At 39.8% G+C, this 144,179-nt stretch overlaps 7 protein-coding genes across 11 annotated transcripts in view; 4 read left to right on the forward strand and 3 right to left on the reverse strand.

Annotated features, from left to right (window-relative positions):
* LOC130092505 (protein phosphatase 1H-like) overlaps nucleotides 1–27,373 on the reverse strand; it is a 119,053-nt gene extending 91,680 nt beyond the window's left edge. The window contains exons 1-4 of the mRNA XM_056260376.1: nucleotides 27,135–27,373; nucleotides 16,145–16,310; nucleotides 12,101–12,107; nucleotides 8,752–9,095 (exon numbers count right to left, since the gene is read on the reverse strand). Of these exons, the coding sequence (XP_056116351.1) occupies nucleotides 8,752–9,095; nucleotides 12,101–12,107; nucleotides 16,145–16,310; nucleotides 27,135–27,373 (756 nt within the window). The remainder of the gene's footprint in view (nucleotides 1–8,751; nucleotides 9,096–12,100; nucleotides 12,108–16,144; nucleotides 16,311–27,134) is intronic.
* An 11,130-nt stretch (nucleotides 27,374–38,503) lies between these two features.
* Nucleotides 38,504–53,252, reverse strand: creld2 (cysteine-rich with EGF-like domains 2). Of its 3 annotated transcripts, none has more exons than XM_056260378.1 (9): nucleotides 52,865–53,252; nucleotides 52,514–52,596; nucleotides 52,318–52,428; nucleotides 49,205–49,296; nucleotides 47,730–47,906; nucleotides 45,629–45,727; nucleotides 41,099–41,182; nucleotides 40,886–41,009; nucleotides 38,504–38,782 (listed from the first exon to the last, which is right to left on the reverse strand). In XM_056260378.1, exons 1-9 carry the CDS (start codon nucleotides 52,991–52,993, stop codon nucleotides 38,761–38,763), a joined length of 921 nt encoding a protein of 306 aa, XP_056116353.1. In that variant the 5' UTR covers nucleotides 52,994–53,252; the 3' UTR covers nucleotides 38,504–38,760. The 3 variants fall into 3 exon arrangements, with proteins under 3 accessions (XP_056116353.1, XP_056116352.1, XP_056116354.1); XM_056260377.1 differs by having other exon boundaries at nucleotides 40,914–41,009; nucleotides 52,865–53,245; XM_056260379.1 differs by lacking the exon at nucleotides 45,629–45,727 and having other exon boundaries at nucleotides 40,914–41,009.
* A 5,907-nt stretch (nucleotides 53,253–59,159) lies between these two features.
* Nucleotides 59,160–68,443, forward strand: alg12 (ALG12 alpha-1,6-mannosyltransferase). Its single transcript, XM_056260380.1, has 9 exons — nucleotides 59,160–59,318; nucleotides 59,766–59,898; nucleotides 59,978–60,151; nucleotides 62,466–62,660; nucleotides 62,812–62,917; nucleotides 66,108–66,329; nucleotides 67,706–67,875; nucleotides 67,960–68,035; nucleotides 68,120–68,443. The coding sequence occupies exons 1-9, from the start codon at nucleotides 59,160–59,162 to the stop codon at nucleotides 68,355–68,357; spliced, it is 1,473 nt and encodes a 490-aa protein (XP_056116355.1). The 3' UTR covers nucleotides 68,358–68,443.
* A 608-nt stretch (nucleotides 68,444–69,051) lies between these two features.
* On the reverse strand, nucleotides 69,052–80,379 carry zbed4 (zinc finger, BED-type containing 4). The gene is made up of 2 exons (XM_056260371.1): nucleotides 80,222–80,379; nucleotides 69,052–73,869 (listed from the first exon to the last, which is right to left on the reverse strand). The coding sequence occupies exon 2, from the start codon at nucleotides 73,672–73,674 to the stop codon at nucleotides 69,910–69,912; it is 3,765 nt and encodes a 1,254-aa protein (XP_056116346.1). The 5' UTR covers nucleotides 73,675–73,869; nucleotides 80,222–80,379; the 3' UTR covers nucleotides 69,052–69,909.
* Nucleotides 80,380–81,277: 898 nt separating this feature from the next.
* brd1a (bromodomain containing 1a) lies at nucleotides 81,278–107,305 on the forward strand. 3 transcript variants are annotated; one of them, XM_056260373.1, is made up of 13 exons: nucleotides 81,278–81,562; nucleotides 82,116–83,482; nucleotides 83,625–83,781; nucleotides 84,436–84,567; nucleotides 84,655–84,783; nucleotides 87,283–87,595; nucleotides 88,792–89,031; nucleotides 91,090–91,548; nucleotides 92,679–92,787; nucleotides 99,793–99,929; nucleotides 100,405–100,514; nucleotides 105,620–105,774; nucleotides 106,523–107,305. In XM_056260373.1, exons 2-13 carry the CDS (start codon nucleotides 82,245–82,247, stop codon nucleotides 106,704–106,706), a joined length of 3,363 nt encoding a protein of 1,120 aa, XP_056116348.1. In that variant the 5' UTR covers nucleotides 81,278–81,562; nucleotides 82,116–82,244; the 3' UTR covers nucleotides 106,707–107,305. The 3 variants fall into 3 exon arrangements, with proteins under 3 accessions (XP_056116348.1, XP_056116349.1, XP_056116350.1); XM_056260374.1 differs by having other exon boundaries at nucleotides 99,796–99,929; nucleotides 106,523–107,304; XM_056260375.1 differs by lacking the exon at nucleotides 91,090–91,548.
* Nucleotides 107,306–111,153: 3,848 nt separating this feature from the next.
* On the forward strand, nucleotides 111,154–113,819 carry LOC130092365 (uncharacterized). Its single transcript, XM_056260206.1, has 3 exons — nucleotides 111,154–111,519; nucleotides 111,631–112,289; nucleotides 112,472–113,819. The coding sequence occupies exons 1-3, from the start codon at nucleotides 111,154–111,156 to the stop codon at nucleotides 113,817–113,819; spliced, it is 2,373 nt and encodes a 790-aa protein (XP_056116181.1).
* An 8-nt stretch (nucleotides 113,820–113,827) lies between these two features.
* On the forward strand, nucleotides 113,828–114,844 carry LOC130092366 (uncharacterized). Its single transcript, XM_056260207.1, has one exon. It carries the CDS (start codon nucleotides 113,828–113,830, stop codon nucleotides 114,842–114,844), a length of 1,017 nt encoding a protein of 338 aa, XP_056116182.1.
* Nucleotides 114,845–144,179: the final 29,335 nt, after the last annotated feature.

A 144,179-nucleotide genomic window follows, 5' to 3' on the forward strand; every position in this document is an offset into this window, starting at 1 on the left:
TTCATCATATCGCATTGGTTTTCATTTCTTGTCATCAAACATAGCCCTAATCTGTTTATTTTTTCAGTTACACATTCTACATTGATTAAAAAAGAAAAATCAAAGGTGTTTTTATTTTATACAGAAATAAATAATCTATCATTCAGATGAGAATAAAGTTAGTGTTAGTTCAAATTTTAAGGAAAACAAATATATGATCTGAAATATAGCACATTCATGTAAAATTCATTTAGGTTCGATTACCAAACATACAATCTTAATGTAATTTAAAGCAAACAATACATTTAAAATATATGGGTTGTATGACTATTTTTTAATATAAAAAGATATATATCCAAAAAGACAAGGTCTAAAGTTTAACAAGGGTTAAACTCTTGTCACTGTAACAGACACAATCTCTCTCACACACACGTCAAATCACTTACATTTTATATGCAATATTGACTTTTTTCTGTTTCAGCAGTGAAACTAGTTAAACAAAGATCACAGCAGAACCATTGCGCATCTCACAGCAACGTGTTTTCTCATTACTGAATGATTCAGCATTTTGAACGAATCGGTTGACTGAAAGATTCAATGACCAATCCATAATCTGTCTCATTCATGAATGACTCAGCCGTTCGAACGAATCGTTCGAACAAATGAATCAATGACTCGCTCATTAAGACGGTCGCCTGGCGACACCTAATGACGGTTTAGTGATATGTTTAAAAGTATCATTCTTTCAAACGATTGTTAATTAACTCATATTTGAAACATAAGCTATATATATATATATATATATATATATATGTATATAGGGCCTATATATATATATTATACACACACATATATATACGCAAAAATAAAATAAAAACACATTTGAAACGTGTTTGCTTACTAAATTGTGAGCTGAACGAAAGTTGCAGCAAATATCAGCAACAGGAGTCAAATTTCATTAATCACGAGAGTGAAGAGCTGACTGAAAAGATGATGACGGAATAGGCTATTTTATGTAAAAGCGCCTATTTAAGCGAATCTGTCATTGTACTCTTTTGTTGTTGTGTTTTCCGTGAAAAATAATAGACTATTGAACTCACAATTCAAGCAATCGGCCTCCAATATTGCACTAATTTTAAAGTGACACTAAAAAGTATGCGGCTGCACTGGCATTCATAACGGTGCGCGTCCATGGCGACGAGCGAGCAGAGCTGAGCGAACGTTTAGTTCATTTATTCATTCGACCGCTCTGCAAGCGCCACCATTATCAATGTGGACGTCCGTATTTAAAAGCTCTCGATCCTCAGTCACATACTAAATATGTATATAATTTTGAACACAAGAGGGCAGTATAGCCCTATGTATGAGTTGGTGTTTAAACTAAACTATCACTCAAAGAGCCCCCCCCCCCCCTCCCCCCTCCCCCCTCCCCACACAGACACACACAAACAGAATGGCAGGGGGACAAGAAATCTATTCAAACTACAATATCTGACTTTCTGTTGCTCTGAGCTAATGACTTTAAATTAGAAAGTCGATTGGCTTGATGAGAACAATATGCGTGGCAAGTTTTGTAACTGTAGGTAAAACGAGCAAAGTTATAACACACTTTATGTGTCCTTTTTTAGTCATAAAATTAATTTCCTCACCACGGCCAAACCGTTCGAGATATCAAAAATTCCTCCGGAATTTAGCATCATCAATGTCTTGACGTCATGCTGACCGAGTTTGCTTGAAATCCGATCAATTCCCAAGGAGAATTAAATAGAATTTCAGGGGTATGCGTTTCCAAACAAACCATGATAGCCGGCTTCCTGTTGGGATGTCGTAAAACTTAGAGCACGAAAGTTGTTCAACCCAATGAGATCTATAAGTGTACTGAGTTTCATATTATTACATGCAAGTGTCTTTGATTTATGGACAAGTGTTCGAATCCCAGTCCAGGGGGCGCTGTCGGTCCGCCCTGCCACGCCCGGGTACCAGCTTCAGTCCGGCCCTGATGGCCACGGGTTCTGACCCGTGTGCAAAGTTTCAAGAGTTTTAGAGGATGTTAAGGGCCCCAAAAGCCCCCGAAACCTTGATCAACAATAATTAAAAGCTTTGTCACTCAAACAGACACATCCCCCTCCCCCACAGACACAGAGGTATGCAGAGAGAGGGAGAGAGGGACAGAGATTACTCCAAAACATCCCATTCAAACCAAAATATCTGACTTCCTGTTGTTCGGAACCAAAATCTGTAAATTAGAAAGTTGTCCGGCTTGATCTGAACAATATGCCTACCGAGTTTTAAGATTGCAGGTAAAACTATGAAACTAACCCTCTCACTTTTGTCAAAAGGTGGCGCTACTGAGTCCCTGCACCACGCCCGTTTCTGAAACTTTGCACATGTCTACTGGCTAATATATGTGACATGTCTGTCGAGTTTCATGCAATTTCAAGCATGCTAAGAGTCTCAAAAGCATCAAAAAAGAATTTTAAAGTTTGATGTGTTGCCACGGCAACAGAATCAAAGATATCAAGAATCCATTCACAGGTCTACATCTGGCGTATGTTTACATTATACAGATGAAGTTTGAAGCAAATTGGGTTAAAATAAGAGGGTGATTTCGAAGCATTTTGAAAGTGACACACTTCCTGCTGCCAGTTGGTGGCGCTATAACTTTGACTCACAATAGTCACATCCATGTGATCGGCCTCTTACAGCGAACACACTGTTGAAGTTTCATCAAGATCAGTTAATGTATGCTGAAGTTATAACACACTTCCTGTTTCACGTTTCTCGCCATAATTTCGTTTCCTCGCCACGGCCGAACCGTTCGAGATATCAAAAATCCCCTCGCAATTTTTCATCCTCAATGTCTTGACTTCATGCTGACCGAGTTTCGTGGCATTTCTTTGAATTCTCTAGGAGAAGTACTTTAAATTCCATTGCATGCGTTTTACAAACAACCCTAAATAGCCGACTTCCTGTTGGGCTGGCGTAAAAAGTAAGAGCATGAAGTATATATGAACCGATGAGATCTATATGTGTACCGAGTTTCAATTTCTTACATACAAGCGTGTTTGATTTATGGACCAAGTTTTCGGACCCCGTTCCAGGGGGCGCTGTCGAGCCCCCCTGCCACGCCCGGGTACCATCTTCACCCCGACCCTGATGGCCGCGGGTTCTGACCCGCGTGCAAAGTTTCAAGAGTTTTCGTGCACGTTAAGAGCCCCAAAAGTGCCGAATAGTCGTAAGAAAAATAAAAGAGGAGAAAAAAAAAAATATATATAGCTGCGAGCAGCGATTACGGGCCCAAGCCGGTGGCACCGCAACCCCGGTGCCTTTAGTTACCTAAAGGCACCGGGGTGGCGGTACCACCGGCTTTGGCCCTTCATCGCTGCTCGCAGCTATATTTATATATATATATATATATATATATATATATATATATAAAGCCGGTGGCACCGCCACCCTGGTGCCTTTAGGGTTATTGTGCACGACGTGCAAAAACGTAACCCTGCTTTGACTGTCGAAAAGAAGTGTGCTGTAGAGCTTTTATCAGTGTGGGCTCTGCAAAAGTGTGCATTGAGGGCACATGTCAACCACAAAGTATGCGAGAGCAACCTTCTGAAAGGTCAGGTCTACATCCAGGTCTACATCTGCCGTGTGTTTACATCATAGTAGTGAAGTTTGAAGCAATCAGCTGATTTCAAAGCTTTTTGAAAGTGACAGACTTCCTGCTGCCAGTTGGTGGCGCTATAACCGGGGTGGCGGTGCCGCCGGCTTTGGCCCTTTCATCGCTGCTCGCAGCTATATTTATATATATACACACACACACACACACACACACATATATATATATATATATATATATATATACATATATATATATTGTTTTTTTAAGAGACAAGACAGAATATTACTTGCCTGATCTGATTAGAAAAATAGTGTTTGTGTGTGTGTGTGTGTGTGTGTGTGTGTGTGTGTGTGTGTGTGTGTGTGTGTGTGTGTGGCGTAATTGAACAATGTAGACATAAAGACATACTCCGTCCTTTTGTTCATACAGGACATTATTCAAACTGCAAAGTGTTTACTTATATTTGTGTACACTCGCAATAAAACACAACATTGTGCTTTTGTCAAACTATAAACTCTTGTCAAACTGTAAACTACAACTGTCACCCAACCAAAATCTCTTACACACACACACACACACAGTTTAAAAGCAAAAAATATCAAACAATCCTATTTAAAAACAGTCTGTGGGAGCCATCTTTTGGACATTCATCATATCGCATTGGTTTTCATTTCTTGTCATCAAAAAGAGCCCTAATCTGTTTATTTTTTCAGTTACACATTCTACATTGATTAAAAAAGAAAAATCAAATGTGTTTTTATTTTATACAGAAATAAATAATCTATCATCCAGATGAGAATAAAGTTAGTGTTAGTTCAAATTTTAAGGAAAACAAATATATGATCTGAAATATAGCACATTCATTTAAAATTCATTCAGGTTCAATTACCAAACATACAATCTTAATGTAATTTAAAGCAAACAATACATTTAAAATATATGGGTTGTATGACTATTTTTTAATATATAAAAAGATATATATCCAAAAAGACAAGGCCTAAAGTTTAACAAGGGTTAAACTCTTATCACTGTAACAGACACAATCACACACACAATCACACACACACACACACACAAGTCAAATCACTTACATTTTACATGCAATATTGACTTTTTTTCTGTTTCAGCAGCGAAAATAGTTAAACAAAGATCACAGCAGAACCATCGCGCATCTCACAGCAACGCGTTCTCATTACTGAATGATTCAGCATTTTGAACGAATCGGTTGACTCAAAGATTCAATGACCAATCAATCCATAAACATCTATCTCATTCATGAATGACTCAGTCGTTCAAACGAATGAATCAATGACTCGCTCATTAAGACGGTCGCCTGGCGACACCTAATGACGGTTTAGTGTTATGTTTAAAAGTATCATTCTTTCCAACAATTGTTAATTAACTCATATTTGAAACATAAGCTATATTTATATATATACATACATATACACACACATACACAAAAATAAAATAAAAACACATTTGAAACGTGTTTTCTTACTAAATTGTGAGCTGAACGAAAGTTGCAGCAAATATCAGCAACAGGAGTCAAATTTCATTAATCACGAGAGTGAAGAGCTGACTGAAAAGATGATGACGGAATAGGCTATTTTATGTAAAAACGCCTATTTAAGCGAATCTGTCATTGTACTCTTTTATTGTTGTGTTTTCCGTGAAAAATAATAGACTATTGAACTCAGAATTCAAGCAATCGGCCCCCGAAATTGCACTAATTTTAGTGACACTAAAAAGTATGCGGCTGCACTGGCATTCATAATGGTGCGCGTCCATGGCGACGAGCGAGCAGAACAGAGCGAACGTTTAGTTAATTTCTACTTCCATAGGAATTCATTCGAGCGCCACCATTTCAATGTCCGTGCGGACGTCCATATTATACTTTCGCTTTCAAGTTAGTGTTTTTAAACCCCCCAGCGGGAGGTTTACACAATTTGTTTACACAATCACACGTTGATTAACCGGTGGGAAAATATTCCCATAGTAACATCCCTAATATATAAATATATATAAATTCAATAGGCCTACCTGATTTTGAACACAAGAGGGCAGTATAGCACTATATATGATTTGGATTATTATTATTTTTGACTAAACAACCATTCTGGCTGTTTTTAAACTTAAAAATAATTCTTAAATTGAAAAAAAGGAATAAAATGGGTTTAGTTCTAATATTTGTATAATTTTATATAAAAATAAATGGTGTATAATTACATTTTAGAAAGATATGAGACATGCCCTGATTCTTTTTTTGACATTATTGTCCTCGATCAGAGCCCTAATCTGTTTATTTTTTCAGTTACACATTCTACATTGATTAAAAAAGAAAAATCAAATGTGTTTTTATTTTATACAGAAATAAATAATCTATCATTCAGATGAGAATAAAGTTAGTGTTAGTTGAAATTTTAAGGAAAACAAATATATGATCTGAAATATAGCACATTCATTTATAATTCATTCAGGTTCAATTACCAAACATACAAATCTCAATGTAATTTAAAGCAAACAATACATTTAAAATACATGGGTTGTATGCTATTTTTTTTTATATAAAAAGATATATATCCAAAAAGACAAGGCCTAAACTTTAACAAGGGTTAAACAATCACTGTAACAGACACAATCACACACACACACACACACACACACACACACACACACACACACACACACACACACACACACACACACACACACACACACACACGTCAAATCACTTACATTTTAGATGCAATATTGACTTTTTTTTCTGTTTCAGCAGCGAAAATAGTTAAACAAAGATCACAGCAGAACCATCGAGCATCTCACAGCAACGCGTTCTCATTACTGAATGATTCAGCATTTTGAACGAATCGGTTGACTCAAAGATTCAACGACCAATCCATAATCTGTCTCATTCATGAATGACTCAGCCGTTCGAACGAATCGTTTGAACGAATGAATCAATGACTCGCTCATTAAGACGGTCGCCTGGCGACACCTAATGACGGTTTAGTGATATTAAAAGTATCATTCTTTCCAACGATTGTTAATTAACTCATATTTGAAACATAAGCTATATATATATATATATACACACATATATATACACACACATATATATACACAAAAATAAAATAAAAACACATTTGAAGCGTGTTTGCTTACTAAATTGTGAGCGGAACGAAAGTTGCAGCAAATATCAGCAACAGGAGTCAAATTTCATTAATCACGAGAGTGAAGAGCTGACTGAAAAGATGATGACGGAATAGGCTATTTTATGTAAAAGCCCCTATTTAAGCGAATCTATCATTGTACTCTTTTGTTGTTGTGTTTTCCGTGAAAAATAATAGACTATTGAACTCACAATTCAAGCAATCGGCCCCGTTATTGCACTAATTTTAAAGTGACACTAAAAAGTATGCGGCTGCACTGGCATTCATAATGGTGCGCGTCCATGGCGACGAGCGAGCAGAACAGAGCGAACATTTTTTAGTTCATTCCTACTTCCATAGGAATTCCCTCGAGCGCTCTGCACGTGGCCATTATCAATGTCCCGTATTTAAAAGCTCTCGGTCCTCAGTCACATACCAAATATATGTATAATGTATATATAAATATAATTTTGGACACAAGAGGGCAGTATGGCCCTATGTATAATTTTGTGTTTAAACTAAAAGAGCCCCTCCCCCCCTCCCCACACAGACACAGACACAGACACACACGAATGGCAGGGTGCATTCTCTCTGTCAGAGGGAGAGGGAGAGAAAATTCTCAGAAACATCCACATTCAAACCAAAATATCTAACTTCCTCTTGGTCTGAGCTAATGACAGTTAATTAGAAAGTTGTCCGGCTTGATCTGAACCATATGCATACCTGTGTCTGTCGAGTTTCATGCAATTTCAAGCATGCTAAGAGTCTCAAAAGCATCAAACAAGAATATTAAAGTTTGATGTGTTGCCACGGCAACAGTATCTAAGATATCAATAATCCTTTCACAGGTCTACATCTGCCGTGTGTTTACATTATACACATAAAGTTTGAAGCAAATCGGGTAAAAATAAGAGGGTGATTTCAAAGCATTTAGGAAGTGACACACTTCCTGCTGCCAGTTGGTGGCGCTATAACTTTGACTCACAATAGTCACATCCATGTGATCGGGCTCTTACAACGAACACACTGTTGAAGTTTCATCAAGATCAGTTAATGTATGCAGTAGTTATGACACACTTCCTGTTTCACGTTTCTCGCCATAATTTTGTTTCCTCGCCACGGCCAAACCGTTCGAGATATCAAAAATCCCCTCGCAAACTTTCATCCTCAATGTCTTGACTTCATGCTGACCGAGTTTCGTGCCGTTTGTTTGAATTCTCTAGGAGGAGTATTTCACATTCCATTGCGTGTGTTTTACCAACAACCCTAAATAGCCGACTTCCTGTTGGGCTGGGGTAAAAAGTAAGAGTGTGAAGTATATATGAAACGAGGAGATCTACATGTGTACCAAGTTTCAAATTATTACATGCAAGCGTGTTTGATTTATGGACCATGTTTTCGGACCCCGTTCCAGGGGGCGCTGTCGAGCCCCCCTGCCACGCCCGGGTACCATCTTCAGCCCGGCCCTGATGGCCGCGGGTTCTGACATGTGTGCAAAGTTTCAGGAGTTTTTGAGCATGTTAAGGCCTCCAAAAGTGTCCAAAAGGTAGCAGAAAAATAATAAGAATAATAATAATAATAATAATAATAAATAATCCTAAGGAAAACAATAGGGCCTTCGCCCTTTGGGCTTGGGCCCTAAATAATAAATAATCCTAAGGAAAACAATAGGGCCTTCGCCCTTTGGGCTTGGGCCCTAATTATAGGCCTACTAAATACGTGTTAAACACTGAGTTCGGAAAAAGGCACCACCATGCCACTGCTCCTGTTATCAGATTATTTTGTAATTTTGTCTGGCTTAGTCATGGTGCTTCTGCCAACAAGGCGGCTATTTGCACCTGGTATAAATAGACATTCTACATTAAAATTATTTTTATACAGCTATTTCATTCTCTCCTGTCTAGTAACATTGGAACTGAAAAACTATGTTCTGTCTAACTCATGTAACTCAAACCACATCCAGTAATTTTGTGGAAACTACACAGAATTGGACCTCACCATAATCTTGAAGGCATTCTCCAAGGCACCAATTACAAGGCTTTCATGATGGATCTTCTTCTCCACGAAGAACCGTGTTGGAGGGGTGCAGGGGGAGCCAGGTGCACCAGTGGCCCCATGTAGGGATGCAGCCCGGTTGAGGGCCCGATGTGTGCATGGGAATGGCTGGTGGTTGGGTTCATCACAAAATACAGTTGGCGGAAGAGACGCCAGGTTAGATAGGACCTCCAGTACACCTTGGAGCTGCTCCACAATGTGTCGGTGTAGAAGTCTGGAAGCCACCACTGCCGCTCCTGAACCAGCATGACCATCAAACAGTGCCCAGTAATGGAAGATCAGCCCTTCTGGAGAGTCTTGTGGACAAATACAAGCCTACATAACACAACACAGCAAACAGCAGTTGCTCAGTAATTTCCTTATGACATATTAAAGCAACAAGCCCCAATATGCCGTAGTTTACAGTAATTCTAGAACAGATGAGGGGCGTTGTTAGGCACAAGGAGGCCTAAAATCCCTTTTGCTATTCAAAAAATCACTGTAAACCATGGTTTCATGGGATTTACAGATTTAACCAAATGGTTACAACATATTCTTTGCAAGGTTTCATTAAATAAACGGTAACAAAAATTTAATTAATTATTGATGTAATGAGGTGATGGGTGTGTGTTTATTTATATAGTATTTTACAATGGCTTTGATTGTGGCTCAGCCTTTCAGGTCAAGGCCTGGATCTTTTCATTTTATCAAAGCCTTGTTCCACTGTATGAATTGTCTGTACAGTTCCTGGAACTAATTTAGGCTTGACATTACAGTGTTTGTATAAGTATTCGGCAAATCGATATTCTGATCATGTGTTTCTTCCAAGCATTTTTAAAAATTCCAAACCTCATCAATCTTAATAATTACTATTACGATTGTATATAGCCACTTATAAGTTATGTAATTGTTGACACACACACACACACACACACACATACACACACACACACACACACACACACACACACACACACACACACACCCTCTCTCTCTCAGAAAATTATGAAATGCATATGAGAAGGATGCAAACCTATAGAATATTCCAAATTAAGGCGTGAACATCGGACAATGAAATGCTCATTGGGTCAGCAGTGGCGCAAAAAAAATTTGACCAAAAAGTTTTATGGTCATGAAAAGGTAAATGAACAGCAACTCTCTTGAACTACCGTGAAACTGGTCACCGCCGTTTAATGGTGAGTCTCATCTCACATCACCATATTCATCGTCAGCCAGACGTGTTCGGTAAACTGTGCCATCAGCATGCCTGCTTCTTGCCAGCTTTAGAAGGCTGGCCTGGCAGATATCCTAGGTGTTAATGTGTGGATGTACACTCACCTAAAGGATTATTAGGAACACCATACTAATACTGTGTTTGACCCCCTTTCGCCTTCAGAACTGCCTTAATTCTACGTGGCATTGATTCAACAAGGTGCTGAAAGCATTCTTTAGAAATGTTGGCCCATATTGATAGGATAGCATCTTGCAGTTGATGGAGATTTGTGGGATGCACATCCAGGGCACGAAGCTCCCATTCCACCACATCCCAAAGATGCTCTATTGGGTTGAGATCTGGTGACTGTGGGGGCCATTTTAGTACAGTGAACTCATTGTCATGTTCAAGAAACCAATTTGAAATGATTCGAGCTTTGTGACATGGTGCATTATCCTGCTGGAAGTAGCCATCAGAGGATGGGTACATGGTGGCCATAAAGGGATGGACATGGTCAGAAACAATGCTCAGGTAGGCCGTGGCATTTAAACGATGCCCAATTGGCACTAAGGGGCCTAAAGTGTGCCAATAAAACATCCCCCACACCATTACACCACCACCACCAGCCTGCACAGTGGTAAAAAGGCATGATGGATCCATGTTCTCATTCTGTTTACGCCAAATTCTGACTCTACCATCTGAATGTTTCAACAGAAATCGAGACTCATCAGACCAGGCAACATTTTTCCAGTCTTCAACTGTCCAATTTTGGTGAGCTCTTGCAAATTGTAGCCTCTTTTTCCTATTTGTAGTGGAAATGAGTGGTACCCGGTGGGGTCTTTTGCTGTTGTAGCCCATCCGCCTCAAGGTTGTGAGTGTTGTGGCTTCACAAATACTTTGCTGCATACCTCGGTTGTAACAAGTGGTTATTTCAGTCAAAGTTGCTCTTCTATCAGCTTGAATCAGTCGGCCCATTCTCCTCTGACCTCTAGCATCAACAAGGCATTCACCATTCTTTGTAAACCCTAGAAATGGTTGTGCGTGAAAATCCCAGTAACTAAGCAGATTGTGAAATACTCAGACCGGCCCGTCTGGCACAAACAACCATGCCACGCTCAAAATTGCGTAAATCACCTTTCTTTCCCATTCTGACATTCAGTTTGGAGTTCAGGAGATTGTCTTGACCAGGACCACACCCCTAAATGCATTGAAGCAACTGCCATGTGATTGGTTGATTAGATAATTTCATTAATGAGAAATTGAACAGGTGTTCCTAATAATCCTTTAGGTGAGTGTATATCACTGTACATCCAGCAAAGGCTGAGCCACAATGTTGGATGGATTTTCTACCCTGATTTTAAGCCTGAAATCTTTGCATATAAAGATTAAAATAAGTGGAACTCTTCTGATTTCATTGCAACGTGACTTCTCACGAATGCTTTCTATACATTGTGCAGTGTAGACATTGATTATAACTGTAAGTTTTGGCTAGAATGCAGAACTCAGTCACTGATAAACACATGCACGGCACGCTTGGTAATTGACATCTATGAAGGTAAATCAGTAGCTAAACTCGAGAGCACGTAGATGTGAATTTGAGAACTTGTACAATAAATATTCGTACTTGTATGTGAACATTTACACTCACAGCTCCGATGTGAAAACCTGTAAAATAAAAATCTGAACTTGAACGCTGAGATTTGCACTCGCAGACAATAGTCACAAACCTGTATTTTGAATCTGAAGCTGCAGACAAGTAGTCACAAATGTGTAAAATGCCATTCACAAAGATACAACGACAGACACAAACTTGTAATACAAATTTGTACTTCTTCTAACATTCAAATTCGCAGTACAACCTCAAATTGGCACTTGCAACTTCTCAAATCTGTCACTGCAAGTTCAAATTTCGCACCTTGACTTTTGCTACTCTTTTCGCGATATATGAGGTGCAAAACTGATTTGTGCACTTGTAACTCAGTGGCGGTGACGTGAGAGCGGAAGGGGGGCAGGAGCGGGGGTGTTCGAAGGAGCCGTTTTATTGGTTGGCGCCTAGCCAATGAAATGGGACTTCTATTGTACGAGATGATGTCACGAAACCCGCCTCCTCGTGGATGTTCTGAAACGCTAACATGGCTTAATGCATTAGACTAATTTAAAAGACATAAATTATATTATCAAACTTAGTAAACACAATAATGCATACTACAGAAAAGCAGATGAGCACAGAATATGAACGCAACACGTTAACTTAAGACAGTGGTATTAAAAGACCAAACTCAGGAAACACCATAAATAAAGCATACAGAAAAGCAATTGAGCAGAAAATGAACGCAACTCGTTTAATTGTACGTTAAGCATTTTCCTCTCATAGAAAACCAAGAAAACGCTTAATGAGGCTTAATGGACCAACAGTTATATATATATATATATATATATATATATATATATATATATATATATATATGTATATAAAAAATTCGTTATACATTATTAATTAAACACAGGCAGCTGGTTTATTTGCACTGAACACAAATTTGCTTTCTTTCGTCATATTCTGTGCTCATCTGCTTTTCTGTAGTATGCATTATTAGTATGGTGTTAATATCACTAAGTTTGATAATATCATTTATGTCTTTTAAATCAGTCTAATTGCATTAAGCCATGTTAGCGTTTCAGAACATCCACGAGGAGGCGGGTTTCGTGACATCATCGCATACAATAGAAGTCCCATTTCAGTGGCTAGGCGCCAACCAATAAAACGGCTCCTTCAAACACCCCCGCTCCCGCCCCCCTTCCGCTCTCACCGCCACTGAGTTACAAGTGCACAAATCAGTTTTGCACCTCATATATCGCGAAAAGAGTAGCAAAAGTCAAGGCGCGAAATTTGAACTTGCAGTGACAGATTTGAGAAGTTGCAAGTGCCAATTTGAGGTTGTACTGCGAATTTGAATGTTAGAAGAAGTGCAGATTTGTATTACAAGTTTGTGTCTGTCGTTGTATCTTTGTGAATGGCATTTTACACATTTGTGACTACTTGTCTGCAGCTTCAGATTCAAAATACAGGTTTGTGACTATTGTCTGCGAGTGCAAATCTCAGCGTTCAAGTTCAGATTTTTATTTTACAGGTTTTCACATCGGAGCTGTGAGTGTAAATGTTCACATACAAGTACGAATATTTATTGTACAAGTTCTCAAATTCACATCTACGTGCTCTCGAGTTTAGCTACTGATTTACCTTCATAGACATCTGGGTGATTATAAAAGGAGTGCTCCTTGCCTGCTTTATTTAATCCAAATTGAAATCAATGCTACCTAGAAGAATGCGTTTATAATCACTGTCTTGATTTACAGATATATGAACAACAATAAACATTTTTGTGACAAAAAACATTCTTATATCACTGATCACTTATTAATTAGCCAATAGAAGTAACCAGTGGGTGGGTCAAAAAGGCGATAATGTGGCGTTGGTCTGTGTCTGTGCAGGCAGTTTTGTGCTGCTTTTATTTATCTCCATTACGTTAATAAACCCTGAAGTAGAAAACTATATGATATACTGTGGTGAGGGAGGTGTGGTTTAGCTAAGTCTGCAGTAGGAGAGAAGGATATTAAGCCATCGGATAGGCAGACATCCTTGTGTGTGTGATGCTGAATAAAGTATGACCTTTCTTTCACGGACCCTCCTCTCCTTCGTTTCCCTGATAACCCACTACATTTATAAATTCTCTTTCATGCATGCCTGTGAGCACTGCATGCACTTCACTATGAATAGCCTTCGTTGCAGACTAGCACACCAAGCTGTCGGACCAGGATCCCCTCATGCTTCGTAGTGTTGATCTGCAAGATGTGTGCAAACGCACTGCAGAGAAACTAATTATTCTGTGGCTGACTGTGGTAGTGGAAGTCAAGCTATGAGGGTAAAAGACAGTAAAAACAGGCAGTAAGACACCTCCTTTCAAGAAGTGGTCTCCTAAGGACAGAACATTTACAGATAAAGTACTCATTCAAGGAAGATCTGCTCTCACTGTGGAGGGAAAGGAAAAGAAGGGTCTTCTCCGCATGCCTCCCATGGAGCATTAGTAGCCGCGCATTTGCACTGGAGGTGCACGGCTGGAGACCTGACGTTTCCATCAAAAGTGGACAGATGTCAGATTCCAACATGACTCTCACATAAATACAGCAGGATAGACTGTAATTTCGGAGCAGAAACCTGCCTGGCCCATAAATAACTATCTATCCGCCTGCTACAGCACAGGTGGACCCGTCAGCTACGTGATACAGACCACAAATGTGTTCCCTACTCAGCCACAAGATTGTGCCAGAACACTGCAAATATACAATTGGAGAGATTGCAATTTGCCGCTTTCACCCCCCACAAGTCAAGAGGGATAATACATTTTCAGATACAGGGAGAATTAACGCATGGTATCCAGGAAGAAATTTCCTCTGCTGAACAAAAGAGCAATAATAGTGATTCCATCCAAGCAAAGCCACAATGGCTTTTACACCAGATACTTCCTCATCTTGAAGAAAGAGACTCAAGCTCTCTGATCCATTTTATATCTATGTGTATTGAACAAATATATTGATATTTGCTTCCGGAGTGAACGCTGGAGCAAGTTAGCTGCCATTGCTCTTGGAAGTGTTTTCGCTGCAAGATTTTTGATGCTTGCTTTGCCTACCTGATACTTGGGCTGCGTTTACACTGGCACAAAAAAAAAAATCAGATTTTTTACTCATGTCTGACACAGATCGGAATTTGTTGCACACGTGTAAACACAAAAATCCGCACAAGATTCGATTTTTTCGCATCTGATCTGTGCCACTTCGAAAGTGGTTTTAAATCAGATATCCGATATTGATAATGAGGGATAACTTTGCTGTAATTAAACCAACAAGCTTTATTATTAGGCTACTCACTCTCTCTCTCTCTCGTTAATTCGCTACTTTATTTCACTTCATAATTCTAGATCTAACGAGCTATAGATAAAATGACACCGAAAAAATAAAATTACTGCTATTTTTTCATATATATTCAGTCAGATTTTGCACTGCAAAACATCCACGATATCTGTTTTCTTGTACATGCTGGAAAAAAAATTTGTACAAAATTTTGGCCGGGAATTAATGTTAACACAAATTTCGTATACCAGTGTCTAAAGTGAACAGGCATGCCAAAAAACCTTCATATTATATTCTCCCTTGTTGTGTTGTGGCGCTCGCATCCTGTGTAGACACAGTGTTAGGAAATAGTAGTGCGCACCCTGCTGCATGTTCTTACTGTCCCACCTTTGAATCCTAGACCTCATGCATCAACCAGAAATATTCCTGTTCCATGAACAAGGCATTAGGTAACATGCACAAGTTTCATCTGGTACAGTGGCATTCCAGTTGTTGACAGCTGGAGGCTGAAATCCGTGGCTTAGTGTGGATGTCAAAACCACGTTACTTAATAAAGACTTATTAGTCAGGAGACTCAACAAGTAAAGTGTTAACATTAAGGATATTGTAATTAATAGCAATTCATATATAACTCAATCTATTATTAAGATAAACCCTTTATTAGTTGCTGATGCGGCAATCATTAATGAATGATTTATTTATTCATGAGTCATACATTAACTCAAGAATATTAGTTAAGCATGAATTAATGCAAATTAATGCCTTTGTATTGTAGTGTTACCATACCAACATGCCTCTATTGTACAAATCTCTGTAAATTAATTCCGAAATTCGCAGAAAAGTTAAAAGGCATTTTGTTTTAAATAGCCGAGCCTCGTCCCACCTTGTAACAAATATAAAATTTATGGATAATTAGGCATGCATTTGTTAATAATTTAGACTACTTTCATCCCATAGGCATATGCTTAGACAGCCAATCACTATTGCTTTGCGAATATGGTAAATGGCATGGTGTGATTGTATACTATAACTCTAGACAAAGGATGTGAGGAAAAGACATTAGCATAGCTACTTAAGGAGTGTTTTGCGTCAGTTATTTTTAATGTGTTAAAAGAAAATATTAATCACAGATATGTGTGATTTTCCCCAACCCTATTAATAATAAAAATAGGCTCTTTTGAAAAAACATTGTTGTTCAATAGATATTCAGTGTACCTGGTACAGTAAACAATCACTTACATCATTTTCCCACATTCTCATGCCAACACTATTGGGAAGGGACGACCTCCTCCTACTTGTAGACATCTTTCTGGGTGTCAAGGATCCTATAGGTTTCTTCTTAACCAGTAGAACCTCACAGCATGCCTGGTCCTCATTCAAAGCACTTTTACCTGCATTTATTACTCTGAAACACAAACATCAAAACAGATAGCATGACACTAATCATTTTCATTTTAATGTTAAATAGGGTAATATTTAAAAATAGACAATCATACATTAGTTAAAAAACAGCAACAAATGTGCCATACTAAATATAAAAGGCAATATTTTACTGGTGAATATTTTACTGGTTTGACTGGTGATCAACCATGGTGGGTAACACAGGCTGACACATGGGAGGTCATGATTCATTGGTATTTATCAGGTATATGATGTCCTCCAACATTTGCAAATCAAAGCGGGTCGCACACTGAACCAGGGTCATGTTTGTTTCTGATGTGTTTTGGTTTGATTTTCTGTTTATATCAGTTCATCAGTATATAAAGTTTAATAAATATTGTAAATTCTATCTTCCTCGTCTTCATGCGCTATTACCACTCCACCACAAAACAATCAGAATGAAAATTTGAATACATGGTTTTCTCTAACTGTATGCACACCGAGGGCACCAAAGTATGGCTCCAAAGGCTAGTCAAAATCCTGCGTGCCATTAAAATAGCTTTCCATTAAATTACAAAACGATAGTGTAATGGGTGCCTGCAGATAGGAAGACGTAGACACAGAAGATGAATATTCAAATGGGTAACTTTACTTATAATAATCCCACAGGTAGTGATCCATACAAAGAACACAAACACACACCATAGTGTAAACGATAATGTATTTAATGTAAACGATGTGGCGAAGGGCTGGTGATGGCAGGACGACCAGGTAAAGGGATGGTGATGGTGGGAAGAGGAGACCCCTATGTAGACGGTGGAGTTGGCGCAGACCCAGTGCTCCCCAGTGCCGACACCCCACGGCGGAGTTGAGGGAGGGATGAGCCAAGGTGGTGTAGTGGCTGACGACAGCTGGTGGACAACCGCGAGAGACGATAGACCCACAGACGCAGACAGGGGACCGCAGGAGCCGAGAGACATCGCTGGTGAAGGAGACCCAGGCGATGTCTCGGCGATGAGTATCGCAGGTGGAGCCAGATAATCCGAGGACTGGGCGACGCTGGTGAGACAGAGGACAGAGGCGAACCAGAAGGGAGGAAAGAGCCCGCTGTAGCCATAGGGGAGAAGAGACAGAGCGCAGCGGAGGGCCCGGGTGTCCGTGGCATAGGCAGAGCGACGACAGATCAAAGGATAGCCGATGGGACGAGGGAAGGAGACACTTGGACGAGGAGCCGAGGGTGGGAAGAGCCAGGGCAGAGCCGACAGGTGGGACGAGGCTCGACGTCCTGGCAGGGCATTTCCAGGGACGTAGAGGACAGCAAACTTCCAGCAGCGGCAGGGCTGGAGGACTGTCTGAGACTGGACATGACGATGGTGACTATGGTAACTTCCACACACATTAAAGAAATGAGCACATCACAGTCCATTTCGATAATTTTGAGGTCTTTAAACAGCGATGAAGGTTCAAATACCAGTAAGATAACTGTATAAGTTAGATAACTAAACTTAAAGTTTGAGTTAAGTTTATTTTAAAATGCTGTGAGTCACTTCATTTAAACAAGCAAAAGAGGTAAGAAATCATGTTTTTTCATGATCAAAGGAAAAGATTAAAAGTCTTACATATTTCAATTGTTTTTAAAGCCTTCTTGGTTCATGAGTTAGAGATAATCCCAAAGTAATGTTGTACTTGCAAGCGTTTCAAGCTAAGATGTATGGCGACGTACACAGTGACGTAACGACGTCGTTCGCTGGGCGCTCTAGTCAGTGGAAAAACAAACAGGTTCTGAGAAGGTTCGCAAGTTGAACCAACTCCGAACCAACTTTGAACCAGCACCAGTTCCGAACCAGTTCGTTTTTGGTGGAAAAGGGGTAACAGAAGACAGAAAGGTACAAGAGTATCTGAGAGACAATGGATGCTCTTGGGTGTTCAACCCTCCCCACAGTTAGGAACGTATGATCAGATCCTATGAATCTATGAATAGTAGAATCTATGCTACAAGGACTTGGACCATCAAAGTTGTCTCATGAAGTTTTGACCACCTTCATGGCTGAAGCCACAGCCAGTCAATGCTCATCCCCTGGTACCTGTGTCAACAAATCCAGACTCTCCATTCATTCTGATCCCCAGCATCTCTACTCATTCAACAAAAAACTCCTGAAGTTCCTTCTCCACCAGGCAAATTTGTTTTAAAAGGACCTCTTAGGTTGTCAGTGGAGGCAAGTCCAAACCTTGGCCGTATTGGCATTGCCGGAGAAAAGAATATCTCACAACCTTACAAAGCCATCGATAATGGCAGAATGGAAGCTCCAATCTCCAAATGGGAGATGTTGTGATATTGAAAACATTCAAGCCAAAAGGAATGACTGGCACATGGGAATGGTTTTGAAGACATTTTCCAGGAGAGCTGGGAGAGTAAGTAAAGTTGAGATCAGGGTGGTCAAAGAGGGTCATCTAAGGTGTTTCTGGGACCTATATTGGATGTTGTCTTACCACTGTGTCCTGAGACTGAATAGACAAACTTAATTATGTTTAATGATGGCATTTATCTCAAAATATGGCAAAATCTCTGTATATATACACTCACCTAAAGGATTATTAGGAACACCATACTGTGTTTGACCCCCTTTCGCCTTCAGAACTGCCTTAATTCTACGTGGCATTGATTCAACAAGGTGCTGAAAGCATTCTTTAGAAATGTTGGCCCATATTGATAGGATAGCATCTTGCAGTTGATGGAGATTTGTGGGATGCACATCCAGAGCACGAAACTGCCGTTCCACCACATCCCAAAGATGCTCTATTGCATCTATTGAAACCAATTTGAAATGATTCGAGCTTTGTGACATGGTGCATTATCCTGCTGGAAGTAGCCATCAGAGGATGGGTACATGGTGGCCATAAAGGGATGGACATGGTCATTACACCACCACCACCAGCCTGCACAGTGGTAACAAGGCATGATGGATCCATGTTCTCATTCTGTTTACGCCAAATTCTGACTCTACCATCTGAATGTCTCAACAGAAATCGAGACTCATCAGACCAGGCAACATTTTTCCAGTCTTCAACTGTCCAATTTTGGTGAGCTCTTGCAAATTGTAGCCTCTTTTTCCTATTTTTAGTGGAGATGAGTGGTCTTCTGCTGTTGTAGCCCATCCACCTCAAGGTTGTGCGTGTTGTGGCTTCACAAATGCTTTGCTGCATACCTCGGTTGTAACGAGTGGTTATTTCAGTCAAAGTTGCTCTTCTATCAGCTTGAATCAGTCGGCCCATTCTCCTCTGACCTCTAGCATCAACAAGGCATTTTCGCCCACAGGACTGCCGCATACTGGATGTTTTTCCCTTTTCACACCATTCTTTGTAAACCCTAGAAATGGTTGTGCGTGAAAATCCCAGTAACTGAGCAGATTGCGAAATACTCAGACCAGCCCGTCTGACACCAACAACCATGCCACGCTCAAAATTGCTTAAATCACCTTTCTTTTCCATTCTGACATTCAGTTTGGAGTTCAGGAGATTGTCTTGACCAGGACCACACCCCTAAATGCATTGAAGCAACTGCCATGTGATTGGTTGATTAGATAATTGCATTAATGAGAAATTGAACAGGTGTTCCTAATAATCCTTTAGGTGAGTGTATAGTATCGTCTAGTGAAGTAAGGGCCGGTTCACAACTTCACACAGAAATGCGTTCTGTGTAAACTGCCCCTTAACTGGCTCTTACCGTAAAACTTCAAATAGTAGCCTGGGGTTTTATTTTCCCAAATCGTCGAACTGCACTGGCTTGTATTTGAGACAGGCGTCTATATGAGACAGGCCTTTATAATTTAGTGTTGAGATGTTGTTCATTGAGTGTAGGCCTAGAGTCTCTAATCTCTAAAAATCCCCAAATGCTCCACGTGAAACTTCCGACCTTTTACTATCGCGTCAACTGATTTTGATTAATATGCGCAAGGGAGAGAGAGACCAAGACAGCGCTCGTGTTGTTTGAAGACGTGAGAGTGCGCGCGCGCGGCCGGAGCGCTCTCTCTGCTCGTAACGCGCCCTGTCAAGCTCACCAGTCATTCTATTCTACATCACTCACCGATCAAAAAAAGGCTTTGGCGGGACAAACATTTGCATTGGCGGCCGCAAAAAAGCGGACGATCTGACGGTTTTAGAAGATTAAATTCAACCCGAAACTAAAAAACAGACCCGGCCTCTATTTGAGACCGGCCTTTATTTACCCAAACCTGTAGCCACACCAGGCGTGTAAAAGAGACAGGCGTCTATTTGGGACTCGGCTATTATTTGAAGTTTTACGGTACTTCACTGCAATTCTTTAACATACTGTAAAAATGATTGTAACTAACTATAAAAGACTGTAAAAAAAAACTGTTCAGAAGAGGGATCAATATCAGCCCTGGAGGACTGTTTTGACTGCACCAATTGGTACTTGTTCAAAGAAGCTGCCACATCTGACGGTGTGATAGGTATTGAAGAATATGCTTCATCTGTTACATCAACAAATGTGTTGACGATGTTGCTCCTTCCAGAAAAATAACACTTCCCCCAAACCGGAAACCTTGGTTTAATGCAGAGGTCTGCTCTCTCCTCAAACTACGAGATGCTGCTTTCAGGGAAGGTGACAAAGCAGCATTGAAGGAAGCAAGGAACAATCTCCCTGCTGGAATAAAAAGAGCCAATGCCACATACTCCCACAGGATCCAGGAACACCTGGAGACTTATGACCCCCAGCAGATATGGAAAGGGTTAAAGGACCTTACCGACTACAAGATCAAAAACAATGCTTCTGTTAATGATCCCTTTTTCCCTCATGCATTGAACAATTTTTTTTGCTCGTTTTGAGGAATCCAACAGCACCAGAGTCACGAAAATAATCTCACTAGCAGACGACAATGTGCTGTCCCTCACAACAACTGAGGTAAAAAGGACTCTACAGAGAGTGAACCAACGCAAGGCTATGGGCCCAGATGGGATTCCAGGACGGATTTTTTTTCTTTACTGGATTTCGCTGTGTAGTAACAGTGCTCCTTGATTAAGATCGGCTCGCGCTGCATTTGCCATTTGATGTTGGGCAATGTTGTGGTCACGCCAGCGTCTCTTACATTATGAGCGCGCGCGCGACGCGCCTATTTTGAAATGACGAAATTTTGGTCGGCAGGAAAAATGGTCCAACGAACCGTTCGGTTTAAAAATGCATACCGAAAACCGAACCGAATGCCTCGTACCGAACGGTTCAATACGAATACGTTTATCGTTACACCCCTAGTCCTTACAGACATCTTTAACATCTCGCTAGCACAGTCTGTGGTTCCAGCATGCCTCAAAACTTCCAACATCATTCCTGTACCAAAATAAATCATCAATAACCTGTGGCACTCACGTCAATCACCATGAAGTGCTTCGAACGACTGGTCATGAGTCGACCATCATCCTACCTACACTGGACCCCTTACAGTTTGCTTACAGACACAATCACTCTACTGCAGATGCTATATCATATGTCATTAACCTGGCTCTTTCACATCTGGAACACAAGAACACGTATATCAGAAAAATTTCCATCGATTTCAGTTCAGCATTTAATACTATTCTGCCACAGACACTCATCAGTAAACTCTACACACTCTGACTTAACCCCACGCTCTGCAACTGGGTTCTGGACTTCCTTACTAACAGAATTCAGGTAGTAAGGATCCACGAGAATACATCACACTCTCTTACTCTGAACACCGGAGCCCCTCAGGGCTGTGTTCTCAGCCCATTACTGTTCACACTACTCACCCATGACTGTATTGCTCAGCATCAGAACAATATCATCAAGTTCGCTGACGATACAACAGTGATGGGACTAATCTCACACAACAACAAGACAGCATACAGAGAGGAGTTGAGAGACCTTGAGCTGTGGTGCACAGACAACAATCTGTACCTTAACGTCAGCAAGACGTGTACAAGTATTTGTAGACTTCAGGAAATCTCCTGCGATTTACCCTCCACTGCACATTAAAGGAGTGGCGGTGGAAATAGTTAGAAGCTTCAAGTTCCTGGGGGTTTACATAACTAATGATTTCTCCTGGAACTAGAACACCACTTCTCTGGTCAAGAAGGCCCATCAACGTCTACACTTCCTGAGAAGGCTTAAAAAATTTGCCATGAGTAAGATCATCATGAGGAACTTTTACAGATGTGTAGTGGAGAGCATCATGACCAATAACATCACAGTCTGGTTTGGCAGCTGTTCTGCCGCTGACAAGAGGGCCCAACAGAGGGTGATAAAGTCTGCCCAGAACATCGTGTCAGACTTCCATCTATGGAGGGCATATACAAAGTCCCGTAAATAAAGAGAGCAACCACAATTGTGAAGGACAGTACCAATCCCTCTGCGGGATCGTTCTGCCCACTGCCATCTGGAAGATTCAGAAGTGTCTGAGCAAGGACCACGAGACTGAAGAACAGCTTTTCCCCCCAGGTGATCAGGTTTCTTAACAGCACTGGCTGACCACCACTGCCTTCTAGTTTTTTTAATCTATTGTATCTAGGGTTTCTTTTTTGCCTGTAAAGCACTTTGAACTGCATTGATTTGTTTGGAAAAGTGCTATATAAATAAAATTTGCTTGCTTGATGAACTATCCCTTTAAGTTTCTGTTTAACTCCCTCCCTTGCCTTTAACTTTTAACATTACAGAATTGATTAATTGATATATAATTTTCAATTATGAATGTGTGCTTGTTTAAATATTCTATCATTGAGTACAAAAAGCTCAATTGTAATTTAATGTTGATTTACATAATCAAAAATGATGTTATGAGTGGGTTGTCTACCATATCTATAATTAAAGGCACAATATATAAGATTTTTTCGCCACAAGAGGGCGCAGTTTCCAACAATAACAAAGGTGTAGGTTGATGACGCAGTGATGAGCTGAATGATGGGACTTGCTGTCAAGCTGATGGATCTAATAATGTTTATGGATGAGTGCAAACATTCATGTTTTTTAACATTACAGTGGTATGAAGCAGGTCGCGATTGCTAAAGAGACAGATTATCACACGCGAGTCCCGCGGATATAAAGGAATAAGGACATTTAATTCTACTGAACTACCCACAAGTGCTGGATTACTCACACAGGTCAGTTTATTAGACGAATTAAACTTGTGAGGTAACGCAGCGCTGCTTCACTTGGTCTAACGTTACACTATCACACTAAACGGCATTTAAATGTGTGTTGAAAGTTATAATGTTATACTACGTGTTAGTTCGTTTGCTATACGAAACTAGCAGTAAGCTAGATCATCATTAGAATAACATACTGACCATATTCTAACATTTTATCATGTTGACCTGTCCTAACGTTATATAACATTGATTTGTTTTATGTACATTTGCTCACCGTTCTAATAAAGCTGTCAAGTCGTGACTCGTGAAGCTCTGTCAAGTCCAAGTTAGTCGTGGACGTGGAGCTCTCGGCATCTCAAAAACGCCACGCTGATATTGATCCTCATTTTAGTTCTCCTTGTTTGTCCCAAAGTCTGCTTGCCATGGTCTTTGTTTGAAAGAAACAAGAACTGCGTGCCGGTAAACGTTACGCTGCACTACGCAGTTGTCCACGTCTGTGGCCATGGTTACGTCACGGCTATGGCAGTATGAACAGAAACCGAGGATAAAGCGCATATTGCGTCATTGACAGGCGGCATTTTTTTCCTTATTTAAAATTGGAATTTCTCTGAAATAAAAAATCTTTGGAGACTTTTGGGATATTGTAAGTACACAACTGCAGGAAATATATCACACTGTGCAAGTGATTTTTGCTAAATTCTTACATATTGTACCTTTAAGAGCTTTAGATGACATGAAATTTCGGTCAATTATTTAAGTGTTTTACACCCCCTTACATGGTTCTTAATTATGTATAGGTGTAGGTTGAGGTAAGATGAAATCTTAATTTACCTTAAAGGGGTCATATAATGCCATTTTTGTACAAGCTAATATGATTCTTTAGGGTCTAAATTAAAAGTTTGTAATATACTTTAATTAAAAATTCTCATTAGTATTGTAAGAAAACACTTATTTTACCTGGTCAAAAACAGCTCTGTTTTCAGCACGCCGTTTCAGTGCATATGACTTTAAATGATAATGAGCTTTGCTCACCCCGCCTCTCTGTTCTGTGCTACACCGTTTGTAACTCAATAACACAATAACCATAACGCGTTGTTCAGTATAAACGTGGGTATGAATTATATTAAGAACGTCATACATAGAAAACATGCCGTAATGTACCCTGAGTGTAAACCTTAGACGCATTAATTGTGAAGCGTGCAGCTAACAATTTGCAAAGATTAATATATTAATATAAAGTTTAATAAAACGTTACACTCACTTCCGTTCTTCTGGAGATTCAGCAGGAACACGAATATCTGGTACCGATCCTTTTTTCATGAGCAGCTTCTTAGCAAATCCAGCTTTATACTGATCCTCGTTTATAAAGCAGTCTGGTGTGTGAAATGATTCGCGCAAACATGAGAGCATTGACGTTGCTCGTGGGGAATATTCCCTTCGAAAACAAACATAGCCACTGCGTCTTCAGTGGTTCGGATTTAGGAACATTAAAATGACTGCTGTGTTCGTTATTACACCCAAGAACAGAACACCACAATCGCTTAGATGCCATTCTGCTCATAGACAGTGCTCCAGCATATCAACAATGACCGCGCCGCGCGGACTATGATTGACAGCTCCCTCATGAGCGAGGGCGGGTCTGTGTTGAAACGCTCCAGTCAATCAACAATCGTGGGGGGGGCGTGCGAGCTTGTGACGTCACAGGCTCGAACGGCTCGATTTGAGGCAGGGGAAAACATATAAGGAGATTAAAACAAAACCACTGGATGGATTTTTATCATTATATGATGGTTGTGTACAGACACTGCCAACACACATTTCAGTACAATCAACTTGTAAAAGTGCATGTACCATTATATGACCCCTTTAATAAAGTTTGAAGGGTTAGTTCACCCAAAAATGAAAATTCTGTCAGTAATTACTCACCGTCATGTTGTTCCAACCCCGTAAGACTTTCGTTCATCTTCGGAACACAAATTAAGATATTTTTGATTAAATCTGAGAGCTGTCTCACTCCTTCATAGGCTGCTAGGTAATTTATATCTGCCAGCCCAGAAAAGGTAGTAAAGACATCGTTAAAATAGTCCAAGTGACTACAGTGGCTCAACCTTAAGTTTATCAAGTGACAAGAATACTTTTTGTGTGCAAAAAACAAACAAAATAATGACTTTATTCAACTATTCATTTTCTTCTGTGTGGGCTTCTGAGTGAGTTCACGTAGTGTAACAGCGCAGTGCTTCTGGGTTGTACGTCAGAATGTAGGCTCACTATTGGCCAGCAGTGATGCTGGCCAATAGAGAGCCTACGTTGACCAGCGACAACACATGACCAGCGTCAACACATGACCAGCGTCGGCCAATAGTGAGCCTACGTTCTGACATAGAACCCAGAAGCGCTGCGCTGTTACACTACGTCAACAGAGTAGGAGAATGACATGGAAGAGAAGAGATGGTTGAATAAAGCAGGGGCGTAGAATTTAGTAGGGAAATCTTTAGTAGGGACGTGTCCAGTAACACTGATATATCCCTAGCAATAATTGCGATCAAAACTTAAAATATATTTATATGTTGATGTCCCCGTCCCCACCAATTTCAAAATCAAACCTACGCCACTGGAATAAAGTCGTTATTTTTGTTGTTTTTTGCGCACAAAAAGTATTCTCGTCGCTTGATAAACTTATGGTTGAGCCAGAGTAACTTGGACTATTTTAACGATGTCTTTACTAACTTTTCTGGGCTGGCAGATATCAATTACCTTGCAGCCTATGAAGGAGTGAGACAGCTCTCAGATTTAATCAAAAATATCTTAATTTGTGTTCCGAAGATGAACGAAAGTCTTACGGGGTTGGAACAATATGAGGGTGAGTAATTACTGAAAGAAATTTCATTTTTGGCTGAACTAACCCTTTAATTTTTTCTCTTGATCCTAGATGACACAAAATCTCATCTCAGTTCTTTTGATGAATGGTTGTGCTATTTTTAATTTTATCAGTTAATCTGAATATCAGCATTTGTGATATTTAGTCAGTCGAAAAAGTTTTGAGGTTATTTAAATTTTGTGAAATCTAATTTTGTGATTCTGGAAAATAGTGATCTACAGGTCATAGAATAATTTTAACTTTCATTTTAATCTATTTTTCTGCTTTGTCTGTCATCAGTTATTCAATTATTATCAACTAAATTGTCAAACAAGATTTTTAAATCCAATTGTTTATTTAGTATTTTACACTAATGCCACTTATTAAATATCAATAATTATATAAAAAGTAATTTATACATTCTTTAAAATTATATCCTGCGGGGCTTCTTACCCCAGGTGGGAGGTGGGGGCAACTTACCCCCCCCCCCCCAATATTCCAATATTTGACATTTTGTGCTTATAACAAAAAAATTAGGAAATGTTTCTATTTATTTTCTATAATAACACATGGCTGATGCATCATCCTCCTGCTGCACATGCATATCTTATGTTGCGATTTAAAAGTACATTCACTGTTCTTAAGGGGGGCATCTTCCCCCATCCATATTCAATAAGCATTTATTTGACACTATACCTAAAACTGCACAGAGCAATAAATGAATGCATGCTTGCGGCAAAAAGTTGGACGTGTTTTACTTAATTATTATTATCATCATACATAACTGCATGTTAACCATGTCACACCGATGCATTAGCGTTCATTTGATGGAGTTATTTGTAAGGCATGCACGACACGAGTTGCTCTTACTCGGCGTATCCCGTAGCCCACGGCAACCTCCGCGTCTCTTTCAGGATCAGGATAGGTCTAACGATGTGATCCGCCGAGCACTCGATCTCATCCGGCGACAGTCCTAGAAACTTCGGTCTCATGTAGGGGTATTTGAGCGGCAGGTCCGAGCCACCCGAACGTTCATTATTATTAATAGACGATACGGCCATGATTCCACCCATGAAGCTGGACACTGCGGATTTGACGCGCGTGAACATGTCTGTGGAGCGCCGTGTTCGTGCGTCTCCTTCTGTCCGATGATCCCCCACCAGCACGATCCACAGCCCTGCGACACGTTGAATGAAATCGTGTTCGCTTCACAAATTATCCAGTAAGTGTCTGAACCATAGCGGAAATAGTCCAAGGATTAGAAGTCATGTGATCTCATGGATCTGTTTTCTGTGCGGCTTACGTGACAGTTTGCGTGGGACTTGCACACGATGCACACACACACACACACACACACACACACACACACACACACACACACACACACACACACACAAAAGTCATGTAAAAATTCTATGGTTTTATGTATCAGGACATCATAAAAAATCTTGGCTGATCTTAAAATTAGGTAAATACAACCTCAGATGAACAACAACACATGACATATTACACATCATGTTATTATTTATTTAACAAAAACCAGGCCAAAATAGAAAATCCATGGGTGACACCATGAAATCCAAGTACACCCTTAATGCTTCCATAGGAATTAATAGGGTAAGTAGCAGTGAGGCGCTGCAAATCAAATGTCTTTGATTAATTTATCATCAGCATGTGTGACTATAAAAACAGAAGTTTTGGCAGTTTGCTGGTCTGGAGCATACAGGTGTGTGTTAACAGTAACACAATGCCAAGGAGGAAAGACATCAGCAATGATCTCAGAGAAGCAACTGTTCCTGCCATCAATCTGGGAAGGGTTATACAGCCATTTCCAAACAATTTTAAGTCTGATATACTACAGTTAGCTTAGACTTCCACTTTTACAAGTGGAAAACATTTAAGACAGTTAATGCTCCCAGGAGTGGACGTCCCAGCAAATTCACCCTAAGGTCAGCCGTGTAGGCCTACTGCTCATTGATCAGGGAAAATGCCAAACACTCAAGAAGAGCTACACCTCAGACTCTATACAGGCCTCAGTTAACATGTTAAATGTTCAAGTTCATGACAGTACAATTAGAAAAAGACTGGACAAGTATGGCATGTTTGGAAGGTTTGCCAGGAGAAAAGCTTCTTCTCTCTGAAAAGAACATGGCAGCGCGGCTTAGGTTTGCCAAATTGCATCTGAGCAAACCTCAAGACTTCTGGAACAATGTCCTTTGGACAGACAAGACTAAAGTGAAGATGTTTGATCATAATGCACAGCGAAAAGCTGGTTAGGCGAATACCAAACACAGCATATCAGCACAAACACCTCATACCAACTGTCCATCAGCTGGTGGAGGGCTGATCATTTTCTTACATACTTAGACAGTTACCTCTGATAACAGATCACTCTAAATTGTAATGTGGACAAATAAATGTGATTTTAATTTAATTTAATTTAATTTAATTTAATTTAATTTAATTGACCTTTTTTAAGACCTGCTAACTTAATAAAGAGATGCTTTTTATTATGTTATGACACCTAAAACCATGAAATTCTAAAGGTTGTCATTTCTTTCACACACACACACACACACACACACACACACACACACACACACACACACACACACACACACACACACACACACACACACACACACACACACACACACACACACACACGCACACACACTTTAGCATAGGCTGTGGCGTAGCCATCATTTCAAAAGTGGGGGGGGGGCAGAATGTCAAGCATTATACCAGGTGTTTTTTTTTCTTCAGAATTTACAGGTTTTTGCTTAATTGGCTTAATATGCTATTATGTTTAAAACAATAAAACAGAAAGAAAGAAATGCAGATGTTCTGTACTTTATATTGCACATCGTATTATATAAGCCTATATATTGTTTACATATTTCAATTTTTTTTTTTTTGTGTATGTTGTTTTGTATGTGAATGGCACACAGTATTGGATACATTTTTCCATCTTAAAAATATATCTAAAATACGCCATATGCTCTCATTGGGAAATGCGGAACAATTAGTTCATGCGTTCATGACCTCAAGGCTAGACTATTGTAATGCTCTACTGGGTGGTTGCCCTGCACGCTTAATAAATAAACTACAGCTAGTTCAAAACGCAGCAGCTCGAGTTCTTACCAGAACCAGGAAGTATGACCATATTAGCCCGGTTCTGTCAACACTGCATTGGCTCCCTATTAAACATCGTATAGATTTTAAAATATTGTTGATTACTTACAAAGCACTAAATGGTTTAGCTCCGCAGTACTTGAGCGAGCTCTTAACGCATTATAGTCCTTCACGTCTATTGCGATCTCAAAATTCCGGCCAGTTGATAATACCTATCTAAATCGACTGCTGGCGGTAGATCCTTTTCCTATTTAGCACCAAAACTTTGGAACAGTCTTCCTACCATTGTCCGGGAAGCAGACACACTCTGTTAGTTCAAAGCTAGACTAAAAACACATCTCTTTGACCTAGCATACACATAATACATTATAGACTTCTATAATTCAATGTTAGGCTGCATAGATTAGGTCAGCCGGAACTGGGAACACTTCCCTTAAATCTTGATGTACTCGTTACATCATAAAAAGAATCGCATCTACGCTAATATTAGTGTCTTTGTTTATCCCAAGATTTTCCCGCAGCCTGCCGGATCTAGGCCGTATCCAGATCTGACGAAGGAGATTCGCCTGGACCCGATGACAATGCAGTGCTGAAGTGACAACTATCCTCTCCCTATGGAGGATCCCTTTCCCGCTCTACAGATAAAGCGTTGTGAATTTCGGTTCGCGTACCCCGAAGTGATAAAATAAAACAAAATTCTGTATCAAAATTTATAGGCAAGACAAGTAGTTTGTTTAGGCATGGGTTGTATGGAATTACATATTTTCAAAAGCACATAACTATAGAATCAATTCTGAATGTGCATGTGAACGCCGTCAGCCTTAATCACAGGTTCGCGTTTAAAGTCTGATCATTTCGATGGAGGTGAATCAATCAAAATTAACTTTAGCTGGAAATAACATTATTCAAGAACCGCTATAAAACCAAAACAATCTCTGTTACCTTAAATTATATGTTTATCTCTGTAAAGCTGCTTTGAAACAATCCATTGTTAAAACCGCTATATAAATGAAGATGACTTGACTTGACTTGACATGCACATTCACTCTCTACTTTGTTCTAGTCCACATTTCAGGAAGGAAATAAAAAAGTCACTCAAACCACACAATTTCAAAGATGTATTGAACTCAATTGACAAACATGTCACAGTAAGGAGACCTTAAATCAGTAGAACAATTGCAATAAACAGTTAGGTTCATTTTATTTAGGCTTTTCTTTTTAGGTAGGTTTGTTCAGCAGATTATTCCAGAATTAAAACTAGCATATATTATTTTAAGCTACTTGAAACTGCCAAAAGTGTTTCTGCGACGCTGATTCCCATCTATGAATTGCTGAGCAATCATCTCCCTGTCTATACTGTCCAGTTTGTCACTGTGGATGTGACACACAGCAACACTGTTTAGACGAGACTGTGTCATTGTGCTTCGGAGCCAGGTTTTTAATCTCCGAAGACAGCTGAAGCTTCTTTCAGCCTCTGCTGAAGAAACAGGGCAAACAAGGAGCAACCTCACAAGTGTTTCCACTTGGTCAAAGAGTTGGTGGACTTCTGGCAACATATTCCGAAGAGTGTTTGCAGCCTCAGTAGTTGACTGATAATTATACTTTGACTTGAACATTGCTAATTGCACCCTCAGTGAAGCCCAGTGCAATTCTGGATATTCCCAGGTAGAAGGTGACGTTCCCGCGAGCATGGGTAACGTTTCCTAAAAGTTCTCTAAAGGTGACGAACATTCCGAACCTTTACAGAACATTAGGGACGTTCCTGAAACGTCCTCTTTTGGTAATGAAAGTGCTGCAGTTCAACGTTCCTTAAATGACTTTAGGGGGACGTTCCGTAATGGTAATCTTATGGTCACATAACAACGTTACAAAGAGGACGTAATCAAAACGTTCTCATATGGGTCTAAGTTGGTCCTATTATAACGTTCCTTATAAGACTTTAGGGGATGTTCCGTAATGGTAATCTTATGGTCACATAACAACGTTACAAAGAGGATGTAATCAAAACGTTCTCATATGGGTCTAAGTTGGTCCTATTATAACGTTCCTTATAGGACTTTAGGGGGATGTTCCGTAATGGTAATCTTATGGTCACATAACAACGTTACAAAGAGGACGTAATCAAAATGTTCTCATATGGGTCTAAGTTGGTCCTATTATAACGTTCCTTAAATTACTTTAGGGAGACGTTCCGTAATGGTAATCTTATGGTCACATAACAACGTTACAAAGAGGACGTAATCAAAACGTTCTCATATGGGTCTAAGTTGGTCCTCTTATAACGTTCCTTAAATTACTTTAGGGAGACGTTCCGTAATGGTAATCTTATGGTCACATAACAACGTTACAAAGAGGACGTAATCAAAACGTTCTCATATGGGTCTAAGTTGGTCCTATTATAACGTTCCCTATAGGACTTTAGGGAGACGTTCCGTAATGGTAATCTTATGGTCACATAACAACGTTACAAAGAGGACGTAATCAAAAGTTCTCATATGGGTCTAAGTTGGTCCTATTATAACATTCCTTATAGGACTTACGGAGACGTTCCGTAATGGTAATCTTATGGTCACATAACAACGTTACAAAGAGGACGTAATCAAAACGTTCTCATATGGGTCTAAGTTGGTCCTATTATAACGTTCCTTATAGGACTTACGGAGACGTTCCGTAATGGTAATCTTATGGTCACATAACAACGTTACAAAGAGGACGTAATCAAAACGTTCTCATATGGGTCTAAGTTGGTCCTATTATAACGTTCCTTAAATTACTTTAGGGAGACGTTCCGTAATGGTAATCTTATGGTCACATAACAACGTTACAAAGAGGACGTAATCAAAACGTTCTCATATGGGTCTAAGTTGGTCCTATTATAACGTTCCTTGGACTTTAGGGGACGTTCCGTAATGGTAATCTTATGGTCACATAACAACGTTACAAAGAGGACGTAATCAAAACGTTCTAATATGGGTCTAAGTTGGTCCTATTATAACGTTCTTTATAGGACTTTAGGGAGACGTTCCGTAATGGTAATCTTATGGTCACATAACAACGTTACAAAGAGGACGTAATCAAAACGTTCGCATATGGGTCTAAGTTGGTCCTATTATAACGTTCCTTAAATTACTTTAGGGAGACGTTCCGTAATGGTAATCTTATGGTCACATAACAACGTTACAAAGAGGACGTAATCAAAACGTTCGCATATGGGTCTAAGTTGGTCCTATTATAACGTTCCTTATAGGACTTTAGGGGGACGTTCCGTAATGGTAATCTTATGGTCACATAACAACGTTACAAAGAAGACGTAATCAAAACGTTCTCATATTGGTCTAAGTTGGTCCTATTATAACGTTCCTTATAGGACTTTAGGGGGACGTTCCGTAATGGTAATCTTATGGTCACATAACAACGTTACAAAGAAGACGTAATCAAAACGTTCGCATATGGGTCTAAGTTGGTCTTATTATAACGTTCCTTATAGGACTTTAGGGGAACGTTCCGTAATGGTAATCTTGTGGTCACATAACAACGTTACAAAGAGGACGTAATCAAAACGTTCGCATATGGGTCTAAGTTGGTCTTATTATAACGTTCCTTATAGGACTTTAGGGGAACGTTCAGTAATGGTAACCCTATGGGGTAACACTTTACTTTAAGGGGTGTGCATAAGACTAACATGACACCTTCATAATCATGACATGACACATGTTATGAATATGAAGGAAGTTTTATGCATGTTTGTGACAACTGTCATTAAGTGTCATTCGCTCAATTATGACATTTTTAATGCAAATATGACATTGTTTGAGATGTCTTTGTTATGACACCTTGACATAAACCAATACATCATAACCTGTCAGTGTCTTTGTCATGACAACTTGACATTACTAAGACAACACAACCTGTCATAAACATGACATAGCAGATTAATTATCAAACTTAAGAAACCACTTAGCTTTATTGGTTAACATTACATTAAACTGTCAGGTGGTTGGTTTTGACATTGGCTGTCATGAAGCCATTATAACTGTTTAATGACAAATTCAATTTGTACCACTGTAGTTGAGGTCACGAAAAATATTCATGACACAGTTATAATGGCCTTATGACAGCCAATGACAAAACCAACCACATGACAGTTTAACTTAATTTAATGTCAAGTTGTCATGACAAAGACACTGACAGGTTATGATGTTATGGTTTATGTCAAGGTGTCATAACAAAGACATCTTAAACAATGTCATATTTGCATTCAAAATGTCATTATTGAGCGAAAGACACTTAATGACAGTTGTCATAAACATGCATAAACCCTACTTCATATTCATGACATATGTCATGTCATGGTTATGAAGGTGTCATGTCAGTCTTATGTACACCCCTTCAAGTAAAGTGTTACCGAGGAGGTAATCAAAACGTTCTCATATGGGTCTAAGTTGGTCCTATTATAACGTTCCTTATAGGACTTTAGGGGGACGTTCCGTAATGGTAATCTTATGGTCACATAACAACATTACAAAGAGGACGTAATCAAAACGTTCTCATATGGGTCTAAGTTGGTCATACAATGACGTTCTTTATGTGACTTTAGGGGAACATTCCATATTGGTTATTTTATGGTCACATAGCAACATTACAAAGAGGACATAATAAGGACGTTCCCATATGGTTCTCTGTTGACCATATGAGAACGTTTTGTTACTAACTTAATGAGAACATTCTCATATACATCACGTTTTGTGCGCGGTGACGTGGGACGAACCGAGGTTCAACTTCCGTCAACTTCTGTCACATTTATCTGGTTTGTCTGCGGGCTGGACCCTTCTCGGACGGACACCTGACGGCGGTCTTTTTCCAGTTTTTTTCACAGACAGCGAGCCAGAAAAAGCCAATGTGATTATCATGTAAAGTTATTTTAATGAACCATTTTCGCGTAGATGGTCAGGCTATATTGGATTTTTATTTAGATAAACAAGCTAACGTAAGCGCTAGGCCTATTCCAATTTGCTTATTTTAACTCTTGTTTACATAGCCTGCAGGGTCTCCTCATGAAATCTAAGCGGCATAAAGTTCAATGCGAGGGTATTTAGAATATGTTTGTATTATTTTTGTCTCTTTTCTTTTATTGTCATTTTTTCCTATTATTTGGTAAAGGCTACACCACTTTTTCATGGGAAAAAAGTTGTGGTGATCCCGCTATTTGGCTCGTTGATATAAAACAGTCTTTTACAATTGTTATTATAAAATCAAGAATGCAGACGTTTTAAGCTCAGCAACAATGGCAGCAAAATGTACACAGTATATTAAAAAAAAACTCCTGTCACACACACAGAGCCTGCAGATCAGGTTGAAGCGGAGAAGCATCAGCTTCTTATTCTTTAAATATAACAGAAGACCTTAATAGGACAAACAAATAATATTCTAAGTTGGTCCCTAAAAGTTCTGCAGGACGTTCTCAGAATGTTTTGGAAACATTGGATTTCTGAATTAAATATTGTCCTCTAAACGTTCCCAGAACATCCTGAATGTTCCCTGAAGGTCCTCCAAATAACGTCCCCAAACCCTTTAAAGAACTCCACATCGTGTCTGTCTGGGAACGTTACCAGGCGACGTCCTTGACACCAGCGGGGACGTTCTCAGAATGTTCTGGGAACATTGGATTTCTGAATTAAATATTGTCCTCTAAACGTTCCCAGAACATCCTGAATGTTCCCTGAAGGTCCTCCAAATAACGTCCCCAAACCCTTTAAAGAACTCCACATCGTGTCTGTCTGGGAACGTTGTGGGAACGTTACCAGGCAACGTCCTTGACACCAGCGGGGACGTTCTCAGAACGTTCTGGGAACGTAAAATTTCTAGCTGGGTTGTTCCAACAGACCACCATCAGACTCTCCTGTCAACAGTACCTTTTCAATAGAACTGATCGTACGCAGCCCCTCTTGCTCAAATCTTTCTTGAAACTGCATATTGACAACATCCAAGACCTTGAAAAATTCTGTCCTGAAGTAGTCTGCTGAGGAACTAGGTACATGTGCTGAACCCTGACCAGACAGGCGTTTCGGGGGCTTTCGAGGCATTTCAATTGAAGACAGATTTAGAGAGTTACACATTTGTGTTGCTTTGTTGTAGACACTTTGGAATGCATCCTCTGTTCTCTTTTTTTGCAATTGTGTCCTTCACACAGTTGACAGCAGCTAGCATTCCATCTACTGTCTGAGTGCGTCTCTGAAGAGAAGCATTGAGACACTCCAGCTCTTCTGTCACTTCTAAGGCAAGTAAAAGGCCTAGCAAAACATTGCCTTTTTGAAATCTATCAAACAACCCATTTGCCCTGCAAGCTGACTCTGAATGACCACATGCCATTTCCTCTAGAGCAAGTAACATCTGCTGATACTGGTTTACTACAGCACGGATGGCCACAGGTGCGCACTGTCCACCTTGTAGGACACAAATGTCTGATGGCTTTGACAGATCCACTCTCTGACTTTGAAATATCCTGGAAAATTGACTTCATTTTCACAGATTGGCCAAACAAAACTCCCAATTCATGAACCCACTGCAAAGAGTCACGGATAACAGGAGATGCTGTACAAGCATGCTGTGTAATTAAATTTACACAGTGTGGACCACAGTGGACGTATAATGCAAGTGGCTGACTCTCTTTGATGATGGCCTGTGCCCCTGAATACTTCCCTGCCATGTTCGCAGCACCATCATAAGCCTGTCCTCTCAGTCCAGTGATGGATAAGTTAAGACGAAGCAATACATCCTTCAGAACCTTTGCCAGGTTATCTCCTGTTGTCACGGACACTTCATACAGGCCAACAAATTCCTCATGGACTATTAGATTGTGATCAACATATCTAAGACAGGCTGATTCCTGTTCCTTCCCTTGATACGTCTTGGGTACCATCCATGATGACACAAAACTGCAAGTTAGGAAGTGAATTGATGTCTTGTGCAATTTCACGAAAGGCAATTTCATCAAATGACTGTTATGATTAGACAATTACCTACAGGTGATTACAGAATATTTGTGAATCATCCACTAAAGTTTAAATCTTCTTTTCAGCCTTGTTGTCACTTTTAGTTTTGGTTTCAGTTTAGTTTTCATGGACTGTTTTCAAGACTGGCTAAACTGACCGCCTGCCAGCTGTCTCACATCACAGAAGTCAGTTAAATCCCAACACATAGAGAATTTTTCACCTAGATATCATCTATAGTAATTAGGAATTGTATGGAAACACTAATCACTGTTATGGTGACTTTAAATGAAACACATTAGAGTTAAAGTTTTGTTAATTCTCAATAAGTACCTCTGTAGATGAATGACAGAATTAAAGTCAATCTGGTTTTATTAAAGGCACACACTATTTCTTTAAACGATAAAATAGTGTTGCCTGGTATAATTTGATACTGGTGGGTGTGGCCACACCTCATAGGAGGCCTGCCTCATGGTGAAAGGTAGTAAAGGTAGAAATAAAATACAAAGAATAAAAAATGTTAAATATGTGTTTTTCTTGTAAGGTGTTTAAATATTGCTGGCCCACTTTGACTAAATATATTGGGATACAGGTAAAGTGGACCACTTATAACCTTCAGTAATTATAATCAAATTCATTAGGTAATTTGACATTCAGTGGTTATTTATTTTATAGTTAAATGTATAATTTACTTTTTATAACACAGAAATTCAAGTCAGTGTTCAGTCAGAAAATTCAAGTCAGAGATTCAAGGAAAGAGAGCAGCAAGAAGGCGAGGCATGAAGGTGAATGGTGAAAGTTCAAAAATGGGAAAAACTTTTGCCCAGAAGTTTACATGCCTGTAAACCAAGAAGTATTAAACAAAGATATGTTAATTACTTAATTTCTGGAATTGTATATATTCTGGATTATACATGTAATCAGTTACTACCCAGCAATGATATACATGATATACAGATATATATATATAGGATATACAGACATATACAGATGGAAGGATCCTCATATAGATAGATAGATACCTGATAGATGTAACAGTGAAAACATAATTTTTAGGAAATAATACTTTACTGAAAACATAAATGAGGAATTTTTTACTCTATATTTTCATAATGATTCACCTGCTTGCTTGCCGCTGCTTTGAATCCAGCTTTATAAAGAAACAGTCCCACGTGTTGGGTTTCCGTGTTTTATGGCTTTCCATAGACATATTGATTACTATACAAACCCTAAACCCTTACCTCACACAGAAACGTGCAAAACCAAAATGTTTATAAGATTTACAATTTAATTCTTTTATAATCATTTCTAACTAGTGAGGACCGTAAAATGTCTTTTTCAACTAGCCAGTTGTCATAATATTTCACTATATGAGGACATTTGGCCCCCACAAGGATAGCGAAACCTGTACACACACTCCCAGCCTCCCTCCTTTCTTTCTTCGACTCAGTGATTTCACCCTACATGCATAATTTCTACACTATCATACATGACCACCACATGAGAAGTTGTTGGGTGACACCATTGTATTAAATTTCTTCTGTTATATAAAACCCCATTTACTTCTACTGGACCCACAAATATTGCACAAAATGGGAGAGTGTATAAGAATATATAAAACAACTATAAAAGTTACAAATATGAATACAAACATTCTGTTGCAATTTTTAAATTGTTAGTGCATGTTTCTTTGTTCAATACTTTTTCCAACTTTTTAATATTTCCAGGTACTCTGGTTTCCCCCACAATCCAAAGACATGCAAGTCAGGTGAATTGGAGTCATCAATTGCCTGTTGTCTGTCTATGCGTGTTGTGATTGACTGGCTACCTGTCCAGTGTTTTCACTGGATCTGGCCCAAGAGTTTTTACTGATGCAGAAATGTTCACTTCATTTAGACTGAAAATAAACCTTCCACATTTTTAATGATTTAAACAATAGATACACCATTTTAAAGTTAGTATATGGTAATAGCTCGGTTTACAACTATGTGAACACTCCCAATATGGTTTATAAAAAAAAGTCTGCTTAAATATAAAAAAATGGATGATTTAGTTTGACTTTATTTCACTTTCAAGACAAACAAACAAAAAGAAAAATACAACATCCAAACAACATCCAAATCAGCATATAAGTTAAAAAACCAGATGTATCTGTAAACGCATCTTGATTAAACCTTGCTCATTAAGAAGTAAGTGCCTTTCAGTCTTGATTATTGCAGATGAAGAGCTAACAGCATCAACTGGTGCAGATACTATTGGTCTCTTGGCTCTTTTTGTGTCCTGGTGGTCTTTTCTGCATCCAAGCCATGTGACATCAGAGGTCTTCATGTTTTTCAGGCGAGTCACCAGCTTGGACACCTTCAGAATTCAATTCAGGCACATCCTTGTTCTCTTCTGAAATGAAAGAACAAAATTATAGAAGTATGAGTTTGTGTAAAACTAGGGTGGAAATCTGCCCTCTTACTCCAACTTGTCTCATTCTCATTCACACCAGATATTGAAAAAAGGCTGAACATCACTGTAGAAATGTTGCTTTTCTTTTGAAAACCTCAGTGGTGGTACAACCAAATGCTCAAGGAATTGCTCACCCAAAAATTAATACAATAAAACTATGACCATTTCTGCAATTTCTTCATCTTTAAGGAATATGGTATGCTACTGCATTTCAAATTTAGCCTGTTTTATCATTTACTCACCATAATGTTGATTAAGCTGTATGATTTCTTTCATATGCATTACACAAGACATCATGAAATTAATTGAGTGAATTCAATCCAATGACAGTACATTCACTTAAACGCTTAAAGGACCCAAGATTGTCAGCAATAAAGTACATGCAGCTTATAGTTTTCCATGTGCTCTGATCAAATTTGGTTGAAAACAGCCTGATATCAAAGCACTTGGAAAATGATCAGCGATAACATCATACTTTTTTTGCTGAGACTCATGGGTACTTTATTAAAGTGTTAAGTTAAGTCACCATCTAATGCCATTGTATTGAATTTATCCAAAAGGATATTGATTAAATGATCACATTTTGTATTCTGCAATAACAACTTGAGGGGAAGTAAATAATAACAGTGCAAGTAACCATTCCCACCAAGAGTGAACATTCTGGACTTGGTCTAAAACCAAGCGCACTAGCACATAATGCGTGATAATGTATATCATTTTTAAAATGTCTCAAAAATGGTCTTAAAGACCAGTTTTTTACGGTTTTGGTATTAACGTTTTTTTTTACGCAATTCGGTGATGACGTCACGTTGGGGATAAGTGGAGGAAAGGTAGCCTCAGACTAAGTATTAGAACGATGGCGACTGACTGGGATGAGGAAGAGGTGGCAAGAGCCAACATGTATGATGGCCCGCAGCCGTATAACTTCGAACCTGCCAGATGTGAGAGGGCAAATGAGGAATTGCCAAGAACTGATGGCCGTCAAAGCCAATTAAATGCATGGTCCGAGGAGAATGAGTGGAGAGTTGGTGAAGTGTCCTGGTGAGTTGCTATCATTTAGCAATGAGCATTGGAGCTAGTCTAAGAGTAGCAGTGCACAATAACGGCACAATTTTTATTTAAATGTTTATGTTTTATTAAGTACCGGTAACCTTTGTCATAGTGTCGTAGTACTGGTAAACTTTGTCTTTGTCATCTAGAAATAGAAGGCATCATGCTAGCTATATGGGCGTTTCTAAGCGTTTATCTCTTCCTCCGGTGAAAATGTTGTTGCAAACGTAGCCGCCGCGTCCGCGTGTCTGTCGTTGTGTTTGGCAGGTGCTTGTGTGGGCGGTGCCATCCCATGGAAACTGCGTTGGAAAGCTTGTGCTGTAGGGAAGTGAGTGCATTTTGGTCGCTGGTCGAGGAGCTCACCCCGCGACCAGATGTGACGTGCCTCACCATTGTCAATCTACCTACTACAGGTATATATTTCTATCTATTAGTCTATCTAGCTGCTAGCTATCTATGCTAACGTTATGCTATCTGGCTGTCTGCCTATCTCTCTCTATACTAGCCTATCTATCTATCTATATATCTGTCTATCTATATCTATGTATTTATCCATCTATAATCTGCGCTATCTGAATACTCTCGTCTACTACTCGTCTCTCTAGTCACTCTCAATGCTCTCAAGACGGGCTTTGGTAAATTCTCTCCCCAAGGTGACGTAATGCAATGCATTGTGGGGGAAAGGAGAATCGTTGCAAACCGCTGTAAGATAGTACCTACTTTTTCGTATTATATTCCGTTTTGTGATACCTAACAACAAAATACAATGGATAAGTTTAAATGTTTATTACCAACAAGCAAATTTCACAAATTCGTTAAAAAATTAACCCCGCAACATGCCCTTTAACACACTCCTGCTGTTCTTTAATACACAATGCTTCCAATTGTTCATATATCTACGAAGGCATGAAAGAGTGTATGGTCCAACTCCAATCATTGCCATTAAAGTTCTACCATGTGAGACGAAGCAAACCCAGGTAAGATATGTTACACTGTTTATGAGCATGAAGATAAGTGATACCCGTGCAGGTGCCTTCTTCATCCTTATAACCATCCGCACAGGTGAGGCAGCTATCGGCACCAGGTCCTTTGCAACCAGAGCATCCGGTATTGCATGCTGGGAAATAGAACAGTAACACCTTACTTTAGTGATGTGATTAATGATAAAGCTAAAATAATACAGGGAACATTATTATTTCAACAAACCTTTACAGGAGAATGAACCATCTGTGTTTAAGCAGTATTGGTTATCTGCGCATGGAGATGAATCTTTGGTGCACTCATTGATGTCTGCAATGGAAAATTTTTTAAATATTACCTTACCAATACAGGTAAAGACAAATATGAGACGTAGAAATCACACAATCACAAATATTAAACATCTAAAAATGTAAAAGTCTTTAATAAACTGGGCTTCTTACTAGGTTCTAGGGCTGCACGATAATTTGAAATTAAACCGCGAGCGATTTGGCAAAGGCTGTGATTATTTTATGCGCAGCTTGTCAGGGCAGCACGGCTGATCGGTAGTAAATGCTACTCCATCTGAACACCAGAGGGCGCTCTCACACACACGGCAAATATATGCCCCGCCGCTGTAGTAGACAACACACCTCATACCAGGAAATCGCTTTGAGCTTCAAACTAATCGCTGTAGCTAAATAAACTACAATTTATTTTTCAAAATAAAAATATTTATTTATTAAATGTCTTTTGTTGGACAAGAGGTTCATAAATGCTTCTCATGTTTGACGCGTGTTGCTTTTTCAAATGCATGTTAAAAGCGACAAATTCGCAGTGCTTTCAGATGGAGCAGCATTTACTACGGATCACAGAGCCGTACGCCACTGACAAGCTTTGCGTAACAAATAAATCGCAGCCTTTGCGATTTCATAATCGCAATAATCCAAAACGGTAAAGCGCGATTTCCATGTTAATTGCGATTAATCATGCAGCCCTACAAGGTTCCAACATCATTTTAAGAGTAAGGTCACATTTCTCATTCAGCTTGCGTACACGCACAAATTTGTGCGTGGACTCGTTGTACGAAAATTTTCACAAACAAATCAGGATTCACAAAAAACTTTCGGACAACAATTTGTTGTAAATTTACGGAAAGCAAACAAACAAAAAAACGTAGGAACTAAAACCCCACATAGGCAAAAAACCCTTTCTCTGAGCGGCTTTATAATTGTGTTAAGCAGATAAGTAAGAAAAGCTGCGTTATAGCATCAGCTGCAAGGTTTCTCTGAATAACAGATTTACATGTATGTACAGCTGAGTCTGTATACAAGGTGTTTTTAATAGCTCGTTGCTAGAGTGACAAAATGCTCTAAAGGAAAGGTTGTGCAGAAAGCCCTTATATGGAGATGGTTGAACGCATTTTATGCAAATGACTAACCTCATGCACAGATTAGTATTTACAATACTCCAAATTCACTAACATTACAACAAGATTGAGAATAAATTCATGTGCACACGCACGTGTTGTGAATTGGGCAGAGATTTCTCGTGAGAAGTTCTCCTGTGCGTACAAATACGAAATCATCCACCCAATTATTAGTGAAGAGACCCTTTGAGTGGGGAGGGTTCTTAATTTGGTGACAAAGTATGGTGTTACAAAGTAATCTACACTGCTATCCGTCTTTACCACTGCATCTGCAATAATCTCACACATCTGTAGAAGATGGTACAAAGCAAACAATCACTTTAGGAAGTGGCTTGTCTTTCAAATACTACTACATCTGAAAGATAACATGGTAAGTAATGCATTACAGCTGCCAGTAAAGTCCATCACGTTGGATACAAACATCAAAAGTCACAACTGGGACTACAGCTACAGGACCCATCAGACTAGTCAATAAGAGCTGACAAAGCTTGTGTCAGAATCAGACACACTTGGACAGCGGAGGAGATTGTGCAACGGGCAGTTTCGAGGTTGAAGCAAAGAAAGATTTTTTGGAAAAACCCAGGTAGGATGAGCAAGAAAATAGCCCTCAAACGGCAAAGGCTGTGATTTTCCTAGCAGCCACAAGGAAACAGAGGAAAGCAATGGTGGTGACTGTGGAAGTAACTAGGATAGAAGAAGGGTATCTGATTAGAGTGGTAAACCAGCAGCAGCAAGGATACTGGCTCCATCTAGACACCCTATCAAGTCCAAGGTAATCTCTCTCAGTGGTTTGGCACAGAGGACAACTAGCCGTGTTTCCACTGTTGGGCCAAAAGCGGGCCTTGGAGCTAACTTCAACATTTTAAACAATTTTCAGCTCAAAACGCACTCAGACACTAGCGAGAGTGTGAAATAACTTCCATGCAATCCGATGGGGATTCTGATCAACGTATGAGGCAGAAATCTATTTATATGCGATGCTAAAGGCTACTTAAGCGAGGGTTAGATTAGTTAAATCATATATGATTAATATAATCATGTATTTATTTGGATTTGTGTTTCATCTGTCTCTTCCCTGTGCCTTTACTGATAACGGACTAATGCATCCGCATAGATCACACACTCCGGTTAACTCATAACGAATAACTCGTGTTTTCTCCTCATGAGCTCCCTCTGTTGCTCTGGCTGAAAGGATAACAGCATACTGTAGTGAGACGGGAGAGATCGCTCAAACCTCCTCAGATCGTAATCATCCCATAATTTCGTGGAAAATTAATAGAAATGTGACGCAAGCATGATAGGCTATTGTATCAATATTTTTCTAAATGTGTAAGCCTTAATGGAGTTGGTTTGTGCATTCCTGTGATCGCAAATAAATGGAATCAGGTGTAACTGAATAGGTATGTGTCCTCTTTTTATGTGAAATGGTAAACACAAATTTTATTCAGCATGATTGATGGGCACTCCTGACACAAATTAATAAAGTACTGTTACTGTACATTTTTTTTATTGTAAAACATTGGTCAGATATCGATGCTGGAATCTCAAGTCTCTAAGTAAAGACCAAACGTTCCCTTCTGTCATGCTCATTTTGCGATCTAGCTAGTTTTCAGTCAGCTGGTGAAGTGGTGCGGTTGTGTTACGTCGTTCTATGTAGGCGTGTTAAGGGCGGGTTTAAGGCAGCGCTGCGGGGTTACTGGCCTGACAGTGGAAACGCAGCTTAATTTTGGGCTCGGTATTTGAGGTCCAAGGCTATTGGCCTCGTCCTGCAAGTTGTTAGCCCTGGCCGGACAGTAGAAAAGCAGCTTTTGTCCCATCTGTGAGGCTCCAAGGGCAAACTTGCAGTACATATCAGCTGGCGGCAAGACAGTCTGGCGCAGGGATGTGTGGAGGCATATGATCAGGGCCTGCGTAAGCTGGCAGAGATCCTTGAGGTATATATCAAAAGCAAATAAAGACACCCACAAAAACAGTTCAGGCAGCTACAGAAGTAATTAAGACTGAGCTTACCATTCCATGGGAAGAGGAGATAAAAACAGCTTATGAAAGGAAGAAGTTAAAATACACTGATCTTGCTACCAGGTGCAGGGGAAATGGATTGAGGACTGCCATTGGGAATAATCAATGCAGAAGCAAGGAAGTACGGGCAGAGAACGGTTGTGTGTTGGAGGAGAGGTTTGTTCCTCGTTACGGACAAGTCAATAGCCGCTTTCCGACCGGAGGGACTTTTGCAGTTCCTAGAACCTAACGTTCCTATAACCCTTTTTTCCGCGTGTTCCGACCGGACTAAGTTGGGCATTTTTTAATTCCTCAGACCGTAGTTCCTATAACTCTTTCAGTACCTAGTCTCGAGCGAGGACTTTTTTAGTTCCCTTTCCCTAGGTCTACGTTGATTGGTTCAACTTATAAGTCACGCCCACTGTCAACACATTTTCTTCACTGTCTATTGCAATTCGCCTATGTATGCTATGTTAACTCAATGTAAGACAAACATAACGCATTCAACCAGCTAATTGCTAAAGCTTGCTAAACTTACCCGTCATTTTGTTTGCCTCCTGCGCTCTGCTCTTCTATCTTCTTCCATTATATAACTTAAGATCATATTACGCTGGAGCCGCCTTCTTCTGTGTTTCTCTGTACAGAACTCAAGCATAGTCTTTAAACGCCGCCGTTCGTACTCGTTATTAAGGTCCCGGGGCAAGGCAGAACAGGAACATTCCGATAGCCTCCTCCACGCTGGTTTGTTGTTGTTGTATGTGGCGCCGCCGCCGTGCTTGCGTCACTCCCTTACCCCTCCTACCAGTTCCTATGGCCACTTGGCCAGTGCGAACGCAAACAGCAAAACCGAGTTTGGGGGAGAGTAGTTCTTAGAACTGTTTAGAAGTGGACAGTTCCTATAACTAAGTTCCTGTAACTACTTGGTCGGAAAGCGGCTATTGTTCTGCATGAGACTTGTAAAGGAGGAATGTCTGGATAGGAAGGTAAGATGAGAGCTGTAGAGGTGGCAGGGATCCACTGCCCAACCAACAGGAGATGTCCGGAGAGAAATACCCAGCAGGTTTTGTAACAGCTATCGTAACAGCTGTATTTTTAGTTTATTTCTTAGTATTACAATTTATCATATTACTGTACAAATGTCTCCAAAAAAAAAAAAAGAAGAGATATACAAATGGGTCAGAATAATAAACGGATGACAGCACACGACTATACTCTGTATCAATGAAATATTTTAAAACAGAACTAGAAAAATGCACATGCACAGGTTTCCATGCATTTTGCAGGCATTAAATAAAGTAAAAAATAAAATTCCCGAGTCATGGGTTCACTGTAGCCACGAGAAGCTTTCTTACCGATGCATGCTCCTCCTTGGTCTTCCTCCCAACCATTCCTACATTCTTTACAATCCTGATTGGTTCCTCCAGTGCAGGCAACACAAGACTCATGGCACTCTCAAAAAATAAATAAATCAAATTACAAATACATTACTGCAAAAAGTCAAATAATCTCAAATATTATCAACATAAATCATAAAAATGTGCATTGACAAATTTACATCATAATTACCATTTGCTTTAATAACAGCATGCACCAATTCACCTTTTTTTTTTTTCTTTTTTTTTTTCTAAATTCTAAAACCTTTTCCAATTTTAGATTTTAAACCTCACTTTTGGAACCCAAAACTCAATTTTACAAATATTATGACTAGAACATACTGTGGATATAAAAAGTCTACACTTCTCTGTTAAAATAGCTAGTTTGTAAAAAGGAAAAAGATAAATCATAACAGAACTTTTGTAACTTTGCACAAATCATCAACCTAGTGGAATAGTCACTTCAGGTGAAGACATGTATACTATAAATGTCAGTTTTTCTTGTAAGATTTTTCTGGCATCTTCTTGGTTGCATGCAACTAAGATCCATGGGCCACAATGAGCTTTAAAGCATCAATGGGATCTCATTGTTGAAAGCTACAAAACAATTCCAAGGCATTAGATATATGGACCACAGTAAAGAATTTTGACTATACTTTCTCCACTTGTTGATGACCGCATCAACAAGTGGAGAAAGTATAGTCAAAATTAAGACTAATGATTAGTCACAGGAAGTCACTATATTATTGCCAGTAGCTCACTGCATTCAAACGCATGCAATGTTGGAAACACAAGCTCATGCAAAAAAGTTCTGCGGATTTTGCTGCGTTCCAAAGTTCAAGTTTGGTTAACTCTGACCTGCAAATTCATATCACATGAAGACGTGTGACCAATAGAAGATTGATATGCCACAACATGACCTCTTAGCTGAATTAAAAGAACACTAACTTTTTGTAGTAAAGTGGAGTAGATTGTATATTTTTTTAAATGTTTACATGCTCTCCTCGCACAGCGGATGACTGACTCTCCTAGCGCAATAGGCAACTCACTTTCTTCAAGCAGCGAACATAAATTAAAGTTGACAATTCAAAGAACACTTGCATGAAAAAAGGTGCATACCACCACTTACTATATTGTAGTGTGTAAAATCATGGCTGCGTTGGTTTTTTAGAGAGATGTTCTGTAGATAAAACCAGCTTAACATTGGTCAACGGGGTCATTTATTTTTATTTTTTGCACTTATGCCAGTCTTTTAACCTTTGTGCGACCTTATGGACATTGTCTTTTTCAGTGTTTTTTTTTTTGGTGATAATTTTGCCTGTGTTAATGCCAACTGCATCAATTTTGGCACAAGTGTGTATTTTTGTTGGAATTTTACTATTTCACCCCCATTTCCTTTAATAAATCTATTTTACAACAGGTACACACAATCATTACACTTAGGACAAGAAGGTCCCCATTGAAACCCATTAAAACGCCAATTTTTAATCCCAGGGCCATTTAACTATAAAATGGTGCAGTGTTTGTTAATTGGCTAATTTGTGAAAACATTTGTCCAAATTTTTTTTTACCAGATTGAGCCATTTTCTCAGGTTAGTATGGAGCCCCTAAAGGGACCTTTGCAAAAAATAAAAATATACAGACTTTCACGTGAGCACGTGAAAAGTCTTTTTATTTTTTATTTTTGCAAAGGTCCCTTTAGGGGCTCCGTAGGTTTGGCCTATAAAGCAAATACTCGCTTTATTCCCTTTTTCTGCTTCTGTATATTGTGTGTGTTGGTATGGATATCAGAGTGTGGTTTGAATGAGTGCAATAAAACAAATTGCGTGTGTAATATCAGAGAGAAAAAATCTACTGTATTGCAAATCTCTTTTGCCGTTTTTTCTCAGAAACGTGTCACTTTGGTTTTCAGTGGCATTGCATAGGTTGCAATTTTTTACATTAAAGGTACAAAAGTTCTGATATGATTTATCTTGGTTTCATTTTTTCTTTTCACAAAAACAAGCCGTTTTAGTAGGGGTATGTATACTTTTTTATAGCCACTGCATATGAGGGTAATCAAGTTGTTTATTTTGTGTACCTTTGCACAAGGAGAATGTATCGTTCCTCAGTTCACTAAAATATCCATCACTGCAGTCCAGACAAAACTCTCCTTCATATCCTTTATCACAACTGCACTTTCCATTTCCAGCCCTTGTTCCATCTCCATCACATTTGCCGTTACCATGGCACGGTCTGTCAGCTCCTCCAACACAAGCTAAAAATAATGCAAAATAAGCGACAATTTTACAAGATAAGCGACAACTTTACAAGATAAGCTTTCATCCTCTCAAGATGGGAGCATTAAAGTCTCCCATAACATAAGTCTATCAATGAAAACTCTTCTAGCTCCACAAACTCAATTGCATGCGTTCTAAAAACTTTTGCATGCAAAAGCTCTGAAACATGGTTTCCCTCCCATTTCCATCAGCTTATAGCTAGCTACCTGTATCAAGTTTAATGGACCACAGATTTGAAAGTTACTCTTTTGTCCCTCCTCAGTACTGAGATTACAGTAATCCAAGAACATGTTTAGTGTATTCACTGCCGTTCAAAAGTTTAGGATCGGTAAGATTTTTAATGTTTTTAAAATAAGTATCTTCGGGTGCATTTAATTAAAAAACAAACAAAGAGTAATACTGTGAAATATTATGACAATTTAAAATAACTGTTTTCTGTTTGAATATATTTAAAATGTAATTTATTCCTGTGATGGTAAAGCTGAATTTTCAGCATCATTACTCCTGTCTTCAGTGTCACATGGTCCTTCAGAAATCATTCTAATATGATGATTTGCTGCTCAAAACATTTATAATTATCATTATCAATGTAGAAAACAGTTGTGTACAATGTTTTTTCAGCATTATTTGATGAATAGAAAGTTCAAAGAACAGCATTTATCTGAAATAGAAAGCGTTTGTAACATTACACTACAGTTCAAAAGTTCGGGGTCAGTAAGAATAAAAAAAAAAAAAAGAATGTATACTTTTATTCAGCAAGGATGCATTAATTGCATCAAAATTGACAGTAAATACATCCATAATGTTACAAAAGCTTTCTATTTCAAATAAACGCTGTTCTTTTGAACTTTTTACTCCAAGAATCCTGAAAAAAAAAAAATACATAACCGTTTTCAACATTTATAATAATCAGAAATGTTTATTGAGCAGCAAATCATCATATTAGAATGATTTCTGAAGGATCATGTGACACTGAAGACTGGAGTAAGGATGCTGAAAATTCAGCTTTGATCATAGGAATAAATTACATTTTAAATATATTCAAACCGAAAACAGTTATTTTAAATTGTAATTATATTTCAAAATATTACTGTTTGTTTTGTATTTTTAATCAAATAAATGCAGCCTTGGTGAGCAGAAGAGACTTACCGATCCCAAACTTTTGAATGGCAGTGTACGATTTACTGTGCACTTGCAATGTGTTGGCCAAGCATTTGTATTTACAATTGCATTAAATGTGTTTGTAGCCCAACACAGTCAGGCTTAATTCACTTACTGTTGCAGTCAGGACCAAATGAGCCTTTAGGGCAGCACACTTTGATGGTCTCTACACAAAACCATTTAAACAGATCTGGGTGTTTTGTTTTCCTGCAAAAGAAATAAATGTGTTAAAAGAAATGTAATTTATTATTTTCAATCGGAAGGCAGCATCCTAGTAAGGCTTCATTTCTGGGTTACAACATCCTTAAGCAACACTGAAGGCCGTCTCAATTCTAAAGATCCTTGGAAGGCAGTCTTTGTTTCACATCATTCAGAGAGAAGGACTTGGCTTGTTGGCACTGAATGAAGGATGCGAAACAAAGGCTCCTCCAATCACCCACAATCCTTTGCACACATTCCAATTCATGAAAAAGAATTATAGGAAAATGAATCAGCATTTAGGAAGTTTCATTATAGTATAATAGAAAGTCAGTTAATTTTGACCCAAAACTCTTTTTATTTTTAAACAAATTAAAAATTGAGTGTTCATTAGAGGGATCCAAAACCCCAGGACTTTTGTCGCACTTGAACCACAAATACACAAAACAAATTGAATGGATTCCAGGAGTTTTGTTGTTGAAATTTTAAAAAGTAACAAATCCTTCCCTCGCGGGTCAATTTGACCCCCTTAGGAATGAATGGAATGCTTCAATACACATAGAAAAACCTAAAATTGCTCAATTCAAACTAAAAAAAGCTAAAACTACCAAAAAATTATTTTATAATGTCTACATGTGCATCTGAAAAGAACTGACTCTAGGACCCACCGGAACAGCTCATTTGCTCCAAATAGTGCTATAAGGCCATCTAGTGGCAAAAGTCATGAAATATCATGTTATATTATTTTTTTTCCACAAGAGGTCGGCAAAGACACCCAATGTAAGATATTTTGAGCTGAATTAAAAAGGGTTATGCACGAAAATGTGATTTATTTTGAATTTGTTGAAGGAATGTGCAGGCCCAAGCTGATTTTTTACATGCATTTTTTAATTCTATTTGCTATTTGGGCTTATCGGAACCTAATTAGAATAAAAACTAAGAATCATCTTTTGATATGATGTACTTTTAGAGAAAAATGATGTCCACATATGTGGACTCATGGTCCGAATTTCCATAAAACACAATAAAGTCACCTTTGTGTAATAGAATGAAAAACCCTTTATTTCTGCCTTGAACACAGCAGTTTTTTTCCTGACTGCTTTTTAATGTATTAATAACACATACACACATATTTTGAACATGTTTTGACTATCAGAGAGTAAAAACAATATGGAAACATTGCAATATTTAAAAATGTATACGATGGTTAATAGGGAGCCAATGCAATGTTGACATAACCGGGCAATATGGTCATACTTCCTGGTTCTGGTAAGAACTCTAGTGGCTGCGTTTTGAACCAGCTGAGGTTTGTTTATTAAGCGTGCAGGGCAACCACCCAGTAGAGCATTACGATGATCTAGCCTTGATGTAATGAACTAACTGTTCCACATTTTTCATTGAAAGCACATGACGTAATTTAGATTTTTTAGTTTTAAAGTTGGCAATTGCTAGTCATCCAGTTTTTATATCAGCAATGCATTAGGTTTTTTTGTATTGGCAAGTTTCGTCGGGGCGTGAAGAAATATAGAGCCGAGTATCATCAGCAAAACAGTGAAAACTAATGCCATGCTTCCTAATGATATCTCCCAAGAGGAGCATGTATAGAGTGAACAGCAACGGTCCTAGTACTGAGCCTTCTGCCTTGTGGTACACCATACTGAACTTGTGATCAATAAGACATCTCTAAGGGATCATCGTTATCAGACACATCCAAATCTGTGTTATCTCCATCAATTAACCCAAAGTAGCTCCAATGCTCTTTGCACAGAAAAACGCTCTGGAAATAAAAACATGATAAAATCAAATACAAATTAATTTAATTTATGTAGGTTTGCATTATTTATTTGTTATTTATTCCAATGGGATAATATACAAGCTAATTTACATGTGCACATTTTTACTAGCATATTACATTTTTACTAACATTTTCAACCCAACTAATTTAAGTATGTACGTATGTATTTAGTGATTTAATTGTTATTTATGTCATTGGGACCATGTGCACCTTTTTAGCTGCATCAGAGCTAGCTTTTTTCCCATTTTATGTTTGTGCATGTTTACTAGCATATTAGCTGTTTCGAGGAGCTTCAGTCCATAAGTACACATACGTGTACTTCATGTTTAGCGACCTACAAAGTTGGTAGTTTTGCACTTTTTTTTTCAAATTTGCATGTCATGACAAATATACAAGGCTTTTATAAATATCTAAATCAGAATAAGCCATGAAATATGACAGAACTTCTTAACTGGTCGACGTTTGTGTATGGAGCTACCACTTGAATCTTTCCTTGTGTTTGCCGCCATTTTGAATTTTGACCATAGTGTGTTATAAATTTCTGACACTACCAGATGGCAGTATAAGTACCCCCATACGTGTCCATAACACCACCAATTCAGCAGTGAACACAATTGTGGACATAAGAGCAAAAATGTGCTGTCCACGTATGTGGCCACTAAGCCCTAGGAGGTTAAATTACTATTTATTTATTATTAATAAATTATTAATAATTGTAAAAAATCCAAAATTTATTTTAATAGGGGTTTTTTTTGTACCGTGACTGCAGAGGAAGAAAAGCTTCATGGCATAGCCATCCACCCTTACTAGACCATCTCATTCAATACTGAGGAGGCCTAGAAGCCTTAGATAGACTGATGATGACTGCACAAATTAATTTTTAAATGCCAATAACAATTTTTTTTTTGTCAGGGAAGAAACAAAACTACAGGCCTAATTGAAATGCAGGCTCCTAATTTCAGGCCTGTCCCACAAAATGCAAGACAGCTGGTCACCGTAGCCAAGTACACGATGATGCTGCTGCTGCTTTGTCTTTCAGAGAGCGGTAGACCTATACTTGACACAACAGCTGTAGCATCACGAAACAGCTGTAGTGCAAACAGGTCAAATGAAGAGCGCTCAGAAAGGCTTGCCTACTCAACAGTGCACGAGATGTGACGGCACGCAGTATACCTCAGCCTTGAGAATGAAGTCTTCAGTTATTATGGCACAAATTCTCCATCTGAGTTCCTGACCTCTTGAACCACCATGTCTCAAAGTGTTCCTCGTTTTCCTCCAACATGAGGTTGCACTCAAAACTGCTGCTGAAACAGGCGCCCTCCAGGATCTCCATCAGCCTAATCTCACTGCAGAAAACACACATTTTAGTCAATGACAGTTACAGTAGTGCACACAAGTAAATGTTGTTTTGTCAAATGTTATTCTTCTCACCTCGACTCGTATCTGGAGAGTTTTCGCTCTTCCCATGCTGTGTTTCCACCACCAAAATTTTGATTCGCTGTTTTTTCAAGACCCTGCAAAAAATGCATAGGTTAACACTTAACATAAAGTGAACCTAGAAAAAAAATCCCATTTTAACACATCTGAATGCCATGTCAAATAATGAAGCATCTCTGATGCCAGACTTTCTACGAACTAACACTTTTCTGAACAGTATGGATTGTTTAATCATTTTAAAACAAACTTTCTTTAATGAAATGTGTCGCTTTAGGTGATATCTTTATTTTATATATACACACATATATATATATATATTTATATATGGAGATAGATAGTACATACCTTGTCAAAATTGTCGACTAATTGTCTGCATGTTGAGCACAATGCGTTAAAGTCCTTTGTATAGGTAGATCCAAGTGATAGACACAAAATAACAAACATCAGGTAAAAAATACTATATGAGAGTAACATGGTTTCATCAAGTGTGTGGTCTAGCTCATATGCTGTCCAGTAATAAAACGCTGTTTTTATGGGCTTGTCTCCTGCTAGTTAAGATGCCCTGAATTAACATCTAGTGCCTGAAATTATTACACGTTAATAATAAAGATGTGTAGAATGTCACTTTTACATATTTCCATGCCGCTACACCAGCTAGACATTCGATTCAGATTTCCGCGTCAGCCCTTCGGTAACATTGTGTCTTTATCTAATTGGAGAGTTTTCCTGCCCATCAACGTACGAGCCAATGAACTGCCTCCACGCTCAAGCGTATCCGACAACGTTAAGCAAGTAGCACTGCAAACCACGCCCCTACAAGTTACGCCCCCTCCAACGAAACAACCAATTAAAGTAGGGAATCGCTGATGTCGTCACTTGACTTGTACCGCTCTTCTTCTACTTCCATTTCCTCGCTTTTTTTCCTTTCACTTTCGCCGTCTAGCGTTAAGGCTGTATGACTGTCTTTTTTGTCTCAGTCTTGAATTGGAATCACATTACTTATCATTAGCCTACTTAACTTACAACATTACAATACTGATGTATTCCGATCTTCAGGCAGAAAGAGCTGGAGATGTAATATTCTGAATCATTCTGACGCCTGGAATCATAAGCACACAATGGCATCACTCTTTTCTCTATAACTTTACAAGTATTGAACAACTGAATCAACACTGAATTGACCAATGACACAATGACACTACTGAAATGAACTGAATTCTGTTTGCATTCATTTAATCATTATTTTCCTGTTTGTCACTGTAAAACTGCTTTGAAACAACCTGTATTATATAAAGTGCTATATTAGAGGTGAGTTGACTAAAATACAACCATATGTTTTCAACCTGCCATGTTCAACAATAGGCTACTTATGAAAATCGATTAAGACAACTTTCATTCCTTCTAAAAGAACATGTCCGAAGCAATAACTTAGCCTATATTTCTTAAACTAAGCTTATATGAATTGACATTAAGCTACTTTAGAGCAAGTATTTATGAATTTATTATACATACATAATACATAGCCTAATATATATTATACATAATATATTTTAACATGTTTTAACATCAATTAATGCACTTAACCTCATTGTGCCTTCTTTTTTTATGGTAAAACATGAATGTAGCCTACTACTTTGGTACTTACCTTTACTTTTATGTTTGTACCTTTTAAACTCTTGGTAACTGTTGATATGTTTGAATTTTTTTTAAAAAGAGACCAATATGTATGTGTAATAAATTCATACATTTCAAGGGGAATCGGATGTATGTGTTTAGATGTAGGTCAGATGTTCAGATATCAGATATATCTGATTAAAATCATGCTGATTTTTGTGTTTACACGTGTGCAACAAATTCCAAAGATGTAAGTAAAGATTTTTTTTGTGCCAGTGTAAACTCAGCTTAACACACCTGAACCAGCGAATTAAGCTCTTCAGGATCAGAAATCTGATATCTGAACATCTGACCTACATCTAAACACATATATACGATTCCCCTTGAAATTGCAAGCTACAAGGCGAGGGTTTTTAATGTATAATAAAGCAGACGTGCCTGTATACTGTAACTTTATGGTAAGAGATTGCGCAAACACAGAAACATTCAGGAGAAACTTGTTTTCAACCTCTGCCCTGTGAGTTGTATAGATAACACAGCTTCGCTACTGAAAGCTAGTGGTGGTTGCCAATTTTAGTCGATGCCATATTCTTGTTTAGGAAGCCCCTGTTTCGTATTGTGAAATTACATGTTCAATGAAAATGGTTATAATTGCATAAACATTTTCAGCAAATGACGGTTAGCTTTAGATCCAACCCAGAATACTGTGTCCATGGTCCAGGAACCAGTCAGGTGGTGTCCCACAGCCTTGGTAATGTTACAAATCAATATCACACAAAAGATGTCAAATACTGTATGCAACCAAAGTAATTCTGAACACATATTTAGAGCTTTTTTAGAATTGAAAAAACAAACATATATTGAACACCTTGCTTTCAACAACCGATCATGATGGAAAAATAGTGATTACTTGTATTGAAAAGTCGACAGGGAAAATGACTGCCAAACATGCATGTCTGATGAACAGTGCAAGTCAGGGGAACATGACCAATAATAAGTGTTTAAACAGTGTTGACAAGCCAGGGGAACATGCCTGCCAAGAGATATCTTCTTTCAGTAACCATAGGATGTTTCGATAAGGCTCATGTCCTTGCCTGCATCGAATATAGGTCCCCATGACAAACTAGTTTGAAGTCTTCTGATTTATTTGCTCATTGTTGGTGGTGTAAAGTTCAAGGCATTAGGAAGATTCAAGAATAGTTTTTTCGCATGCCAGAAAACAACTTCTTTACAATCTGCAAGTTAAGCCATCCACATAATTCTGGAACAAGTCCAATCTGTCCGTTTCATCTTTTGTCTGATGAGAAGTATCATACAGCACATAAAGCATAGGATGACCATTGACATCAGGTGGGTCTTTTTTCAACATTAACCGTGGTAAATTGACATGAAGTTTCACTTCTCTGCTTGCAGTGATGTTTTCGGGTAGCATCAGCTAATTCAGGATCACGTGAGTTGGTATGTGTAACTAATCCCTGTGCACAACATTTGGGAAATGTTTAAATGACAACAACATATCCGCATAATCTCGTGGGCTTTTCGCTCTAATGTTGAATTTTACAGAGTTCACAATCCCACAAGGAAATCCCACAAGGCCCAACCACTTGGAAATAGGAAAAGAACACACAATTATAGTGACTGGTAGAAGGGATGTGTACATACTGTACACAAAAACAACAACAACAACAACAACAGGGGTGCCAGTTTGGAAAGAAATTCAAAAGCTGGTGACTTTGATATACTGTATTTTCATCACATCAAGAATGAAATACCAGACTCTCCCCAAATTGTCTCAAATACTTTGTCGTAAGTGCTCTGTGTTTTCATTCTCACACCCTCAAGAGAAGATCCATTTTACAACTTTTAGAGTCTATGCCACATTGCTTTAAAAGGTTTCTCAAAGCCTCAACCTGAGAAAAAAAAAAGCAACAACACTAAGCAAAAAACATCTTTTAAGCAGCCTTAAGGCCCTTTCACACTGAACGCGACGTAATAAAGCGAAGCGAATCGCAGACGAACGGAGTTTAGAACATCAGAAAGACTCTTTTATAGAAATGTTAGATCATATAATTAAACCATGAATACATATGGGTTTTTGCATTATAAAATAATTTCAAAAGTGCCAGCGATGGAAGTCTTGCTCATTGCATATGAGCAATGAGTCCCAAGGCACTCATTTTTATTAATTGTTTGGCCAATTTGCATTGTGACAATGAAATTGTGAAAAGCACAGCAAAGTTACATCTTACAACTTCACATTGAGTTTCATTCATTTGAAAGTCGTTCTTCTGTCAATATGTGCCTGCTCTTCCAAAAGCGTTTTTTAGACTGAGCTTGGAGTACTCAGTGTTAAACACCAATTTTTTGGCTCTGGTTTGGGGACCAATCCGTGGAGCCCATATATCATATGCAGGGGTGACACAACCAATGGATTCTCAGCATAGCCCGGAGAGTTGACAATCAAAAACAAACAAGAAGAAAACAGCCGCTGAGAGTTCTCACAGTTGAAAGTGATTTTGTGTTTATTATATTAATACATTTTTTTTTCCCAAACATACAGAATAGACACATTCATGTCTATAAATACACAAATTACACAATATAAACTGAAAACAGAACATGGAGAAAACCTTTACTCAGTTTTCACAAAGAACTTTTTCAAACTTGGCCATCAAAGTCTGAAGGAGGATCCTTAACCTCCTTCAGTGCTGTCAATGCCTCAAAGTGAAGATAGATAGCCATGAAGAACAGTGTCATGGTTTGGATATTTCCTCTGGTTTGTTTTGCTCCATTATATCCAATGCTCGAATCAACTGCAGTGTGATTCAGGGTAAACACATTATCACATTTTAAAATTTCACTATTTAGTTTGATTCACTATCCTTACAATATGTGCAAAACAGAGTGACTAAAGATTCAGTTAAATGTTGCTGCCACAATAATATAACAATATAAGCAATTCAAATGAAATAAAAGAGAATGGTTCCAATTCAAGAAAAGTCAAATCCAGTCAAATGAGGTTTATTTTATTATAGGAAACCATGAAAGGTACATGATTGAAAACAAAAATAATATCAATCAAAAATAACATGTGAGCTTTGCAAAAAAAAAGGTAGGTGCAGAGGTGCAGTGTTAATATTACATGGTCATCAAAACTGTGCAGCCCATCAGCCCATTCTTGATAATGGTAGAAATTTCCGCATTGTTTACAATATGTCGAGAAATCTATAAGAAAAAGAAAGTTAAAGTCATGCATTATGGCTTTTCAATTAAAATACTTTTCAGATGTCATGCAATCAATGATATATAATCTTCGCTTTTCTTAAATTACTCCAGCAGAGGGACATTTTGAATGTAAGTGAATATGACTTTAAATTTCTTGAAAAATGTATCCATGAGTTATTTTATTGTTGGTGGCATATGGTTATAATGATGAATTTAAACTGATTTATTTCAATAAAGAATGATCCCAAACGAACTTGGGATAAAGTAGCTTATCTTCCCTGCAAACGATGCCACGAAGAATGTGAATATTTCATCAAGTCAAAAACAAAAAATAAGGTATAGCAGGTATCCATATTAATTTCAGTATCAGCAGACGCAAAATGCCATTAAAGGCAACAACTTTTAAAGTTAAAAAACGATAAAAGTTACGTAAACGATAAAAGCTCCTTGTGTTTTCTCAGTTTGATCGATTCGAACAACCATAAAAGACACAAAACATAGGCATTTTGAGTTTGTGATAGTGCATATGTTTTCTTAGGTTTCGTACTGACGTAGATGTTAAATGTGATTTCTGTGGGACTGAGCTAGAAAATGTTGTCCTCTTATTTTTTAATTGCATTTATAGCTAATGTTCCTCTTGTAAATGTGTATAGGCATGAAAGTTTACTTTTCTGAAAAATAAGTATTTTATTTATTTTAATAGACAAAGATTACCACCAAATGTGGCCTTTATTGTTAATCTTGGTTTGATTATGGGGAAATACCATATGCATAAACAAAAATGGGCTAAAGGAAAAAACAACTTTTTGTTATTTTAGATAGATATGAAAAATTATATTGAGTTACTACTTGGGTAGAAAAATAGTAAAGCAAAACGCACTTTTATGCAATTTATATGATGATCTCATACCTGTTCCCTTTTCTCTTTATATTATCCCCCCACCCACCCCCCCCCCCCCTTTTTTTTACTTGTTTTATTATTTTATATAGGCCTATCATACTGTATATTTTACTAGCCTATTTGTTGTTGTCTATATTTGTTCAATTTATTTTGTTTTTATACTATGTGTTAGACTATTGCCATGTTTATTATTTGCAATGTGATTTACATTTAATTATAATAAAAAAGATAGTGCTTCCTATGTAGAAAATCAGCAGAGACGTCATGTGCAAACAAGCTATTGGACAAAAACTCCGCTTTGGTTTATAATTTAACCACCTCTGATTCGCCATTGATTCAAGAAATCAACAGACCTGTTGTCTGTGATTGGCTAAATTGCTCAACGCTGCAAAACACACACTCACACTTCAAACATTTTACTTCCTAGAAACAATATTATTGTTTTTAATAAATATTATATTTTAATATAGGTAACAGCTTCAAAAATTGCGTTTTCTATATGGGTGTGTGAACAAAACTACAATTACCATCAACTTATGCTTACCACAGACCCCACAGACCTTATTTTACTCATAAATTGAAAAAAGAAGAAGAAAAAAAACCCATATTAAAATCTCGAGGGAACCACAGGCAAATTAGTCTTTCGGGATTTTCACTCTATTTACATCTGACTAATGAAATTGTCTAACCTTAAAATGCACTGAATTGAATACAAAAACAAAGAGTTAAATATATATTTAGATCCAACATACCGGATCAATCACAGAAAACTTTCGGTCTGCTAAGCCCCGCCCATTTCAGAACTTTATTGTCAAAATTCTATTCTACCCACTCATTTCTAAGCTCAGAGGTTTGCGCACGCGCCGAAAGACGTGTATACACCGGTATACACGCGCTATGATGGCGCGGAAGGAAGCTGTGAATGAGCATCGTCTTCTAATTTTTATGATCGGTGTTGTATTTCTACATTTGTTTACCTGTCCCTACACTAAAGTTGAAGAAAGTTTTAATTTACAAGCAATTCACGATGTTCTGTATCACGGATTTGAATTTGAAAAGGTAAGCTCATATCAAAAGCGACGCTTTTTCCGGGTTGAATATTCATATAGCCTACCATAATGTGTACGTTATTTGAAAAGAAAATATCATGGTATTACAGTGGAACATGTCCAGAGACTAGTTTGTATACATGTCCAAAGAACTATTGCAGTGTAAGTTAGTACATTGACAATTCTGTGTTGTTTAACATTAGACCCACATAACTAAAGTTATGTCCAAAATGACACAACTTTCTACTTTCCTCATGTGGGTCTAATAAGTATATTTGGACATGTATATAATACAAACAATACTACAACATTCCACACTTTTTTCCCCCGGTGTGATGTTACATGCACTACTCACTCTATTTATACTACAAAATGGTGTAGAATAGTGCATAAGTACGTTAATTGGGATGTGCATCAAGTCTCTATTAATTCTTTGTTATTATTACGGTTTCTCCAGTATGATCATCATGAGTTTCCTGGTGTGGTTCCACGGACGTTTCTTGGACCCCTGTTCATATCAGCACTCAGTGCACCAATGAAGTATGTGCTTGCCCTCCTGCAAGCACCAAAGTTTTACACTCAAATCCTAGGTATATCTGATATCACAATTTGTAGCTTAACATTGTTTTTGTTTCAGTTTCATCAACTTTGTTGTTCTCTGTTCCGCAGTGAGAGGAGTTCTTGGACTATGTGTGATTCTGTCACTATGGCAGATGCAGAGAGAGGTCCGGAGGCAGTTTGGGTCAATGGTGGCCAGTCTGTTCTGCTTCATCTGCGCTACTCAGTTCCATCTGATGTTTTACAGTTCCAGAACCCTCCCAAATGTGATCGTTTTGCCTTTAGGTACAGTCCCGTATACAACACAGCCAGTAAATAGGGCCCTTAGGTAGAGTTTGGCCAATATCATTGAGCAATATTTAGAGTTTTCTAGGAGCCATTTCATTCTTTTGTTTAAAAAACAAAGCTAAAGCAACATGACTTAATATAACACATTTGTGTTTACTACTAATTGCGTGAATTGTCATTGTCCTTCGTTAGGCTTTGAGTACAATATTTATATTATGATTAAGAGACAGTTAATTGTTTGTTAAAGGGATAGTTCACCCAAAAATGAAAATGAGCCCATGATTTACTCACCCTCAAGTCATTCTTGGTGTATATGACATTCTTCTTTCAGACGAATACAATCAGAGTTATATTAAAAAATGTCCTGGCTCTTCCAAGCTTTATAATGGCAGTGAATGGCTGTTTCTTTTTTGAAGTCCATAAAAGTGCATCTATCCATCCTAAAAGTGCATCTATCCATCCTAAAAGTGCATCTATCCATCCTAAAAGTGCATCTATCCATCATAAAAGTGCTCCATACGGCTCTGGGCGGGTTAATAAAGGCCTTCTGAAGTGAAGCGATGAGTTTGTGTAAGACAAATATCTATATTTAAAACTTTATAAAGTAAAATAACTAGCTTCCTGCCAAACAAACATATGGATTCACTTACGTCTAAGCGCAACTTATGCGAGTAATGCAACTTACTGCTGATACTTACGCCACGCCATGACGCACTACGCTACTTCTGACGTCATAAGTTGTGCTTTAGGTGTAAGTAGACTATGGCCCTGCCCCTGTCCCATTTCTCCTCCCTTAAAACTTCCACTTGGTTTTGAGTGCCCTCGACAGTAAAGTCCCCTCGACGAGGGAAGTGGGGGTGAAGATCTTTCCCTATGAAATGGGACACCACTATGTGCAAATTAGCGTAGCGAACGTGCTCACCTACGTCTTATGACGCGCAGCGTCGACGTGTCTACCGGTAGTAGCCTACTACTATTTTCATTCTGGAAAATGCCGGTTATGATCAGGATATAAGTACCCATAATAATAATGCTAGAAATCTAATAAAGTAATCAAATCTAAAATAACACAGCATAGTTTATTATAGATATATTAATGATTATTAAAGCTAAAGTTATTCATTCAATAGCTGCGAGTAATTTTCTCTTTGACTTTTAGTTGTTTTATTCACATGATGCAATCATCAGCAGGTTTATTAGACGCTGCTACTTCAAGACCGAATGCAGATCTAATAATACACATATTTTCTCCCAACTATTAACTCTCATTTGATGGGCTCGAAGCACTCGGCAGATATCATGAACATCGTCAGATAGCTTCGTGAAATATTTTCTAACATTAGTGTTCAAAACTCAACAGTACATTGGATGTGCATCAAACTAACATATTTAGAAATTTTAACATGCTTATTTGCGACAATATAAGTACAATTCAATTCTTCCTTTCCAGCGGTGTCCGCCATATTGATTGAAAAATTTGTCCGGCTTGCTGAGTTCGTAAAGTATCCTGGGTAATTTCATCTCCCACTTCGTTTTAAGCCTGCATCGGACCTCACTATGTTTTGAGGGTTGGTTTTAAGGGAAGAATAGCACTCCCCCTTGCTCCCTAAAGTTTTGGGACACCCTACACATGAACACGTAAAAACGAGGGTTAGGGCAAAAATCTAGGGGAAGGGGAGGTATTGGGACAGGCCCTATAAATATGTCCGGAAGCTAGAATTTTACTTTGTAACATGGTAAATATTAATATTTTACTCACACAAACACGTTGCTTTACTTCAGAAGGCCTTTATTAACCCACAGAAGCCGTGTGGAGCACTTTCATGATGGATAGATGCACTTTTATGATGGATAGATGCACTTTTATGATGGATAGATGCACTTTTATGATGGATAGATGCATTTTTATGGACTTAAAAAAAGAAACTGCCATTATAAACCTTGGAAGAGCCAGTACATTTTTTTATATAGGAGTCATTTACACCTAGGATGACTTTTGGGTGAGTAAATCATGGGCTAATTTTCATTTTTTGGGTGAACTTTCCGTTTAAGGTAATCGACTGAGCTTATCAATTAATGTGTTGCGATAATGAGCACTGCTTATATAGTCATCTAAATCGGAATGTTTATATTCTTCACTCTAGAAATGTGGTTGTCAATCCCAAACCTTTGCAGTATGTGGCTAAAACAACACAACATAAGAATCATATTCATAAAAATGGCTTTGTAACATCCTTTTCTATTAATATGTGTGCATTATTCTGCACTTTAAGCATACCAAAGTTTCTTCAAATTGTGTTTAATTGAATAGTTCTGCTGGCGTTCACATCTTGGCTGGCCCAGAGACACGGTTCCTTCATTTGGCTCTCTGCTGTGGCCATCATCGTGTTCCGCTCTGAATTGTGTCTACTCTTTGGCCCGATGTTGTTGATGTCACTTCTGAGCAGGAAACTCCATTTCCTGCAGCTGCTTTACCATGCCATACCTGCTGGTGTTTTATCTTTGGGTCAGTGATGCATAAATCCTGTTCATTCTATCAATATTTTGTCTACTTTTTAGTAGCCTAATACACTAAATTTAGATTTTTCTGTGTTCAGGATGTTGTATTTCTCAGCAAATGTGGACACAGATTAAAGTGTGTTTGCTTTCTTTTGTAGGTCTCACTGTCATGGTTGACACAGTTTTCTGGAATAAGCTGCTCTGGCCTGAGGGTCAGGTACTGTGGTACAACACAGTTATGAATAAAAGCTCCAACTGGGGAATATCCTTTTGCAAACTGCAGCATGGAGTAACGTGAGATTGTCACCATTTACCCAGAATGTTCATTTTTGGGCCTTCCCTAGTGAAAAAGAAATATACTAAAATGCATTTGAAATACATTTATTTAATGCTAAGTATACTATAAATACATTTACATATTCATGTACTTAATATAAATACCTTGCAATTGTACTTTTGGTATACTAAATTGGTATACTTAAAGTCTGCTAAATTAGAACAACTAATTTTGTACTTAATGCACTTTAGTTAACCAGAAATAGCACTGAGGTCCAACTAAAGATATACTTAAGTATATTTGTTTGTGCTAAAGTGGAACTATTGCAAGTATACTTTAGGTCAGGGGTTCTCAAAGTTTTGATAGGTGAGGGCCAATTTAGGAACCCAACATTGAACTGAGGGCCGCCAAAGTGGCGGGGGAGAAAACGAAGAAAAAAAAAACTGAAAAGAAAATCCCATTTGAAATTATTTTAATGACCAGGTTGCATCTCTACAGTTTACATTAGTTGCAATAAACACATTTTAATTCATAACTGAGGCTAAACCTGGCAAAACTTGTGAACATTTTGGGGGGGAGAGAAAGAAACTTTTAAAATAGAAGCTTACCAAACAAGTCATCATCATCATTCATATCTATCATTGCTTGTCAGTTGCGTTTCCATTATTGCAGATTTGCATATTATTATCTATCTTTTTTAACCCGTAACTGAAAAACGAAAAATGAACGGTTGTTGTCTTTTTAAAACGCAAAGTTGAACAAAATTTTAATTTGAACTGGCTTCACCAACTGCTGCGCAAAAAAAGTAAATATCGACAGACTTTTTCAGATTTTTGTTTAAATGACTTTTTGCCCCTTTATTAAACATTTTAAATATTCACAAATTAATATGGAAAACATGTCGATTTTACTGGTTTTCTAAGGCCAAATTAGAACCAGGAATTTATATTTTTCCCGCAGTGATGAATGAGAAGAGCCATATAGCCTGTACGTGTCTGATCTAGCCTGATTTATAGGTGAGTTATAGGCTAATGATAATAAATGCGTCTGAAAAAACAGCGAGGCATTTTAATTGTTTATTAATAAACTATTGTTTTCTAAGTGTCGGCTAAAAACATATCTCCATCTCCGCATGTTTAAAACAATAATATCTTAGTAAAAACCTAAAGTAATATTGCCAAACTATATATCATTTGAAAGCTTAAAATCTCTAGTTTTCATATTTGGTGGCTGTTATCTAAAATATATTACAGAGGAGCAGAAATGTATCAATTTGCAACAAGAATATTTCATATTCATTAGGAGTATTTAGGCCTTTATTTTGAAATAACAATAAACATGAAAAATCATGAAAGATTGGTAGAAACTTCAGTTTGTTTTCATGCCATGAGTTCAAAAGATAACACCAATTCCATTTTATGAGAAAAAAAGGTCTGAAAATGTTTTAAATATAAAGAAAAATGTATGGATTCTCGATTTGTAATGCGGCTGCGAGCTATAACGCTATAACGTAGTCTTTATGCATTTATTAGAGGTTTAATTCAAATCAAATACTGCCAAACCACCCCTACTACTTCTGAATAGGATGTCTACTTCATAAATTGTATGAAAATTATGGAAATACATGGTTCAGATCACTCAAAACATATGAAAATGGAGGCGCCCTTATATGGGCAGTAATGGATTCTGGTGTTCACCTAGTGAAAAAGTTGGGTACTGCGCCCGAATAAAATCTTACTGAAAGCTCATTTTTTTAGATATCAACCTAAAATTTGGAATACAACTTGTTCAGATATTTGACTTTATTTTTCTTGCAGTTTTAGAGTAAAATATATTTTGTAATATATATATTTTATATAAAATATTAATCATTATATTTTTACATTACACAATTTCATAAACTCAAACTTATATAACTTTTTTTCTGTTTCATTTTTTACAATTTCTGGACTTCTACAATAATCTGGAAAATGTCTTCTTTAAAACAAGACCAGCCATAGGTCTATATTCCAAAGCATTCCTGAATTACAACCATTTAAGTTTGGATAGTGATTTTTATGTCTATGCAAAAAAAAGGGGGGTGACAGTTAACAGGTTAAGCAGATGCGCTTTTAGAGAGAAAGCCACCTTTCATACGGATTACATAATCAGGTATTTGCTTTCGATTCGAGTTTGTTTGTTTAAAAGTGCACATTTTAAGCTTTAGCCTACATAGGCTATATTTTGTTTCAGTTCTCGCGCTCCAGTTCACGGAGATCATGAAAGCGCGTAGTAGCCTACTGATTGTTTTATTTTATTTTACAAAAGCACGTTTTCTTGTTATGAGTTTACACAAATAAAAGTAGTTGCGAATAATGCATTATTATTTTCTGTATGACCAGAAATGATAGACTAGTTTAAGTTGTTTCCACTGTTAATAGGAAAATGCAAGTGTTCGCGCCCGCGAACATTTTGAAAGGTAATGGAAACGCGGCTATTAATAAGCTTGACATTGTTAAGATTATTATTAAGTCACATTGAATATTGATTACTTGGTCAACATACCCTTTTAAATTGCAATGGGATTTGTGGTGCTGGTTTCGGTTGGCCACGATTCCTATTCCTGTGTAGACAACCACTGTTCCTGGTGGCCTTGGGAGTGAGGTCAAGTGCGATCGGTCGGTCGGACCATGTAATTACCGCTTATGCCTATGGATGCCGCTAAACACCACTAAACGGAGATATTCATTTTTTCAAAGCAATAGTTTGAACAGTTTTACAGATGTTATCGCGGGCCGCCAGAAATGTTTCGGCGGGCCGCCATTGGCCCGCGGGCCGCACTTTGAGAACCTATGCTTTAGGTACACGTTAAATATCTTGCATTTAAAGACTGATATTATACAAGAGATCATACTATCCTTACTAATAGTGACATTAAACACATTTTAGGCTTAATATTAATAAATGTGCATTGTGCAATAAATAAGTACTCCAAATAAAGTTTAATTACAAAATTTATATCAGTAAGTCTCAAGCGATATGTCAGTAAATATGTTAATAGATTTGTAGTATACTTAGTATGAAACAAATGCTTTTTGGTATAGGTCTTTTTCACTAGGGTAATATTTCACAAAAAAAATGTTTCTTGTCTCCTGTTAAAATGTTTTATCTTTCCTTGACTTCTTCTGTGCCTCAAACCTTCCCTTTTCTGTGGTACTTTTACTCTGCTCTCCCTCGAGCTCTCGGTAGCACAATACTTTTTATCCCACTCGGCCTATTGGACAGACGGACAAGAAAACTGCTCGTCGTAACCGTAGGCTTCATTCTGCTGTACTCTCTTCTGCCCCACAAGGAGCTCCGCTTTATCATCTACACCTTCCCCGTGTTCAACATGATTGCTGCCTGCGGTTGTTCCTTCATGTAAGCTGAACATGTTTTGATAGTAGTTGCTAAAGGGGTCATGCACTGGAGAATCAATTTTCTTGATAATTACACGTTTAAGTGGTTACTCTACAATAAAACATACTGCAATTTTCAAAACTCGAAACTAACTCCAGTTTAAAATTTGAATTGTTCCACTTTGAGTTTCGCTCGCATTTAGAATCAATGTAGTGTCATCATGAAGATCCGGTGACAGTGCTATTTTAATTTAGAATCTGATTTCAAAAGGATCATTGTAGATGGAGCAGATCCAATCATGCTGTCATTAAAAACTTGGAGATTCCTTTTCTGATCATGCACAGAAATAGTGAGATCCGTAAAAAAAAACCTGTTGCATTACTGCTAATTAAACGAATAATTCGACCAAAAACAAACAAACAAAAAAAACATCAAAAGCCTATGCACCTCATAAAGATGATAATAAAAAAGACGTTTTGTTCGTTTGGTAACACTTTACATTACAATAAGGCTTCTTTTATTAACATTAGTTAACTGCATTAGTTACAATATCTACGAATGAACAATACTTCTACAGCATTTGTTAATCTTAGCCAATGTTAATATCAACATTTACTAATACATTATTCAAATCAAAAGTTGTATTTGTTAACATTAGTTAATGCACTGAACAAACAATGAACAGTTAGATTTTTGTTAAGAACGATGAATAAATACTGCAACAAATGTATTGCTCACTGTTAGTTAATTTTAGTTAATACATTAATGTTAACCATTGAGACCTTATTGTAAAGTGTTACTGTTAGTTTTTTTTTTCTTCTGCCAAGAAAGCATTTGAAATGATCCATCAGTTTTTCTTACATTCATCAGTGTTATAATGTTTTTACTTTTACTTGATATTCTTTTTAGATTAGGCTGTTTTGCTCTTATTGGTCCTGCGCTGCTTATTCAGCTTATTTTCAATAAATATGCCTTTATTGGCAAATGTTGATATAGTGACGTTTCATGCATTACAGGATATTCTAAGGTACAATGAATATGTATATAATGCCAAGACAGCATTTTGCTCATATACTGTTCATATCACCACCCTCTGGCAATAGAAATTTATTAGGAAAAGTACAATTTGGCCTTGAAACCCAGTTTTACAGGAAGAGCAGAGCTCTGGTAGAGATAGAGGAGCAGAGCACCGAGAAGAGAGACCAGATCATTGGTTGCAATCTTATTTTTTTCCCTTTCCTTGACCATGTGATTAAAACCAAATCTGAGCCATTTACACTGCTGTTGCTGTACTTAATGTGTTATAATTAGCAGACCCTCTTCTTTTGGAATGGAAGAGCAAATGTCTTCACAGTATTTAATTTAAACAAATGTTTATACTTTCTCTTTTGTTACAGTTTAAAGAACTACCACAAGTCATGGATGTATAAAATTGGCTCCATAGTTGTGGTAGGACATTTGATGTTAAATGGAGTATACACGAGTGTTTCTCTGTATGTTTCCCATCACAACTACCCAGGAGGGAAAGCAATGCAGGAGCTACATAGATTAATGCCAGCAACAGCAAGTAAGTTGATTTTGATTTCTCATTTAATATTGAATTATTATTGCAATCCAAGCAATCTCATTAAGTTGCATATTTGCCACACAGATGTGTCATTACACATCGATGTACTTGCTGCACAAACGGGAGTCTCACGGTTTCTGGAGCTAAATAGTAACTGGAGGTGTGTGACCATCAAACTATCAAAGATAATTTGATAATTATGTGCAATGAGTGATTTGTCAATGTTTTTCCTTTAATTTCCTAGATATGACAAAAATGAGGATTTGATCCTTGAAGATCCAGTTATGAAAACGTATACACACCTGTTAATGGAAGCGAATGCAACCAAGATATTGCTGCTTAAAGACTCTCACAACCCTTTGGTCTTCATCCCAGGATACCAAAGCCTTGCATTTGAGATGTCCCACTTTCCACCTCTCAAAATCAAGCTAAACGACAGACTTGTGCTTCTAAAAAGACATTTAAATAACAAACCTAGATAATGAAAGCTTGGGAGTGAAATTGACAAATAAACTGAATAAAATGTTTCCAAAAGACCAATAAATGTTTACAAAAGTGGTTATCTGAATTCTGTTGCTAGTCTGTTTTACTGAGAGGGGAACATTCCCTGAGTTTATTGTAAGTGCAGTTTAACACTCTTCACTGTGGCTTAATTTCATACACACATTTTTAACTACCCTAAAAAAAAAGGTTTTCTGATATTTATTGAGGCTGCTCAAGCAGGTTTTTGCAATGGCAGTTGTCTGCTCAAAATGTTTTTTTTTTTTTTAAACATGCAATTACTATGCCTCCCAGTGGTTTCTCTCAAAATCTTTTGCATGAATGATAATGTAAATCTGGATTCATAAATACACTTATAGGAATAGTTCCCCATTTACTAGCCCTAGTGTCATTCCAAACATGCATTAATTTCTTCAGCGGAACACAAAAGACATGTTAGTAACAAAACCATTTTGGAGACCATTTACGTCCATTGAATGGACAAAACAAAATATATATTTTTAATGTCCTCTTCAACAAAGGCCAAAAATATACCCCTATTACATTGCCACTTTTTTTTCCAGTTAGGATAAGAATTAGAATAGATTTAGCAAGATCATCCAGATTTGGAAAATATATGCATCCAGTGACAAATACAAGAAAAAATAAACATGACCTGAAACAATAAATTTAAAAGCAACATGGTTTCAAAGTGTAAAGTTTTATTTACAAATTACCACAAAAGAAAAAAAAACTAAATTATTCCAGTTTGAATTTTTCCTCTATCAAATTATATTTTGGAAATTATTTATAAAATGTACAGTACACTTCCTTGATGTCCCATAATTTAACCCTTTAGATTTATATAAAAAAAGATTTGTGCTTGAGACACATTTTCAAATAGATTTCAACCTGAAAGTACAGCATTATGTACATTTTTTTAACAAATACAAACAAAACGATCATCAGCAAAAAAAAAAATATAATAAAAAAAACAAAACTAATTCTAACAGTACCATGAGCCACAAAAATCACAATAAAAGAATTAAATAAAATACATTTAAAACATCTCTCAGTCACAGCATTTATTTTGGGCCATGTATTTATATAAAAACAGTATTCAGCATGTAGTTTCAATTTTATAAAATCATTAAAATCAGAAGACTACGACTTGCTTTTGCACATCAATTAATATTTACAGCATGTTGACCTGAAGTAGTTTGTATAAGGCACAAGGAGAGAGAAGACAAAGATACATTTTATAAAATAAAAAGAATCAGTACAGCAACAAACAATAACTACCCCTATAACTATTTAACCCTCCCTCCCTGAAAACACTTTTCACCAGGAATAAGACTCCAGTTATCAAGTGTACTCAACAGTAGTACTCAAAGCAGTCTTTTATTCAGTTAAATATTCAGATGCTCTTGTGTATTGAAAATGAACCGCAGTAAAATGAATTGTGGTTAATTAGGCCTTCTCAGAAAAGTTACTCGAGTGGTCATCAGAGTTCAGAGTCTAAGAAACATCCTTGCAAATATAAATACATGATCATCAGTACTGAAAATATATCAAAGGAAGGTTGACCTTTAAAAATAGAAGTCCTTCAAGATTTTCTAGCAATGGTCTGGACTGATTCAGAGCACAGTTGACACTTGATGTGCTAAAAAGTGTGTCTGCTGGTACAATGCTGGGTGGACAACCCACATAGCGTACAGCTACTTTGGCAAGGTCAGGCCACAGTAACTTCTTCAGGTTCCAATAATCCAAAGGATCACAACTCTGGTCAAGAATGTCTTCCTCCAAATACTCCAGCACAGCAAGCTCCAATGATTTTGGTCTCTCCTCTTGCTTGATTTTTTGTCTAATGTCATCCATAAGAGCCCAGAGGTTCTCTTTGTTTGAGGCCAAGCTGTTTGATGAAGCTGGTATTTCACTACATCCATTTGACAGTGGTGGCTTAGTCTCCACAGAATTAGATGCAGACACCTCAAGCTCTTGTATGAGGTCATGCTTACACTGCTCTGCTTCTTCCTCAGTAAAGAGGGAGGTCTTATACCTCGGGTCCAACATGGTTGCCCATATGTACCTGGGGTCATGAAGTGTAGGGGACATTCTAGTCACCATTGCCTCCTTTAAAGACTTCAGCATATTATCAATACCCATTGTCTCATCAAAAAGCATATCTATCTTTCGGTTGAGTATGTGAATGAGTGGAATGACCTGACCTAGTGTTGCAGTGCGATTGCTCATCTCCCTGCAGGCTACCTCAAAAGGCTTAAGAGCATTGCAGACCGATTGCATGACTTCCCACTGGTCACAGCTTATCAGTTCCCTGAAATTGCACTCTATTGACATCTCATCAATGGCTTTCTTTTGCTCTACTAATCGCTCAAGCATGAAGTATGATGTTTTCCACTTAGAGGGAACATCCTGAACCAGCTGGTTTTCAGGTAACTGGTAAGCTTTTTGCAGCTCTGCCAACTTCTCCTTTGCTTTAGCAGAACGATGCACTCTTTCACAGATTTTTCGGGCAATACTAAGCAAGTTCTGAACCATCCTCTGACTTTTTATGGCTTCGTTAACAATGAGGTCTATGTTATGACCAAAACACTGCATGGTGGTGTGGTCACTGCTCTCTAGTATGCTTCCAATAGTTTGATTATCCGTTACAGTAAATCCAATTTTAAGGCCTGAGGAACCAATCCAGGTGTCCCAAAGGTATTCAAGCTGCTTCTGTATATTCAGCATATTGTAGTCACAGTCAATTGAGGAAACACCAAGGAGGGCCGAGCAGTGGAAATCTTGACCCTGAGGCAGAACTTGAGACTCAAATGTAACCCAGTGGGCTGTAAGAATTAAGTACTCTTGAGTTTGGCTGCTCACCCAAACACTTGTTGTGAAATGGATGATTCCACCTTCGGCCTCCTTTAGGTGGGTCAGAACTACTTCTTTCACGCGTTCATACATTTCTGGGATTGCAGTGCTGGTGAAGTAGGATGAGGAAGGTAAAGAATACTGTGGTTGGAGGTATTCCAGTAACCGGTTCAGGCCAAGATTTTCCACTACAGTTGATGGCTGAAGATCCAGTGCAAGCATTTCTGCAATGAGTTTGGTAATTTTTTTGGCAGCTGGGTGGCATTCACTGAACTTTTCTGCAGTCTCCCCATAAGTAGAAATGTCCATGAGCTCCTGCTTAACTTGAATTTCAGCAGATGACACATCACCTGAGATATTACTATTATTTTCAAGCACATGCCCATGAAATCTCTGCATGTGCCTAAATAAGCAACTAGTGCCTAAATTGGTTGTCTTTTTGCCCCTGCTAATTGTGCGGCTACAGTGCAAACAGACCACCTTTGTTGGGTCCGCAGTGGAAATAGAAAAGTGATTCCATAGCTTTGAAGTCTTTTTGCTGAAAACAGGCAGGGTGTGGGGTTTGTTCTCAACAACAGGGCTGTCCGTTGCATTCGTCGTCATGTCATCCTCTGCAGCAGGAGTTGAATGAGGTGACCGAGGCGAGGAAACTGTGTCACTTGTGCTTTTTTGGGTTTTGAGAACATCAGGATGCCGTCGCATCAAATGTCTCATTAAACAGCTTGTGCCAAAGTCCCCTCGTTTACCACGGCTTATCACACAGGGACAATATCGACACAAAGCTTTGAGTTGGTCAACAGGAGAGACAATGAAATGATGCCATACTTCTGATTTCACCCGTTTCATTATTTTCTTGTTTTGTTGAAAAACTGAGCTCTGATCTTGGGATATGCTGTGCCCCTCCGTGTGTTCCTCTGGAGAGGATGACAGAGGTATATTTTCCCCTTTCAGTCTAAAAGATGCATCAAGTGAGGACTCTTGTCCAGATTGATATGTAGAATCATTTGCCTCGTCTTCAAGACTCATGTGCTCACTGTCATCATTGGGCACTTCATCTGATATGGTATCAGGGCGATGTGAGATACAGAGGAATTCCTTTTTGACCTCTGTGGAGTCCTGTGTGCGTGACAGCAATGTTGGCGGAGTGGTGTAAGGCGGAGGAATGCTTGAGCCCTGTCCGTTTTCTTCAATAACTATGTCTCGATGGGCCCTCCACATGTGGCGAATAAGGCAGCTCGTCCCCAAGTCTTTCCCATTTTTGCCACGACTGAACTCATTCATGCAGTGAATACAAACTGCTTTTGAGCTGTCAGCAGGGGATAAATAAAAGTGTTTCCACACTGCTGAGCGCCGCCGAGAACTTGAGCTCTTAGGGGCTGATCCAGGGCATTCAGTCAACAAGTCTGTGGCATCGTCATTATGGTTGTTAAAGGAATGTGGGGAAGGAACGGCACTAGAGTCACTCTTGACACTCTTTTCTGCTTTTGGTTTGACCTTTTGTAAAGAGTCTTTGGACACTATGTCTGTGGCCTCAGTTAGACTGGAGGACAGTGGAGTATGGTTATCTGTAGGTTGTTTGATGCTTACAGACAGGTCTCCATTGTTTGGTGATATATTGGGAGGTATTAAAGATGAGGAATTGGACAAATTATTTAATGATTCGCCATCTTGCAGAAGAACAGTGGGATGAGCCCTTCGGACATGCCTCATTAAACAACTAGTACTGAGGTCTTTCTCATTTTTACCCCTGCTGAACTCTTTCATACAGTACATACAGATTGCTTTGGTACTATCACGCGGTGATATGAAAAAATGGTTCCAAGCAGGAGATTTTTTTCTAGGGTTAAGGGGACTTCTTATGGATGATAGAAGGCTTTGTGTGACAGCATCCATTGCAACGTCATAAAGAGTACTTGAGTACCCACTGAACAAGTTACCATAATCGTCGTCATAACTTCTAGTGGCAAAGGGGCCAAAGGCCCCATCAAATGATAACTTTTCATCATCCTGAGAGATTTCACCGGTTTCATTTGGTTCAGCTTTGATACATACACTTGTTTCAATTTCTGAATTATTTATTTCAATGTTCTGGCTCTCATTTGAAATAGCTGGAGATGTTTGAGAGTCATGCTTTTCACAAATTTCTGCTGCTGAATCCTCTGTTGAAAGGCCATCGACCTCAGAAGACCCATCTTCCTCTGTGCCCTCAAATGACAAAGACACCAAAGAAGAGTCTTTTGCCAGTGTCTCAGAGGGACAAGTATGGGGTTTTGCTTCCAATATCTCTTGAGGAGTAATTCTGTATGATTTGAACACATAACCATCTTTCCCTTCGATTTTTAAACAGGTTCCTTTGGCCTCTATTCTCTTGTTATCTTTGGAGCCATTATGCTCGTGGCTTGCATCCTCGGTCTTCTGTGAGAGGCTGTCCTCTCCGTCCATTATTGCAGAAAGAATTTCTGCAGTGAAAGAAAACCTCTCTATTCAAAGCAGCTTTTTAACTCTTCAAGTGTCATGGGTGTGGCTCTTCCTTCCATCCAGATGTTTACCTTAACATGTTATATCTGAGCCCAGATGCAACAGACATATTGATCTCCATTTAAGATAGTGTAAATCACTTGTGTTCATTTGTAGAATCTGCAAAATTAGATAAGACATAGAAAAACATTAGGATAACTAAAAATACAAAAAGTATAAAGTACTCAGAGCTTATCACAACTGCATGTAAAACATGCTATAGCTATACATTAACAAAAACATAAAAATAACTCCTAAGAGAAGTTATGAATAGTTCAAAAAGAACTATTGATGGCCAGCACTACTTATGCATAAATATTTGGGATATTTAGGATTAGTCACAATGATCATATTGCTTTGCACATCAATGGGATACGCTTGTGTCCCGATGTTATGTATTAAGACCGGGAATATAATATTCATGTATATTATCCAGCTCACACATGAATAAGCTGTATAATATTAATTCCTGTGAATATGATAATGATACTCTAAAATAAATGGTGAAGTTGTGTCCTGCCCAACATCGAAATGAACAGAGGCGGAACAAGTCAATGTTTTGCAGGTCACTAGTAGCTTAGTCTCGAGTTTTTGCATTCAAGTCACGGGTCAAGACAGACACATCCAAGTCAAGTTGCAAGTCCTTAACTTTAAGTTTCAAATCTTAAACAATTCATTAGTGAATTTGCCCAAATTAGTGTCAGTATTAACTACTTTAAAAAATTTATATTCATTTATACATTTTATTTCCCCCACCATTTCATGTTTCTTTTTTTCTCTGTTCGCTGCCACTTTAAGAGCTAGTGCACGGATCCATTACGGTTTTCATTATACTGTCACACTGTCAAATGCGTTTTATGCTTATTTAAGACATAACCGACTGTGTTTACAAGCATACTAACCAAGACCGGAATTTTGACACAATTTTGCGTGTTTTTCCCCGTGAAAGCGATATAATCAGTGAAAAATAACTTTTGTTACTCTGTTTGTGAGGCGGCTTTACTGCACGTGTGCACGCAGAGAAAAACATCTCTCAGAGAGCACGCGAGTACGGAATAGTTTAAAATCGCTTGAATGTTTAAACTGCTAAGACTTAAAAAGACGTGCTAATGATAAACTTTAGTTACAATGCAATGCTGGCCCGTTTGTGCAAGTGACAATACCGTCATGTTCCGACACCCGAAAACGCGAGCGTGTATTAGCCTGCACTGTAGCGCGCTTGACGCCTTATTTACAGTACGGATCCACTTTTGCGACACGACTGAATCTTGGTGTTGCGACGCCTCCCCTCATTTGTACATTGATGGGCGTTCCTCAAGTTTACCACTATGGGCGTGGTTTTTGTAGTAGGACGTCGAGAACAAATGGGACCCGCGAGAAACTTTCCCCAGTCTCCATGTCTCTACTTCTATTGGATAGTTGCGTCGCGTTCAACGGATTAATTTGCATTAAGATTGCCATTGGCCGCAAAGCATCCTTCCCGGATGGGAACAAAGTTGCTTGACGTCACCCATAGGAATAAAGTGGAGTGAGGTGCGACAAGTGTGCAGTGTAAATAATGGGTGACGCAGCGCTGCTCTAAACCCGCCCTTAACTCGCCTACATAGAATGACGTAAAAAACCCCACCAGCTGACTGAAAACTAGCTAGATTGCAAAATGAGCATGACAAAAGCAAACGTTTGGTCTTTACTCAAAGACCTCAGATTACAGCATCGATATTTGACCAATGCTTTACAATATTTTTTTTTTTACAGTAATTTATTAATTTGTGTCAGGAGTGCACATCAATCATGCTGATTTAAATTTGTATTTACCATTTCCCATAAAAAGAGGACACATACCTATTCAGGTACACCTGATTCCATTTATTTGCAATCACAGGAATGCGCAAAACAACTCCAACACAGAGTCCAAAGCCTTACACATTTAGAAAAGTATTGATAAAATATCATGTTTACATCACTTTTCTGAGCATTTCTAATAATTTTTCACGAAATTATGTGATGATTGCAATCTGAGGAGGTTTGAGCGATATCTCCCATCGTTATACAAGTTACCCGGAGTGTGTGACATAGGCCTATATACGGATGCAAAATTAAGGCACAGGGAGGGAAGAGAAAGATAAAATATGAAACCAAATAAATACACAATTATAATCATATTTGATTTGTCTACTATTATTATGGCAACGATTAGCATAAGTAGCCTTTAGCATCGCATATATAAGAGTATTTTTCCGCCTCATACAGTGATCAGAATCACCATCGGATCGCAAGGAAGTTATTTCAAACACTCGCTGGTGTCTGAAAGTGCATTTTGAGCTGTTTAAAATGTCTTAAATGTTGAAGTTAGCTGGTAGCATAATAACATGGGAAATGTGCAGCAGTGTCGACCGTCTCCTGACTCAGGTCAACTCCACCTTTTTTCATGACCACTCCTCAAGCCCGAGTTGGCCTGCTTTGGACCAAGGTATTCGGCGGACCATAAAACCCTGAACCATGTAACACCGGTCACACAGACTATCGCAACATGCTTCTTATATATTCTTTTAGCATATATTGATAACAAATTATACAAACTTCATTCAAATGCTGTTAAAGAGCAGCATGATATTCAGATTTTTAAATATATGTAAGTAAATGTATCATGTGTTTTAAATAAGTTTATAATTGTCTCCTCTCCACCAATAAGCTGATGTGTGGTGGGCGTTCTGGTGCAATATGGCTGCCGTCTAGAGATGTTCCGATACCCTTTTTCCCTTCCCGATACCGATTCCGATACCTGTGTGTGTATCTATACAGCTGCAATTCATACTAGCCCTGTATGAATTGAATTAATAGAATTATTTTATGGTGTGCTTCAGACTTATCCCTTAATAAAACATGAACAAATACATAGAGTGAACTAGAGTATTTTTATTATCTGACATACATTTCACAGCAATATATTATTTGTGTGTATATATAAGGGAAAAAGAACTTAAAATGCAGCCACACATCTAATACTTTAAATACACGGGATTTCAGTTTTGACAGCGGCTGGTCATCCAGAAAAATAAACTCGATAATTTTGTCGGTTATATTTATCGCTCGTTGGCTGTCTTTTGAAAACTTTTCTCTTCGTTTGAATGAAGCTTCCAGAGATTGTTGATTCTGGCGCGGCTCATCCTTGTCTGTCCTTGCCATCGTGTTCTGCGGGGGGGCGCGTCTTCAAATGCTTTATTAAGTGTTGAAGCTGCTAATCTTGTGCCACCCCTCGAAATTACAGTATGGCATATGAGACATGTCGCCGTTTTACTGGGTGGTTGGTCCAGTCAGAGAATGCCCAGTCTTAAATACTGCCAAACAGCGGACATACTGCTAGGGGTGTGCCGGTTTCAGGATTGGTGATGACGGTTATGACGTGAGTCAAATGTGACGGTTCGTAACATAACCGTCGTCGTCCGGGGGTGGGGGGTTATAGGACGTTCGGTTAAATAACTGTTCGTCTGTTAGGACAACTCGCTCTTAAAATAAACAGCAAGACAACTAGAAGTGAATGTGCTTTCCATTAAATGAATCACACACAGTAAACAAAACCTTAACAAATGAACTTTGCAATTTAGACGCGCAAACTGCGTGCCGGTGCGGTGAGACATACATGCTCGGGCAGATTCGGCTTGAAGTCGGTCATCCTCGGACGCGGCGCCGCGCGCGCTGTTACAAAAAAAGCCGTGCACACAGCCAAGCGAAATGAAGTGTTGCCGGTCTTGCGCACCCAGCGCGTCATTTTTTGCCGTGCGGACGCGTCGAGTATAAACAAGGCTTAACCGTGTCAGCGCGCGCTCTGATCGGTAAAGGGGGACAGACCTCTCCCGAATCATCTCCAGCACTCAGCCTCCGACGCACCACTAACTCCGCCTCCGTTTCCCTCGTAAGCTGATATTAGTATTTAAACATTCTCTATGATAAAAAATGTTTGTAAAAAATATTTTAATAGCACGGTTTTGGCGGTTATAGAGTTCTAATGACGGTGTTCAACTATAACCGTCGGTCTCACGGTTATATAATAACCGTCACACCCCTACATACTGCTAGCGCGCGCTTTCTTCTTCGCTGCTCTAAACAGTGGTTGCTTGTGGCAACAGCACAACTTCCTGTGTTGCCACAAGCAACCACTGTTTAGAGCAGCGAAGAAGAATTGATCTACGATTTGCAGCGTTAACCAAAGCTAGCGCGCATAACTAGTTATTGTTTAAGAAAAGGGTATCGGATCGGTACATGGGTAGAAGTACTCGCCGATACCGATGCCAGAAATTTTATTGTATATACTAGTATCGGAATCGGAAACAACTGGTATCGGAATCGGACATTGGTGGTGGTTGATGAGATTTCCCCCTTCCATATGTAAAGTGCTTTGAGTACCCAGAAAAGCGCTATATAAATGTAACGAATTATTAAGTTTTTTAATATTATGAATTATGTAACGAAGAATTTCTAACTTCGATACGATACCTTGAAAAGTATTGATATTCGATACCATTTTGATACCATGGGGGAAAACACTGCATATACTGTCATATAGATATTTTAAATTTTTTTTTTTTTTGTCCATCTATTGAAAGTCTAGGCAATCAAAACTTTCTTCTGAAGAGATCACTTAAATATGATACAAAGCTTTTTTCATATAGATATTTGCTAACTCGATCTATTCGTTTTTATAATGAAAAAAATCGTTTTACATTACTCACCACCAAGATGGGCATTGTGACATTATTTTTGAGTGTATTTGACCATTAATAACCCACGAAAATGAGGTAATTTTGGCTCCTGTATATCAGAGGCTGTATATAAAGCGTTATTATGTGTGTGCGCTTCGGATGCGAGCATGTATGCATGTCGGAGAGGAGAGCAAGAAAGTGCAGCTGGTATCGGTGTACCGATACTGCAGAAAGGAGTATTGGAATCGTTTCAGATATTTCAGTATCGACACACATAGACATTTTTGATAATACTAATTTATAATGGTCATAGTTGATCGCTAAGTTTAGGGGCTATATGTGCTACCAGAGCCTGTCAGATTTACAACACGTAATTTCTCCCAGAAGACGAAAGACATGAAAGTGCTGGATACTATTGGGAAATATCCTCAGTCTTAACCTCTCGTCTCGAAAGCCTCTCGTCCAGTCAGATTCGAGATCGGAACTAACAGTTACATATAAAATAGACCCAACGAGCAGGTTGTCAGGTTTATGTTGTTATGTGGACCCCTATTTTGACATTCTATTCTGTTTCCTTTATTTCCTGTTTTCCCACTCTGTTTAGTTTCAGTGGTTACTGATTATGTCCTTGTTTATTTCTATAGTTAAATATTACTTTTACATGCCTAGTTTACTTTCCTTTGTTTTACCCCTGTGTTTCAGTTATTCTTGGACAGTTCACATTTATGCATTGTGTGGTTTGTGCTATTATCCTGCGTTCATCCAGAGATTTTGAATTATTAATAAGCCTGTTTTGTTTTTGAATCTCCTCTGTGGTTGCTGACCACATCATACAAATTATAAATATATTTTTTTTTGGTGATAAATAATGTCTAGTTGTAGAGATAATCAAAATCACAGCAAGGAAAATTCCTTCACCATAGCTGCCCTAAATGAACCTGCTGCTATGGATGCCTAAAAAACATCAGTAATGATTTATGTTCTACACATAGGAGAAAGCTATACTGTGATATTCACACATACCTAATTTCTTGAATTGCAACAGTGTTTATTGTTTAAAGAGCTTGAAATTCTTGACTTTAAGAGGAACCCAATAGCTATATTTTCTCTGAATAAACTATTACTATTCGAATTAATGTAAGGGTTTCCTACATTTCCTGTCAGGTGTCACGATATACTAAGGTATAATTCAACGAATAACCAAAATTGTACATTTGGCCAACCATATACTGTAATAATAATGACAATTAAATTATATGTACATATAGTTTTAATAAAAAATATATACATGTTAAATTTATCTGAGGCGTTTCTATCGAGGAAGTTGCAGTGCGAGCTCGAGCTAACGTTACTCACACGCTCTCGCGACCTGACGAGATGTATGCGCTAGCCTTAGCAACACATGCTAGCGGCTAGTGCATTAGCTCGCAGACAAAACAACAGGAAAACACTTCTCTCCTGCCATAACGATATAACCGACACGATTTATTTCCTTGTATTTCCTAATGATTTATTTAGTAAAAAAGACTGTTTGGTGATTTACAAAGCTTACACTGAACCATTTAAAGACCTAGAATGAGGATATTTGACTTAGTGACAACTCAATGGTGTGGCTACGTTAGGCCACACAGGACATAACCTGATGAGGCAGAACCGGATCCTGGTCGCACAAAACAGAGAAGCTCGTCGAACTACCCGGATCACTGGATCTAAACCAGAATCATGGACGCGTCTGAGACGAAATAAAACACTCTCGATTGCGTATCGCTTACCTTTGTGTCCTGAGGTTTACTTAAGTGAGTTTCGGCTGTGAAATGGTTAAGTAAAGCGTATGGTTGATCCAGTGTTGTAATTGAGTTGGCTGCTTTGTCTCCTGTGCCGTAAACAGTGCGCAGTAGTAGCGCCACACGGCGTCAGACGGAAGAAACTGGGGATCTATGGCGTCATAGAGGCTTTCGATGTGGTGGGTGGGGTTTACAAAATAAATAAAACTACAGTCATTCTATTCCATAACTAATGAAAGGTCATCATATTTTTAATACAATTACGAAGCGCTTGCTTCGTTTTTGCATGCTTCGTTTTGCATGCTCATGAATAGACTAGACACGAGACAATCAAAACACAGACAACGAAAACTACAAAATTACAAGAGTAAAGCTTGTTCACTCACGCAAACATACGGGGTTTCTTGACCCGAGGATCTCTCTCAGGGGCAGTCAGGCACCAGAAGGGGTGGGCAAAACACCCTTTGATATTTAAGGGCAGTGGTAAAAAAAAAAGTGATATTTTTCTGTATATTTTTGCTGATTAAGAGATACTCTATATTGTCCTTAACCAGCTTTCTATATTTCCTGTTTATGATAGTGATAAAAAATGTACATGTAAATAAGTATCGATAGGTTGGGATTTGGGGATTTGATAGTGATAAAAAATGTACATGTAAATAAGTATCGATAGGTTGGGATTTGGGGATTTTTGTTGTTGTTGCTGAAACAATTAAAAATGCATAACATTACAAATAACAATCATGACTATATTATAAATAAATAGTGCAAATAAAAAAGAGTAGTAGTAAAAACTAATTGAATAAAACTAAGTCACACATGTTTTATGATCACCCTTCCTTGCGCTTTCTTTCTTTGGAAAGTTAGAAATAATTTTTTATCGACTAAAAACAATTTAAAAAAAGTTGTCTGGAAACAGAACCAAATAAATAAAGTACATTTCCTCAATGAAATATCATGTTCACAACAATGAAGTAATGTTGCCCAGCCTGTACGTCATGACGTAGCGCGTTGCGGGTAGGACGTCCATTCGTAGTGAACCATCCGCATTGTTGTTGGTTGCAGGCGCAGAATCGTATCGACTCGCCGCTCGTTGCAGGGAAGGGAACGACACTGCCTTTGAATGGCACTTAAACCAAGTGTTCTCCTAGTGGTTATTAATCCAGTATTATAGTCCTGGCGGCCGCTGTGGTTAAGGTTCTGCCGCATTCCAGATTTATCCATGCAGAACTAAATCAGTGGGCTTTGGATGAGAACATTGTGTACGGAATCACTGCAGGCCATCTCGCCATCGCGTTAGAAAGCTGCTCCTCTCTTTATCCATCAGAGGTAATATGATCCTAAAATATCGGTCAGTGATTTGCGATTTGCAGGGGTGCACCTGTTTTAATAATGCATGGGGTTATAAAGCGATAACGTTTGAATGTGCATCGTTATGGTCTCTCAAAACATAAGGAAATGCCTGCCCAGACCACATTTAAAGGGATAGACGATCCGTAAACGCGGCCCTGTAGTTTAAAAAAAGAAGCTTCTAATTGAATGTTTGCAACGCACATATAATGACCAAAATGTTTGGCATCGTACGTCTCTAAACTCTCACCTATGATTCCCGAAAATGCTTCGATTTGAAGCATTAGTAATCAATGTTCTCTTGTAGTACCTTAATAATACCGTGGTAAAACTGCAGTATAATTAGAAATACATTGCACTGCCGTGGTATGTATTAAACGTATAAGGGTATTGGTATCATTGTACCATGACAACCCAGTAAGTTTGAATAACTTTCTCCTTGATGACATGGATAAGTTATTTAGAGGCAGTCAAGTAAATAAGCGTGGTTTGACCAGTAAGAACAGTTTGAACAGTAGTTTTCTCTTTTCAGCTTTGTAAGGATCCCCAATGAAAAGAAAAATCGCTGCCTAACAAAGTATACTACACCCCCCAGCGGCTGCCTTGTCCCATCAAACATTCCCCAAACCACGAGGCGCTGACTCGCGCCCAGGCCCAGACGATGGTGGAACTAGAAGTCGATGGCCGGCTGCACCGGATCAGCATCTTTGACAAGCTCGACATCATAACGGATGAGGATCCCATGGCGCAGGAAATTATAGAGTGCACCAGCAATAAGGAGAATGCTGAAAAACACCAGCAGGTTTTGGTAAGTTCTGCACGCCTCAGAAACAACCAGCAGAAAAAAAACGCTGCTGTCACAGCGCAAAAGGCTTCGGTGCAAGATTGCACACTTCCCGAGCCCAAATTCCGCACAGTGGATTACAATCTCCCAGCAATCCCACGCAGACCTTCTACATACTACAAGTATGAGGAGAAAACTTCAGAAGAGCTGAACGAGGAGGTGGAGTATGATATGGACGAAGAAGACTATGCCTGGCTCGAGCTGGTCAACGACAAAAGAAAGTGCGAAGGCCTTAACCAGGTGTCCCCCAATGCCTTCGAATTCCTTCTTGACCGTTTTGAAAAAGAATCATTCTTAGAGAGTCAGGGCCAACAGAACCTCCAGTCCTTAATTGATGAAGATGCTGTTTGCTGCATATGTATGGATGGAGATTGCATGGACAGCAACGCCATCCTCTTCTGTGATATGTGCAACCTAGCCGTTCATCAGGATTGTTATGGTGTTCCGTATATTCCAGAGGGCCAGTGGCTTTGCCGACATTGTCTTCAGTCTCCTACACAACCCGCTAACTGCATCCTCTGCCCTAACATGGGAGGAGCGGTCAAAAAGACGGAAGATGACCGATGGGGACACGTGGTTTGTGCTTTATGGGTTCCGGAGGTTGGGTTCTCCAATACGGTCTTCATTGAGCCTATCGATGGTGTCTCAAACATCCCGCCTGCTCGGTGGAAGCTTACCTGCTACCTCTGTAAAGAAAAAGGAGTTGGGGCTTGTATCCAGTGCCACAAAGCCAACTGCTACACCGCTTTCCATGTCAGCTGTGCGCAGAAGGCCGGTCTCTTTATGAAGATGGAGCCCATTAAAGAGTTGACTGACTCAGGTTTACCAACCTTGTCAGTAAAAAAGACCGCTTACTGTGGGGCCCACACCCCAAACGGCTCTGTTAAAAGACCTCTTACAATATATAATGACATTAAGACAAATTACAGACTTTGTCAGTCGGTGGACAAAAAGAGCAGGACAGGATTAAAAAAGCAGAAGAGACTTAAAAACAATGAGGTAGATGTTGTAGCCCCAGTTCCCTCAGTGTCTGTACCCAGCTTTTCATCTGAAAGGTATGTTCAAATCCATTGATTTTGAGATATCGGACCCTTTTAAGCCATTTCAGTGCTATGCTTTCTTTTTTTAGCATTAGCTACTAGATTGCAAGATTGTTTCAAATATTTCACTTCATTGTACACTGTCATTCTCCTACAGGTTAAACACAATCCTCAATCAAGTTTCTTTACAGAAGAAGGCGGCATTTGGCGAACTTGTCTTGAAGTATTGGACCCTTAAAAGACAGTCAAGGAATGGAGTGCCACTCAACAGACGCCTCCAAACTAGCCTACATTCCCAGAAAAATACACAGCCGGTAAATAATGCTTAAGCACATTTTTGAATATTAATAATTATGGGTGTAACAATGTATTGTGTCCAAATGTATCACAAAACAAAAATGCATCAATAGTGGATATTGACAATATGTATTGTGTGTGTGTATATAGTTCACCCACAATAAAAATTACTGTGTGAGGAAAAAGTTTAGAGTTTACAGAGTGTAGTGTCAGTACTACAATAAACTACTATATATTTAATGTTGAATATAATGTATAATAATGCAATAGGGGAATATTTCTGGGTCCTGATAATGCCAAATGTCTGATGTTACCAGTAAAGAGTATTATTTAAAAAAATATATCTAGTCAGTGACAGAGTGCATGCATATTCATCTAAAATAATTCTGGATTTTCAGCTTCAGAATCATTAATATTTTTATTCTGATGTCACTATTGTCCTGTGCATTGGGTTTCCAGCACCAAGTCCAAGCCTATTCATTTACACCCACAATGTAATATCAAATTTAGCATTTGAATCAACAGAACATTGTTTTGTTAACATTTTATATGTCTTGGAGTATCGCGATAATATTGTATCGTGAGTTCAGTACCAAATCGTGACATGAGGGTATCGCTGCACCCCTATTGATAATAGTTTATTTTCAAACTTTAAACCATTGTAACGACAGAAACAGTCGGAGGAGGAGACTCGAGCATTGAAGGAGCAGCTGAAAGAGTGGCAACGGTTGAGACACGACCTTGAGCGAGCACGACTCCTGCTGGAGCTCATCAGGAAGAGAGAGAAACTCAAGAGAGAGGAGGTATGAAATCAAGATAAGCATTTGTGCTAATGTTTACTGTTTGCATGTGCGTGTTCTTGGATGATGACTCGCGTGAATCTGTTGCAGATAAAGCTTCAGGAGACTTTAATGGAGTTCCAACTCACTCCTTTCACAGTCCTTCTGAGGGCTGTGCTTGATCAGTTACAGGAGAAAGACCAGGCACACATTTTTGCAGAGCCTGTCAGCATTAAAGAGGTTGGTCTGCACTGCAGTTTCCTTAACTTTAAAAGAAGTCGGAAGGCATTTCACTTTGCATAGATTGTCTACATACAAAAGTATTTTATACATTTTATTGTAACTTAAGTGTCCAAATTTGATAGAAATGTATTTGAAGAAACATAGCCCAAGCACGCTTTTCAAGGAAAACATCTGCTTGGAGAATTTTCTAAGCTAAATCAGGGTGCACAATATATTGTCGAACCAAAAATTATTCAGACACAAGATATATATATTTTTTTACTCGTGGGTGCAGGACACTATAGTTAATTTAATGTAAGTGAGAATGGCAAAATAAAGTAAACTGTGACATATTATACACACAAATTCTTCATAGAGTGGACTACCAGTAAAATTGATAAAAATTTGGGACCAAAATTATTCAAACACTTTGACCTGACCATGTTTTTCTTAAGTTTTCTTTCTTTAATTGCTTAATAAAATTAAAGCATTGCTTCGTATTTGGTTGACCTCAATTGGTATTATCGAATTGTGTACTTAAATTTAATAGCCGACAGCTATTCAACCTAATTCATTTGTGAGACAGTCTAACAGAAAGATGGCCAAAACCAGCGAAATATCAACTGATTTGATAACTCTGAGTTCTTGTCATATTTTATTACCATTTTCTAAACTATAGTGAATATATATGTGATAATGTGGGAAATGTTGAAGGTGTCTGAATAAATTTTGGGTTGACTATATCAGGTAAAAGAGGACAAATATGAAGTTAAAACTTATTAAAACCAGCTCCCATCAATAGCTCAATGAATAAATAAGCCTTGAATAATGAATAGTTGCCTAATAAAGAGTCTATAACCCATGATAAATTAAGGTAAATGAATCTATTGAAAGTCATATTTCCTTTACCAACGTATCAAAATGATAAAATTACAAAATATATCAAAATTACAAATATTTTTATTTGACGTGAACAATTGTGCAAGGTCAGAGACACATTTAAGAAAAGTCAGTGGGTCATTCCAGGTAACCGGATCTGGTTACAATTAATAATACAGTGAGTGAACCTATACACTGTCAAGGTATCAGTCTAGCCGCATTGAAGACCATTAAAGGAATGACCAAACTCTTGAAACAGTAGAGGCTTGCTGAACAGCACTTTTCATTTAATCTCACTGCACTTATTTTATTTAGAATAAATACATTTTAAGTTTATTTAATGTATTTAAAATGAATAAAAAAAAGTCAGTTTGAACTTGAGTTGCCTTGGATTATTGCAGCCATTGAACAACAAAAATGACCCCATAGCACCCCATAGCGTCCAACCAGCTGTATTACCTGCATATTCAGTTTGAATGATGCATGTTTATGTACAGACAAAGATGAAAATAAGTGATGTGAATCGAAAAGTAATCAATCACACAGGTTTCTGTAATTAATCATAATTAATCACCCAACATTAAAATTTGTATTCATGAATATATTTATTTTCACATAAGTACTTGTAAGTACAAATAAATATTGTGAATGAAGGACAGTATCACCGATACCGATGCTGTTAAACAATTAAAATTAATGAATGCTAACATTGTATTCTATGATATGCAGCACAAACATCTTGTTGAAATCTAGAAAATGTAGTTTAGTGTTTTGTGACCCTTTAGGTGAAGTAAGATCTTGCATGTTTTATCTTGGATAAATTTTTTACCTGCCATTTTATCAGTTGTGTAGTCTTTTTATAGCCATTGTGTGTTCTTGTTTAAAAAAATTAAGTCAAGAAGATAAGTTCTAGCTCTTGCAAAACCGACCTATTCTGTTTCTGACATACTTCAAGCACTTGCACTACTTCTGACACGAAGGACAAATTGTTTTACAACATTCACTTTGTTGCATCAAGTACAGTATTTACTGTACCCATTTACATGCTGATAAAATAAATATTTTCATATTTATATATGTATATACATAATTAATTATATTTCATTTAATTGATTATTTTAGCAAACCAGGAGTTTTTCATGATCAGTTTAGTGTACTTTCTTAATTAAACCAACCATTCAACCATTGTTGATTAAAGCTGAATGAGCAGTTGAGTATTTTTGTTTGACAAATATTAATCTAGCCAATATTAACAAAAAAAAATCTTTTGCCATACAGTCTGACACTGTTCATGTCCTTTACCCCTCCTAATCTCGCTCTGCCACCCTTCTCCATTTCTCTCCTCTTTCGTCACTTTCTTTCATTTGGGTTCTTTTAACACTCTGAAACACACACTGACAACACTGCATGATGAATTCGATTATTAGTAGTGGTACACCGATACCACTTTTTCCTTTACTGATCTGATTCCGATAACTTTAATTCTGAATTTCACCCATACCTGATTTTTGAGCACTTACAAAATTTAATGAAGTTTCATCTATTGATCTATGACTTGAAAATACAGGTAAATAGAAGAGGCTTGAGTCTTTATCACTGATCTGAATTTCACCCTTATTTTGTGTGTGTTGCTCACAGGTGCCTGACTATATGGACCACATCATACACCCAATGGATTTTTCCACCATGAGCAAACGCATTGATGCACAAGGCTACAAATATCTGGATGAATTTGAAGCAGACTTCAATCTCATTATTGAAAACTGCATGAAGTACAATGGCAAGGATTCATTCTTCTACAGGGCTGCTGTTAGATTGAGAGATCAGGGTGGAGCTGTGCTCAGGAAAACTCGTCGAGATGTTCAGACAATTGGCTTCGATTTTGAAACTGGCATGCACCTGCTTGAACAACCCAAGATTGAGCCATCCGCACCTTTCTCCTGGGAAGATGGTAAATGCACAAACTTACTGGTATACTGATCAGGCTACACATTTATTTTTTGTCCACCAGCCACAGTGACAATTTGTGCTTGTGGCAATTTATCGTAGCCACAATGTTTTTGGAATATTAAAATGACGTGAAACTTCATGTAAAATGGAATTACTCATGGACATAAAGCAAACTCACTGCACCTTATTTGGTGGTGTAAAATAATTTTCTGTATTTACATGTAAAACAAATTGTGAATCAAACACACACCCACTGTTTTTCTTTTGTCTTTTAAAAAAAAAATATAGCAAAAGAAGTGTATTTTATTCAAGCTCACTTTTGCTAGTTTAACAACAGGAAAAATGGTCGGCACTCCCGGCGCACTGTCCCTATTCTCTTAATGAGTAATGGGTGTGTTTTGGGCGTAACGTGCAATTAACCAATGAGTCTCATCTCCCTTTCCCTTTAAAAGACAGTTGTGCTCGGCGCTATTTACATGGCGGAATTTGCAAGCGAAAAAAACGAACTCTTCTCTAGCGAGGAAACGGATCTGCTCGTGCGCTAGGTTAAAGCGCACAAGCAGACCATCTACGGGATAAAGTGTACTCGCGTTGTAGACCCGCCTATAACCGCATATTACTAACACGCTTTTTAAATAACAACAACAACAACAAAAAAACTGCGCCATTGACTTTTGACCAGGTTTCACTTGGTCAATGGCACAGTCTATTTCAGTTGCCTCAAAATAGCAACACACCAACTGGCCTGAACACACCTCGTTTTCAGACGCAAAGGCATTTGCTATTTAAACAACGTGGCGCAGGACGTGAAAATGAAAACTGCGTCGGGCTGACACTAGCAAAAAACACTTGCGGCGCCTGGCACCGCATTGCGCTAAGCAAGGGTCCCATGTCTTTGTGTCTAAGCAATGGCATTTCTTGATAAATATCACTATCACACACTGACAACACTGCGTGATGAATTCGATTATTAGTAGTGGTGCACCGATACCACTTTTTCCTTTACTGATCTGATTCCGATAACTTTAATTCTGAATTTACTGGTACTGGTCAATTTACTGCTTCCTTGAAATCTATTCCGATTTAAAAGTTCCATTAGTCATTCTTGAAGTGGAATCAGAACCATTAAATTCCTTGCAGTTCCCATCCCTACGTTTTAACAAATCAATCAATAAACAATTCTTCTTCTTCTTTCAGTGGACCGCTTATTGGTTCCAGCCAATCGGGAGCAGATGTCATTTGAAGAGCAGTTGAGGGAGCTACTAGAAAAGTTGGATCTAACTACAGCAATGAAATGTAGCCCGTCACGGAGCAGACGACTGAAGCTGCTCAAGAAAATCATTGGTGATGTGAGGATGGAGCGGAGTTTGAGGAAAGCTCTTCCTGCTGCTGAACTGAAGAATGCTGAGGAACAAGCTGGCCATATCCTTCAAAAAGGTTTGTTTGAAAAATCTTGGTTTGAAGTTTTCTTGCTATTAACCAGTTTAACATTTGTCAAAGACTTGTGGGCAACACTTTGACATTTCACCATTGTCCCAAGTTAAGAGTCCCAGCTTTTCTGATCCCTACCCCCTCTCTTTTATCCAATTGGATGGCACATTGGACAGGACAATAAAAGCTAAACATGCCCCAAAATACACTCAATATTAACAAACAAACAATTACTTGTTTGTCTCCAGTTTTTCACCTTGTTAGACAATGGTTCCCAACCCTGGTCTTGAAGTTCACACTAGAGAACACTGCATGTTTTGTATGAATCCTATATCAAACACACCTTATTAAACTTATAAGACTCCCAAGACCTTATATGAACCAACTGTTGGCCCGACAATGGAGTCCATCAGCATGGTTGAACGTATTCTGCTTGCAAGTCTCTTTCTTGCGTTTCTGTAAAGTGCACTTAATGTTTGAAATTGAGACAATTTTACCAATCGCACTTGGACATATTATAATATTATATGTGGTATATAAGCATTCTAAGTGAACTTTAAATGAGCTAAGCCTATTGGACTTGAGGGAGAGAAAAGCTCAAGATAGATGAGGTTTGAAAAGAGATAATTCTGTCCCCTTGTTTCGTTGTCTCTAGTTCAGGTTTGTATATTTATTGTTTTAATCTAATTGTTTTAATTGTTTTATTCACATTGCTGTGAATTCTTGAGTCCAGTCTTAACAGGAAATCAAGTTGAAGTGCGTGCATCAGTTAAAGGAATAGTTCAACCAAAAAAGAAAATTTCCTGGTAATTTACTCACCTCAAGACGAGAAGGTTGAGTTCAGAGCCTCGCATGTGACATGAGCACATTGGGATGGTTACTCGTGACATAGACTACGTTTTGCACCATTCGCTTGCATTACATGCAGAAAAAACCTGAAATGTTTTCCTTCAAAACCTTAAAGGAATAGTTCACTTCAAAATGAAAGTTCTGTCATCATTTACTCACCCTCAAGTTGTTTCAAACCTGTATGAATTTCTTTTGGTATCCAGACCGTTGATGGACCCCATTGACTTCCATTGTAGGAAAAAAAAATACTATGGAAGTCAATGGTGTCCATCAACTGTCTGGTTACCGACATTCTTCAAAATATCTTCTTTTGTGTTCAGCAGAAGAAATAAATTCATACAGGTTTGAAACAACTTGTGGGTGATTAAATGATGACAGAATTTTCATTTTTAAGTGAACTATTCCTTTAATTTCTCTTCGGTGAGGAAGGAAAGTCATGTATATCTTGGATGGCTTAGGGGTGAGTAAATATTAGGAAATTTTCATTTTTGGCTGAACCGTTCGAAGATCGTGGTCTATGAGGTGGAAAAAACCCCCACTTGTAACGCCTTAAGCAAATGCCTAACAATTCTCTAAAAACACTATTTGGAATAGGGCTGCACGATATATTGAAATTAAAATCATTATTGGGATATGGCGTTGTTTGTGTTCTTGTCAGATTTTAATAATTCATAAATTAAATTTTTTTTAAGCTGTTTTAAAATATTTGATTATAATTTTTTTAATGCAGATGCATTCACCTACAAAATCAGAATGATTATTTCCAAATAGAGCTATTCAAGTCACCTGGCCAAAATTCTTGTTTTTTTTCTTTCATATTGCAATATGTACATCACAGAAAAAGTTTTTGCCGGTTTTGTGCAGCCCTACTATGGAACACTCTTTGGAACACCATTTGTAACATCATTTGTAACATCATGTTCCTGGTGTGCCATTGTCCTTTCAACCCTAATCAAACATACCTAGAAAATCACAAGCAGATGAGTTTGATCAGGGTTGAAACTAAACTTTGCATGACTAGCCCTTCCAAGAGCAGGATGGTTGAGAAACCCTGCTCTAGCTAGCACAGCGCTGAAAACGCACATAAGCAACTGGATAGCATCGTCCTGTCAACAACCACCTACAATACAGCTCGCATTTTTCTGAGAAAATGTAAAAATGCCATGCATTGGCAGTTTATACAATGTGTGACAGTATCTCCTTATTTCATGGCAGGTGATAAATCTGTCCCACCTAAGCTTGAGCCATCTGTTTCACTGCTGCCCCTCATGAACGCAGGAAGTCACTCTGAGCCACCCACCCTGAAACCTATAGAACCCTGCCCCGACAAACACAGACACGCAAAGGATAGCGTTTCCCAATCACTCAATGGACACTCCTATCTGCAGATAGAGGACAGCGATGTTAGTGTGGTAGCTACGTCAACTCTGGCCGAGCCATCAAGCCCAGTAAACCGACGGACTTCTGTGCTTTTCCGCAAATCAAAAAGCACAAGCCCTCATAAGCCCGTGGATGATGGTGAAACTCCCAAGGGCAGTTCTCGGTTAGGTACAAAAACATTCCTGTCAGTCGTCATACCACGCCTGGAGACGCTGCTCCACACCAGGAAGAGGCCACGGAGTGCCAGTGGAGACAGTTGCGAGGACCAATCGCCCATCAAACGGCTGGACACAGGTAGAATCTGCAGGAAAAGAGTCAAAAAGGGCAAGACCATTGTGATTGATATAAATGCAAATTAAAGGGATAGTTCATCCAAAAACGAAAATTAGCCCATGATTTACTCACCCTTAAGTCATCCTAGGTGTATATGACATTTTTCTTTCAGACGAATAAAATCAGAGTTATATTAAAAAATATCCTGGCTCTTCCAAGCTTTATAGTGGCAATGAATGGCCGTTTCTGTTTTGAAGTCCATAAAAGTGCATCTATCCATCATAAAAGTGCATCTATCCATCATAAAAGTGCTCCACACGGCTCCGGGGGGTTAATAAAGGCCTTCTGAAGTGAAGCGATGCATTTGTTTAACAAAAATATCCATATTTAAAACTTTACAAACTGGAATCTCTAACTTCCGCTAACTGTCGTACGCACGTTCACGAGAGACTGGCGTTCCAGCGTCAGAGAATATGCTAGTTCTTTCGAGAATCAAGTTTGTTGACATCGAAGGACATCCATGTGAAGAATTGATTTGTTTGAGCAAAATTTTTCTTTAAACACCCTCGTTTTAGACTTCTAATTTGCAACCGGTGTTTTGTTTTGCTCTATCCTCTGCGCTTCCGCGTTCGTCACCTGAAGTTACACTATGCCTGCGTCCTATGTCATACGCTGGAACGCCAGTCTCTCGTGAACGTGCGTAAGACAGTTAGCGGAAGTTAAAGATTACAGTTTGTAAAGTTTTAAATATGGATATTTTTCTTACACAAACGCATCGCATCGGTTCAGAAGGCCTTTATTAACCCCGTGGAGCACTTTTATGATGGATAGATGCACTTTTATGATGGATAGATATACTTTCATGATGGATAGATGCACTTTCATGATGGATAGATGCACTTTTATGATGGATAGATGCACTTTTATGATGGATAGATGCACTTTTATGGACTTCAAAACAGAAACAGCCATTCACTGCCATTATAAAGCTTGGAAGAGCATTCGCCTGAAAGAAGAATGGCATATTCACCTAGGATTACTTGAGGGTGAGTAAATCATGGGCTAATTTAAATTTTTAGGTGAACTATCCCTTTAATAGCGTTAGCACTTCTGTAAAAGTGCTCCCTCTCAAGCTTCCTTGTGTCTTTCAGGGCTGTCAAACGGGTTTGGCCTGAATCAGGAGGAGGAGTTGTCTTCTAGCAGGCAGTTGGAGCCTCGTCGCAGGTGCGCTTCTGAATCAAGCATGTCTTCCAGCAACAGGTGGGTAGTTGAAAGAGAACTTTTGAGAGGATGACATTTACTGTTGTGACAGTGACATATTCCATTTCCTTTCAATAGCATTGTGCTTATTTCATGTAGTCTATTTTTTTGTTTTTTTTTTGTTTTTTTGTTTTTTGTTTTGACACTAGTGTAGACAAAATAATTGGTATTATCTCATACTTTCCAAGGGATTAAACTCAACGGCAGTTGTTTAACTGGTTCATGAATAGGGGTGTCACGAATCTACAAATCTTCGATTCGATTGAATTTTCGATTCTAAGGTCACGGTTCGATTCGATTCTCGATTTTTACATTTTTTTTTTTAAAAGCACAGGTTGCTATGCCATTTTTAGAATATACTTTTATGCAATATAATATCTGACCTTTGTTCGCAATGTACCACACTACATTGTCAAATTTAAAACATTTATTAACAACATAAAGTGCTTAGTTCTTGAAACACATCTTCAGATGCACCTGAACACATCATCAGTGATGTAACCTGGGGTCCTCGGGTGTTTCGGGTCTTTCAACATCAGACACCCTCGCCCAGGCGACCCAGCCATGGCTGATCAGACCGTGACTTGTGTTCAGGTAGCACTCGCTTGCCCCCATGGTGCTCCTCTACGGATCCAAAACCATCTCGAGGCTCTCTCGGCTGCGTCGGTGGTGTTCTTGATGGCCCTGCTCCTTGTTGTTCCTGCAATACCCAGGTCAGTAAAGGCTTTGTGGAGGGAGCCCCCACAAAGCCTCTGCAGCCAACCTCGATAGGCATGCATTTCGCCTTCCAACCCCTGTGCTCGGTAGTCTGTGACCAGATGTTCATATTTGGTCATCTTACTTTCATGGGCTTCTCCCAAGCGGTCCTCCCATGGCACGGTCAGCTCCATGATGAATATATTCTTGGTGCTCTTTGAGACTAGAGTGATATCTGGCCTCATAGTTGTGCTGACGATGTGCTGGGGGAATTTCAGCTGCTTCTCCAAATCCACCGAGAGTTTCCAGTCCTTGGCTGATGCCAGAATTCCTGCTGGTGCCTTCCTCCCTGCTTGTGGCTGTTCTCCTGCCCTAACAAATACGATTGAACGAGTGGTGTTGCTGCCTCGGCCGCCTTTGCTGATCTCTTTGCTGATGGTGTCTGCAATAGCTTTCAGCACCTGGTTGTGACGCCAAGTGTAACGACCCTGGCCGAGCGCTGTTGGGCAGGAACTCAAAATGTGCTCCAGCGTTCCACGAGCTGGGCACAATTGGCAAGTTGGTGTGTCTGCTTTCCCCCACGTACAAAGGTTTGCTGGGCTAGGCAGGACATCGTACACTGCCCGAATCAGGAAGGTTATGCGGTGCGGCCTGCTTTGCCAGAGCTCCGTCCAGGTGACCTTGCGGTCCATGGCCTGCTCCCACCTGGTCCAGGCCCCCTGTTGCCCCATTCCAGTAGCTCTGCTCGTCCTTCCTTTCTCCACAGTAGCTCTGACCTCTTCATAAATTCGGCTGCGCTTCTCCTTCCCCTTCAACTCTTTATGTCGAGGAGGTGTTGGGAACATCCCCAAGCCTGCTCTGCCTCGGGCCACCACTCCCACAAGCTCTTTGTGCCGCAGTCGAGCCTGTGCATCCAGCACAGCAGCTTGGGCGCTCCACTTCCTCCCTGTCTTCACCAGCACTCCTGCCTGGGCCACCTTTGGGTCGTTGGAGTCTCTATACATCAGAACCTCACGTGCCCGAGTCACTTTAAACTCCTCTTCCAGGGATTTCAGAGGCAACCGGAGCATTGTGGTGTTTCCATAGAGGGCGATGTTGCTGAGACTCCTGGGCAACCCTAACCATCTCCTGAGACAGCTGCTGACCTTTCTTTCCAAGGTCTCCACCGTGGAAATGGGAACCTCATGCACAAGTACAGGGCTTAAAGTATTCCGGCCGGGGGCCGGATTTCCGGCTTGAGGGCAGGTCCGGCCTCCGGCGCAGGCAAAATTTGTTAATCAGGCTGCAAATTACAGTCGGAGGCACTTTCGGCTCGGACGCGTTTGGAAAAAACGAGTGCGCAGCTTTCATTATGAGCGCGCATACCGCGCGGCTACATTTGAAACTGGGAACTTGAATGCTGTTTAATATTTTCGAGTCAATTGATTTCACCTACCAATCATATGAGAGGATCGCAGCTCTAACTAACGTCACAAGCCTATCAGAAGCAGAGCAGGGCGGGTCCTGGCAACAATGTGATTGAGATCCATACCTCACGTTAGCGTCGTCGGTGAAAGCATGGAGCGCAGAACTCCAGAAACAACATCAGACCTGACTTTAATGTCATCATGGATGAAAAGAAAGAGAGGAGATGTGAGTTGGTTGATTTTGTAAATTAGCTCAGGTCAGCATAATCATATTTTCTGTCTACACCTTTTGATGTTAGCCTTATGTTGACTGAGCTAACATTAACATACACTGCTGCTAGGTAACTTCAGACTGTTAGTTAAATATTCAATGTAGAACATTCTGTGTAGCTTACTAAATAAAAACATTGTAGGCCTACCATGAAAACGAGTCCACTTTAAACTGCTTCATTTTCTGTCAGCAATGTATGACAAGTAAAGTTAGTGCTGTCAACGTTAACGTTTGCGATTTCTTTTCTTTTTTTGTCCAGCTTTAATGTTTTAAAATATTTAACACAATTAACGCTGCATCCGTTCTTTGTCATTGTTTAGCTAGTGTTATGATCATGCTCTTATTAGTTATTAGTTTGTCCACCAAATGCTTTAAACCATTAATGTGCGACAAGACAAACGAGAACGCACTTCAGTAAATGTCCTCACAGACGCACACACACACACACGAGGCACAAAAAGTCGCGAACCAGTATCGAATTCTCTTTCGCGCTTGAACGAACAATAACGCACACATTTATGCCAAAATGTCAGTTTTGTCGAGTATCCTCACAAGAATCAATCATTATTAACCTTAAATGAGTTAAATAAAATCTTAAATGGAAGTAAAGAGTAGTGAGAGAATAAGACGCGTGAGATCCTGTCACCAGCTGTAGATCTTAAAGTGACAGTAGCCACTAATTCTGTCTGTCAGTAAAGTTAACCAAAGAACAAAGGGAACAGAGAAAACTACTAACTACTCTTTGACTAAAGAACGCTTGTAGCTTTAATGTCAGTAAAGTTAACCAAAGAACAAAGGGAACAGAGAAAACTACTAACTACTCTTTGACTAAAGAACGCTTGTAGCTTTAATAAGGATTAATCTAATTTAATTTATAATTTATGCAGTGCGGACTATTTTATTACCCTAAAATTGTGGGGGAAAGAATTTTCATCGAGACATCATTAGCTATACCATGTTGGTAAATCCACGCTTTAAACTTGCCGGGGAGGCCAGAACGGTCTGTTGCTCTTAACCAGCTGTCCAGCTCCTGACCGGTCAACTGGACTGATGCTAAGTCTCTGAGGCTACTGTCAAAAACCTTGCCCAAGCTTTTCACCGGCTGTTCTGACAGTGATGGTATCTCTGCTCCTTTGATGCTGAAATGGAACCTGTCCGTGACCTTGCCCTTCTTCAGCACTAGCGAACGGGACTTGGCTGGTTTGAACTCCATCCGAGCCCACCGGATGAGCTTTTCCAGCCCTTGGAGTATCCACCTGCCTCCTGGTACTGACTCTGTGGTGACTGTCAGGTCATCCATAAATGCTCTGATTGGCGGTTGGCGGACCCCTCCTCTGCTTTGGGGCCCCCGACACTCAGGCTCTGCCGATTTGACAATCATGTTCATAGCCACCGCGAATAGGATCACAGAGATGGTGCAGCCTGTGATTATTCCCACCTCCAGTTTGTGCCAATCTGATGTCACACCTCCTGCAGAGACTCTCATCCTGAAATGGTTGTAATAATCCAAGATCAGATCTGCAATATGCTGTGGCACATGGTGCTTGGTCATGGTGGTCTGGACCAGCTTGTGGGGGATAGAGCCATATGCATTGGCTAGGTCTAACCACAGTACCGTGAGGTCTCCCTTGTGTTCACGAGCTTCCCGGATGAGCTGAGTCACCACTCCCGTCTGTTCTAAGCACCCTGGGACTCCAGCAATTCCTCCCTTTTGCACAGATGTGTCTATGTAGTTGTTAGTTAAGAGGAAGTTGGTCAGACGCCTTGCTACTATACTGAAGAAGATCTTGCCTTCCACGCTCAGCAATGATATTATTCTGAACTGATTGATCTTCTTGGAATCTTTCTCCTTGGGAAACCAGACTCCCTCAGCAAATCTCCACTGTTGTGCCACCTTTCCTCTTCTCCAAATGACTCGAATGATCTTCCAGAGTCGCCTGAGTAGCAAGGGGCAGTTCTTGTAGACCTTCTATGGGATTCCACTTGGTCCAGGGGCAGAGCTAGATCGTGCCTTACGCACAACCTCCTGGACTTCTTTCATCAGTGGCTCCCTGCTGTCAAACTCCTTGGTGGGGAGAAGTGGATCTACAAGGATGTTGCACTGGCCCAACTCTTCCTCCCGGAGGGGGTATAATATATAATATAATGGCCCTGTCCCAAATGGCGCACTTCATGCGGACTTTCGGTCTCGTGGACTTAAATTGTGCATGCTCGCCGAGTCTACGAGTCTGTAGGCCGTCCCATTTAGCATTTTAACGCTCTGAAGTGTGCTCAGCAGCGACCCCTTTGTACCCTTGAAGCGGTCTTCCGCGAAGCCCGCATAGATGCAGGCTCCACGCACTTTAACTACCCAGGAATCCTTGCGAAAGGCCAATCAGACAACGGATGGGAGGAGATTTCGCACACGGACAATTGTTAACATGGCTGAGAAGAAAATATTTAAGTGTAATTATCATTACGGTTTTTATGACAAGTTTATACAAACATTATGATCATCGACCAGTGGTTGATGTCTCAAACATAGGCTAATAATAGCGAGCTGAATAATACGATCGCATTATGATTCATTAAATAAATAGAACAGAATGTCAGGGCTTTTCTGAGTCATATGTAAACACAACAACAATAGGCAGCATATTTCCCCGAACCTGTAGCTCCTGTCCATAACAACAATCAGACCGTCTTCCTGTTTCCGGCGTGACGATCGAGTCTGTCCCAAAAATACCTCTCAATGCGCCCTCGCGGACTAAGGGCCCTATAGGTCTGCACTACATGACGAAGTCCACAAGTCCGGAGTGTGCCATTTGGGACAGGGCCAATGTAATACCTTATATCTTTAGTCAATTGGAAACTTAAGCAATATAACCTGCCATATTTTGCCATAACCTGCCATACGCAGATTATAAAATCAAATCAGTCATTTTAAACTGTCTGCGAAATGCAATTTCACAAACAGCGTGAGTGTTCAGCGGTGCCGCATCTTCTCTCTCTCTCTGTCTCTCAAAATGGGTTGCACAAGGCAATCGTCAAGCGCGCTGCTCTCACGTTTCGGGAGAACTGACATGACGGAATTGTCACTTGCATAATCGGGCCAGCATTGCATTGTGAGTAACTAAAGTTTACCATTTGCACATTTTTTTTTAAGTCTTACCAGTTTGAACATTCAAGCGATTTTAAACTATTCAGTACTCGCGCGCTCTCTGAGACATGGTTTTCTTTGCACACATACATAAAGCCGCCTCGCAAACAGGCAGATGACGACATTCAAGTTCACAAAACAAACAAACAGTTGTTGATTTAAGAGATAAATCTATGTGTTTGTGGAGATGCCCTTCCATGTTAGTCGTGCTGCCAGTGGAAGAATATGGTACACGCACATAGCAGAGCTTGCAAACTGTGGCTTTTTTGAAGCGCCAACGTTGACAACATAACTCACTGGAAATCCAAAATACTTCCACACCGGTGACTTCAATGAAAGAGTAGACGGTTCAAGTTCTGTCGATGGGTCTCCTGCATGCATCTGCAGTTACATTTTGACTGGCTGTAGCTAAGTTAGAGGAGGTTGACTCGCAGCACTTCAACACGCGTGTTTTTTTCCGTGACATGGGGGCGTGGCAGCATCGCTGACGCCGATTCCATTTTTTAATTCGAAGTTCGAGATTGTGACTTAATTTCGATCGATTTCGATTTAAATTCGATTTAAAATCGAAATTGTGACACCCTTATTCATGAATACTTGAAAATATACAACCTGCAGACTGCCATCTTGGCTCATGGGCGCTCTTGTTCTGGGAATATTTGTCATGTGACAGCCACATTCAGTCCATGTTTTTGAGATCCCTTTTTGAGAAAAATAATCTGTCATTTACAATACACAACAATAATATAAAGTGTTCTCTACTAATATTGAACTGAGTTTTTTTTTACGGTTTCTCTAAAAATACTCACAAAAATTAAACCTTCTATTGAAGTAAGATTAGACAAAAAATTAATGTGGACTACATGAAATAAGTGTTTTTTTTTCTGCAAAATATTTGTGCCTTTTTATGTTTGGTTACCCCCCCCCCCCCCCCCCCCTTCAAATGCCAGGGATATCAACACAATAAGAAGCATAACTGGGCTGTGGTAGGATCTTCCAGCAGGACAATGGTCCAAAGCACACCTCAAAATCAACAACAACGAAAAGGTTCACTGACCACAAAATTAAGGTTTTACCATGGACATAGCAGTCCCCTAGCCCAAAGATGAGATGAAGAAGAGAGTCAAAAAGCATAATACCTCTGAAGGATCCAGAAAAAATCCTATATGGAGGAATGGGCTCAAATCCCTTGCCATGTGTTCATCAACTTGATATGTTATAAGAGGGAATAGAGAGCTGTTTTCTTGGCAATTGAAGGTTGCTCAAAGTGTTAAATGAAGGGTTGCCAATAATTGTATACACACACACACACATATATATATATATATATATATAATAAATATATCTACTTTTAATCTGTCAAGTGCTTAAATAGTCCAAATGCACATCCCTGTATCCCTGCACTATTCTTATTTTCAAGGTTTTTTTGTTGTTGTCATTTTTTTGAGCTCATATCCCACATCACTCCATCATGTTTTCTCATCTGTCTTTAGCAGTATCGCACTTAATCTTCCGAAGTGTGGGAAGGGAAAGCCGGCCCTCATCCGGAGGAACACAGTGGAGGACAAGAGTGAGATTATTGCTTGCATCGAGAGTAGAAATTTCGCCAAAGCTGCTAGAATAGCTGCTGGTAAGGTATCCTCATCTCGATTCTTTTTACTGATGTGTTTGCCACCTGTGTTTAACACCTGTGCAAATTGTCCATTGCAATCAATGAAAAATTGAATCACAGCTGTGTTGATATTCACAATTGTGAGTGATATTGTTTTTATTCAATAATTCTATAAACAAGTTAGCAAGTAGCTGAAAATAGAGTGGCTCAGGGATGACGTCAGAACCCGGAAGACTAATGCGCCAGTGGTCTCTTTGGGATTTTCCTATGCAGTTTTAGATGTTTTTTTCCTTTTCTTTTTTTCTGAGTAAAGTAAAGCCTGTGGTAAACATAACTTGACGATACTTTGATGTTTTTGCCAGATTTGTTTTTTTCTGGCAATCACTAAGACCTCATGGATATTTAATAGTCTTCCCTGTGTAGTAATTGTCAGTATCATGGTTGAATGTTTGCGCCATCATAACATGTTTTGTTGATATTCCTGCTTTCATAGAAGTTGGCAACAGCAGTATTTGGATGCCCACTAGTGCTGCCACAGTTATGCTGGAACCTCTCAAACTAGTTTGGGCTAAATGTAGTGGATACCCCTCCTACCCTGCCCTGGTGAGTCTGAGTGTGCATGTGTAGAAACTAGCTATTTCTCTCTCTCTCTTCCTTTCTTCCTCCCTTATTCACATCCTGTAAGTTTTCTTTCTTTCTATCTACAGATACTCATGAAACCCATCTACAGAAATTTGCTTTTAAAAACGTTTCATGTTTGTCATGTGTCATGTTATGTTTTATTTATTCTTTATAATACTGAAAATTGTCAAAGTTTTGACATTACAGACACAAGTAAAACATGTAACATTGTTTCTGTTCTATTACGTATAGCGTTAATTTAGTGTTAAACAGCCTTTGCACAAGAGAGAGTAAACACTTATTTTTTATTAAAGCACTAATAACTTAGGAATAACGATTAGGAATGGAGACTAAAGTACATTTTTACTACAGTTATGCTTCCATAAGCTTTAGTGAATTTTTGTCCTGATGAACTTGTTTGTTTGGATTTCTCCATGAGTCTCTCTCCAGTCCACACACACATAGAGAGAGGGTGTGCCTGTCTCAACTGTAAGCTCAACTTTATTGCTATCAGTATAGCATCTATCATTAGTCACTGTTTACATAAAAAAGATAATTTCACACTTTTTATCCATGTTATTTGTTTTTGTTATTGGATTTTCTTTTAAAGAAATGGTTTCTGTTAAAAATTTCGGGCAAGAATTTTATTTTATTTTAAATTTCGGATGACCTTTTTTTGTGGGATGAAATTTCGGGTCATTCCTAATGCATCTCCCATGCTTTCTATAATATTTAAAAATATAACAATTGGACTTTGAAAATGTCTTGGGCTTGTTAGGCAGCTGTCATGTAATCAATAGTTCTTAATAGTTCTGGATTACATGCTGATTTGGCTGGATCCAAAACATTTTAAAGGGGACATCGGATGCCCCTTTTACAAGATAAGTCTCTGATGTCCCCAGAGTGTGTATGTAAGTTTTAGCTAAAAATACCCAACAGATAATTTTTTAAAGCATGTTAAAATTGCCACTTTTTGGGGGTGAGCAAAAACGCGCCATTCTTTTGTGTGTCTATTTAAATGCAAATGAGCTGGTGCTCCCGGCCCCCTTTCAAGAAGAGGGCGGAGCTTCGAGAGCTCATTTCAGTTCAAACCGGATTTGGACAAAGATGCCTACAGAGCCAGAGAATATATGGAGATAGAACGGGTATAGTTTAGTTTAATTACAGTTATAAACTATGTGGTCATCTTGCTTTAATCCACTATTAGTACAAGCCTGTTTTAGTGGACCCCGTTCGAACGATGTACAAAACTTAAACTGATGAGTTTTATGAAGTTTATTGTACATCACAAAAAAGATGAAGCGTCCGTTTTCACTCCAGCAAATCAGAGACTATAAGCTATAACATGAACAGTTATAGACTTTATTGGGGAATTCTCTGAGATTTTATCTTCTATGATTACTCGTTGTGATAGCCTTGTTATATTAGGTGATTTTAATATTCATATTTGTTGCCCTGAGAAGCCCTTGGTACAAGATTTTTTGTTACTGTTGGATTCTTTCAACCTCACGCAGTCCGTCGAAGGTGCTACGCATAAGCAGGGGCATACTGTTGATTTGGTTTTGTCCTGGGGTGTACCGGTGGGTGAGCTGACTATTGAGAACATGGGGCTCTCAGATCATTTTGTTATTATGTCTAATATCACATTTGCTGGGCTCCCTATTGGGCCTGTGCCAGTTGGCCGTCGAGCTCGGGCTATTAATGCTAGTTCTGCCTCTTAAGTTTTCTGACCAGTACAATGCCCTTATGCCAGTTATTGAGTACAATCCATCTATTCGGGGTTTAGAGGAGCTGGTATCTGATTTCAATATGGGCTGTAATCATATTTTGGATTGGATTGCCCCCTGGAAACAGGTAAAATCAAAAACTGTATCTCAGCCCTGGCTCAATGATGAGAGTCGACTGCTTAGACAAAAATGGAGGCGGGCAGAGAGGAAATGGAAGAAAGATAGACTACAGGTCTCATATGAGATACTTAGAGAGTGTATGATGTCTTATCAACAGTTTGTCAAAGCGGCTAAGGCGTGGCATTTCTCCGATTTAATCTCTAAGAATCAGTACAGTCCTAAAATATTATTTTGTGTGATTAATGCAGTTTTAAATCCTGCATGCCCTATTGGTTTCGACAATTAGACAGAGCTTGTGAAATTTTTTTGCAGTTTTTTTAATGGATAAAATCTCCGCTATTAGAGCCAGCATCTCTAGTTCTGTCCGGGTTCAAAGCCATTTTCAATCTCCTCCTGATTCTCTTATCTCTGGCTAGTTAAGTACATTTGAGCCGGTAACTACTTCGGACCTGTTAGAAATTGCCCAACATCTCAAGCTAGCTTATTGCTCTCTTGATATCATCCTGCCCCGCTAATTAATTCAGGTTTGGGATGCGGTGGGTCCAACTATATCATCTGTAGTGCAGCGCTCTTGTGCAGCCTCTTTTAAAAAAACCGAGTTCAGACTAGTTAAACCTATTTCTAAGGGGCCTTTTTTAGCTATAATGCTGGAGAAGGTTAGCCTGGCTCCGCCCTCCTACGTACTTCCGCTCAATTTTCATTTTCCTACGCTATAACGTTGATGTCGTGCGCTAGTTTGAGTTGTCATACTTCACGACCAAGAAACTGCCCTTCTCAAGGTGACCAATGACTTGCTTTTGTCGGTAGATTCTGGGAACTGTGCTGTCGGATCTGTGTGCAGCCTTCGATACAGTGGAGTCAGTAGGTGGGCGGGGGATTGTATTAAGGTGGTTTTTATCGTATTTACAGGGGGAGATCGTGCCTTTGCGGTAGCAGCTCCACGTCTTTGGAGTAGTCTCCCTTCACACATTAAATCATGTGATTCCATTGAGTGTTTTAAGGTTGAAGACCCATCTCTTCTCTGCTTTTTGTAAGCTTGGGTCTGTTAAGCACTTTGGTCAACTCGTGTTTTTTTTAAACGTGCTTTAGAAATAAAATGATTGATCGATTGATTGATTGATTGATTGATAAACTGGCTACGTGTTTTCTTTCAGCTTTTCTGAGCTGCCAGACAATCCAGATACCTAACTAAATGCAAAAAAAGCTGAAAAAGTGAAAATTTCATCCGATGTCCCCTTTAAACCATGACACTTAGTTATCAGTTATCGGACGGTGTGCATCAGCATATTTTTGGCATGTGCTGAACATGTCCCTTCACACTCGGGGGGCGCTGGCCCAAACAAGGTTGAGAACCACTGCGCTAGAGTTATGCTAGTGAAGAAGTCTCAAACCCCAGTCAATTGACCGTTCGCAAAAGCCACGGCCCCTAGTTATTGTTACTACGCACGTCAAACAAATGGTCAAACACGACCAGCGGAAGAGGCATACCCGTGCGTGTCAGTGACCTTTTTCGGAGCAATACCTCAGCGATATCCTCCAGATCGAGGCACAAGGGGTTACAGTATGCAGTGGAGGGATATGTTCAAAATATAAAAATACGTAATGAAGGAGACACGACTACTATCGAGGCGAATGCTTATACCGGTCTCAAGCTAAATCTGAGAAACCCCATGAACTGTACCTCAAATGCAACCAGCAAAGCCTTGAAGAAGATTTTATAAGCTGGTTCAGTGGCTAATGTTTGGAGTTAGAAATATATAACTCGCGCTGCATATTTAGAAATTTTGCCTCAGATACAGGATTAACACGTTCGCTTTAACAAGCAGGTTGTTCATTACCACGGCAACCGCTTGCGTGTCATGCTGAATGCGATTTTCGTGTTTAAAAAGTAACTATACATAAGAGACGGAAAGATGCAGATAACCATACATTATTTAAGGTTATTTCTATTCGTTACGATATTGATATATGAACTGATGTTGTCAAGTAAGCTTCATGCTTTCCCCGTTGCGAGCGTGCACTCCTCTAAACTGTAGTCTACGGGTGCTGCACTGCTAGTTGACTGCTGCTCATTTCCCCCCGAGAATATCATGTTAACAACAACCCTTTAGAAATGTAATTCCTTTGTGGATCCTCTTGATCTGCTTTCTCCATGTTTCTTTGACTAATCTCAGTGTCTCAGTTTCACGCACACTGCACACGAGTTAACCATGTTCGACACATTTAACTGGGAGTGGGGCCGCACCGCTCACGTTGTGTTTTCGGCTTTGGAAACGGAAAGAACACAACTCCTCCAGACAATCTCTCGGGGTACCTAGTGTCCGATTTACAAACGCCGTGGGCGAACCGCTTCACCATCTTGCTTGGAGTCAATGTTTGATGGACCTGCTCACATAGTAACGGTTCCTATGATGTGTGATTGGACAATGGCCGTTTTGTGGGAGGGGCCTGCGAACGGTCAATCACTTAATTGATGCATTAATTGGAAATGCCAAATCCTCAAAATTTTCTAGACTGTTGACTAGCTTTGACCCTCTGAACAGTGAGTTTTTGCGGCATTGAACAATGGGATTCACGTGGATTTGGATCTCGCTCCAAATTACAGCGAAGCTGACGGCTCACATCAGGAATTCTCATCTTCTGAATGAGTGACACTTGTCTGCTCAGTTACCTGGCCTCCATCAGCAATTTCTTTTTTTTGTTTTTTTTTTGTTTTGGAGAAGTAATTATCCAACATATTGGGGCGCTAATTCACTTTGTCCGATCATTTAGTTTTCCCTGTAGTCATACTAACGCAATAAACTAAGTAATTGTTCTGCTGCCCCCTATCAACGTACGTATAAATACATATTAAACAAATTTTAAATCTGAAACTCCATGACTACAATAGATGGTGCAATTGGTTATGTGTCTAATAATAGCGCACCTTTATCTAGATTAACCACTTTACATGGCCGCTCACTTTAACATTAAAGTTGTTAAACTGCTGCAATTTAGATTTCCTACCCGATATAATTACTACATGGACAACCGTGTGAACGATTTATCCGTCACGGGCTGCATGACTTTGTCACTTCCTGTGGAGCTTTTTTGTTCTGTGACCAATCGACTAATTCAAATTTTGCCGACCAAGCCTTTTCTCATCGACTAACGCTTGGTCAACCATTAGGGGGGCAACTTAGTCATTTTACTGTTTCCAGGATTGTCATCATGCTCTTTAACGTTATGGTTTCATTACAGATCATAGACCCTCATATGCCACGTGTGGGGTGCCAGCACAATGGAGTCTCTATCCCAATGCCCCCGCTGGACGTGCTACGGATCGGAGAACAGTTGCAGTACAAGTCCGAAGAGAAACTTTACCTTGTTCTCTTCTTTGACAACAAACGTAGCTGGTGAGATTTTTAGAGGTTATTTATTAGTGTTTGCGAAGTCAAGCGTCACTATTACTAATGCCTATATTTAGGGGTTTGAGCAAACTTCTAACACTGAGTATTACACATCTGCAGTTAACTTGTCCTTGTTCTACAGACAACAGTGTCAAATTGTGCGGTTGTTCTCAGTAATTGGAAAAGTTTTACTCAAAGAAATGAACAGCACTTGTGATAAATATTACTTAATAAAATTTCAGAATTCACAATTTCAATTTTGATAGCACAGCAAGAACTACTAGCCTAATTAATATAAATTTCAAACATTATTAAAGGCAATTAAACAAGGAAACAATTAAATGAGGACAAATAACATAACAAAGTTACTTTACTTTAAACAAACATTACATGTTATTTCCATCCTAAACCATTACATATTACTTATTTAGCTGACAGCAGATGAAGGAAGCTCATTTGGATTCTTTAAGTGTGGTCAAAATCTGTGCCGGAATACCTCTAAATGTGTTTTCAGTTACTTAATCATTATCAGATAACAGTGTGTCACAGTTTATATATCTGGCTTTTACTGTGGTAGAGTGATCCAATCAGTGAGTTGTTCGCCTTTTTTCGAAAAAAAAAAACAACAACTAAAAACTAAAAGGCTGAACATGCAACTTCATAAAAGCACAAAAATAATAAAAAGGCAAGAGCAACAACTTGTGTCTGGGGAAGTTTTATAAAATAGGATGGTGTGCTGTTTCCCTTTTTCCAGGCAGTGGCTTTCTAAATCCAAGATGGTTCCTCTCGGTATTGACAAAACCATCGACAAGATTAAGATGATGGAGGGACGCACCTCAGCCATCCGCAAAGCTGTTCAGACCGCCTTCAACCGCGCCATGAACCATCTGACTCATGTCCAAGATGAACCTGTTAGTGACCTCAGTGACATTGACTAAGACTGGCAAATGCAGGCACATTTCAAAGCCTTAGTAACTGTTATTCCTGACTGGCACCTGCTGTGTGACTTCTGTGGTTTCTGCTACTCTATATCTTCCACTCCAGTCTCATTTCCACAGAAGTCAATTCTGTAAATAATGTAAATTACTTAACACTAACTTAAATCTGAAGATTTACAATAATGGGTACTGTACATACATTTTTATAGTATTTATACTGTTTAGTGAATTATACCGTGCATAATTACTCATCGATGCTGGAACAAATGAACAAAATGAATAAATTGTATGAAAAAATAGAGAAAAATTGTGTGATCAGGGCTGAAACATAATGTGAGAGTGCTTGCTTTTTTTATGTTTAAATTATTGAAGTTTTTACACAGGCTTTTATTTGGCATTAATGTTTTTATAATCTAAGAATGTTTTTACAACAGTTTTAACATATTTTGATGTATTTATATAACTGTATTTGTCTGTTTTTCACATTAGAGGGTCTTGTTGTTTTGAAGCCACAAGTGCGTTATTCTAAAATTCTAATGAAACCAAAAGAAATGCTGCCTCGACTTCTTTTGTTTGTGTTGAATGAATGGTTATGCTTCAATATGTTTTTATTTTTTAAGTTTTGTATTTTTTTTTTTTTGCGTGGGAACTCCATAATTTCTGTAGGATGTTGTACTTGTGTTAATTTATTGGGGTTGGGGGGAATAGAATTCAGTGAATTCTATTCGCTAGTGTTTTTTTTTTTTTTACTGAACTTTAGGAATTAATCTTGTTTTTTTATGATTCTTACTTTTGTAAGGGAGTCCTAGTAGATATGACTGTTTACAGTGACTTCATTTATTTATGTTTATTCTGGGTTGCAGTGGGTAGATTTTGAAAAACTTTTTTTCTATACCACGTCATTTATTTGGTAATAGAACTGGTAATGATATTGTCCTTTTTTATTTTTTTTAATAAATTCATAAATAAGCCATTTATAAGTCATCTTCATTTATATAGCGCTTTTAACAATGTAGATTGTTCCAAAGTGGCTCTAAAGTGATAATAGGAAATTAAAGTAACATTGTTTTGGCTTTATGGCAGTTCTAGAATAAAGTTATTTTCCAGTTAAAGTTAGTTTTGATTTATTCACTTCCGTCGCAACGATCATTAGTTATTAACTTAGGGGCTGCTAACGCAACACCGTTTTAACACAAAACTCTTAAGTTCTCTCTACGCAAACTTTAAAAACGCAAACCTGTGAGAACGCTGATGGTGTGCACATGCGTATTAAGAGTACATTCTATAGGTATGCTCGTTTGAATATATGTGCGCAGGCATGTAGTCCCTAAAAAAACCAACCCTCAACAAACTACTTGTCTGGCCTTCAAATTTATAATACAGAATTGTATCGCTTCGGCGTAGCCATGTGAACCGGAATTATCCCAAACCTTCAGGACTGCGTTGTCGTCGCGTCCAGGCTCTGTCCTTCATCAGATCTGGATACGGCCTGGATCCGACGGACTGCGGTAAACCTTGGGATAAACAAAGAGACTAATATTAGCGTAGATACCATTCTTCTTATGATGTAAAGAGTACATCAGGATTTAAGTGTTCCCGGTTCCGTCTGACCTAATCTATGCAGACTATAATGCGTTAAGAGCTCGCTCAAGTACTGGGAGCTAAACCATTCAGTGCTTTATAAGTTATCAGCAATATTTTAAAATGTATACGATGTTTAATAGGGAGCCAATGCAGTGTTGACAGAACCGGGCTAATTTTAAGGAAGAACATTTATTTATTTGATACATTATTCATTCACAAAGAAAATTGGTGTCCTTAAAGGTTGGATTTTCTCTCATTTTTTAAATTAAGGCATTAAGATCAATTTCCAAAAGATGATTTTTTATTCCTCTTTTTAGTCAACTTTAGCATCGGTGTGTTCACTTATGCTAAGCACTGTATAGATGGTATTAATCCCTCCTGGGGTAGTAATATGGCACATAGTCTTAGAGTTGAACCTTGAGGTCAAGGTTAGGAAGCAGACATACTGGTTAATCAGATGAACAAATGATAAAGCTCGGGTTGCTGAATATACAATCCCTTTCTTCAAAAGCACTTGTTGTAAATTATATGATTACAGATCATAACCTAGATGTGCTGTGTTTGACAGAAACCTGGCTAAAACCAGACGATTACATTAGCCTACTTTAAATCCACCCGCCAAGTGGAATGCTTTAACTTTAGACATAACCAACCATGTATTTGACAGTATTAGCGCAATAAGACTCTAAATTAAACTTTAAAAATTAAACTAAACTAACAGGCTCTTAGTGCATGTGCGCTTCGGGTGTATGCGCTCAGGAAAGTACATGTTAGAACAGCTCATCGGCACCCAAATTAAAATGTTTAACCCGCAAGGCTTTAAAGCACATGCAAATAATGAACTTTTGTGAATTGCAGTGTCCCGTGAGTGTAACTCTGCAATGCGACGTACATTCACACATCATATGTTAACGCAGCAGTACAGTAGGCCTATGTTAAGACGGAGGCGTCAGAACTGCAACAGATAGCACAATACTACGATATTTATTCAAAAGCAGATCGTCGAGACATGTTAATAGTCTGCGATCAAAAATCGTGATATCGCACACCCCATGTTGATGCTGTTGAAATTCTACAGTAGAGCGATGACATCTCAGATCATTATCTACTCTCTAACTGTGTGGTTCTCTTTCAAGCATACGTTTCGGTGTCTCACTATGGGATACGCCCCTTCCGCGTATTCCTCAGAAGCCCTATTACATTACGCCAGCCCCAATTGGCTGGCAGACATGACGCTGTGTCTGGGAGTGGCTACCCCACCCCTCCGTATAAGAGGAGCAGCACAACGTCATTACGACATTCAAAAACCTCTTCTCGCTTCACACCAGAAGCCTAGAAGCCTTTGAAACTTTCTACGAACTCTTGGACGAATTACTGGCCACCACGCCGTTTTTCGTCTGACTCTTTCGATTTGCATTCCAGCCGATTGCAAGGACTGTTCGATACTATGATGGCTGCAGCAATGCAGACTATCCAGGCTAGTGAGGGAGATTCTGTGCGACTCTGTTCATGCGGGAACAAGATCTCATGCAAGGACACACACCAGGTCTGCTCTGCATGTCTCGGGCTGAAACATGCTCAACTGGCGATCGAGAATCCCGGCACGTGTGAACACTGCGCACGCTTCACCACGAAGAGCCTTCGTCGCAGGCTAGCACGCCAAGCTAGCCTGTCGGGCCAGGATCCCCTCATGACTCCTAGCCATGCACCAGCTGCCACTCCGCAGGTATCCATTCCTGTAGAACTGCCCACCACGGCAGCTCTATCCTGGAGTGAACAGCTCGATGCGTGCATGCCTCTTTCCAGTCTGCTCAGCACGGATGAGGAAGAGGATGCGGTCGAATACGAGGAAGAGGGGCAATCGGACATTCTTCTCTCTGACGAAGAGGAAGACTTCGAAGATTCTCCATTCCTCCCTCGGCCTGCGCACCCGGCACAACTCCTCGTGGCGGCGGGATCCACGGAAGAGGCGGACAGGACACCATCCTCCCCACTTCTCAGTGTTGACCTGCAGGACGTGTGCAAACGCGCTGCGGGAAAACTTAATATTCCGTGGCCGACCGTGATAGCAGAGACTGCAAAGTCTCGCTATGAGGGTAAGAGACTGCCGAGTGCAAAACGGGCAGCACGACAGCTCCTTCCTGTTTTCCCGGAGCTCCTGGAGGAGGTAGCGGTTACGTGGAAGGACAAGCCGTTCACAAGCAAGATGCCCGTGCAGGGTGGCTCCGTTCTAGATGTAGAGGGGATGGAAAAGGAGGGCCTTCTCCGAATGCCCCCCATGGAGCCATTAGTTGCCGCGCACTTGCAACCGAAGCGCACGGCGGCTGCAAATCCGACGCTGCCATCTAAAGCTGACCGTTTCCAGTCAAGCATGACGGAACGCGCTTACAAAGCAGTCGCGCTCTCTGTAAGGGCTATGAACGCGATCTCTCTGCTGACCGCATACCAAGCGGAGCTGCAGGACGAAGTGACTACCATGCCAGGTCAGACACACTGGGAAGAGATCTGTGTTGTAACGGATCTCTCTCTGCGTCTTCAGAGATGCGCGGTTCAAGCCGCCGGGAAAGCCATGGCCACAATGGTTATCCAGGAGAGAGCTCGATGGCTTAATCTCGCTAATCTCTCTGACAGGGAAAAAGAAGCCATCCTAGACGCACCGGTAGTTGCAGATGGCATTTTCGGCTCAGCTTTGACACTGATGCAAAAGAGATGCGAAGAGAAAAAGAGGGATGATGAGGCCCTGCAGCTCTGTATGCCAAGACGCAGACTGCACCACCTCCGCCACCCCGACAGACCTTCGCACAGGCCACGGCCCGCCCACCCCCCAACTTTCGCATTCCGAAACGGCAGAGACCTAACGTGAATGCAGCGGGTCAGAGCGGAGCACAGGAACAGAGAACTGCCTGGCCTAGGAAGAACTATCCGCCTGCAGCAGCTCAGACGGTCCAGTCAGCCCCTCAACCTCATCCTCATCCCCATCTTCAGGGAGCGAGGAGGAAGAAGAAGACGGTTTGACAGGGTCTTCACCAGGGAAGGGAGTCAACAGCCCCCCAGTTCGCTAACTCCCGACCCTCACATGTTCAGCGTTCGTCAAATCACGAGTTCCACTGTTCACAGATGTTCTGTGGGGAAAACAGCGCCCGGTTGGGCCAGGGGAAGCAGAGTGGTGAAAAAGAAAAGAAACGGTGCAGTGGTGCACACCAACCCACTAGTCACAAGCACTTTTCATGTACAAAATTCAATAAAGTTTTCACTGTACCCCCAGAGAATGTTGCAAAACACAATGCCCCAAAAATTTTTGCAAAACATGTTAACAGAACACATTATAACATCACCTCAGGGAGCTTTCGATCCCTTAGAGGTGATGAGCCACACAGACTCTGTCCAAGCGCTAAGTGCCCACGCATCCGCAGTACAGACCACGAACTCATTCATGACTCAGCCACACGATGGCACCAGAACGCTGCAAATAAACAACTGGCGAGAGTGCACACAGTCCCGCTGGGTATTAAAGACAATACAATTCGGGTACAGACTGCAGTTTGCCACTTCCCCCCCGCACTTCAAAGGGATAATTTATTCTCATGTGCGGGAAGAATTAAAACATGTTCTTCAGGACGAAATTTATTCACTACTGAACAAAAGGGCGATAAGAGTGGTACCACCCGAGAAAAGCCACAGTGGGTTTTACTCAAGGTACTTTCTAGTCCCAAAGAAAGGGACTCGTGCCCTTCGTCCCATATTAGATCTACGTGCACTGAACAAATACTTAAGGAAGTACAAGTTCAGAATGCTCACTCATTCTACACTCCTGAAACTGGTGCGTCTAGGCAATTGGTTTACATCGATCGACCTGAAAGACGCATATTTTCACATAAAGATATACCCACCCCACAGGAAATTCCTGAGGTTTGCTTTCCTCGGAGTGACATATGAATACCTGGTTCTCCCATTTGGCATGTCTCTGAGTCCAAGAGTATTTATAAAATGTACAGAAATGTACAGTAGATCTCTGCGTAACGGGAGAGACCAGGGGTCTTCGTACAGCATATGTATGATCTCCGCCAGCCAGTATTTCCCCGGCCACCTCGGAGCTATTAATATGAGCTTTAGTCCCTCCTCCCTCACTCTGTAGAGTGTTGGGGATATTAATGCTATCGGTGGGAACGCATAGAGGAGAGTGCGAGGCCAATCGTGTGCCAGTGCATCCTGACCCCGCTCAGGGAAAAAGGCATCCGTCTCGCTACTTACATAGACGACTGGCTGGTGACAGCTCAGTCAGAACAGGAAGTGAGATATCACACAACCATGCTTCTGGAACACATACAGAAACTGGGCTTAAAACTAAACACCGAAAAGAGTGTTCTGATTCCCGCACAGTCCATAACGTATCTGGGGCTGTCACTGGACTCGGTGACCTTCAGAGCGCGACTGTCACGGGACAGGGTGGTAAAATTCACCCGATGCCTGAACGAATTTCAGAGGGGGAAAAATGTCTCTTTCCGCACATGCCTCAGATTATTGGGACTGATGGCCTCAGCCCTAATAGTTATTCCCTTAGGCAGACTATTCATGAGAGAATTTCAGCGCTGGGTAGCGTCTCTGAGACTGGACCCATTAAGGCACTGCCGAAGGAGAGTGAGAGTGACGTCAGAGGCAGTCTTTGCACTGCGTCAGTGGAGACACCCAACCTTTCTGGTTCAAGGGGTACCCATGGGCGTGGTTCAGGCCAGAAAAGTCATAACGACGGACGCGTCGCTGTACGGATGGGGGGGCATGTACGAGGGCAGGATAGTGAATGGAAGATGGGGTCATCATCTGATCAATCTTCACATAAACTATCTGGAAATGCTGGCCGTGTTTCTGACAATGAAGCATTTTCTCCCTTTTCTGAAAGGGCATCATGTTCTCGTGAGAACGGACAACACTACAGTTGTGGCGTATATAAATCGACAGGGAGGCCTCAGATCACTTCCCTTACACATGCTGGCACGCAAACTGATTTTGTGGAGCAATGCCAATCTTTCATCCCTGAGAGCGACACACGTACAGGGTGTCATGAACCGGGGTGCGGATCTGCTGTCCAGAGGCAATTCACTTTACGGGGAGTGGAAATTGAACAAGGAAGTGGTCGAACAAATCTGGGAAATATACGGCAAAGCGACAGTGGATCTGTTCGCGTCGCACGACAATGCTCAGTGTCCTCTGTTTTTCTACCTGAAAGATCAGAGCGCGCCTCTGGGGATAGATGCACTGGCACACGATTGGCCTCGCACTCTCCTCTATGCGTTCCCACCGATAGCATTAATATCCCCAACACTCTACAGAGTGAGGGAGGAGGGACTAAAGCTCATATTAATAGCTCCGAGGTGGCCGGGGAAATACTGGCTGGCGGAGATCATACATATGCTGTACGAAGACCCCTGGTCTCTCCCGTTACGCAGAGATCTACTGTCACAAGCAGGGGGGGAGATCTTTCATCCCCACCCAGAACGATTGGCACTATGGGCCTGGCCAGTGAGTGGTTGAATTTTAATATGACCGGTCTATCTGACAATGTTATCAGAACCATACAGAATGCTAGAGTTTCGTCGACTAGGTCACTCTATGAATGCAAATGGGGCGTGTTTGAGTGCTGGTGCGCGGCTAAGCACGAGATTCCCTTTCAGTGTTCAGTGGCAGTTGTTCTATCATTCTTACAGGATTTGATAGACCAAGGGAAAGCATTTTCAACCATAAAAGTGTATTTGGCCGCTATTTCTGCTTGTCACATAGGGTTTGATAATAAAACCGTTGGGCAGTATCCTCTAGTATGCAGGTTCATGAAGGGGGCGCGTCGCGCTTTACCAGTTTCAAAACCGCTTTCCCCTTCATGGGATTTAGCACTGGTACTTGAAGCTCTTTCAATGTCCCCATTTGAGCCACTGGACGAGATCGATTTGAAAATATTGTCGTTTAAGACGGCGCTGCTGTTAGCCTTGGCTTCGGCGAAGCGCGTAAGTGAGATTCACGCACTTTCGGTGCATTCAGCATGTACACAGTTCATGCCCGAGGATGCAGGGGTGGTTTTGAGACCTAATCCTGCATTTATGCCCAAAATAGTTAATTCTATCACTCCTTTGGAGTTAAGAGCTTTCTATTCACCACCTTTTGCTTCTTCAAAACAGCAAAAGCTAAATGAGTTGTGCCCAGTGCGTGCTTTACGCATTTACATCGAAAGAACCAAAGGGTTTCGGGAGTGTGATCAGCTGTTCGTATCTTGGGTGAAACCACGTAAAGGGAAGCCAATTACTAAGCAGCGTTTGTCGCACTGGATAGTGGAGGCGATTTCACTGGCATATTCCAGTAAGGGTCATGAGCCCCCAGCTGGTTTACGCGCACACTCAACAAGGGGAATGTCAACTTCGTGGGCTCTTTTTAAAGGAGTCACGATACAGGATATTTGCGAAGCGGCGAGTTGGTCCTCGCCGCATACATTTGCTAGGTTTTATAAACTGGATGTTACAGCTCAGACTTTAGCACATGCGGTATTGAGCGTTGGAGTTGAGTCATGACTCAAGACTCGTTCAGCCTGGAGGTGGTGCTGTGGTTGGCAGAGGACTTCGAGGCAGGCTATCTGGCAATACGGGAGTTAGGATATCCCATAGTGAGACACGAAACGTATGCTTGAAAGAGAACAATAGGTTACTTGCGTAACCCCGGTTCTCTAATAGCATTAAGTGAGGTGTCTCACCAGATCACCCTCCTTGCTGTGTGAAGCGAGGAAGAGGTGTGCTTGTTTTGAATGTCGTAATGACGTTGTGCTGCTCCTCTTATACGGAGGGGTGGGGTAGCCACTCCCAGACACAGCGTCATGTCTGCCAGCCAATTGGGGCTGGCGTAATGTAATAGGGCTTCTGAGGAACACGCGGAAGGGGCGTATCCCATAGTGAGACACCTCACTTAATGCTATCAGAGAACCGGGGTTACGCAAGTAACCTATTGTTCTGGCAGGTCACGTTAGTCAAGCTCGCATCAGCTGACTCTCAGCTGATCCACGTCTACCTATAGGAATACGATGCCTATCACTGTATACATAATAATAATAATAATAATAATAATTCATTACATTTATATAGCGCTTTTCTAGGCACTCAAAGCGCTTCACATGGAAGGGGGAATCTCCTCAACCACCACCAATGTGCAGCATCCACTTGGTTGATGCGACGGCAGCCATAGTGCGCCAGAACGCCCACCACACACCAGCTTATTGGTGGAGAGGAGACAGAGTGATGAAGCCAATCAGTGTATATATATGGGGATGATTAGGAGGCCATGATGGACAGAGGCCACTGGGCAAATTTGGCCAGGATGCCGGGGTTACACCCCTACTCTTTCAAAAGACTTTTACTGGGATTTTTAATGACCACAGAGAGTCAGGACCTCGGTTTAACGTCTCATCCGAAGGAACGGTGCTCTTTTTTATAGTAGTGTCCCCGTCACTATACTGGGGCGTTAGGACCCACACAGACCACAGGGTGAGCGCCCCCTGCTGGCCTCACTAACACCTCTTCCAGCAGCAACCTGGTTTTCTCAGGAGGTCTCCCATCCAGGTACTAACCAGGCTCAGCCCTGCTTAGCTTCAGTGGGCAACCAGTCTTCAGTATTATCAGCAGCTATCACGTTTCTCGGGAGCTAATTACCCTCCTCCATCCCCAGCTCCTCCTCTCGTTGTACTTTAAAATCTTGAATTAATTATATCTGGATACATTCATGTTGGTTCTGTTCTGTTTACCCTAAGGGTTTTTTTTGCTGCTCTTATCCATGCTAGGCTGCATAGATGCGCAGGGAGTTCTCGCCCAGAACAGAACCATACCGCCTATCCAAACCGTATGCTAATTGTCAATCGTATTTGGTCCTGACAGAACGAGAAGTTTTTCACATTTTGTGGAAAGACAGCACTACTGCATACAGAAAGGCCTTAAAAACGGCTAGATCTTCTTATTTTTGACCCTCTTGGAAGGTAATATAAATAAGCATTAGAATCAATAGATAAAGCTAGGAAAATGACTACATGTGAGCTTAAATGTTCGATACGCTCTATATCAACTATATAAACTAACTTCACAACTTTTACTTGAACTGATTTAGCAAGATTTTTTTTTCATCTTTTAGTTGTCATGTCCTGTTTAGTTTCATAGACATATCTTTTTTTTTTTTTGCTCTGTAAATTTGTTTAAATTCTTATTTATTTTTTCAATCTCATAATATTCTGCAGAGGAGAGAAGTGCTGCTTCTCTCAGAAGTGAATCGCAGTTTCACTGTTCCACAGCATGTGATTGGCTGTTCGCTACTGATGTCACACCTAAACTCCTAAACTCAGGATCAAAGCCTGAGTTGACAGAGTAAATTGATGATCAGCATCATAGTACCAACAAAGCCTGATTGGATTGGTTTGGTTTTGTCAACTCAAAACTAATCCAGTAACCCTGACTACCATCATGGTACCTGGTAGCACCAGTGTTATTTTTTTTCTTTTACTTTTTTTGTAGTAAATGCATTTTCAGATCTTGCTTCATTAAACAAATTTAAAAAATGAGTTGATCAGCATTTTTTTACCCTTACAAAAAAAAGAAAAAAAGATTGTTGGTATGATGGTACTATGATAGTTCTATTATGGTGCTTATGCTCTATTACATTTCATTGCTACACAAAAATACTTAAATGTTCTGTGGTAGTATCATGATTTGGTGGACATGTATCATAGTAGTACCATTGTATTCGTGTAAGTATCTTCTAAAAACCATGGAAACCCTGTATTCAATCTCAATACTGTATAGAAGCCTATATTTAATTTTTGTAATGTATTTTCTTAGTGTAAATATGTACTGCCATGGTATAAGCAAAGTACCATTATGTTACTGTCTGGTACAATGGCACTTCTACTTTGTTTTGAAGTACTTATAACCTAACAGATTATTTGATGTCTAATGTCAACACATTGTCATGTCTTGCCAATGTTCCAAAGCCTAGTCTGTCACTAGAGGACACTGTAACTCTATGAAAGAAAAATAGAAAAAGAAAGCAAGTCTACATTTTTACTGACACAATGTCATCATGACACTTCCGTTTTCTGATTTTTAAAACTTATAGAGCTTTTGCATATGGAGTTTTCCCTAAAACACCAGATAAACACTACTCAGAGGAAACTTTGGTGAATTCAAACTCCTTTATTGATGTTGTGTTGAAATTGACATTGTTGAAAGTGTTTAGAAAGCTGTTGATTGTGCTGATAGACTGACGGTGGTGCATTGTATCTTCAATGCAAATAAGTTGCTGTCTTTGTTTGGTGTCTAATTGCTTCGGGAGGTAAACAACACGCTCGAGTGGATGGAGAGAGAGGTGAAGCGTGAATATCAATCTCTCACATCAGTGTCATCAAATTACTTTTACAGAGTTGAAGTGCCCTAATTAGCTACTGGCCCCCAGTGGCCCTCCTCTGATGGCACAGGTCTCTGAGATGTACTAATGGATATCAGCATGTGCGCTTAGGTCTGAATAATGCATTATTCTGCATATGCAGGGTTGTCGCTTACTTCAGCATGGAGATTATGTTTTATGTAGATATTATGTGTCAAAAGCATAACTGGTTTCACTGACCATCAGGAATGTATGACCTTATAAAATGTACACTGTGATCTGGCAAATGCGTGAAAGTTAATGTTGGCATAGTATTTTTATTATTATTTCTTGAAAGAAGACAGAAAAGCAGTTTTGTTAAAATATTAACATTTGCCAAATCAAAGTCATATGGTGCAACCAACATGCAAAAACATGCATAAAAAAACAAACAAATAGGAAATGATGGGAAGGACCACTGTCAAGTCAAGTCCCCTTTATTTTTTTATAGCGCTTTATACAATACAGATTGCGTCAAAGCAGCTTTACAGTGATCAACAAGAGGATAATCATTCAATGATGCAGAGTTCAATTATGGAGTAAAGCAGCTCTAAAGTAGAAAATAATGTCATTGTTCAGCTGAAGTCAGTTCAGTGTTGATTCAGGATGAGGATGAGACAAACAGCTTAATATTCATCTTGAATGAATGAATCTGAATGAATGAATGAATGAATGAGTGAAGGACATTGTCGACCCACAGCTCCGAGATTAACAAGCACATTTCCAGCAGAATAGAACAAGCACAGCCCAGATCGCAATGCTCCACATCATAGTCGAACAGTCGCTGGAGTGGAATTCCCCCTTCTATATCAACTTTGTCGACTATGAGAAGACGTTTGACAGCTTGGATCTAGAGACCCTTTGGAAGCTCCTTCAACACTACGGCATCCTAGTAATGTTGGTTAACCTGATTAGAAAATCTTATGATGTAGAGTCTTGTAGAGTCATCCATGGAGGGTAGCTCACCAACAGCTTCCAGGGTGAAAACAGGAGTTAGACAAGGATGCCTGTTCTCATCCTTGCTGATTCTTTTAGTCATTGACTGGATTATGAAGGAATCCACTAGAGTAGTTAGAGTAGTTAGAGTAGTTAGAGAGTGTTAGAGAGTGTTAGAGAGAGTGTTAGAGAGTGTTAGAGAGTGTTAGAGAGTGTTAGAGAGTGTTAGAGAGTGTTAGAGAGTGTTAGAGAGTTGGACTGGTAACCCACGGACGCGGGTTCAATTCTCAGTACCGACAGGAAACGACTGAGGTGCCCTTGAGCAAGGCACCTAACCCCCAATTGCTCCCCGGGCACCGTATGGATGGCTGCCTACTGCTCCAGTTGTGTGTGTGTGTGTGTGCACTAAGTAGGATAAGTTAAATGCAGAGGACAAATTTAGAGTATGGGTTACCATACTTGGCCTTCACGTCACTTCAATACTTTATAAACTTTTTTTTCCACATTTTTGTAATAATTGTTTTGTAGTGTTAATAAATGTGTCTGTCAATACCTTCTTTTTAAGGGGGAACTGCCTCAGTTGCCCTGCAGCTTGCTCTGCAGTCTCATTTTGCATTTCTTTGCTAAACTGGATTACTTCTGCACTAGCTATTTAAAAAAAAAAATCAATTTCTGCAACACATCTGAGAATAGAACAGACCCACTGACATGAGAACAACACACACTTGTCTCATTCCCATTATTTGAAATTTCTCCAGTAGAAAGTTAATTTAATGAGAATTATCACCGGCTAATGGGAATTAGAATTAGTCAGATGAAGAAGATTATCTTGGCATTATTAGCACTATCTGTCAACCTCAATTAAAATAATGGTAATTAGGAGAAGGCTCAGTATTGCTACTTGCAGGCAATTATTTGCTGGACAGAGGAAAGCCAAGTTGCACTTTTCTTCTAGTAAAGATTCTTCTATAGGCACACTTGCTCTTCTTCTATGTGATTGCTGACATTTCACTAGATTATTGGTCCAGATGGTCTTGTTCTTCTGGTAAGGTAGTATCAAATATCTTGTGCGACATTATAAATCCCTCCCTCCTGAAAATGTGCTGGTGTCCATTCGGTTATCGATTCGGCTTTGGTTTTTGGTTTTTGGTCTATTGCTTTGGCAATATTGTGCTATTTTACATTCATGCCAATAAAGCTAATTTGAATTGAATTCACTATGTGCACGTTAGCATATGCTACTTCCGGCTGCGAAACCGATAGGGGGTGTCTAGTTTCCGGTAGCCTGAAGGACAACGTAGAGGATGTATATTTCTCCAGATGTCTTGGACATTTGCCGAATATTACAGTCGATGATGTTCATCGACTGGTTAGTGATTTTTCTCCAGCTCCCCAGAGCAAGAGAGAGAAGGGATTTAAATATTACATCTCTCAGTAATCCGGCCACCAGAAAATCAGACCATCCATTTCTTGACCAGGGGTCCGGACTGATAATTAGTGAGGAGACATGCAACAGTAAAAAGTTGGTTTATATTCCCACAAATGGAGAGAGGTATGACCGTGTCAAAAAGTTTGTTCTCTTTGACCCTCCTAATGAGCCTCTCGACGTGGACTCTCAGACGCGCAATGGCCTGGGTTTTAAGGATGTCCACCTCTGACATTTGATCCTGTTTGGACATAAAAGCTGGGCGATGCACTTTCCCGGAAACTAGCTCATCTATCAGAAATCCCTTGTCTACCATAACTTCCATGTCGGGTGTTAGGAGGGAGGTGATGCCGGAGTGACGAAAAATCTCCTTGTCACTGATGGAGCCTTCAAAAAGTGCCGACACAAATGTCAATGCTCCATGGGGGGACATGCCAATAAGCGCTTTGAATGTACAGTGCGACTTGTATGTGGAAAATACCTCACTTTGGAGCAGAAGGGAGGTAGGGGTTTGGCACCTCATTTCTGTGCAGCCAAGGATGACCTGGGTGTTTTCATAAGTCCCATGGAAATCTGTGGGGCAGTTTGCTCTCACTGATCTCGCTTGTCATCCATATCGAGAGAGATCCAAGTAAAGCATATAGAAAGTTGGACCACGTCACAACTATTCGACTCACTGTAGCTCTGTGGATGTTGAACTTGTGAGCAAGTTTCCCTTCCGACTCGCTGCCGGCTGCCCTCGACCAGAGGAGCCATCCGTCCCCCAACGGATGTCCAGTACCATCGCATTGCACCGTGAGTGAGTCTCTCATCTGGTTGAGGACCGAGCGGCAGGGGCGATGGGGGTATGTGGCGAGCAGGACTAGGCAGATGGCTGTGAGAGAGCGGCGCGAGGCCGGTGGCGTGATTGATTATGAGCGACACCTGTGCAACGCACCGGCCTCTTATCTCTCACGGAGGAGCGGAGGCATAAAAGGAGTAGCGACGACGGTGAATGACGAGAGAGGCCATTCTTGGACTATTTTATTTAATGTTTTGTTTTATTGTGGCGGCAGTCGACCATGAGGGACTGCCGTCTTTACTTTCGGTTTTGTATTTGTTTATTTGTTTATTATTAAAATTGTTGAATGTTCGCCGGTTCCCGCCTCCTTCTTCCTACAACATCTAACCTCATTACAGCTACCCACTGAGCCACCCTAACTTATTTTTATTCAACATATTCATTGGTGAAATGTTAAAGAATAGCGAGCCTTTTTTGCCCTGTTCTTATTCCACATTGATTTTTTCTGCATGGTTGGCTCAAAGCAGATGAGTTTTACTTTGGGAAATGTGGATTAACTAAGACCTGAACTTGAAATGTGAAAGGACAAACCAGTCAATATGCACTGATTACTGATAATGGCATGCAAGCCACGGGATAATCTTTATAAGCTTGTTTTTATCTTAAGAGGGAAGAGAGACTGCAAACAACTCACAGCAAATTAAATCCTGCTGAATAAATTTTTACTGTATGGATGCCAAATGCTGGGCAGCAGAAGACAGTTGCAAAGTAGATTTTTACGCTTATCTATGTGAGGGGTGCTTTCCCCAGCAAAAGTTGCTGCTACAATTCGAGGATGTTGTGAGTGGTTGCTTATTGACCTAAGTCAAAAGAGCCCACACCCAAATCTCTATGAAGTTTTGATTCTTGTATATGGCTTGGGTTTATTGTCTATTAAGTGAAATCACAATTTACAATTTACTACTGAGGGTTTGCCTAACTCCAAGGATAGGCAATTATCTCAGATAATACAATGTTGGTTATTTTGAGATTTTATTCCAAATGCCTGTGTAATGAAGGTAAAAAATAAAATAAAAAAAAATATATATATATATATATATATATATATATATGTATATATTTTAAAAAAACAAACAAATTTAATGCCAAAGACTAAATTTTCACACTCTTACAATAAAACAATCATGAGCATGTAAGATCCAGAACTTTTATCGATTATAATCATATGCTCATTGACAGGAATAAAAAGGAAAGGATAGTTAATCCCTGGATTGATCATCAGTCTTGCACATCTGAGACTTCTACTCAAATTTAGGACTGAAGAAAATTATTCAAAACCAAAGCCTGAGCGATTCTCCTTGGGATATGCAGTAATAATAGCTAATTTATGCACCCTCATGGATGCAATTATTTCTTTCTGCTGAATTTGTGACACAAAACCAGTCACAAGCTAAAACATGACACGCAAATATCCTGTTTATCAGCAGATGAATTATCACCATTTTATTGAGATTAGTGATCCTGGCTGACACCTCTATGGATCCTGGTTTCTTTCTCCTTCCATAATCCCCTTGCCTGTGGATTGTTGAAGATTTTGGTCTTTGCGGATTTTATCGTCTTTTAGATCCCCTGGTAAAGCTTAAGGCACCACCTTACCTGTCATGGCTTATATTGTTCAATAAATATAGAAAGTCATGATTTAGAGGATTGAGGCATGATTGATCAATACAGTGCCTGTAAAGGATTGGAATTGGGAAAGCTACAGAAGAGAGTGCTAAGATTATCAGAATTGTTTAGGTTTGTATAGACTAATGGAAGTTATTGGGGTCAATGACTGAAAATATGCTAAGCTTAAAGTCAACATGAAATGAAAGCAAGCCTATTTTCTTCGTTCCCAGTGAACATTATTCTAAAGAAAAATGTTTTCATCTTTCTTCAAAATCTGATAACTTGCTCTACCTCTAAAATGACTTTCTTTTTCAATTGACTTAACCCAATGTTACTCAATTCACAGATGATGTAGTGATTTTTGATCACGTGTCACTTAAGGTGTAGTTATGAGTGTATCAGATGACCCCTCCCCCTTTGCAATATGGAGCACCAGTCAAGAATACTATCTTAACAATTTAAGAACACTCCCAAAAGAGCTGTTCGATAATTTAGAATTTAATGTAAACTAGAGGAAATTGGTCAGCTGATTTATCAGAAGAATTTGTAAGAATCTGGGCAACTAGTAGTGATCATCAACACTATGAAATTTATTAACAGTAGATATGCAAGAGTAGATACCACAATGATTAATAATGCTAATAATGAATGCACAAGGGTGTGTCTACCTGGGGGACATATTAAGCGAATGGCCAAAACGCATAAAAAGTTTTACATTTTGGCTGAAAACGGTGTCATGTAAACAGGTCCATACCAAGATGCTGGATCAAGTCTCTTTACCAGATCCCATTAATTTGCAAGCATGGTTTCAGGCCTATCCACAATTCACTACCCTGTACTTACCCCCATACTGTCCTTTCCTTATTCTTTTTCTCCACATGGAAGGTATATGATTGTCCTTGTCATTCTGGGATGACATTCATCTTCATTCTTGTCCTCCCGAACAAGTCACCCTTCTCATCCTCTTAAAACATCCTAAAACAACCTGTTACTTGGAGCTTATGGTGTGTTTAACAAAATGTGTTTAACTCAAGGTCTGGTGGTTAGGAGTTAATGAAGCTTTGGTCTCAACTAGAGCTGTATTCTTTGCCCCCTTCATTTTCATTCCCGATGTGATATCTTTCTATCACACGACAAACGTGTTAAGAGAGTTGTAGGGTCATTTGACACCTTTAGCCACTGCTCCCAAGAAAGCTGTAATGTGAGGGTGTGAGATAGGAAATTGAGAAGCATAAGTCTCCTGATCATGCTTTGGGAGCTTGGCTTGTCACCTGCATTCCACTATGTCATATTTGTGACAGTTGATGGATTCTGGGAGATATTAGGAAAGGGTGTAGACTTGGAATTAAGCCTTTTCCCCGTTATTATTTAATTCACGGGACCAGACACCAGTTATCTTGCCAAGAAAGATTTTTATTCTTATATGTCAGGAGAGAAACTCTGAGAAGATGTTATATTCATGCCAGGTCTATGCGTTTCGTGTTTCTCCTTCCTCTCACCCAGTCATGCCTCCATGTTTCTCTGCTGTAGTACAGTAAGATTGAGTTTTTATACATCACAGAGAGTCTTACAGCTTCCTTGTAAGGTAACAAAACATATTGCTTATGCTTAAAATGAAATGTATATGCACATGGTACAATCCACTTTCCACATTAAGAAACTATTTCTCAGTGTATACATTAGTGGTATACAAATGGTACATTTGCATCAGTTGAAACATTCATTTTCTTGCAAAGAGCATACCAACTGTACACATTTGAAGTATATTCATCATTGGAACTCTCTGCTAAGTGAACATTACATACCTCTAAGCAGAATACATAATCCTCCCAGCTACCCTCCTTGTGTCTAAAATATGTTCCTTAAACACATGTGTCCATGCAATCTATAGTCTACTCATGCATTTTAAACTTCATAAGATAATACAACTTATTATGAATACTAAATAAAGAATAATAATACAGATACATAATATTAATTAATGAAATTATATTCAAAGATGAAATTTTAGTCTTCATCTCCCTCCACTGGAACTACGGCCGTCAGTTCCACACCATCATCCCCAGGTGGCCAACCTATTGAAGTGATAGTGAGGAGAAGAAATAGCAGACCAAGAAATAGACAAAGGATAGAAGAATAGAAACAGAAAGGAAAACGAAAAACCCAACCCATGTTATGTCCCCGCATGCTATGTGTAATTTAACGTCTATGTGTAAGCATTTAAAATGAACCCCAATCATCTAAGAAAAGAAAAAGTAATAAATCTTCTGCCCGTGCCTGAACTCGTTAAGTAATTAACTCCTTCAGTTCCGTGCTAAAATAATAAACAAAAATAAATGTTGATGTTAAAGGATCCTATCCCTTAGGGTTGTAAATCAGTAAGCGGGTGTTCATTGTTTGTGAGGTTGTGTTTCGTAGTGTAGAATGTGTAAAATCTCCTATTTCACTCCGTATATCCCATTCTCGGTTCTATCCTTTTGGTTAATAATATTCAACTTAACAGGCTTGGTACTCTTCCTTCTAGTAACACATATGATGAGTTGTATTGTTAATAGAAACAGCAAAACACCTACCATAGTCAAAACTATCCATTCCGACCATGATAGATTTCCCGGAATTTGTGTTAATTTTCTCTCAGACATCAATTTAGCTATTCCGTTTGCTACGATAACATGACCCATTGCTTGAATTCCCTCCTCTTGAGCTGCTTTAACACTCTTTTTAACTCTTCTAACCATTTCAAAGAGTTCATAATTCCTTTCTTCTACTAAATCATTATTCCACCATTGTGGCTCTAACTGCAACAATTGCACATGTGGAACATGAATTCCACCCAAGTGAAGAGGATAGAGAATCTCAAGACAAAATGGATCAGGAGGAATTGGACACAACTTCCCTCCGTATATCATATTTTCACTTTTCCCATCATGTAATATGCACCACTGTGCTTCTGACACCTGCCATGCACCTGTGGCTTGATCTAAAGGAACTACTTCCCAAACTGCAGAACCATTAAGAGATAGACTAAACATTGTAGAGCATGAGCAAATTACCCACTCATGTTCCTCAACACAACAGTCTGTGGTAGAAATCATCGGCATTTCACCTTCAGCCCAATATCCATTCCTTCCTAATCTAATTACTGAATTTCCTTGTCTAACACCCATTGATTGGAATCGCTTAACTGTCATAATATTGCGCTTCCCATATTGAGGCCATATCATAGTCAAAGGTAATGTTCCAGAACCTGACAACGAATTCTCATTAATGCCAATTTTAACTAACGGGACATGTTTAGCAGAAGTCAAATTAAGTTGATTACCGAAAACCATTAACAAAGATTCCGCTATCCGTTCAGGAACTTGACCCATTCGAATAACCTGAATATCCTCTACCATTTGATCCTTTAAATTCTGGGCTAAAAATAAACACGCCGCACGATGCGTCTCAAAATCAGACGATTTTGTTAATGCATCTGCCAATTCCTTTGCAGCATTATTAAGATGCTGACCCGCTGCTATAATATGTAGAGTACCTTGAAGGGCCTTAGTGAGTCCTTTCCCACTCATTGTTCCCACCCACTGAGTGTACTCACTTAGTTGATTAATTTGAGCGGTATTGCTAATTGAATTAACAGAACCAAACACCCCCGCTATGTCTCCCCATATACTTCGAGGTTTACGATTTTTACTACTCAGAGGATCTCCAGAGGTATAATATTTAACTTCTTTTTCCAACCAACCCCTTATTTGTGTGAAATTTCCACAATAAGACTGATCAAAAACAGTAAGAAGGGATTTCAAGTTATAATTTATGCGTTGCCGCACCATGTGGGCTTCATTTATCAAGGTTTTGGTTTTTTTTGCTAACAAAATACCATGAGCTGGTGCAATAGTTGTATTTGGGCATGTTTTAGCTTTGTTTGTCTTTTCCGCAGAAAGATAAAAACACCTTCCAATTTCCCCAGTTTCTAGTTCAGTCTCACAATATTCATTCTCATCTTCTGAATGCCATACTCGTACATAATTTCCCTTGAATCTTGTTGTCCCCGAGGAAGTATCCCTTAGAAACCCTTCACATGGCAACACTATGGGATAAATACACCCTTGGGCCAACGAATCCCATATTGTAAGCATGTGAGTACGATTCAGAATGAAATTAATTTCCACATTAGTAGACGTTATGAGGTCTAACCCCACAACTTCACATTGTCCTTTTGAACAAATTTCTCGTCTTTGAGCACTACCAGAATACCCCCCGTCTTTCACAGGCCAAATTACTCTGCTTTTGTAACATTGATGATAAAAGTTACATCCTCCAAAGATGTCCTCACGATATTTAGCAAGATCTTTATCATTACGTGGCACCCAATCCCATAATCCCCATTTGGAAATAAAGGGTAGATTAAAATGTTGGCCAGATTTCAGAGTAGCATTCCGATTGATTTCTTGAACTCGAGGAGTCCATAAAGCTTGGCTTCCTTGGTAAATGCCAAGTAAAATTAAAAATAAGCATACCATTGTCGTTGGGTATCGAGAATAACTTGCAACCATCTCTAATCAATGTCAATGGAATTGATTCCTGAAATGGAAGCAGAGAAATAATTAAACATCACTTCTTTGTTCCCAATCTTTAAAGCTAATGGATGAACAGTGCTCAATATCAGGCCATAAGCCGTCATTATCATTTTGTTCATTCACTAAGCAAGGTTTAACTTGTGACCAATGATACCATCTGTCTGTTCCTACACCCTTCCCTTTAAGACAAACACTTGTGTCAGTAGTTAGGAGTATCTCGTATGGTCCTTCCCATCTAGGCTCTAAACCTTTCCTAGCAATTCGTTTGATCATAACAAAACTGCCTAACTCGGGAATGTGTGGAATGTCAGTAGTGGTGTGTTTTTCATCCCATTGCTGTTGAGCTTCTCGCACTTTCTTGTTATTGTCTTTAGTAGCTTTGTCCAGCATTGCGAGATAGCGTCGTAACTTTTCTTGGAACAAAGTAGAGTCTCCTCCTGTTCCCGCAGGTGGCGGAGCATCAGGAGGTAGAACCATTGCTCTTCCAGTCATTAGTTCAAAAGGGGTTAGTCCTGTAACTCGGTTTGGAGTTGCTCTCAAGTTCCACAGAATAGCAGGTAATAACTTATGCCAACCTTGACCAGTTTGCAGAATGGCTTTGGTAAGTGCGGTTTTCAATGATCGATTCATTCTCTCTACCATGCCCGAGCTTTCTGGCCTATAGGGAATGTGGAATTTCTGTTTAATTCCCATCAATTTCATTGCTTCCTTCATCAATTTTCCAGTGAAATGAGTTCCATTGTCAGAATCAAGTTCATATGGAAGACCCCAGCGAGGAAAAACTTCTTCCACCATTACTCGTGCTGCCGCTTCAGCAGTGCAATTTTTCGTAGGGAGTGCTTCCACCCACCTAGTAAATCTATCCATGATTACTAGAATGTATTGGTACCCTCCACTGGGTGATAAAGGTCCTGTGAAATCGATTTGGAGATGTGTCCATGGACCTGTTGGTCTGGGTGCATGTGACATTCGCACCTTTACAGATTTTCCCACATTTGCTTTCATGCAGATCAAGCATCTCCTACAGTAATCATCAATGTCTCTCATCATTCGTGGCCACCACCAAGTCTCGCTGATTTGAGCTTTCATTGCTTTTGCTCCAGCATGCACTTTTCCATGATACAGCTGCATCAGTTCTCTTCTTGTTCCGATAGGCATCACCACTTGTCCTGTTGGAATTCTCCAGATACCTTGATCATCTTCTTTCGCTCCTGCTTTTATCCATTGCTCTTTCTCTTCATCTGTCTCCATTTGATATGACAGAAGATGTAGCTCAGGATTATCTTTGCTGTTTTCCTTTACCAAGGTAACAGGAGTAAGAGGAAGTAGAGCTGCTTCTCTAGCCGCTGCATCTGCTGCCGTGTTTCCTTGACTTTCTTTGGACTTGTCAGATTGATGTGATTTTACTTTGATCACGGCTGCTTCTCTGGGTAAGTGACATGCTGTAATCAAACGGCGAATTATGGAAGCATGTTGTATTTCGCTCCCACTGCTGGTGATAAGTCCACGTCTTTTCCACAGAGCTAGGTAGTCATGGACCACCCCAAAAGCATAACGACTATCTGTATAGATGTTAACTCGATCTCCTTCCGATAGTTCAAAAGCTTCCGTAAGTGCTATGAGCTCAGCTACTTGTGCTGAAAATTGCCCAGAAAGAGCTCCTTTCTTCACAACAGTTCCATCAGCTTCCACTACAGCCCACCCAGTATGTCGTTTTCCATCAACATAATAACTGGATCCATCGACCCATAACTCTTTATCTGGATTTTCAAGAGCGATTGGATTAACAGGACCAAGACTTTCCTCTTCAACTTGTTTTTCACACTCGTGTGGTGTTCCCTCATGTGGTTCCAGCATCATTGTTGCAGGGTTAAGAGAAATGTCTCTGATGATTTCCACTCTCAAATCCTTGTTTAACAAAGTTGCTTCCCATTTTGCTCTCCTCGCGTCAGTTATGGTCTTGATGTTTGTATTGTTCAACAACGTCACTATGCTGTGTGGAGTGTGCAGTATGATAGTCTGTGCTCCTATCAGATTTTCAACAGCATCCACTGCCCATGTGGCACCATCGAGGGCTTGTATACATCGTGGTTGACCAATCATTGTAACAGGAATCTTTGTGGAAAAGTATCCAACTGGCCTGTATCGATCACCTGGTTTTTGACACAGTACTGCTGAGTAGGACTCGTCTCCCACCCTGGTCCACAAATGAAATGGCAATCGTCCATCAGGAAGTCCCAAGGCTGGAGCTGAAGTCAGTTTCTCTTTCATAGAAGTAAACGCTTCCTCAGCTTCCGGTGTCCAGTTTATCTGTTCCACTCCAGGCTTTCCTCCCTTGTACAAGTCGATGAGGGGGCTAGTGATGCTGGCAAAATCAGGAATATACTGACGACAATAGTTGAAAAGTCCCATCACCTTCCGCATTCCTGTAACTGTTAGAGGTTTTGGGAGTTGCCGTAATGCCTCTACACGCTCTGTTGTCATTCTCCTTCCCTCGACAGATATTTCTTGGCCCAAGTAGATAACCTTGGTTTTGGCCAGCTGTGCTTTGTCAGGGTTGACTTTGAATCCTCCTTTCTTAAGGGCTTGTAGGACAACATTCAGAGCAAATATATGGCTGTTTTCATCTGGGCTTGCAATCAACAAGTCATCAACATATTGGAGGCAAACACTTCCTGAACTCTCAATCTCAGCTTTTTGCTCCATTAAGAACTGATCCAAAGTTCTATGAAATACAACAGGGGAAAGATTAAGACCTTGTGGGAGTCTGTTCCAAACATACTGTTTTGCGCCTACTGTGAAGGCTAATTTCTCTTGAGATTTTTCATCAATAGGTATAGACCAGAAAGCTGACAGTACATCTAGTACCGTGAAAATTCTTGCATTTCCTGGAATATCATTCAGAATGGTGGCAGGATTGGCCACAATAGGATGCGGTTTTGGTGTTACACTGTTAAGTCTTGTGTAATCAATGGTTAATCTCCATGAGTTATCCGATTTCCTGACAGGCCAGACAGGACTATTAGTGGTAGATGAAGTTTGTCTGATGATTCCTTCAGCTTCCAAGTCTGCCACTATCTCTTCCACGGCTTGTCTTGCTTCAGGTCGGATAGGGTATTGTTTATGAGGGGCATGTATCGGTCCCTCAATAACAACGGGGTCAATGTTGGCTTTGCCACAATCCAATTTGTGTTTAGCCCAAACATCTGAATATAAACTGCACAGAAGACCCCACACACCATCTTTTCCCCAATTTCTGATGATTGGTTTTGCTGTACCAACAGAACTTAAATTACATGTGCGGTCTTCGTGTGGTATTATCCCAGCTGTTGTAGCGATTTGACGACTGTCAGTGAATATGATCATGTTCAACAATGGAAGAATGTCCATGCCAATAAGGCTTCCTTGTGAATTCGGCCCAACCCAGAAAGATGTCCATAAGACTTCATCTTCATGTATTTGCAGTGGAACTTGAATACTTTTGCGAAATTTTGTGATACCTCCTCCAACTCCTTCAACTTCCATAGTTTCATCTGTTGTAGGTAGGTTCAGATCTGTTATTGAAATGGCTGCTCCTGTGTCAACAAGGATGTCACATGGGTGGCCCCCTATTAATGCATTGACGAAAAGGCGATTGTCTCTTTTCTTACTAATACAGGGGGCCGCTGATTCCTATTGCGGACGCATAATTCCCTCAATGAGCTGACGGACTTGTGCTTCAGTCCATGTCTTCCCTTGAGTGGTTTCTTCATGGTTTTTCGCACTGACCTGTCTAAATGATGGACCTTGACCTTCTGCTCCACCTCCTTTAGCCCAACAATCTATTTTGGAGTGTCCACGCTTTCCACAGTTGCTGCAGAAAATCACCCTATTCTTTGTGTCCTTGTTGTATTGAGCTGTTGCCACTCCTCTTCGATATGGCTTGTTTCCTTCTTCTTTATTTGATCTCATAGCCATCTCTAAGCGGCCAGCCCATTGCATAATTTGGTCAAATGTTTCACCTGGATTGACTCCAAGTGATAAGGCATGTTGGTATTTTGTGCTGAAACCATCGACAAGTGTGTTAGTGAACTGTACATCATCTCTGTCAGGTTGTTTCTTAGCACAGAGGGCCCATCTTTCATAAGCATTCCACTTACGCAGAGCATATTCATCTGGAGATTCATCATCCTTTTGCTTAATCAATGTCACTGATGTGAATGGAATTTTACCACTTCCCAAGATTTCTTGGATTACTTTTCGGAACTCATCTAATGCTTGCCAAAGACCCAGGTGTCTTCCCTGGCCGTCGACCCACAAGTCTACCCACTGGGCTGTTGTTATCGATGCTGGCAAGCGTTCCCATCGGTCTCTTGGGATTTTAGCTTTCACAATGGTGTGTATATCTCTTAATGTCATTTGATGTGCTTCAACTAATGAGTCCAATTCTCGCCAAAACTCTGTGTTTGGATCTTGTCTCTTCAGAGGAGGCAAGGCTGTGAGAATGGCTTGACGTTCTCCTGGTGTGAATGGTCTTTCTTCTGTCATCATTTCAGATTCTTCCCTTTTAATCGCAGGTGAAGAAAATTCAGGACCGATCTTATCAACTGTGATCATGTCGTCATCTTTTGTCTCATCGCCCCAGTCAGAATCATAATTCCGAGCTGGTGTACATCGCAGCATGTCTCTGTTTGGCTGAACTGTTTTAGATCTTGTTATTACCGGAGCTGCTTGTGCAGATGCAATATACATTTTGTCAACTGGACCTCCATTTGATCTCGAAGCTTGAGGCTGTGTCAGAGGTTTAGATGAACTTGTACATTGTTCAGGCAAAGTTGGATAAATTGGGTTGTAAGGAGGAGGCGTTACAGTTGTTGCGGATTTCACTGGTGGTTGTGAGTATTTTCTTTCAGCTTCAGTTATTATATTTGTCCAATCTGGATCAAATAAATCTTCACTGGTTGTATTTGCTTCATCTGAACATTTAATAGACATGATTTTGTTCAATTTGGTATATGCTTCAATTTGAGGCTTCATTGCTTCAGCAAGTGGAACTGGACCACCATTCATATCGCAAAAAATTCCACCTTGTTTCACAATCCAATGAGCCGCCAGTTTTGGGAATGCTTTTGATTTGATCTTGTCTTTTTGGGACTCGAACCAGCTTAACTGCTCATCCATAGATGCATTGATATCCAGACCTTTTTTCAAAAGTTTAGCTTGTTTCTTCCTCTTCCTTTCCAGGTACCAAGAAGATATTGTTCTGCTGTTACAGACACTTTCTCCCATGTTTCAAAGAATTTGTCACTCTGTGTCTCTGTGCTCAGAACAGCAGGGCTATGTGTGTGTGCGTATATGTGTGTGTGTGTGTGTATGTATATAGAGTGAATTCCAAAGGGAGGGGCTGCTTCTCTCTCTCTCTCTTCTCTAAGCCCTATAAGAACTCAGGGAAAAGAAAATTTTAAAGAAAGATTAAAAACAAGTTATCCCTTATATTTTTAGTTATCTATTCTTTTTTCTTTTTAATTTACTTAGTTCAACTCAGATACATTTTTTCTTCTTTCTTTTTTTCCTAGTTTATCTCAGATTAATTTATTTGTTTTTCTTTTTCCTTTAAGTTTAACTCAGATAAGTTTATTCTTTCTTTTTCCTCTAGTTTATCTTAGATTAATTTCTTTGTTTTTTTCTTTTTTCTTTAAGTTCAACTCAGATCAGTATCCTCAAACATTTGAACAGTTTTATGGTCAAAATCAGAATGCCCGCGATTCTAGCTCTTTTTTTTTTCATTGATACCCTTCTTCTAAGGGTTCAATCCTCTGCGTATTTAAACGTTTTAGGGTTTTCTTCGTATCTTCTATATACTGCACTGCACTAACTCAGAGCACAGACCCGCCACTTTAAACCGCTATAAATCACTGCTTGTTACACTTTCCTCGTCTCCTTCTGAGAACGAATCTTCTGTGTGTTGGATGCTTTAGGGTTCATTCTGCCATCTTTTTAGACAGTCCCGCCACAATCCAACCACGTCGCAGTTGTAAACAAGCAAATTTGCCTAGCTTAACCGTCTTATAGCTAATTCTATATGGTCTTCTTTCTAAAAAAGATCCACTTTTACCCAAGCATCATTCAAATATTTTAGAGGTTTTACTGATCAGAGCAACTTAAATAAGCCAAATTTAATTGTCTGACATATATTCATTGGCAACACAACTGGTACTTTAAATAACACAGTTCTTTTAAGCAGTTTCAGTCAATGTCTAATCATCAGGCAGACTTAGAATTATTTTAGAAAAAGAAAAAGTCTTACCTTGAATGATTGAGACAAATGCCTGAAGATGCGATCCTGTTGTTCGTGACGCCAAATTGTAGACTTGGAATTAAGCCTTTTCCCCGTTATTATTTAATTCACGGGACCAGACACCAGTTATCTTGCCAAGAAAGATTTTTATTCTTATATGTCAGGAGAGAAACTCTGAGAAGATGTTATATTCATGCCAGGTCTATGCGTTTCGTGTTTCTCCTTCCTCTCACCCAGTCATGCCTCCATGTTTCTCTGCTGTAGTACAGTAAGATTGAGTTTTTATACATCACAGAGAGTCTTACAGCTTCCTTGTAAGGTAACAAAACATATTGCTTATGCTTAAAATGAAATGTATATGCACATGGTACAATCCACTTTCCACATTAAGAAACTATTTCTCAGTGTATACATTAGTGGTATACAAATGGTACATTTGCATCAGTTGAAACATTCATTTTCTTGCAAAGAGCATACCAACTGTACACATTTGAAGTATATTCATCATTGGAACTCTCTGCTAAGTGAACATTACATACCTCTAAGCAGAATACATAATCCTCCCAGCTACCCTCCTTGTGTCTAAAATATGTTCCTTAAACACATGTGTCCATGCAATCTATAGTCTACTCATGCATTTTAAACTTCATAAGATAATACAACTTATTATGAATACTAAATAAAGAATAATAATACAGATACATAATATTAATTAATGAAATTATATTCAAAGATGAAATTTTAGTCTTCAAAGGGTAATCTTAAACCCACAGCCCCTTTACCCCAATCTCCCAAAGCTTGTCTCAGCAAATGTAACAAGGTGCTGTCTGCATGTAAGGTATGTTTTTCTATGGCATGAGATGATACACTTTTTTCAGAGCTGCTGTAACTAAAATTTGTAAGAGATTGTATGACAGTGGTCTCAAACTCCTCAAGCTCATGGAGGGCCATTGTCCTGCAGAGTTTAGCTACAACCAGCTACAACTCACCTGCCTGGAAGTTTCTAGGGGCGTTTCTCAATACCAAGCATGCAAAGTTTGGACTTGCATCCTTGGTAGTTCGGATTTTAAAAAATATTAAACATTAATATGTTCAGGCAATATGTGCCTATGTAGTCTGATTATCTTCACTGTAATCAAATGAAATATGACATAAAACACAAACATTTATCTTTTTGTTAAATGTCAGGTTTAATGATCAATAATAGCCATTATAAAAGTATAAGTAAAAGGTATAAGAAGCTATACAATAAGAAATAAAGCAAACAATTCAGTCAAACCTACAAAGTCAGCGTAGGCTACAACAGTAAAGATAAATATCCTATATATAGAAAGTTATGAAACTTCACTTTGCCCTCAGCCAAAACTATTTGCCAGGGAACAAATGATAGATTCATGAGACCAAAGATCGCTAGTTAGATATACACAAGATGAATTATATATTATGTTTAACCACTAAAGAGACAGAATCAAACGTCAGAAGGACTGGACCCCCATGAGCTCTGAGGGCCCGGTGATCGCCTGGATCTCACAACTCTAAAAACGTCAGATCAAAACTTCAAATAGGAACTATCTTTATGAATAAACCACAAATATGAGCTTTAAACAGCTACTCTCTTGCCTGAAAAACTACATTTCGTGACACAATAACAGTATTGCGCGAGTTTTCGCCTCTGCTATTGACCCTTGCTGGTTAGTGCGAGATGCATTCTGGAATACCTGGCTGTCTCAAGTCCGCACAAGTTACCTCTCATTGATAAAAGGGCCGGATCAAGAATACATCCGGGGATTTGAACTGTACTTGTCTAGATGTGAACTTTAAATTGGAACAGTATTTGGGCAGATACTGATGACCACAAGAACACAAGTACAGACAAGAACGCATATTGAGAAACGGCCTAGTAATCCCGAAGACCTTGATTAGGTTTGTTTAATTGGGGTTGGAATCAAGTCTGCTGGGCAATCGCTCTCCAGGAGCTGAGTCACTGATAAAAAAAAAATGTTTTTTTTGCCTTTTAGTATGAATATGTTAGCCTTAAGGGGGTTATCTATAAGGTTGTGTACTCAACAAGGACACAATTCACATTTAGAAGATAAATGTACAGCCTCTCATTTCCGCCAGATCAATGATTTTGATGGCATCATTCTGCATTTCAGCTTCTCGTCAGTTTTTGCTCCAATCAAATGCTCTCTAAAATATGAAGCGTCCCACCCCTAGATTATAAGATTGGAAGTTTGAATTGAACCAGGTCTTTGGTAGATTTAAACCTTTCTTAGTGATTTTTGTAAAAAGAGACACATTTTTTCATAGCAGATGTGTTTTTATGATGCCCAATCACATCTTTTTTTTCCACATCCATCAAGATATGCCATCAAGATCATATTACCAGTATAATATGCCATTTAAAGACAAAAATAAACATTTAAAAAATGTGAGGTATATTGGTAAATGGAGTGTACTAGCATGCTTGACGTATAAGGATGTTTTTGGTTGTAGCAGTATCAGTTTCAGGATCTCTATTAAATCAAACCACCACAACCAACCAATTAAACTGAGACCTAATCCAAAATCTTGAGCTTACATATGTTTTCAGAAGCATAAATGAATTATCTGTTTTACTACTTGAAGTACCATACAGGTTTTGTAAATACTGTAGAATTACCCAATCCCATGATTTATATAGTGTTTTATAGGCATAAATAGACATGTTCCAGGAAACACTTTCTTCACCTTTAAACTCCACATAATCTGTGTACCATGTCAGCAATGATTAAATTGAATTGGCAGCATTTCTTTTCATCGGTCATCTCAATATGTGGTGGTGACCACAGAAGCGGTCTGGTCTTGTTGCAAAACTCCTGCCGTGCTAAAGGACCCAGGTCTCATTTGACACCTCTTCTCTCTGAGGAATGATAGGTTGACTTTAGCTCTCTAGTCATCACTACATCCCAACACTACAGGGCTTGTTATGCCTCTCAGATTGGTTTGTGCCGGTAACACTTCTCTGTGGAATAACATTTTCCGGGCCTTTCTTCTTACCCAAGGGACGACTGTTCAGTAATCCAATTTTCTTTACAACTGTGCAAACACTTCTGTCATGTAGTCATGCCACTGTTGAATACATTAACACATAATGTGTTATGCACATAAATTCCAAAAAGTAATTTGCTTTTTGTTGGATACAGTATAAGATAAATAGGAAGTAGGGAGATTCAAGTTTAACATAAAAAAATTCAACGAAATGAAAAGAAAACTGCTTAAAACATTATTAATATTCATGCTAAAATTGGAAATTTGAATTGAACCAGGTCTTTGGTAGATTTAAACCTTTCTTAGTGATTTTTGCAAAAAGAGCCAATTTTTTTCATAGCAGATGTGTTTTTATGATGCCCAATCACATCTTTTTTTTCACATCCATCAAGATATGCCATCAAGATCATATTACCAGTATAATATGCCATATAAAGACAAAAATAAACATTTAAAAAATGTGAGGTATATTGGTAAATGGAGTGTACTAGCATGTTTGACGTATAAGGATGTTTTTGGTTGTAGCAGTATCAGTTTCAGGATCTCTATTAAAGCTGCCGTCGGCAACATTTTTTTGATCATATTCAGTGAAATCGACACTATAATCTGACAGAACAACATAAATAAAGTGGTTTTAGAAAAAACCCGAGCTTCTAACTCCACCTGGAGCGTGTTATTTGTTTTGCAAAAATCCACAGCTCCCGGTTCATCATGTCCAATCAGCGTAGGGGGGTGTGAGATCTGACTGTCAATCACAGCTGGCACACCCCTCGCGCACGTTACAATCACATGCACACGCCTGAAGCTCGCGGAAGTTCGCGCAGTAACGAAGATCTCGAGTGATGGCGGAAAATCAAGTAAGCTCATTTAGAGTATAAATGACGTTAGCAATTGCAATCTATCGGTAGATTAGCCAGGACAGCATACCTCCAAATACTCCATGGCGTTGATGGATGCTGATGAGACGGGCGCGTTCACTGAAAATCTGGTGCACACGCACTGACGAGCATGAACTCGGTCGCGGTGGGAGGGTATCCGTTGATAGTGGGGGAGGGGCATGAGAGTTGTAAACATTCTAAATTTTCCTAAATCCACTCAATCTGCCAGACTTGCCGACTGGAGCTTTAAATCAAATCACCACAACCAACCAATTAAACTGAGAGCTAATCCAAAATCTTGAGCTTACATATGTTTTCAGAAGCATAAATGAAATGGTGAAATATACACAAAACAACCAAACTCATATGAAGCACATGCAAAATAGCATCTTAAAAAAAAAAAAAGATTTGGTCTGCAAATATGAATTTAAGAAACCTGAAATACAATTTATTGCAATTCAAAGAAACTCAAATAACTGCAATAACAAAACACAAGTATAACTGCAAGCAGAGATTACAGGTCCAAGCACCGGCTTTAGGAAAACAGTGCAAAAGTGGACAACATGCATTTTATAAAAAATATAAAAGGACTATGTCAAAGCCATTTCAGACGAGACCACTTTGGCAAGTTTACTTCAGTTTATTAAACACAATTTATCTTTGGCGGTATGGTTCCTTATGGGGGTTCTTGCTGCATAATTAATGACATACGTAGCTTTAGCATTAACCCCCCTATGGAACCATCGGCTTGAGCAATATACAGATGATTAAGACAGTTAGTAATGTCTTTAAGCTGTGGTTTAACATGTAAGTGTCTAGTTCCTTCCTTCTTTCTGGATACGCTTCGCAGATGATATCTCTGAACACGCCAAAAGCGACGTTAAACTCATGGTTAAACTCTTGGAAAGTCTTAGGTCAATGAAAGCTTTAGCTTAAGTTCTGTCAGGAAGACTCAATCAGCGCGTCATGTATTACCTCATTTTTATCCAATCAGGTGTTAACAGTCACAGTATAAAAGATTGGTACTTACACCTGTCTGAGTTCGCAGATGCTGACGCTGCCATTCATTTGCTCGCGATCAGTTGCGTACCGCCATGTCTCAGGTAACTCAAATTGTCTGTGACTATTCCGAATCTGACGACGAATTCGTCCAGCCACCGTCTACTACTGCACGGCGCAGTACACGTATTCAGCGCTGTGACTCTCTATGAACACTCTCGTCTTCGGACAACATAACCAACTCGCTCGAAGCAGCTGGTATTCCCTTTAACCACGACTTGTCCAGGGAGGATCTGGTTCTCTTGGCCCAGAATACTCTGGGCAATCCTCCTAATCCAACGGATCAATCTTCTTCTACAAGTACTCCATCAACTCAGCCAAAACAAGCAGGCCGGAAGAGAACAGCGAAATCTTCTTCAACCCCTCCAGCAAAAAGATCCTCGCAGCAAGCCCGGGCTTCTTTCTCCTGTTGACACCGCTGATCGTGCAGATCCAAACGATCTCCTTATCCAAGCAGTACAAAGCCTCTCACAAGCCGTCAAAGGATTAGAATCAAAGATGGCGAAGTTTGAAAATACTTTCGTTAATCCTCTCATCAGCCCGAGCCCTGCCACTGTGTCTTCTAATGTCAGAACCAATATCATTCAAGGTAAGGACATTAATTTGGCTTCCTTCACCTGCAGCAGACAGGACAATGGTTGACTGCGGTTGACTTTCTCAAGACATCCGATCCCAGATTGCAACGCAATCTTTCTTTTTCTGAATTCGTTATCGCTTTTAGCATCTTCAGAGACATTCTGTGTCAAACATTTCCCGATAGAAGGGAAGAGCTCGACCTTTATTTAGCTATGATGGCTGACTTTAACCAAAGGTACGGGGTTCCCTCTTCTATGAATACCACAAGTCATTCTCTGCTAAATCTGCATCTTTTATCACGCTGTACAATTCAAAACTAGACTGGTTTGTCACTGACTCCGAACTGCTCATTCGCCATTTCGGCGGTCAAAAAACTCTGGCTTGCTCTATTTGTAGCTCTCACGGACATTCTGCTCCATTTTGCCCTAAAGCTTTCACCAGCGACACGACGGACGCTGTCCGTGGTGCTGAAAAAGTAAGGCCCTTTCATGATGGCCGCAATCGATCAGTCGTTGATTCCAACGGAGTCCCTATTTGTGTGAACTTTAATGAATCTGTATATTTCCTAACTGTCGATTTACTCATATTTGTAGCTTCTGCAAGGATCCGCACCCGACATCTGTCTGCCCACGCCGGTACAGACCAACTCCCTGCAGGAAAGCCCCAAATCGGAAAAAATTCTGATTAACACACATCCTTCTACTCCTATTAATGTTGCAGTTCTATCACGCTACCTCTCTTCTCACCCCGATTCGACTTTCGTTGATTACCTAATCTCCGGTCTGTCCCAAGGGTTTCGGGTGGGCATCCTTTCCCAACTCACTTCTATTTTCCTAGCAAAAAATTTGCAATCAGCCACAAATGAACCAGACGTGGTCTCCGCCTTGCTAGAGAGAGAAGTTAATAAAGGATATGTTATTGGCCCTTTTGCTTCTCCCCCTTTTTCTCCTTTCCGGATCAATTCTATCGGTGTAGCCACACGCAAATACTCCGGTAAAAAACGCCTAATTTTTGACATGTCTTCACCGCATTCCTCTTACACAGCAAGCGTAAACGTATGTATTTCTCTTCCACCTTTTTCTCTTCACTATGCGTCAGTTGACAATGCCATTCATTTAATTAAGCTAGCCGGTCAGGGTGCTTGGTTAGCAAAAGCTGACATTACAGACGCTTTCAAGACTATGCCAATTCATCGCGACGTGCTGTCTCTGCTCGGGCATTTAAATTTCGCTATGAGCATTATTCCCCAAGGCAGGACTTTCATGTCTCGATTATTAACATTGGCTCACTCTGTCCCAAATTTAAGTGATTCGATTTTACTCGACGAAGGCTGTCTGTCCGATCTCAAATTTTGGACTCGCTTGCTGAATAACTGGAACGGGATTTCCTTTTTCTATAATGACGCTCTCGAATCATCCGCTTATTTACAATTATTCTCCGACGCTGCCCCTTCCATTGGGTTCGGCGTCTTTTTTCAAGGCCATTGGGTCGCCGTAAAATGGCCACAAGATTTTCCTAAATCTGATTCTGGCACAATCTCTTCCGCGCTCTATGAGATTTATCCTCTCGTTGCCTTTATTGCACAGGCTTATTACTTCTCTTCGGAACGGTCTCTTTTCTACCTATTCAAATGTCACAGGTCGGGGGGAGCCAAGCCAGACTGCGCACACCCCTCAAACCCAGGACCACCTCGAGGAGCGTACCAGAGACCAGACAGGAAGATTTTCTAAAAATAACAATCTTTATTGAATAAAAACAAGAATTAAAAGTCTTAATACGGGCTTCGTCTCTCTTTCCAGGGAGGAGGAGACCGAGGGGTGCACTGCAAGGGCCCGGACTACTGGCAGCCACAGAGGAGGAGGGAGCCGAACGCCCGTCTGGCGTGCAGGTAAGTAACGTGGTAAGAAGGCTCTTTTCGGCGTAATACAGGCGGACAACGGTCCGGGCAGACCAGGGTCGGGGCCACGGGCCAGGAGGGGACTCTCTCCACAGGACAGGTGGGTAGCAGGTAAGTTTCTTCCAAGCGTCAGCTATTCGGCAGATGATCGGCACAGGGGGCGATGGAGTCCAGGAGGAAGACTCGCTGCCGGTCAGGTAGGTAGTCGGGTAGGCAAGTCTCCTCCGTGTAGGGTGCTCTCCCCCGTGGCGTCACTGAGCAGCAGGTGTGAGGTCCTCCGGGTGCCTTTCCGCCCTTGACGGCTCCAGCCAGAGACAAGGGTACCCTGTATAATCCAGGACAGAGACAAGTGTGCAGGTTCAATTCTATTTCGGTGAAGTATGGACTTACGGCTGGAGCGGGGGGTTCGGGACAAGCAGCACTGCTGCTGGGGTGTGTCTCTCCTCTGAACAGGCAGCACACAAGAAGGCCGAGGTAGAAGAATCTTCTATTTAAATAAGCAAAGCCTTTGATACAAGAACGAACAGGATCCTTTCGTATAATGGAGAATCGGCTTACAGCTGGACTGGGTTGCTCCACACGGGCACTAGGGCTGGGGTGTGTCTCTCCTCCGAACAGGCAACACCCAAGAAGGCAGTGGCAGAAGAATCTTAAATAAACGGAGCATTTGATACAAGAACAAACATGATCCTTTCATATAATGGGGAATCAGGCTTACGGCTGGGCTGGGTGGTTCCCACGGCAACACTAAGGCTGGGTGTGTCTCTCCTCCGAACAGGCAGCACACACGAAGGCGGTGGCAGAGGAACGTTCTATTTAGATAGACAAGACAAGTTAAACAGGACAATCACACTCCTCTCTAATATCACAGGACCTGGTGGCCGAAGTGGAACATACACATCCAACCTGAGGGCTTCGTTCCGCAAACACTGGCGAGAATATGAACTGGATAACACTGGCGGTTAAATAAACATGTATATCCACACACTGCAACTTCACGTCAAGTCCAATACTGTGCGACACTTCAATTCAGGCACCGCAATCCACTCTCAAATCTTAGTGCAATAAGGCCAGCACTCACCCAATGTTCAATCCCTCCACTGTTGCGCTGATTCAACACTCAGAAGCTGATGAGATGCAGAGGATTTCGCACCGCATGCAACACAGCGTCTTCAACACTCTTTCACACTCAGAAGAAGATATCAGGGTTTCAAAGATGAATCAGTTCACACTCTTAGTGGTAATTATATTTGTGGTCAATACACTTCACAATTCCTTATCCAATTCAGTGCAAGACATGCATTCACACGGATCCGGTGTTTCATTACTTATCTTTCTCCCTCGAGTGATGGCATTCTCCAATCTTGACTCAATCTCCACAATTCACTCACTTCACATCCAATTCACGCTCCAGCTTGCACTCCCTCAATCACCGTTGCACCACTTTCCAGTCAGATCCTCACAGCCGCTCCAAAGATCCCAGCAAACCCAAGCCGCTGCCAAAGGAATCGATCTCTCCCGGGGGAGTACCACACTCGAATGCCTTTTCCTTTTCCTTTTAACTGCCTCTCTGGGCCGTGTTTCCCAATCACAGATCCCCACACCAAACACCCGCACCTGGTACCGCTTAGCTAATCAGCTGCCGCTGTCATGGCAACTGACAACAAGCAAACCAGCACGGTGTGCCGGTGAAATCGTCCCGGGGGGAAACACACTCCTAGCGGAAATTAGTTCCGCTAGATTTGTCACCTTGTGACACAAACATTCAGCTCGAGGCCGTTTTTCTATCAGCTTTCTATGGTTTCATGCGTGCAGGTGAATTCACCTCAGAAACCAGAAATTTCGATCCCGCCCGTGGTATTTCTTTTTCTGACCTTTGCTTTTAACCCGATTTCTTCACTCTCTTTCTTAAACACTCTAAGACCGACTCTCAAGGCTCGGGTGTCACTAAAACTATTTCAAAGATTAATAACATTTTCTGTCCCTTTCTCTCCATGATTAAATTTCTGAAAATTCGTCCCTCTACTCCCAGTCACGCCTCTTTATTCATTCTTACTAACGGAGCACCTCTCTCCAAAACCTGGTTTAGGACTCATTTAGTTTCTGCCCTCAAAAGCTGCTGTTTACCCCCCTCCCTTTATACCGGTCATTCGTTCCGGATTGGGGCAGCCACCACAGCAGCCGAACGAGGAGTGTCTACATCAGCTATCAAAATAATGGGAAGATGGTCTTCCTCAGCTTTCGAATCCTACATAAGAACTGATTAAAAAATTATCATTGAAGCCCAGCAAGCTCTCCATTAATAATCCAGGTAAATCCTCTCGCAACTACTGGTGGTGGTGGTACTACGTTATCCACTTGAGCGCAGTTCAATTTGCACTATCTGATAACGCCCCTCTGTACTCGCCTCTGTGTTTGTCTTTTGTCCCGCGGTGTCTCCGCTCGTCTTCTGTCTTTATGTGATCCTCCTCGGCCACTAGTTTAGCCGTGGTCAGTGCAGGCTATCATAGCTTTGTTCTTACGGTCCATCGCGGCCTGGTCTGTCTGGTCTAGTGGCCTTGTTTCGTGAATATTGTCTTTCATGTGGCATTAGCAGACGGTGTGGCTCCTAAGCGGTCTCGTCTCTGTGGTCTCCCGTGTGGCCTATCGTGGCCTTGTCCTCTAAGGTCCATCGTGGCCTAGTGACCTCTAGGGGTCTTGGTTTTATGTGGCTCTATGGCCGTGTCTACACTCACCGGCCACTTTATTAGGTACACCTGTCCAACTGCTCGTTAACACTTAATTTCTAAGCAGCCAATCACATGGCGGCAACTCAGTGCATTTAGGCATGTAGACATGGTCAAGACAATCTCCTGCAGTTCAAACCGAGCATCAGTATGGGGAAGAAAGTTGATTTGAGTGACTTTGAACGTGGCATGATTGTTGGTGCCAGAAGGGCTGGTCTGAGTATTTCAGAAACTGCTAATCTACTGGGATTTTCACGCACAACCATCTCTAGGGTTTACAGAGAATGGTCCGAAAAAGAAAAAACATCCAGTGAGCGGCAGTTCTGTGGGCGGAAATGCCTTGTTGATGCCAGAGGTCAGAGGAGAATGGCCAGACTGGTTCGAGCTGATAGAAGGGCAACAGTGACTGAAATAACCACTCGTTACAACCGAGGTATGCAGCAAAGCATTTGTGAAGCCACAACACACACAACCTTGAGGCGGATGGGCTACAACAGCGGAAGACTCCACCGGGTACCACTCATCTCCACTACAAATAGGAAAAAGAGGCTACAATTTGCAAGAGCTCACCAAAATTGAACAGTTGAAGACTGGAAAAATGTTGCCTGGTCTGATGAGTC

This window comes from Rhinichthys klamathensis, unplaced genomic scaffold (assembly GCF_029890125.1).
Source record: "Rhinichthys klamathensis goyatoka isolate OS25496 unplaced genomic scaffold, OSU_Roscu_1.1 h1tg000176l_1, whole genome shotgun sequence".
In the NCBI taxonomy this organism is placed as follows: Eukaryota; Metazoa; Chordata; class Actinopteri; order Cypriniformes; family Leuciscidae; genus Rhinichthys; species Rhinichthys klamathensis.

Excerpts from the sequence above, each read along its gene's own strand:
- alg12 (XM_056260380.1), top strand. The coding sequence starts at position 59,160 with ATGGCGCGGAAGGAAGCTGTGAATGAGCATCGTCTTCTAATTTTTATG. Across the intron at positions 59,319-59,765 it reads ACGGATTTGAATTTGAAAAG|TATGATCATCATGAGTTTCC; the intron begins GTAAGCTCATAT and ends CGGTTTCTCCAG. Across the intron at positions 59,899-59,977 it reads GTTTTACACTCAAATCCTAG|TGAGAGGAGTTCTTGGACTA; the intron begins GTATATCTGATA and ends TCTGTTCCGCAG.
- zbed4 (XM_056260371.1), bottom strand. The coding sequence starts at position 73,674 with ATGGACGGAGAGGACAGCCTCTCACAGAAGACCGAGGATGCAAGCCAC.
- LOC130092365 (XM_056260206.1), top strand. The coding sequence starts at position 111,154 with ATGCAGCGGGTCAGAGCGGAGCACAGGAACAGAGAACTGCCTGGCCTA. Across the intron at positions 111,520-111,630 it reads TAGTCACAAGCACTTTTCAT|GGAGCTTTCGATCCCTTAGA; the intron begins GTACAAAATTCA and ends ACATCACCTCAG. Across the intron at positions 112,290-112,471 it reads TTTATAAAATGTACAGAAAT|TGCGAGGCCAATCGTGTGCC; the intron begins GTACAGTAGATC and ends CATAGAGGAGAG.
- LOC130092366 (XM_056260207.1), top strand. The coding sequence starts at position 113,828 with ATGACCGGTCTATCTGACAATGTTATCAGAACCATACAGAATGCTAGA.
- creld2 (XM_056260377.1), bottom strand. The coding sequence starts at position 52,993 with ATGTTACTCTCATATAGTATTTTTTACCTGATGTTTGTTATTTTGTGT. Across the intron at positions 49,297-52,317 it reads GAGACATGGTGGTTCAAGAG|GAAAACAAAACACCCAGATC; the intron begins GTCAGGAACTCA and ends TTTCTTTTGCAG. Across the intron at positions 47,907-49,204 it reads ATTTGGTCCTGACTGCAACA|CTTGTGTTGGAGGAGCTGAC; the intron begins GTAAGTGAATTA and ends CATTATTTTTAG.
- brd1a (XM_056260373.1), top strand. The coding sequence starts at position 82,245 with ATGGTGGAACTAGAAGTCGATGGCCGGCTGCACCGGATCAGCATCTTT. Across the intron at positions 83,483-83,624 it reads CCCAGCTTTTCATCTGAAAG|GTTAAACACAATCCTCAATC; the intron begins GTATGTTCAAAT and ends ATTCTCCTACAG. Across the intron at positions 89,032-91,089 it reads TGGCCATATCCTTCAAAAAG|GTGATAAATCTGTCCCACCT; the intron begins GTTTGTTTGAAA and ends ATTTCATGGCAG.